This window comes from Furipterus horrens, unplaced genomic scaffold (genome assembly GCF_987537825.1).
Source record: "Furipterus horrens unplaced genomic scaffold, mFurHor1.1.pri manual_scaffold_2, whole genome shotgun sequence".
Taxonomy (NCBI): domain Eukaryota; kingdom Metazoa; phylum Chordata; class Mammalia; order Chiroptera; family Furipteridae; genus Furipterus; species Furipterus horrens.
This window is the reverse complement of record NW_028327172.1, coordinates 116,597,934-116,723,405: the sequence shown is the minus strand read 5'-3', so window position 1 is coordinate 116,723,405 and position 125,472 is coordinate 116,597,934. Positions and strand designations below refer to the sequence as shown.

General features: G+C 38.3%; 2 protein-coding genes and 1 non-coding gene across 3 annotated transcripts; 1 reads left to right on the top strand and 2 right to left on the bottom strand.

Moving 5' to 3' along the window:
* The first annotated feature begins 14,743 nt into the window (after positions 1 to 14,743).
* LAMTOR3 (late endosomal/lysosomal adaptor, MAPK and MTOR activator 3) lies at positions 14,744 to 25,738 on the top strand. The gene is made up of 5 exons (XM_090266338.1): positions 14,744 to 14,970; positions 20,549 to 20,607; positions 22,159 to 22,292; positions 23,319 to 23,382; positions 24,898 to 25,738. Exons 1-5 carry the CDS (start codon positions 14,909 to 14,911, stop codon positions 24,969 to 24,971), a joined length of 393 nt encoding a protein of 130 aa, XP_090122464.1. The 5' UTR covers positions 14,744 to 14,908; the 3' UTR covers positions 24,972 to 25,738.
* Positions 25,739 to 33,458: 7,720 nt separating this feature from the next.
* DAPP1 (dual adaptor of phosphotyrosine and 3-phosphoinositides 1) lies at positions 33,459 to 86,818 on the bottom strand. The gene is made up of 9 exons (XM_090266337.1): positions 86,581 to 86,818; positions 73,899 to 74,021; positions 69,465 to 69,598; positions 58,514 to 58,644; positions 40,874 to 40,921; positions 39,437 to 39,499; positions 38,730 to 38,815; positions 36,262 to 36,349; positions 33,459 to 34,873 (listed from the first exon to the last, which is right to left on the bottom strand). The coding sequence occupies exons 1-9, from the start codon at positions 86,679 to 86,681 to the stop codon at positions 34,805 to 34,807; spliced, it is 843 nt and encodes a 280-aa protein (XP_090122463.1). The 5' UTR covers positions 86,682 to 86,818; the 3' UTR covers positions 33,459 to 34,804.
* Positions 66,867 to 67,003, bottom strand: LOC150019345 (small nucleolar RNA SNORA42/SNORA80 family). The gene has a single exon (XR_016509512.1). It is a non-coding gene; the product is annotated as a small nucleolar RNA SNORA42/SNORA80 family (small nucleolar RNA).
* Positions 86,819 to 125,472: the final 38,654 nt, after the last annotated feature.

Below are 125,472 nucleotides of genomic sequence, written 5' to 3'. Positions count from 1 at the left end.
TTCACTTAATCCCGTAAGAATAAGCTCCTTGTAGTTAAATCCATAATATAAATTTGAAAAATCAGCTGGAAATTGAAGTTTTTAGTCCTATATTGGGTATGAAACTATTTGATTTCTAATCTTCTGTGTTTAACATAATATTTTAATAATTTTGCTTCATACTCAGTTTATAGAATATGAGCACATCTGGTAGGATTTTGTTGTTGTTTTGTGTATATATGAGAGAATGCTGGTTAAAGTGGCAGTATTGCTTTGCTTAAAGATTTTTTTTCTGACTGTAGTTAATTTATAGCATCTTTTGAAACTGTTAAAATGACCATTCTTTTAAAAATGTTCTCTTGTATCCCCTTTCTGGATGAATCAATAGAAATACCTAATTGAATTAGTAGGTTAAACTAAACAACATACTGTCCTAGGAAAACTGGACAGCTTAACCAACGTTGTTTTAGAAATGCCACCTTTTAAAAAAAATAGTAGTGCTTAAAAGAAAATAGAATTTAAATATTTTCTTGAGCCTGTAAAATGAATTTTTTAAAAAGAAAATCACAGCATTCTGACTGTGAAAGTTCATATACATCAGAAAACTTATAAATGAAAATTTTCATCCATTTATTTTTCCCATTTTATTGGGATATTTACATGACTGGTTGATGCTTATGTGAGTTGACTCTTGATGACTGATTCTTTTTCCCTTAATCCTGGCTTTAAGGTGATAGATGAAATTATCAAAGTAAGTGAAATTATATATTAAGAAGTCATACATGGCTTTTAGACAGTATTATATTGTATTTCAGTTGCATTGCTACATTCCATTACATGTCATAAAATGTTGGGGGAAATGTGTTTGATAAAATTTTCACACAACTTTGGGAAATGACTGAGTGCCTGACAATTTAAGCTACATATAAAATGTACAAGTAAAGATTAAATCCTTAATGTTACCTGGATCATGGTGTAAAAGCCCAACCAAGTGTGTTAGAATTTTGGGGTTAATTCTACAAAATAAGAAAACTTTTAAGCTACCTTAAGATGTGAGATTTTCATATTTTTTGCTACTTTTAAAAATCCCAACACATCGTCATCTTAGTTTTACCTATATGAGCTTTGCAATTTCACTTGAAAATTTGTACTTTTTATTTTAATCATTGTCTAAAAGCTCTCATTCTTTAAGTATTGCTTTACTAGCTTTTCTTACTGTATTTTAGAAGTTTTGCAGCAATTATATTTATTAATGCTTTACATTCTTATTCCTTTTTTATACATACACACAAATATCATTGTCCTTGTGAGGATTTGGGGGAAAATAAATAATACCTTCTACATTTTTTGATCCCTTAGTTCTCAAATAGATGCTAGTCATTTGTAAGTTTCAGAGATTATTTTAATGAAATCTGAGAATTTAATTCTCAACAATGAGAAATTTCAGATTATAATCCACCTAATAAGTGAAAGCAGTGTATTTTGGACACATTGTGTTTGAATGCTTAAATAAGTATTTGTTTCATAATCATTACATGCTTATTTATGATTTATAAAAATTTGGTAAGGAAAAGAAAGTCCTTAAGTCATATATATGCCAAGGCATTATACCACTCTGCTTTTGTGTCAGCTCAGGTGTTCACAGGAACAGGAATGGGAAATTCCAGCCCTTTACTTTAATTGCACTTAAATGCTTACGTTTCTTCCTGCTAAATCTTCAGCTATACTAGTACATAAAATAGTTACTAAGAAAAATGATTAACATCTTGATTTCCTTATGTTGATCTGCAATATTTTAAACTGCAGATGTTATTTAATACACATAACATGTTAATATTACTTAATAGTGTACTCCTACATATTAAAAATAAAAATCCCACCTTCGTGAAGAGAGTGAAATATTTCTTGATGTTGGCTTGAGGACCAAATGAGCCATTTTTCCAGTTCAGTGAGTAGTACATCAAAGGACTAAATGGTCCAAAAGGATAACTTGTGCATTTGTTTCGCTTCCACATATGAGGCTTGGGTCTAGCACTACCCATATTACTGTCTTCATATTAAGTGATGCAAGCTAAAAGGGCATTTGTAATCTTTTTTCTTATCCAAAGAGAAAAACTTCTGAAAATGAACAATAAATCAGAATTTTAAGCTTTACTAAATAGTTAAAGGCCTTATCTATTGGCCACATTGGACTATTGCCTAGTTAAAATCCATAAATTTTTCTATAAACCAGTGAGAAAGAAAAAAGTCATCTGATAGCAGCTTCCAAATTTTTTTTAATTCTAATTTTTAATTACAAACAAAAAGTGGGTAGGATGAGGATCTTCAAGGAATTCTTGCATATCCCTTTAATAATCTGGCAGGCGACACACACCTGGAATTCAGGCTTTCTTTTTGGTTTTATTACTATTTAAATAGATACTTTCATATAAATGGAAACATTTTTCCCTCAAACATTAGTTCAATACATACTCCTTATATTAAGGATTTTGTAACCACAGTTTTTTTTTGTTTTGTTTTGTTTTTTGTTTTTTTGTAAATTCCTTGTGTAACTTTCCTGTTGGTACGTGATTCCTTATTTAATTTTATTATCTGCTGGTTTTGGGGCCAATAGATTTGTGAATATTCTGTGGATGTGTCCATGTATAGCTGTATATAATATATTTTCCAGCTAATACCTCAAACGTGTGATTATTTTACACCACACTATGTTTGCACAGAGCAGGGCTTCCATTAGCAGTGGATATTCTTATTTCTAACTTTGGAAATCAGTCCACAGATTTTCATTGGTGTGAATTCTTTCTGTTGATATTTTTCATATTTTAAAGCATTCCTGTGGTAAGGCCCATACTTCAAATATAATTGTATTCCTATATCTAGCAATCTGGAAGTATGTAGGTGGTAAGAAGTGTTTCTTGAAATGTCTTAGTTTAATATGTTATTGAAAATTGGGATTACTGGTTGTCAAGCTGTCTAGTAACCAATCACATAGCAGGTAACACCCAGCATGAATGTGAGCAAGTCTCATGCCCTTCAGCACAGGAATTGGGAAGTTCCAATCTGATATTCTACTTTGCCATTTAAGAGCACTATTAAAATGAAAGGAGTTTTTCAGTGATATTGGAGTATTTTAAGCATCAATTTCAAAATGGATTGTTTTGAGTTAGATAACTATGCCAATGAGAAGAAACTCACACATAAATGATATTTTGTAATTTATTTGTATTAAGAAACGCTTTTTACATATTTTTTTATTGCTACATAAGACTTTCTTTTTATTTAAGTCATGTGTTTTTAAAAGCTGCAGGTAATTTTCAAGGTGTGATAGAATGTTAATGGAAGCCTTGTATTAATTAAATGAAGTGAAACTGGTAAAGGAAATCGTAACTTTGTCTATAGTGCATTCTAAATTATACAATTAGATTTAAAAATTAAATGTCTGATTTGTAAAATATTTAATGTTATATCAGACTTATATAAAATAAAATTTTCTTTGTGAGAACTCTTAAAATGAATTTGATTTTTAATGAATGTTCTGCTGAATGATTTATGATTTTTTTGTCTTTCAGCCTCTGCAGTTTATCTCAATATATGAATAAAAAGGTCTGTTCTCACTCTACAGGATTTGTTACCATGTTTTATATTCTTAATATATCCTTTCTTTCTTTCAACCATTCAATAGATGTATGAATGCCAGGTAGGGAGCTGAGTGCTGGGAATTAATCACTGAAGAAGACAAAAAACCTTATGAAATTGATATTTAGCAAGGAAGGTAAATGTTAAGTAAATAACTAATTATAATTATGATAAATGCCACAAAGAAAATTACAAGGTACAGTGACAGCATATATCTAGAAGACTTAACCTACTTTGGAAGGACCAGGGAAGACTTCTCTAACAAATTAAGAGGAAGCTGACACCCAAAAGATGGGAGTAGAAATGAGGTGAATTCTAGATAAATGCTTGAGGTAGAGCAGAGTATGTTAAATTGATAAAAGTCATAGAAACTTTACAGCAATGAAAACAAACGTATGATTATAGCATAAGGATAAGTTAGAGAATTAAGATAGGGGCCAGATTCCATAAGACCATGTATAAACCATGAAGATGATAATTGGACTTGATCCTTAATCAGTAGAAAATCTTTGTGGTTTTGAAGGAAGGAGTTATAGGATGAGATTTGAGTTTTTAGAGTATTTCAGTTGCTATGTGGAGAAGAGTGGAGGGCAAAAGTGAATGTAGGAGGGATAGGAAATTGTCAAATGAGAGATGATCAATGTTTGGACCAGAGTATAAGTAAATGATGTTGAGAGATATTCAGAAGGTCAAATCAAGAGAATTATTTGATTTATCCGATTTATCCCAATCAATCGGATTTGGGATAAATGGAGGCAGCAATTAAAAACTTCAAAAATTTGGCTATAAAAGGAATAGAGAAAAAGGGAGGTAGTTGGGAGAGAATGTGCTTTCTAAAGAAAGCTTTTATTTTTTTTAAATTATTTATTACATGAGAACTTACTATTTACTATATAAATATTATTTTTTATTCTGGTATAAAGGGGCAAATACAAAGTGGAAGAGTGCAGATAGAGAAAAAGGGGTAATAGCATTAAATACCTGATATGTCAAAGGATATAGGACCCACTGTAAAAATGGAAGAATTACTTTAGGTAAGAGACACAGCACCAGTATTCTTGCAGAAGGGAATGCACAGAGGATGGGTACAAATGCAGGTAGATATGTAGTGTTGGTGGAATAATGGTATGGCCTGCATTTTCTTGATGAAATAGGCAGTTTGTTAAAGCAGGGGGAGGGGACGCATGATAAAAAGAGGCTTAGAAAGAATGAAGACAATTTGAAGGAATCACTTTCATTGAATCGAATGACTAGCAAATAAATGGGATTTTTGTGAGTCCCAGATTGGTAACAGAATTTACACTCTGGTGTATAATTTCTCCAGCTCAAGGCAACGGAGTAGGGATAGGCGTGGAGAATACTAATTTACTCATTCAAATTTTGAGTTTTGTCAGATACTAAAGGTGGTAGGGGAGTTTAAGATGTTGACAGATGAGTGATTCCCCTGATTAAATATTGGATATAAGCTGAGTTTGGGGGAATTAGTGATTTCTGAGGTGACTGTGTAAGTCCTGGGTGTGATGACAGTGGATGGTAGCATGGAAGAGAAAATTATTGCCTCTGACCTTATCATTTTATTCTCAATGGGCAGGCCATATCCCAAACTTGGACAGTCTAAGTGATAAAATTTTTATTTTTGTATGTTGGAGAATCAGCAAGACTCTTCTCCGCATGTGAATTTGAAAACCAATCAGAATTGTCCACACAACAAAATAATCGATTTTTTTGATAGGAAAGAATTTAAGATTTGGAGAGCTCTACTATATACGTCAGCTAAGAGAAATTTAAGCTAAAGAGAGGCAGAAACAAAGACTATGATATAAACAATAAAGTTTGAACTTTAACGTGTGCTTTATTAACTATAACACACTTAGATGCTGTGTGTATAATAAAAAATTAGCATGATGAGATAAAAATCTTGTGAGTGTATGTGTACAATTTCCACTACTTCCTGAATCAGAAGTCATTTGGTCCACGCCACTTTTGAAAACTAGTCTGTAGTGATGATAATCTTTTAGGCCAGGAAATATTTCCCCTAATCCTAAACTAACAGTAGTGGTATTAATGAGTAAATGCAAACAGATCAATCTGAGTACATAGGAACCCTCCCACTGACATACTGTAATTCAGAAACCACCACACTTTGGAAATTAGAAATCTCATTAGTTCTTTATATTTGAGGACATGGTATTTGGAGATTTCTATGGTCTCCCTTTTTGTCACTCAAATGGAGGGGAAAAAAATCAGCAATATTTTCCAGGTCAACGTCCCTTTATTGTGGTCATTAACGTGGAGAATTTTGTTAAGATAAAAAGTAGCACCTCCAGAAATTAAAAGTTCTTTCTAGAGTTCGTATTTTTATTTGCACCTAAACTTTGGTGGGGGCAATGGTGGTGGAGGAATAAGTTTTTAGACAGGACCAGTATTAATGGTTCCTTGAATCACTTTTAGTCCACAAATGTTGAATGAGGGCCTGCTGAGTGCAAGAAACTTAGACAGGAAACAAAAAAATATAAAATGACCCAGCCCTCTAGACCTATGGCTTCATTAGGGAAACAAACTAGAACTATGACATAATTATGCACAAAAATTATATCAATTATTCTTCGTAACATGGAGTAGCATTCAAAAGAATGTGATAGGTGGACGTCCAGTCAAGAATGCAGAATAGGTAAATGCTGTGCTTGCCTCCTCCCATGACCACATCAGAATTAAAACTAAATCACAGAACCACCATCATTAAGAACCACCTGAAGATGATCTGAATAGAATTCCTAAAACTAAGGATATAAAGAAGATGCCAATTTGAATCTGGTAGAGGCGAAGATGCAGAATGGATGATTCTCAAACCCATAGTGTGATGGTTAAGAAACAGGAGAGATATCTTGGTTGCTGAGGTCTCTCCCCTGAGGAGCAAGGGGTCCCAGCCCCACACCAGGATCATCAAGATAGTGTTTCAAAGCCTGGAAGAGAAGTGTCCATAACAATTGGCTGTGAAACCAGTGGGGACTGTAGCTAATAGGGCTGCTGGAGACCGAGGCACTGCTGGACTAAAAGGGACTATACACAGCCTCTCAAACTCACTCGCTCTGCACTCCGGCACTGGGGAAGCAGCACGAAAATCACCAGAGACATGATGAGGAACTGAACTGACAAGCTTCAGGGCAAGAGCTGCAGGGGCAGGGGCCCAGGCAGCTGTCTAGAGATAAAAGTGCTGACAGACTATTGTTCCTTTGTTGAGCCCTCCTTCCTCAGAGTTCATAGGTGCAGGCAGGCGCCAAATCTGAGCTCTCCCATTAACTCAACACACCATTCAGTGCCTAATGTTTCTCTCAGACCTCAGCCCACCCAACCAATGGACGAGCTCAAACCTCTTCCAGTGGATCCTCCATGCAAGCAGCCTAAGTTGGCCCGTGCAGGGGGAAAAAAATATTTTAGAAGTCTACAAGCCCCAAGCAAGCAGTGGCTGGCCTCGGTGTGCCCTGTACCTCATGCTAAGCAGCCCAAAGTCAGGCAGTAGTGGCAGTCAGCCTTGGTTCATGGCCTAGTCTTTTCCTGCTGCCTCCAAGCCCAGCACAGGCGGCAGCCAACCACAGATCACTTTCTATCTAACTCCTACCAAGTAGCACCAGTTGGGCACAGACAGCAGATGACTTTGCCCTGGAACAGAGCCCCTCCCAAGAGGGCCCAGAATAAATACACCCAGTGGCCAGCTTCAGACCACACCAGAGTACCAGCTAACCAGCTCCACAAATGATACACCTCAAGGGCATATTCAGCAGGTACCAGAGCCTTGCTAAAGTGAATCCCACTACAAGGGGTCAGCACCCAGAAAACATTTTGTCCACTATAGTTATAACCATTCCTCACAGCAGTGAACCTACGAGTTCAATGCCAGCCACTGATGTACCAACAGCAACCAAGGCTCAGACCGGAGGGCACACACAACCCACATACAGGACACCCCTGGAATATCTAAGGTAACCAGGGTGACTGTGCCACTGGGTGCAAAGGACACCTAGTATTTAAAGCCACTCTGCCCAAACCAGGAGAGGTAGCAGATAACCTAATACAGAGAAACACAGAGAGTCAGAAAAAATAAGGAAACAAAGAAACATGTTCCGAATGAAAAAATATGACAAAATTCCAGAAAAAGAACTAAACAAAATGAAGACAAGCATTCTACCAGATGCAAAGTTCAAAACACTGGTTTTAAGGATCTCATTGAACTTAGGGGAAGAATAGATGCACTCACTGAGAATTTTAACAAAGAGATAGAAAACATAAAAAGAACCAGTCAGAAATAAAGAGCACAATGACTGAAATGAATAATACATTCGAAGTAATCAGCAGATCAGATGAAGCAGAGGATCAAATCAGCAATCTGGAGCAAGGTAGTAGTAAACACCCATTTGGAACAGGAAAAAAAAGTGGAGCCCTGGCTAGTGTGGCTCAGTGGTTTGAGTGCTGACCTGATTCCCAGTCGGGGCACATGCCTGGATTGCAGGCCAGGTCCCCAGCTGGGGGCATGTGAGAGATAGATGTATCTCTCACATACTGATGTTTCTCTCCCTTTCTTTCTCCCTCCCTTCCCCTCTCTCTAAAAGTAAATAAATAATAAAATCTTTTTTAAAAAGGTGGAAATAAGTTCACATCATACGTATATGAGAAGGAAAAGAGGGATGGAGAACAAGGAAATGAAAACTTTGAAAAAAGAATGACAAAAAACTTCTCTAACCTTGAAACGCAAATAAACATACAAGTCCACAGAGTACAGAGTCCCAGTCAAGATGAACCCAAAGAGACCCACACCAAGACACATCATAATTAAAATGTCAAAGGTTAAAGACAAAAAGAATCTTAAAAGCAGAGAAAAGCTCTAGCTACAAGGGAGCTCCCGTAAGACTGTGAGCTGATTTCTCAACAGAAACTGTGCAGGCCAGAAGGGATTGGCACAAAATATTCAAAGTGCTGAAAGCAAATACCTACAACCAAGATTACTCTTCCCAGCAAAGCTCTCATTTAAAATCAAAGGACAGATACAAGAGTTTCTTATATATTTACATGTCTCCTTGGGCAAGGGAGACAAAAGAAAAAAATAAATGAAACAAATCAAATTAAAGAGTTTTTGGACACTGAAGAGTACCATCAACAAAACAAAAAAGACAGCTACTGAAAAGGAGAAGATATTCATGCCATTATACATCTAATAAGGGGTTAATATCCAAAATATATAAGAAACACATACAACTTAATACCAAAGAAACAAAGAATCCCATTAAAAAATGGGAAGAGGACCTGAATAGACATTTCTCCAAAAAGAACATAAAAATGGCCAATAGACATATGGAAAAATGCTCAATATCAGTAATCAACAGGAAAATTCAAATTAAAACCATCATAAGATATCACCTCACAGCTGTCAGAATGGCTAGCATCAATGAATCAACAAACAACAGTGTTGACCAGGATGTGAAGAAAAGGAAACCCTCTTGCACTGTTGATGGAATTGTAAATTGGTGCAGTCACTATAGAAAACAGTATGGAGGTTCCTGAAAAAATCAAAAGCATAACTACCATATGAGTCAGCAATTTATCTGAAGAAATCCAAAATATTAATTTGAAAAAGCATAGGCACTCCTACTATGTTCACTGCAGCATAATTTACAACAACCAAGTTATGAAAGCAATCTAAATGTCCATCAATAGATGAACAGATAAATCTTGTAATTTGTGACATGAATGTACCTAGAGAATATTATGCTCAGTGAAATAAGTAAGAGAAAGACAAATGCCATATGATTTCACTTACATGTTGAATAAAAAATAAACAAACAAACACGAACAAATTGGTGGTTGCCAGATGGGAGAGGGTTGGGGTGATCAGTTAAAAAGGGGAAGGGATTAGTGGTGTAAATTAGCAATTATAAAACCAGTCATGGGAAAGTAAAGTATGGCATAGGGATTATAGTCAACAATATTGTAATAATTATGTATGGTGTTAGATGGGTACTGGTCTTATTGGGATGATCACTTCGTAAGTAGTATGTCAACACTGTACGCTTAATGTATGTCAACTAATATTTAAAAACATTTAAAAGAGAGAATGCTATTGATGAGAAGGTGTTACAAAGAAACAAGATCTAAATATCTAAGGTGGAGAGTGAAGCGGTTCGAACATGCCATCCAAAAGTATGCCATTTTGGCATATTAACTATTTTGAGCCAAAGGCACGAAGAAAGGAGATGTAGTAAGGGCTCTCTCTGACCTCTTTTCCACCTACAATCATGTTCTAACATTTTCCCTGAGAAAGGTTCTTTCCTACTAGGAAAAGAACATTCCTAACACCGGGATTGAAGCTGAAATGGACCCGTACAAACCAACCTATTAAAATAACTCTTATCTCCCATTCTACTAAAATAACCCTTATCTGCCATTAATTTGCCCCATATATTTAAGTCACTGTCCCACAACTACTGCCCCTAGCCTAAGCCCTTTTGTCTTACCGCATCCCCAAAACTTGTCATATTTTGTGTGTAAAAAGGTATATAACTTTTGCACTTAATGACTTCTTCTGAGAATTCCCATGTACACGTAAAAATATATAAATTTGTACAATTTTCCCCCCCTACAAGAGAAATCATTCCAGATGAAAGGAACCTCAAAAGCAGTGTGAGAAAAGTAAGTCGTGTTGATGGAACAGTGAGGTATTAAATTTTGCTGGAGTATAGGATTCACATTAGAATGAGTTAATAAGTAAAATAGAAGGATATGTCAATGCCAGACTGTCAACTTTGCCACTGTCTGCAAAGGTACACCACTAAAAATATTTTGAGCAGCAGTAATGTGTACTGTTTTAAGAAGGTTTATCTGGTCATTATTAAGTGGCTACTGATATAGTCTTACTGAATAGAATAATTGTTTGAATGAAGAATTGAAAAAAAAAATACAAATGCAAACATTGTTAGGGAAGAAGACAATGCAAACATGATACCCAGTTAGAATCACAAACCAATTCAGACATAGGATAAGGAGAACCAGATTTATTGGAAACCTTTTAAAGTTTTTGAGCTAGAGCCGATAGTAAGACACGTATGTAGAAATATCTAACATCCAACAAACAGCTGAAAATATGAACCTAAAACTCAGATGTAAGGTACAGATTGAAGACTCACACTATCAGGATACCGCGGAAAGCGAAAAACAGCAGAGAAACCAAAGACAAGCTTAAATGCCACCATTTAAGAGTTAAGAGACTAGAGTAAGCAACGGCCTAAAATAAAAGTAGCTGTGTCCCAGATGCTAAGAAGTCAAAAGGGTTTAAATAAAGAAAAGGAAATGATTTTCAATGATAGTTGCTATGGAACTGTTAAATTCACTTGTAATAATTAAGAATAATTTTTAACATTTGGGAGCTTTGTCATTTACCATTTCATCTTCTCAGGAATAACCAGGAAATAAGTATCCAATTCTTTTCACTGCGTCCTGGGCTAGAGTTAATTCTTTTTGTAATCTTGCTAGAGATTGAAGATCAATCGTAAACACGTCCCCGTAGACCTCATTTTCCTGTTACCTACTGTAGGTTTTTGTTAAATGTATAAACAAGCAAGGCACCAGACAAAAAAAGTAATCTGCGAACTTCTTACAGGCATGGTCTCCTAATTCAAGAGCCCGACAAAGAAGGTTGTCCAAGTCTGCATATGCTGAGTTGCATACATAACTGTGAGACCTCCAGAAAGCTATGGCTTCTCTATTCAATTTAGACAAGACCATCAGTAAAAAGCAGTGGATGGCAAATAGGAGGAAGCCGAGAGACTAAGGAAAATGGGGATTGATTCGGGGAATTCTAATAACGAACGGGCTATCTGCTGCTTGCTGCCATTTCTAAACCAATCCCTTCACACATTTTTAACTAAACGAAGAAAAAAAAAAAAGGTTTTAGGATACCGGACCCTGAACAACTAATGAAAATCATACATTCTCTGAAAATCATACATTCTCCTCACAAAAACGTCCTCTGGAATGCTTTTTTCAGGGTGGGGCTAGGCACAGCGATCTCAAACGAATCCTTCCTCCAACTGCCGGTATCCCAACGGCCCTACCTCCGGCGTCTGCGCAGGCGTAGGAGGCAGCAGCCCACCGAGAGCCCAAGAAGGGCGGGGCGGGGCGGGGCGGGGCGGGGCGGGGCGGGGCGTGACGCCCGCGGCGGGCTCCCAGTTTCGGCTGTACCTCCCCGGAAATCCTGTGTCACTGAGTGTCCGAGAGATACGGAGTGCTTCCTGGAGCGCAGGGGAGGTCACAAGTCATGTGACGGCGGTTTTCCGAGGAACCGGTGTTTGAAGCTGTCCCTGAAAGTGATAGCAGACAGCTACGTACCCTGCTGTACGGAGAACCAGGCCGCCCAGAAAGCCGGGTAACTGGAGCCACTTCGCTGTGTGTTCAGGCTTGGTCCTGCGGGTGGCGCGGGCGTTGAGCTGGGAGAAGAGTGGACGCCGCTGCCCTTTTCGTTTGGGCTTAGAGCCTGGGGGCTGGGATGTGCAGTGGGCTAAGGCAACCGGCTACCCTCGGTAGCTGGGAACTCGGACGCCCTTTGGTGTCCGCGAGTCCTAGAGGCCCAGATTCTTGCCTGACCCTCACGAGGGCTCACCTCGCTTATTAGGGTGGGGGTGGGAAGGGCGAGCAAGCCTTGACGGGAGCATCACCGAGTTTCTTTTCCAGGCGTGGCTCTTGAACCTGCGGGAGAAGGGTTCATCATGGCCGATGTGAGTTAACACCCCCGCACAAGAATAAGGAGAGGGTGGAGAGTTTGGAGACTACTGGGCGGGGAGAGATTGCGCTTCCGGAGTAGAAATTTGTTTTGGTTTGCCCCTCCCTCATTAATTATTTTCTCTAGGTTGTAGAGTGAGAGACTAGAGTGAATGGATTTGCTAGGGTCCCGTGAGGTGCCTTGGAATGGGAATGGAGGGCACCAAGGTGCTGTTCCCACCCCCTAGATCCTGAGGGCATAAGGGAGGCTCTGAATATTTACTATTTTGAATTTCTAAAAAGTGGTTTGCTGCGTGGAATCCTTTTCTTCAGCAAGTGGTCATGGTTGTCTTTCTAGGTTTCTTGTAGCAATTTTAGTTAATTTCCAACTGGTATCTCTAGTGCATCAATAAAAGTCAAATGCTGTATTTAGGCAACTTAATTGTGCTAGTTACTAGAAACAGCAGGAAATTAATACTCATACTAATGTTTGTATTTTGTATCCTGTTACTTGGCTTATGTAATTGCTGGGTGTTCTAAATGTTTAACACTTATTCATTTATTACAACTTTTAGAAGGTAGGTACTATCATCCCTATGTAATAAATGAGGATGATGAGGCACAAAAAGATCAAGTAACCTGCCGGAGGTTACACAGCTAGTACTTGTGGGGTCAGGATACCAACCCAGGCACTTTGGTCCCAGAGCCCGTGCTCTTGATCATTACACTAAATAGTCATTCAGCATTAATATGAACATGCTTTGTTTTCAGTTGTAAGATTATTTATTTCAACATTAAGCAATGTTTATCACTCCATTTTTGGGTGTCTTCAATTATATTTTTGAAACCTTATTAGTCAGGCATAATCAAATCACTAAATACAGGATCTGTTGAGCATCTGCCTTGCAAAGGTTTCTGTAATAGGGCTGTAGGTGAAATAACAATGATTAAGGTATAATTCATCTTCAGGGCTTTACAGTTTTAAAAAAATAGTATACAAAAGATCATAGATTTGTGTGAAAACTCAGGAGAGAAGGATTATCTCTGGTTTGTGTCTATCAGGAAAGCTTGATTAGAGGATTTGGTGGTTGATATTAGCTCTAAATGATGAGGAGCAATTTTTTAAGAAGTACTAGAGGGAGAATATTATTAATAGAATGAAGAGCCTAAGCCGAGTTACAGAGATAGGAAAGGGAGAGGTGTGTATGGAAGAGTTGTGAATAGTCCGGTTTAGTGGGGGCTAAGAATATGTACGAGGGGGTGATAGGAAGCAGGGCTGTAAACCTAGTGTTAGGCCATATTGTGGAGTCTCAAATGTCTAAAGAATTTATACATAATTCAATAAATAGTTGAGAGCCATTCAAACATCGGTTCTCAACCTTGGCTGCACAGGGAATCATCTAGGGAGCACCTCCAACCAAGGCATCAGGGGTGTGTGTGTGTGTTAATGATCCTCAGATGTTATCCATAGCCAAAATTGAGAATCACTGCAGTTACGGCTTTACAGGGGAAGATATGACACTTCGCACTGTGTAGGGCTGAGTGGGATAGAAACATGAGATCAGCATACCAAGTGGGACATTGGTACAAGTCATAAATAATAAAATGAAAATAAACCAATGTCAGTTGAGAAGGAGAAGAGATCAGTTTAAAAACATTTGATTCACAAGTGATTTAAGAGTCACAAATTTGAGGTTAGGGTTAAATATTACTCTTAGTTTCAAACCTGAATAATGGGGGTAGTGGTGCCATTAGTAGGAACAAATTTATTGAAGATATTTGGATTTTATAGGAACCATGATGAGTTGAGGGTTTTTTGTGTATGTTTAAAATGAGAGCAAATGTAAACTGGTGATTGGTAGTAATGTGAAATAAAATAAACATTCAGGTTTGGAGAATTGTGGGGTTTAGATAAAGGTTCAAAACAACAGATACCTGATTTATCTATGCAGAGCTCATACTTACTATCTGAATGTCAATGAAATTCCCCAAATGAGAGTTTAATTAGACAAAATAAAATAGTCTTCTATTTCTTTTGTCCTAATTATGTTCATGCTAAACACTTGACATACATTATTATATATTTAGTCATGTGAAGAAATTGAACTTTAGAGAAGTAAATCAATTTACATCAACTTAACATGATGTAACAAAGTTTATGTAGAGACGTGGAAAGATGTTTATAATATATTCTCAGTTGAACACACCAGTAGCAACAGGATATGAAATAATATGAAAAGTATGATTTAATTTTACAGCTAATATATATTTGTGTTTCCCATTTCCAGATATGCTAATCACTTTACATACATTTTCTCAATAAACTTTTAAAACTGTCTTATGACATAGGTTCTGCTGTTGTCCCTATTCAACAAGTAATGAAACTGAGGTTTAGAGAAAAGGGTTAACTTGCTTCAAGTCACACAACTAATGTGTCCAAATCAGAAAGAGAAAGAAAACAAGCCAGAAAGGTTATGAATGATGACTTAAGGAACCTGGAACGTGAATAGGACAGGATCTAGAGAATCAGTACAAGGCATGTTATTATATGATTTTTTTTACTCTCCTCTTTCAGGACCTAAAGCGGTTCCTGTATAAAAAGTTACCAAGGTAAAAAAATTACTAATTTGTCATTAAATCAATGTTCTGTCTGCATCTGTTATTTTTATGTAGTATTTTGTTTCTTATTATTTTAGACTAATATTGTGTGTATATTAGGCTATTGTTTTGCACTTTAAGTACCTAACATAGACCTAGGTAGCATAAAGGATGCCTTTTGAATTTGCGGATAAATAGCATGGGGCCTAGAAAAGTTAAAAGACTTACCTAAAGTTAAATAGCTTGTGAATACTGAGGGCTAAAACTCATTACTTGCCACGTTAGAGTTCTTCCAAGTATACTATCATATCAGTTTACTGGGTTATACTTTGAAGTAGTTAGTAATTTGAAGGGGAAAAAAACTAAAAACTTGTCTTTACTTTTAATATTGTTTTTAAGACCTAATTGTCAAGTCTACACAAGGCTTTCTGTTGCTTGCACACAGTCCATTTGATGTACCATTTTATAAATTAGGCTCTTGTGTTGAGGACAGCAAATTTCATTTTAGAAATTTTATTGATTGAAATGACTTAGTAACTTTAATTGAATTAAAAATCATATTTAGTTTAATGTAAAATAATACCTTAGAGCTAAAGGCTTGAGAGAGAAGAATGTAACTTGAGACATTGTAAGGGGCAAGGAAACTAATGACTCCCAAACCAGTAGAGAATAATTAGTAGCAAAGGGCAAATGTAATTAAAGCGTCTCTGAGCCAGAGTTAACAGTATTAGCATATTTACAAATCAGAAAAGGAGTACTCTGCAGCTCAGCACAGATGATTCTGAGGACAAAGGATATCTGAAATCAAAGGGGAGGAGATAGTCATCAACAAACTGGAAAATGGGAAAATGTGCTAGACAGCCCAGCAAACACGATAGGGAAATTTCAAAGAAGAGCTGGAGACAGACCTGTAACCAGATCACCCTCATTTAATTTAGTTAATCGTATTAGATTGTCAGTCCAGAGTATCCAACATGGAAAAACGGAGAAGGAGCACTGATTTGGCTTTTAGGCTGAGCCCAGAGCTGTAGATCTGTGAATAAACAACTGCTTCAGTTACTGCTCAAGTCCTGTGTCCTGGTGTTTTATTGTGAGCATTTCTCACAACATCCATTCTCATTGTCCAGAATAACTGAATAACCCTTGAGATAATATAGCAGAATGTTATTTTTTTAATTAAAAGAAATTTTTTTTTAATTTTCTATCCAACTCTGTTTGAAGTTAAGAAGGCTTTAGATGTCAGTTTATTTCTCTAGGTGGGGGACGAAAACCTCTTGATTGGATTTTTTTTCTTGAATTGTTTGGTGTGACTTGCCTGTTTTCTGGTACATTTACTCTGATTACAGACCACTAAAAACTAATGATATCTTTTGGTTTTGATTTATCTATATTTTCATTACATATTCAGGAAGAAAACACTATTGAGGTGTTAAATAATTGTTTAATTGTTACCATTGATGTTATGTTATTGCAATACTTAAAAATTAAGTTTTACTCTTTTCCTCTTAGTACTGGCTGCTGATTGTGTTCTCAGCCTCATTAGCAGTTCAGGCAGTTCTGGTTTTGCACAGTATAAACATCAAGAATTAGAGTATATTTATTTATTTGTAAAAAACTTATGAAAGCAATATCCTTAAAATAAGGAATAGGCAGCTTTTCAGTGCCATGGCAGATTGGCATACTCCTGGGTTTGGATCAACTTCCAAAATTTTGTCATTTGTGCTTTCAGTGATGTGAAATACCTCTTTTGAGAGTACTTCAATGTGAAGTGTTCTTGCCAGTGTCACTTCCTCTAGGACTTCTTTATCCTTTTTGTCACAACCACTTTCTCATTTTTGTCAGTAAGTCCACCTTTGCTAAGTTTCTCTGACTGCACATTTCATGCAGAACAATGATAATGTCAGCATTCTCTCAGCCAGCTATTTCTTTTTTTTAACTCTACTTACTCTTCATTCACATTTCACTTCCAGCATCATCACTTTTCATTTTTTTGCTTTATTTCATCTTTATTGGCTTTATTTCAGTTACTTATAATATCATTGGACGAGCTGAAAGTACATGCCTTGCTCCTGCATAAACTGTAACAGATGCTCAGTGGCCAATCGCCAATGCACTTTGAAAAAAGCAATGTGACTGGTTATTGATTAGAAGTGTATCTGTAATTTACAGTTATTTATATAGTGATTTGTGAACTAAAGAGTTAGCAAAGTTTGTACTTTATGCAGTTGTTCAGTTACCATACTTTCTGACATTTGACCCATGCTGTTGAGGGAGAATGATGTTATTTAACTAACCTGATAATTAAAATGTTTCCAAATTGGAACTTTACAAAACTGAGGGCTTTCTGTATTTATTTGCATTGTCTTCTTAGACTTAGCATATCAAAAGAATGCTAAAATTGGTGATCATGGTTGGGGCAGGGACAGTATGACACTTGATGACAAAATACAGAAACGGAAGCATAGTAGATATTTCTAAAAACATGATAATTGTTATTTAATGGAAAGAAAAGGGAGTACCATGTAATGTTTGTTTTTTTTTTTTTCATGATGACTGAGGCCAGTTTGATTCATATTCATGATCATTTCTTCTTGAAAGGAGGCATATTGCATCCAAGAGCCAAAAGAATGAAAAACTAATAATATTGAACACTTACATATAAAGTATTAGAATACACACTTTGATTTGTTGCTAGATGTATGTAAAAGTTAAGGGGTTGGACACAGGCAGCCTGGCTTCAGAGCTGTGGGTCCCTTCTTTTAAATGTACTGCTCTACCCTTCAACCAAGTCAGATGGCTACAGATATTAATGGAATGTGGTTTTGTTCTTTTTTTTTTTATTCTCTGTTAAATACAGTTCTTGGATTTATATTTTAAAATCTAGTTGTGACCCAAGCAATCTCAGGCTTAAATAATCACAACATTGTATTTTAAAATAACCAGATGTGTTGTCATTATATGAGTGAAATGAAGTATTATGCCTTTTATTACTCATGTAATATTTGCTTTTTTTGGAATAAAAATGTTTTAGTAAGTGTAAGGTTTAGATTTCTGCAGAATATTTCATAAAATTTAATTTATTCTAAAAGTATAGTGTACCTATCAGTGCATCATAGTGATTTTCAATTATTAGTAAAAATCTATTCATGATATTCCTTGGTGACTGTGTGTGTAATTGGAAATGCCTTTTATATTTGTGGCCTGGTTTCTTTAAGTGGTTACTCTTAAGTATGTAATTTTTCTACTTTGTTGGACATTTTTCTATGTGAATTTGAAATCTGTTAAAAAAACGTCTTTTTATTTCTACCTCCTCTTTTGATGCAGTAGTTGGCATTTAATTTATGTGAAAAGAAAAAGGAAGCTACCTATGGTGACACAGATTTTTTTAAAACATTTTTCTAGCACTCTTTTACCTGTTTTTTAATTTGCTTATTTTTTAAGTTGGCAGTACATTCATAAAGTTCAATATTCAAAAATTAATTGAAGGAAATAGAGTGAGAAGTTTCTCATCCTGCCCTTCAGTCACAGAGTTCCCCTGTCACAGGCACCCACTGTTACCTACAGGCAAATACGTATGTTAACACATATTTACACGTATACACAGAGGTCTCAGTTTAGACTGCTATAATAAAGTACCATAGATGGGATATTTCTTACAAATGACTGAAATTTATTTCTCCTACTTCTGGAGGCTAGAGGTCTGAGATCAGGGTACCAGCATGGGTGAGTTCAGGTGAAGGCCCTCTTCTGGGCTGCAGATTTCAGACCTCTCATATTCTCACAAAGGGAAGGAGGCAGTTAGCTTTCTAGCCTCTTATTAAGGACACTAAGTACATTCATGAGGGCTCCACCCTTGTGGCCTAATCACCTCTCAAATCCCCCCTCACACCCCCACAGTACCATCACATTGGGATTAGGGTTTTAATATATGAATTTTGGAGGTGACACATTTAGCCTATTGCAAAACACACACGTATGCCTAGGTGTTATTATGTAAGTTGCTTCTTGTTCACAGTATTTAAAAACGTGTCTTTTCACATAACATCTATAACTTTGAGATCAGTTCTGCTAGTACATAAAGAACTGCTTCTTTGTGTTCTATGTTTGCAGAGTATTCCATTGCATATGTGTCATAACTTATTTAACTTGTTCTTCTTGATGGATAGTTAGGTGTCCAATCTTTTTCTACTGAAATATTTTAAGAGATAATGCTGTTGATAACTACACAAAGCAATGTGTGGTTGTCCTAGTATCTGCAGGATATATTTTTATAGAACCTATTTTTTAACTTAGAAGAGTATATTTGCTTTATGTATTAACTGTCTAGGGCATGTTTTAATCCATTACTAACTTTAGAATTGAATGATAATAGAAAATTCTAGTAAATATTTATACACATTCTTTCATCATTCTTATTTTTAATGTAAGGCAGATTTATGGCTCTGAAACATTTTTGGCAATGAGATTTTTTAAAATATAATTTCAGTATCCTAATATAAATATTCATTCCTAAATTAAAATATTGAGGTTAACACAATAAGGAATGGATAAATCTGGGTTATATAGTAGGAACACTGAGCATATTTCTGAATTGCAAACTCCATGTGTTACCAAGATAGTTATTATAATTTTTAACACTATACTTTTGTGCTCCTAGAAATCTCACTAATAATTCAATACTTAAACTGCAGTGATAAATTATGCCATTATCAGGGAGCACAGGTGATAGCCTGGTAATAATAATTAATATTTTTTAATGTAAGCTATGTAGCAACCTGTACGTGTATTATTTTATTAAATTTCACAATAGCCGAAAAGTACACTTATCTTCATTTTCAGATTATTAACTGATGTTTAGAGAGATTTTATAACTGGCCCATGGTAGCATAAATAGTAAGCAAGAGAGCCTGGGTGGAACCCAGGTCTTTAACTTCAGAAGTATAGTCTTGACTGTTCTGCTTAGTGCTCCTTATATAGGCATGGCTGAAAGGATTGCTGCATGACCTTCATTCTTCCCATCAGTTCCTTCAGCTTAGAGATCTTTTTGCCTTTCTCTTAATCAGTGCCATAACATCTAAGCTGAGCTATCACTTCCTCAGGGAAACCTTCCCTGACCCACTTGTCTAAATCAACACCCCTGCCTTTGTTATAGATTGTAAGTTTTGTGAAGGCAGTGTGTTTGTTTTTGCTTAATGTGGTATTATAAATATTCAGTGCCATAAATAGTGGGCACTTGTTATTAGAATGAATGAAAAGAAAAAGTCTTTGTCATTGTTACCATTGCTGATAACCTGTTATAGTTTTGTAAACCATAGAATAATTAGCAATTTTAATGGATAATCAGCTACATTTTAGATCTTTTTCAATAAACTACATAAAATCGTGAAGATTATAAACATATCATTGGTACACATTCATTCAATTTCTGGAAAAGTTTTACCAAACATTAGAGCTTATGCTATTCGTAATTTTGTTTCCATGTTTTTTTTTTTTTTCAGAAATATATATGAAAATTACTAATATGACTTTGATGTACATATTTTCAGGAAGTGAAATGTTTTACAATATTTTAACATTTTTTCCTCTCTAGTGTTGAAGGGCTTCATGCTATCGTTGTGTCAGACAGAGATGGAGTGCCTGTTATTAAAGGTAAAACTGAGCACTTAACATGCCAGCATCATGTTTGCTTTACAGTAAAAATGTACCTATATCTGAGTAGTGCAGAAACAAACATTTGAAACCCATTTTAATAAATTTAGGAGGTGGTCTTAATTTGGAGAAATGTTTGCTTTTGTTTGTTGAAGGCCATGTTGAAACTTTCAACTTATTACATGTTAAATGTATTCTATTATCATTCAGAGCATAGATTTATCACGGGCCCAGTTTCCCATTAAAGACATTTTATGGTATAATATAAACCATTAATAAATTTAAGTGATAAGGCTGGACATATATGCAGCTAGATATATTATGCATAGACTACCCCCCATGTATATATTTTTCAGTAGTTCAATAGGTTTAGGATTAATGTTCATACATTTAAAACAACATATTTTGGTTGTTTTTGTTTAATCTTTCTTGATTTTACTTTACTGGAAATAAGATTTTTAAAAACTTTTAACAATTACCTTAGTTAACCAGAATCGAACAAGAATTTTTCACCTAAAGAAGAGCTTGTTAACTGAAAAGTGTTTTTACCTGATTTTTTTTTTTTTTTTTAGTGTGTTTGATGTCACAGTCAATACATATTAAGACCATTTTTACTCCTTCTGTCTGATGTCATCAAAATGGATGTGTATAGTTATACTGGGACACTGTAATAGCTTTACTAAAGAAAGAGTATATAGTGTTCTATACGTTTTGTTGCCAATTTATCTTCCACCTGGGCTTATCATATATGTCAGGTAATTTTAAACTTCAGAGTTGAAAGGACATTTAGAAATCAATTTTGGGTTTTTGTGTGTGTGTGTGTGTTTTCTGTTTTATAAGTGAAGATGGTAAGGTGCAAAGAGTACATTGTCATTCTAAAATTGCAATGTGAGTCAGTGGCAGAAATAATATTAGAACCCGTCATCTGCTGATGAGTGGTCCAGTGTGCTTTTTCATCCACCATAAAACAGGTGGTTGTGGCAAGTCAATTTGACTTTTCTGAGTTCTGTAATGAAGGCTTTCAACAAATAATCTCAGAGATTTTCCAGCTCTAATGATCTGAGAATTTTTTTGTGAAAGCCTTAAATTTGCACAGCTAACTCCATGACTTTAGTGAGTGAAGAAAAATGGATGGTCAGCTGCAGAATTATTAACATCTATAAGCAATACATAGCTGTGGGTTTTATGAGAGCAAAGTTTTATGAAGCTCTTTTTACTCTAGGTTGGCCATCAGTTAATTTATTAAATGTACTGATTATTCTGTGTTTTAAGGTAGGTCGATATTAAGGAAATCAAACATTTAGTATCATTTTTTAAAAATTAAAAAAAATATTGTGAGAATCATCATTTCTTCCCTTAGTTATCATTACTCAACTGCTGAGCAGTTTTTCACACCTAAATTGATGAGACACAGTCAGCGATATGATTTTAAATATTGGAGGCAGAACCCTATGCTTGATATTTTTACAGATACATGTTTTAAAAAGTGCTGTAAATCTTATTTCTACTTGTCCACTGCACAATTTTTACTTAACTCATTTCTATTCCCAGTGGCCAATGATAATGCTCCAGAGCATGCTTTGAGACCTGGTTTCTTATCTACTTTTGCCCTTGCAACAGACCAAGGGAGCAAACTTGGACTTTCAAAAAATAAAAGTATCATCTGTTATTATAATACCTACCAGGTACGTTCATAACTTTCAAATGGTTTGCTGATTTCAGCTATTACTGTTATGTTTTCTATATAAAATAGCTTGTGTTGTCATTCTAAATTTCAGTTTTGAAGGGGTGGAATTTTAAAATCTTAACTTTCATATTGGTTATGTTAAACTATAGTGATTTTCTTCACATTTTACACCAGGAATTGATTACTATGGGAGGGTAGTAGAAAGGATTTTAATAATAAAGTACATGTTACCCTGAAAAGGGTAAGTCAGGCCACTATTACCTCCAGTAGATGGTGCCCTTAGCATAACAATTGCGGTATCTCAAGTGATGTTTTTCTTGTTGTGACAGAAAAACATTTGTCTTGAAAGTCAAATGATAAGTTATTTAAATTTGTTATTTCAGCTAATTCTTTCATTTGGTTTAGAATATATAAATATATATACATACATTTGTATATATATAAATAAAATAGGTATCCAGCTGCATTTTCTTTAGAATAAATTAATCACTTGTGTTTTAGAGCAATGCTTACCGAAGTATGACTTAGGTACTACTGATGATACACAAGTAATATCTTTAATTTTAAAGGTTGTATATTTTAATGTGTATTGGGAAAAATGTAACCAGCCATCTGACCTTTAACTTTACTGATAAGTGGTACATAGGAGGCAGAAAAATCAGGAAAATACAACTACTTGAATGGCTGAGAAATACTTCCTTTAGCCATTTAATTATTAAATTTTTATTGCAGTCTTACTATGTAATTGACACTGCTGATCTTTAGAGATTAAAAGATGAAGACACAGTCCCACCTTAAAAACTTTCTAGGCTAAATAGTATTGTGTCTAAGAAATAATCAGTAACTGTTTTATGAAAATAATATATGTTCAGCTCTTTCATATTTCATGATGTGATGCCACGTTGTTGGGCTGGTATCTTACACATTGACCATTTAAAGGTTTTTTGAAAAATTAAAATAGTTTATTGAATTATACTGCCTTTTCACAATACAACATATCATTTAGATTTTATTTTCTTTTTAGGTGGTTCAATTTAATCGTTTACCTTTGGTGGTGAGTTTCATAGCCAGCAGCAATGCCAATACAGGTGTGTTTTTATTATGTTAAATAGAGCTTTTAATTCTTTATAGTACCACATCTGAGCAGTCTAATATAATAGGAGTAGTAGTTTTAGGATAAAAATTAAAAAGATGAATTTGTGGGCCAGGTCCACAGTCTAGTTCTTGTTCTGCAGAAAAGTAACTTCTCTGTTTTCCGTACCTGTATAATGGAGCTAATATCTGCTTTCACCATCTTACGGGGTTATTTTGTAGATCAGATGAGACAGTGTGTGAAGTAAGTTATCCTTTCAGATAGAAAATTAAATATTATTTTTACCTTTTGAATGCTGCATTTTGTGCACATTAAAACAGCTTAAGAAAAACAAAAGGAGAGTAGAGAACCAAACGAAACACATAAAATGGTCAAGGATGAGTTAAATTCCATATAGCCCAATCTATGAGAATTTTTTTAATCTTGAACAATATTGAGCAAGATGAATGTGAATAAGATAAATATAATCACATTCTTCTCGAGGGTCGAAGAATTGAGAACAAGCACTAGGAAGCTGTAGTTCCTATAGAGGATAGTAATATCTCGTTATATCCAGTAGCTTTCAGTGGGTATTTATGTGTAAAGTACGAATATTCAATTGAATTGTATTTTTTTTTACTCCCATTGGATAAACTAGGAATTTTTTTTGAGGCCTCTTTCAGATTTGACTGCTATTTAGAACTGTTACACATTCATTTTCTGTTGTTTTTCTTTCCAAGCTATTTGAGAAAGTTCTTTTTCTATCTGTGTTGCTGAAGCCAGTCCTTAGATTTCTGATCTTTAAAATAAAGGGTTTTGATTTGATGATCTAATAGATCTTTTCCATTGCTAAATCTTTTGAAGCTGTAAAATATATATGTAAAAACACTTGGTAAATTATACAGAGGTGGCGAGAAGTAGGTTTACAGTTATAATATGAATGAATAATACAATAATAAATAAATAATACAAGAATAAAGTGTGTTTTGCATACATACAACTGTAAACCTACTTTTGCCTACCTCTATATAGGCTAGTAGTGGTATCTGTATTTTAAGAGTACTAAACCTCAGTTGTGATAAATCACCATCATATACTATCATTGGTGGTTATAAATTATGATAATTACAGAATTATATTTTCCTGCTTAGAACATTTCCTTGAGAATCCCAATACTTTTAATATTCTTTGAGACAGAGGAAGATCCTTACTTATTTGAACATAAAACAAGCAGAGTCTAAAATATATAGACTTTCATTCTGGTAAACTAACAAGAAGCTAGATCTACTAATTTCTAGACTAGGTTGTCTTCCAGATTCATCATTAAACTTCCTTTTAAACATGGAATTACATGTAACTTCGTAATATAAGTTTTTTTGGTCATTTAGAATACTTTGTTTTAGTTACAGAGAATAAATGATGTGTTATTTACTTTTTAGTAACTAAATTACAACAGAAGGGAATTTACATCAAAAACTTTTCAGGAACATTTTTTTCTAATATTCTAATTTTCTTAATCTCTATGTTTTAGGACTAATTGTCAGCCTGGAAAAGGAACTGGCTCCATTATTTGAAGAATTGAGACAAGTTGTAGAAGTTTCTTAATCTGACAATGGTTTTGATGTCTACCTTATCTTCAGTATAACAAACACAATATCAATCTAGGAATCTTGAGACCACAACAATATTTGTATCCATGTACTCAAGAAAGGGCCCCTTTTCTACCTTACACTAAAGAAAGACTCTACAGATAAAATTTATGGACAGATTAATTGCTATCTTTTCTTGTATAGGTCTTATTTACTGAGATCTGGAGATATCACAGAAAGGGTTCAGTCTATCACAGCTCCCATGGAGTTAGTCCAGTCACCAAATCTGCATGAGATTCTGTTCAGTGTGTCAGAATCAAAATGTTACTTTGATCCACTTGAACCATGCAGTGCTCCCTCTTGTACATTCTGTCAGGGCTGCAGAATGAAATAGATCCTTTTTATTGTGAATAATAATGAGGCCATATTGTTTTCCTGTTGTTTTATTTCTTTGCATTGAGTGTGGGGAAGATAAAGTGGCTTAGTAAAAGTAATAAAATCAGTACAATCACTAACTTCTATATGTATTATTTTGCAGTATAGATGTATATTACTAATTGATTTGATTCTCAGAGGGTGCTGCTGTTTAATGTAAAGGATAGCTGATGTTTTTTCCCCTACTCTGCTTTCTATAACCAATCAGTGTTTTAATGTTTGTGCATTCTTTATAAAATTTAGATGTGATTCATTATTGAACTGTTTCCAATGTTGATAAGTATGTAAACATGATACTACAGCCATTTTTTTCAATATATGAGTATAAATAAAATAGTATTTTTAAAAGTATAGTTTGAGCATTATATATATATATTTTCCCCCCCCAGACTTCTTTCAAAAGTTTAAAGAATATAATTACTAAATTCACTCTTTTCAGCTATATAAATAAGTAGTGAGTGTTTCTTGTGGATATTGCTTTGGAGGTGATGTTACCTAGCATAAAATGTCAGTTGGAAATAAATATCCGTGAGCCTAATTTAATCTCTATGAAACTGGTGTCATACTTCTAGAATGTGCCCTTTATATTCAGGAATGCAGTGCCTCATTCAAGGTTGTTAATTTTCTCCTAGGTTCTTTAACAATCAGAGTTTGTCCTGTTACATACAGTTCAGTAGTATGCATTGAGCACCTGTGTGCTATTCACCAGAACTACCACATTGTGGAATTCCAAGGAGCACAATTCACATCATATCCCATGTTCCAGGGGTGCATTTTCCATGGAATGTGTGTGAATGTGGTCCCTGGAACCCTATAGAGCGAGGTAGCGGGCCAGGCACTGCGCCTGCTTCTTGTCCTCACTCCCTCTCTCCCTTTCATCCTATACAAATGGGAGACTAAATTGTGGTGCCTGCCTTTAAAGAATTTAAAGCTCAATAAATGAAACAGGTATATGAAATACTGTGATAAAGGATGCTATAGAGACAGAACAGGGGCATTTATTTATTTATTTATTTAAAATTAGGTTTTGCTTTATTTTGAGAGAGAATAAGAGGCACTTAAATTGGGCAAAAACAACAGCCTTTACAAGGAAGTAGGCGGAAGAGATAAATTTTACTTGCAGGGAATTGTTACAACTCAATGAAACATTAGGTCAGGGTTCTCATTATCTGGATTATTATTTAGTGTCCTGAAAATTTTTGCCAGTGCATTGCTTCATAGAACAATGCCTTTTATAAGTGAATTGACCAAAATTTTGCAGGTAAAAATTACGTATCTAAAAATCCCAAGAAAGAAAACTGTAATAAATGGAGATACTTAACCTTTGCGTGGCAGACACTGCCACTATTAAAATTATTCTTCGAAGGGATATAATAAATTCTATAGTTCATCTGGAAAGATAAGGTGAAAATCTCTTGGTTTTGAAAAGGCGTCCTCTAACACTAAACCTAACCTTAGACACAGATCTAGCCCTAAACCTGTCTCTAAACCTAAGCCTTGCCCCTAACCTTAAAACTAACTTTATCCCTAGCCTTAACCCTGTGCCAAAAAAGACAAGAAATGAAGTTTTGAATAGGTAGTTTAAAACTAAATTAAGTACACAGCTAGACAGATGAATAGAACAGACTAACCCAAGAACAGACTTCAATACATATATATGAGGACTTAAAAATTACATGAATTAATGGGGAAAGGATTACATATTCAGTAAGTAGTAGAGTAGGCTTTTTCTTTTTTTTACTCTACTGATGTAAGTGAAAATCGTTATTCCCCTTTATGAAGAACAATTGGGCATTTTCTATCAAACTTTCTAATACTAGGCTTCTCCAGGGAAACAGCACCCACAGACACAAAATATTTTATTTGGGTACCTCAGGGCCAGTCAACTTGACACAAAATTAACCATTACACCCAGCAATTCCACTTGTAGATATTTATTCTACTGATGCATATGGACATGTGCAAAATTATGTATTTTCAGATCTATTCATTTCAGTTTGGTAACACCAAAAAATTGGAAACTTACATACCTATCATAGATAGGGTGACCATATGTTCTGGTTTCTTTCAACAGTACTAGTTTATACTTGCAGCTTTCAACTCTCAAGTGTCCCATTTCACATAAGAAACTATATGGCCACCCTAATCATAGAGGATTGGTTAAATAAATTGCTACATTTGTCCAATAGAAAAAAGTGAATGATGAAGACTATCGGTACAGTTACTGAACAGCAAGAGGGGTCCTGCTTCCTCCTTTATTCTCCCCACCCTACTTCCAAGAACACTGTGGCCTGTTTTATATTCCTTGCTTCCTGGGCATTGTAAACTAAGTGCTATATATCCACCAGGGCAGAGGGATTCATTCCCAATGCTCTGTCTGAATGCTGGAGTTTCTGATATCTGGCACTTTGCCCAAGAAAAAGTCATGTTTATCATCAGCACATTCTCTGGTGCCTGTGGATCAGAATCACTGTGCATCCTATAGGCCTAATAGATCCTTTCTAAAAATTCAGAAGGATCCTAATTTGGCTTTTCCTGAAGGGCTTGTTTAATATTCAAACTCTCCTTGGGCACCCCCCTTCTTAACCCTTTGAGTGCCAACGTTGCTGTGAGCCACAGACAGATTTTCCCGTAAGTGCCAGCATCACTTCCAGCGACTCTTTTCAATGGCTATAAATGTAAATAACTGGAATAATTCGTATTTTATATTTTGGTTTTTTTTTTTTTTGTACCTCAGGGTCTATATTGATATAATTTTTTCTCATGTTAATCCAAATTTCAAATTACACATGGCACTCAAAGGGTTAAGCCCTTCCAGCATATACTTCCTATATTACAGTATTCCAGGAAGATTAGGCCACTATCATTTGGGTTCCGGTTAGGCTTTGTCAAGAGAACTGCCCCAGCTGGGTTGGGGGCTCCCAGCAAGATTCTCTGGTGGAGAGGTTGAGCATCTTCATTAGCCCTGTCTATAACCAGCCATCTCTCATCTGCAGTTAACAAGGTATTTTGGAGAGCCGGTACATCTGCCCAGTTTGGACAAAAATGGGAGGCAATAAGATCTATCATTCTCTGAGCTCGATCATCCCTATATGAAGGGCTGGAATTCTTCCAAATTAGTAGGTCTGAAGTGGAGAACAGAGTAAGGGCTCAATAGTAGCCAGTAGGCTGGCCTTGTTAATTTACTCCACCTGTAGGATATTGCCTCAGAGGAATCTGGCTTGCTCCAGATAAGTATGCTTCCTGGCCCAGTTGGGTACCCTGATGGGTCTTTGAGGGGGAGACTCATCCCTCATACAGTGGTGGAGCCCTTGGGTCTGTGTTCTCCACTTAAGGGGCAGCTAGTGAACGGGGTGGTGGCAAGGAAGCTCTTCGTGCCACCAACCCTTGGTCCCCTGGAATCAGAACATTGAGGTTTATGTCCTTTTCTTCCTGTGTCTTACTATTGGGAAGAAGTTTGGAGGCCTCACTTCTCTGTATTATCAAGTGATTCTCTGTCCCTGGCAAAACCCTATTATGCAATGACATAAATGCACTGACGTAACGTTATTTCATTCCATCTGTCTTAACTGTTGGAAATACTATTTCAGCTGCATGATGGTACAATAATTTAGGGAGTCATGCACAGGCTACCTTTCCCTACAATCTGAAACATACGTGGGCCACGGTATTACAGTAATAAATCAATACCTCCTTGACAGTAAATGCTCCAGTCTGCCAAAATTCTACCCCGTGGGCTCCCTGTAGGAACCAGCAGAGAATTGCCCTTATTGGCCCAGATGTACAGGGCAAAAGCTATTAGAAAAATCCAAGAAACCTGAGAACATATAAACAAAATGGGTATCCACAACTCCAGTATTCTAAAGAGTACTCACAAGCAAATCTTCTGTTAACCAGTTTCACAAACCATAGTCCCCATGTGATGGCTTCCCTAAAGCAGTCCTCACCTGGACCTCGTTTCATGGCCTTTTCCCAGACTCATTTCCCTTTCACCAGCCAGGCACGTTTAGACAGCCAATGCCTTGAGCAGACGTGCAGAAAACTTCCCGGAGACTGAGAAGCCCCACAGTCCCACTTCTGGGGTCAACCAGCCACAGGCTGCTAGGGTCCCACCAGAGTTGCCATTGCTGTTACCGTACAGCAAGTGGGGTCCTGCTGCTTGCCATCACCCTCTAGGCAAATTCTGGAGGCAAAGGAAAAAAGTCTTTATTCAAAAGCTTCACAATTATGGAATAACAGCTTTCCATGTGCATTAGTCACTTAAGCCTATCAATTAAGCCTAAACTCTTTAACTCCAGAGTTCCCCTATTGTTCCTCCTCAATAGTTTTTAATTAACTTATTTCTGCAGCGTTAGTTTACAAACTAAAATAACATAAGATACAAAAGCTACACAAATTTGGAAGAGTGGCCTCGGAGTTCGTCCTCTCTAGAACACGAAAAGAAGAATAACCCTGCCACTCTTCCAGGCCAGCCCAACCCTAGGCTGCACCCTGAGTTCCTTCCCATCCAAAATACTGTCTTCAGGATGATGGGAAACATGATAAGACCAATGAATTCCATGAGCAATATGTGAAATATATTTATTGTCTCCAAAACCCAGAGGTCGTCGGCAGCCGTCCGTCTCGAGAGACGATGGTGTAGCTTCTTAAGAGTCTATCTGCACCGCCGAGAATGGCTGTGCAGTCCGACTCGGGAGTGACATCGTATCTGTCTCCTCCCGTGTTGAATCGACATCTTGTGATGACGCTGGAGTGTCCTCTCCAGTGAAGCTGAAGCTACAGAGCCTGGGCAGGGTGATATGGAGGGTCTGCTGTTGCCCATGCAGCAGACCCCCCCTCTCTTCGCAGCTGAAGGGTCCAAGGGAAAGACGGAGTCGATACAGCTTGGCTTCAGGTGCGCCGCAGGAGTTGCCGGTGTTGACTACAACGTCGAACTGCCTTAGGGACTCCGGCTCCGGATTTTCTGTCGGGGTTTACTCCCTTAGCCTTTCCCCTGAAGAGGTATGCCGCAAGGCAGCGGAGGTTTTTTGGAGTCAGAGTTTTCCTTCTCTGATGTGCCCAGTAGGTATTATGCCTCTTTCTGGGTTGTGGGAGAAGCCAGATGCATCAAGTTAACCTTTACCTTACAAAAGATATCTAAACCTGTCCCACACCACTGGACCCCTAGAATTTCAGTGAGGTAGAAGGCCCTTAATTTTTTGCTGGAGTTATTTGCCACCCTCAGGCACACAGATGACTTGCAAATAAGTCTAGAGTAGTTGCTCCTTCTTGCTCCCTATGTCTAATCAGTATATCATCAATGCAGTGGGCCAGTGTGAGAATGTACTGTGTAAGGGACAGGGGGTCAAGGTCTGTGTGGACTAAATTACAATGTAGGACTGGATAACTGATCTACCTCTGAGGTAGGTGAGGGAAAGGTATATTGCTGGCCTTGCCAGATAACTTGCTTTTGTCTCCTTACTAGTAAGTATAAAGATAAAAATAAGACCATTTGCCAGATCAATAGCTATATACCAGGTATCAGGGGACATGTTAATTTGTTCAAGCAATGGAATCACATCTGGAACAGTAGCTGCATTGGAGTCACCCCCTAGTTAAGTCTGGGATGATCTACTGTCAATCTCCAGGAGTCATTTTTCTCTGCACAGGCCATGAGGTGGGTCGAACAAGGATGTGGTAGGAATCACCACCCTTGCAGCCTTCCCATCTGATGGGGGCACTAATCTCTGAAGTCCAACCATTGCTTTTGGTTTACTCTCTTCCTAGGTAGAGGCAGTTCCAGTGGTTTACATTTGTCCTTTCTTACCATAATAGTCCTCGTGCCACAGGTCTGAAAACCAATGTGGCTACTTTGCCAGTTACTGCGTATGTCTATACCAATATCACTTTCTGAAACTGGGGTAATGACCACAGGTTCTGGAGTTCACTGGACCACTTCTCTGGTTCCATCCCTTCTGCTTCTTTGGAAAACCCAGTCCTTCTCAAATGCCTTCCAGATATTTCTGGGAACCCCCAGAAAGCTCTTTACATGTACTACTGAAACCAGTTTTTGCAGACGCCACGTGGCACCTGCCAATTCCATCTGCTCTTTTTACTATTCTCTGGATGAGCTCTGTACACCAATCTTGGCCACTGGTGCTGCTCTGACAGATAACAGGAGTGCCTAGTGTCTGCTGAAGGCTAAGGGTACCATATCACAGCTATAAATGTGACACAATATCAGTGTCTGTCCCTTCAGAGTCTAGCCCTTAGGTTTTGCTGAGCATCTGAGTAATAGACAAGAATATGCTCAGAATCACCCTATTACAGATGTCCATAATTCATCAATAACACTCGCACATCAACCCTCTCCACCTTCAGGTGAATTCTTGCTCAGAAAGGCTCTTGGTTCCTTTTACCTGCCAGCGCATTAAATCAGTACTCCTCAAAATGCGGTCCGCAAACTGGGCTCTTCTGTCCATTAGCAGTATGTGACAAGTACAGAAATTGTGAGCTGTAAAATCTTACAGCAACTTAACATAGTGACTTTGTGACTGTAGAATCTGATAATAAAAATAGGATTGGGATAGTTGTGTTATTTTATTTTTTTAATAATTTATTTTTACTGGACTTTATAAAATTTCAGTCTGAAATTAAAAAGAAAAATAAAACCTGATCCTTCACCACAGATAATTTAAGAATCTGATCGACATGTTCTGACAGCCTGAATCCACTTTGAGCTATGTAGCCTCAAGCCTGGAATTCCACTATATACTGTACTTGCCCAGGTGAGGATCTAAGAACCCCTCGCTCATACACCACGTGGGTGGGAACAGAAGAGCTCTAGCCTACTGAGTGTTCTGATGTCCAGTGGATCTGGAATAGGGGAGCGGAGTTTCCTAAGAGGCAGTAATAGCCATCCCCACCACAGGGGTGACTCTCCTAATCCAGAGGGAACAGTGCTTCTGTGGGGGAAGAAATTCCTAAGGGGGATTCTGAGAATACAGTAGTATTCAACCATGGTCTGAAAATATTAAATGGAAAATTCCAGATGTTTTCTGAGAGAGAGAGAGAGAGAGAGAGAGAGAGACCACATTGACATGACTTTTGTTACGGTGTATCATTATAATCCTTCTATTTTATTATGTTATTGTTAATGTTACTGTGCCTAATTTATAAATTAAAGTTTATCATAGGTATGTGTGTATAGAAAAAAAAAGTATTTATAGGATTTGGTACTACCTGCAGTTTCAGGCTTCCAGTGGGGGAGCTTTGGATCGTATTCCCTGAAGATAAGGGGGAACATTGCAACTGCTAATACTTTGGCTGTGTCTCAAGAAGCACCTGTGAGCAGACATGGCCTGACACAGACACATCATTGGCTATTCTCCCACACAACCCCACTCAGATCTGCCCTTGGCACAAAACATTATCTCTCATCTTGCACTTCCAGAAATAGCTGTGGGCCTCCTCTCAGGGAGTGAAATCGTGACCACTTCTCAGGGCTGCTGATAGCAGGTCAAGCACCTAGCGTAGTACTAATGACATAGTAGATGTAAGTTAGCTTGCCTTTTTTATGTCAAACCTTCAAGAAAACGACTTTATCACCACTGCAGCACACTCTCCAGCATATAACTTTGCCTCACCTGCAGTGTTTACCTTCTATACATTATCATGTATTTATTATCTTTCCTATCTATATTCAACTAAAATCCTTGGGGACCCAGACTACTTCAACTCTGAATCCTTCATAGCTCAGTCTGATGTGGCTTCTTCATTGTTATTTATGATATTAGTAAGTTGAATTTCTTTTAAATTATAGATATTAAAAACATTTTAATAGCAAGAATTTCAAGCACAGAAAATCATGCCCTTTTTAATAAACATAACCAAAGACTATAAATAAACATGACATATTTTACAAAAGGTAAGAACAATATTGCCTACACAAAGAAACACCTTGGTTCTAAGAAAACAAAACATAAAACCGTACATCTCAGTAAGGATTCATTTGTAACTCCTTACTTTGAGAACTTAATACATTTTAACTTGACATTTGCTTTATTTCATATGATACAAACATATACAGTAAACAGCTTTGGAAATATACAAAAATTAACTGCTGAAACCTAGCTGTCTAAATTAACAGAAAAACTTATTTAACAAGGTGTTTCTTTGGACTGCAAGAGCAGTGTTGTAGCATAGCTTTGCACCATGATCTTTGTATTCTGGGGTTCCTCCTCCACTTTCTCTCCCTTCAAACTTCTATCTAAATAAGAAGTATTAATAAAGATAATAAATCGATTTATGAGCTCTGGATGACAGTATCTCATTCCCCTATTCTACTAGAAAATGCATGTAACACACACGTGATCTAGTATTGCTCGATCAACTGGCAACAGAAGTTGCTCTTGAATAAGGTGCAGGGTGCTCAGCCAACTCAGTGCCAGGTGAGTCTTTTCTTGGGCCAACACCTACTGTTTATTCTGGGAAAGAGATTGTTGTAACACTTTTCTCAAGAAGGCTCTTTCAGCCTGTTCAGAGAAATGCTGGATGAAGATAATTTAGTGCTTACATGTCCTCTATTATTGTTATACTAATAAGTATAACATTATTAAACTACATTATCTACTACTTTATTACCCTTCCTCAATTTATGTTTTCTCCTTCTTTATAACATTTTCTCCAAAATGACTAAAAGAGGTGTTTTTTTTTCCTTTAGATTATACCTTCCTTTATCATCCTACCTAATCATCCATAAGACATTTAGTTCTCACAGGTTTACCATTAGAAGGGAAGGAAGAACCCATCGGATTTCTGAACCTTTTACAAAGAAAGATAAATACTGCAAACGTTTTCCATGATAGTTTTGGAAATTGTTTTGTTTTGTTTTTGTATAAAGACAGGGGGAAAAAAAGGCAGAATAACCCTGTTCCCTCCCCAACACAATCTTGGATGTTTGCTGTCACAATATACCTTCTAAAGAGGCAGCCTAAGCCTCCAAGTATATAGCTCTTCCCTTCCTAGTTAATAGCTCAACGTGGATGTCAGAGAAGCTGACCATGACACAGAGTGGGAATCTGGGCAAATAATGTCCACAAGGTTGGGGACCACGATGAAGGAAAATACAAACCCTTTATCTTCTACTATGTGTCCTACTAGTGAGCACACTGGCTGTGGCCGGCGTGTTGGTTTCCTTCACAAGGATGACTGACTACTCAGTATTCTGAAGGAGATGGCAATATCTTGAAGGGCAGCAGTTCCCCATGAGTCAGTAAATGTGGTGTGTTCGGAAAGATCCAAATCAGCATCTGCTTTTGATTTGTTTTTAAAGAAAAATCCGCAGTCAGCTTTCAGCTGCAGCCTGCTATGGATCGCAGCATCAGAGAGCATGCCACCCTGCTCCCGGCCAGGGCATCGATTGTCAGGAAAGGTCTATTTAAAGATGAACGACCGAGATCGGATTGTGCCTTCCCTTTGGTCCAGCTGTTTTCTTATTTGAGACTGTAATAAATGTGCAAACATGTGTATGTATTATTAAGCAATTGTAAGATAACTAACTCTGGCTTCAACCAATATTAAATAAGACATGCTGATTAGTAAGGACACTATGCAACAATAAGTTAATTATCACGTGCTGATTAGTAAGGACACTATGCAACAATAAGTTAATTATCATGTACCCCTTTCCTAAGTTTTAATCTGTTTTCTTTTTTTCCATATTTTTCTCAGGAGAAAAGTATAGTAGGGTTATTGCTAAAACTTGTGCAAATTGGAAACTTTTAATTCATAGAATGCAATACTATTAAATGAGTCAAAAGAAGACATAGATCTAAATTTATCGATATGGAACACTGTTCATAATATATTATTAGCTGGAGTGAGTGAGCAGGTAAAGAACACTTAAGAATGATGAAATTTTCTTTTAAATTATTTATTGGCATAGGGAAAAGTCTGAAAGTATGTGAATTTGATGTATTTTTAACCTTAATTTTAAAATAATGATTACACGTTGCTTGCATAATTACAAAATAGGAATAATAAAAAATAGACTCATTTATCAGTAAAGATTTCATATAGCAAAAAATTTTTCCCTGAATATCAAATATATTGGAGCCATCTTAAAATGAGTGGTATATTTATTTAGATTTCAAACTGAAAAGATAACCACAGCAAAAGTCCCAGTACCTAGAAAGGAAGATTCACTGAGATTCTGTATATCAGCTAATTTCATAAAAAATTAATTAGAAAAAATTGTTTAAGTTTAAAAACATAAAGGGTTTCAAGATAATATGTCTATAGGAAATTTTAGAAAGCTTTAAGGACAAGTTCTGGGCTAACAGTTCACTGACTTACAAACATGTACGAAAAAATGTATGAAACTGATGCATTTTTATAAGCACTTCATATTCCCTCTGGGAGGTACATAGGAAGCAGACAAAGTAAATTAACTTTTGTCCTTGACCTGTAAAAAATAATGTTTACAATGGAAATTAAGCTAAGTTCCTGTGGCAAGCTTTCTTCTCTGACAATTTAAAAGGAATTTCTACCATAGAAATAGGTCAGCTTTCCTCTGTCTGACCTTCTGGTCCCATTTGTCCTCCTTCAGGCAAAACTGGGCAAGCTTGCACACTTAAAGGAAGACTGATAGATGCTCAGGTGCAGGGCAAAGGCTCTGGGGCTGAGACCCCAGTGCAGGTCCATCCTTTCTCTTTTACCCCTCTCTGCAGCCCTTCCATGTCCCAGAAGAATGAACTATTCCACAAACCCGCAAGTAGACATCCCACTGATTCTCAGCAACAGTCTGACTTTTTCAAGAAAAATATGTCTCAAGTCCTCACCATGTTATTTCTGAGTACTAGGCATCCATCCAGAAAACTTGTATAACTCACCAATTTCCAGCGTAATATCTTGATCCACTCATCAGCTTCTACTCCTGTCTTTGCACAGAGATAAAATGTCCTGAATGGAAATACTAAGCTGATAAGACAAAAGAAAGAAGGTAAGATACTCCAGGTGGTTAGCTGAATATATATTAGTAGAACACTAATTAGAGTATTCCAAGAAAACAAGAATAGACAAAGGGCCTGGGGAAGCAATCTAAGAACTGGTGTATACAGAGCTATTCCTACCAGCACTCTGCAGAAATGTTGAGGATGTTCTACATTCATATCATCATTGTGGGCCAGGTTTATATTTTCTAATTAGAATTCAAAGAAGAGAAAAACATGTCCAGGACACCCCCATATCCTTTTGTCTTAGACTGAATACAACACTTCCGTATTTAGTCAGCTGATTTGTAAAATGACTTAGCACCTGTGCTATGTTTCAAAGAACAAGCAAGACAAAAAAGAAAGAATCTGATGAAGGAGCTCATTTGGGTGAGCTTGCTTCAATGAGGAAAACGTTGCCCCCTGTGGACGTTGGCAGGGTTAGCTATGAAGGACAAGAAAAACAGGCAATGAAACTCTTTTAGCTAGTTAAGTCACTCTGCCCACGTCTGGCCATGAGTTAGTCAGTCTCTGCTGGAGGGAAGATGAACTTTCCTACTAGTACAGAAGACTTGTTCTAGGAATATGGTAGCTCATTTGATCGTCTCTTTGGCTATAGAGTCAGAATCATTTCACTAATAAAGTCAACTGTAGCTTACATCTTGCCTGTATTTCCTGTCCGTATAGTTGAGATGCAATATGCCAAAAATCTTTTTCCCTTTACTTTTTTTATTTTTTAGTAGATTTTATTTATTTACTTTTAGAGAGAAGGGAAGGGAGGGAGAAAGAGAGGGAGAGAAACAACAATGTGTAGTTGCCTCTTGGGCACCCCCAACTGGGGGCCTGGCCCACAACCCAGGCATGTGCCCTGACTGGGAATCGAACCAAGGACTGCTTGGTTCACAGGCCAGTGCTCCATCCACTGAGCCACACCAGCCAGGGCTCTTTTTCCCTTTTATAACTAAAAAAATAGAAAAGCCATGAACTGAAATTCAGATGGGTTTCTAGATCCTAAAGCCTAAGCATCATATTTTGTTTATACCAGTAATTCATATCGAATAGATAAGAGGTCATTCCATGTGCACCTTCTGTGCACACCTGGATGCAAGGTCTGGTTGAGCACTGAGGGGACAGTGGGGGAGGGAGGGAGTGATGTTGTGCATGCATTATACAAAACCTTTTTCTGAAACTGTCGTTGTTTGGTAATCCCCGTGGGAGACATTATTATTAATTGGCTATTAATACAGAAACCATTTTCCTTTTTTTTTTTTTTTTTACTAACAGAACTCCAGGTGATAAATTATAATCAGTTGAAGCCAGTTATAACCATGCTAGTTCCCTTTTACAGCTTCCTCTGCTGCTGGTGATGGCCCTGGGCCCAGCCTAGCGCAATGAGATGTGAGGGGAAATCTGATAGTGAATTTTCTGGGAAAATGTCTGCTTTCCTGATAAAAATGGATGGACGTGGCTGATGCCATCCCTGCTCTTTCATCATGACTCACATGAACTCTGGAGTAGCAAGTATGAGGCAAAGCCAACAAAATTGTGGAGAAAACTGAAACTCACATTGCCAAGACAGCTGTCTGCCTACCTATGCTTTGTTATATGAGAACTATAAACCCCTGCTAGCGTATATGGTTTCTTTATGCAAATTGTAAAAGGTATCCACTCTTGGTTAATGCTTTAGAATTAATGTTAATTTCCTTAGGTGTAATAATAGAACTGTAGTTCTATAAGTGACATTTTTATTCTTAGGAGACGCATATTGAAATATTTAGGGGTAGAGTGTCATGATGTCTGCATCTTTCAATTGGTTCAGGTTAAAAAAATGTAAATAGAGATAAAGCAAACAGGACAAAATATTAACAATTGATGCATCTAGGTAAAGGGTTTATCAATATATGTCTTTCAACTTTTGTATGATTGAAAACTTTAAAATAAAAGTTGGTGGGAAGTAAGACACCTCTTTCTCAAGATACTTTACTTCTCCCAGTTAGAAAACTGTCATGCTATACTGATTATGTTAGAAGAAAACACTTTTGTGCCATTTCCCAGGAATTTTTATAACAATAAAAATCACCCATTACTGGAGTGAACAAAGTTATAATTTAGGGGAAAACTCCAAAGTAATAAAACCACTTAAGATGTGAATGGGATCCTCTTATGTGTATCACACTTGCTCAGTGTACAACCTGATCAATTGTACCCAGCAGTTGTGCAATCCTAACATAAATGCCCTGTGTGATGGTTAAATTCACGTCACTCAGATCAAAATAACTGTACATGTTAAGACATACAGTTTTTTGTTCCTCAGCTAAAATAAGTGGCAAGAAGACTTTTAAAGACATGTCCTTTAGAGAACAACTTACCAAAAACAGTTTACCCTTTCCTGTGAATAATCAAATTGTACCGCTGAACATTCTGTTAAGTCTAGGATCCGAATTGGTTCTGGTGACTTAAAAAAAAAACAACAACTCTATGTCATTATAAAAAACACACAAATCTGTTCATCACTTATTCCCCTAACAAATCTTCCACTATGTGGACCTGTCAATTTTTTTTCTCCATGGGGGCAGATAATAGAAAATCTACTAAGGGAAGTAACACATCCCTGGTTTGGAAGTTGGTTTTTCATGAAACTGGGTACTAAGAAGACATTGATTTATCAATTTTCATTTGATGAAGACGGATTTTAGTACGTGGAAGGGAGTCATTTTTCTCTTATGTTTTTAAACTTCTACTTTCTCAGAAATTTTGTATAAGGGAAGTGAGAGGAAACAAAGTAAATTTAAATTGGCTTAATGAAATGGACATGGGAAATGGACATGCTTTTAACAAAGGGGGAAATCACTGCCAAAATTAATAAAGTTTAGCTGGTCCAGAGAACAGTTTCTGGGATCCACATCTCACCTTTGCAAAAGAACTTGGCTCATATCAAGAATTAAGAACTACATCCCCCTTCATTTAGTAGGTGTTCAGATGCTCATAAGGAAAATTTTAGGGATTTTAAAGGCAGGTGTTCCTTTCATCTAGAGAGCTAATTTTTAAAGGAAAAATGTATTATCATGTTTCTCACCATTTGGTCTTTGAAGTATTTCAGTTCATTCCTGTGCAAAGTAAACCATCTTGTTTTCCAAGTCTGAGAAAAAATAATCAGAACATGTAGGTTTTGAATACAGAAATACAATATTTGAATGAGATCATTTCCTTTAGTTTTAAAAATATCTGAAAGATTAGAAACAAAAAAAATACTCTTGTGGTAAGCGTCATATCTGGAAAAAAGTTTCAAAATAGCTATAAAAATTAAAACGATTTTGTGCATTAAGCTCATAGTAAAGGCAGGGATATCATCAGCATATTTAAACAAATAAAAAGAAACAGCCAACCATAAATATTCCAGGTGTTTTATGACAAACACTAATATTGCCATCTTATGAACTCTACAATAAGAATAGGTATCATTTTTTGAGCATCTTCTGTGGGCTACATACTATTCTTGGATGTTCAGGTATATTATAGCCAATCATCATACAATGCCAAATATGTATATTTTTATTGTTGATACTATTACAGATGTCTCCATTCCCCCCACCCCATGCCCACCTCCACCCCTTTTCCTGCTACAATGTCAAATATTATTCTTCTTTTACAAATATGCACATTGAGGTTTAGGAACCTCAAGCCACATGATACTCTAAACCTTGCCTAGGAATTCCATGGCATTGATGACAAAAACTGTTGTTCCCCACCATCCTTTACTTACTAACTGAGCCTCAATCTTCTCCTGAATGCCAGTGTAACAATGGATAAAAGTAGTAACAATGGATTTAACAATAAATCTGCTATGGATATGAATACTTCCTGTCCTTAGGAAGGATCCAGTCTGGCAGGGACACATCACGAAATATATAGGCTCAATTCAAGCAGGGAAGTCCCTTTGAGAGATATTAAGTGACCTGACTCTTAAAATAAGAAGGGTAGAAATATTTCATGAAGGTCTTCTTGGCACAGTAAAATAAAAGAATAACTTTTAAAATATGATCACATAAAGTGAGGGCAGTTGGATTTCCAAACAAGTAAAGTCCTACACTGTGTTTTCTTTGGGATTTTTTTTAACATAGTCACATTAATGCCAGTGATGTTTTTTGTTTACTTTTAGGTAACATTTTATACAATTTAACTTCTTTATTTAAAACTTTTTTAAACAAATATGCTACAGTTAACTTGCTACTTTCATTCTCCATTATTCCATTAAAAAAGGATTGTATTTTTTCTTGGGTATTAACTGTAGGCTACTCTGATACATTTGACTTTGCCCAAGAACAGTCAAGGAATTTTTCAGAATTTTAACAAACATTAGTCATAAAGTTGAACTCTTAAAACAGGTAAATATTATAACTGGGTAAAAATGTATAGGCAATTATGTTTTACCTAAGTGTCAAAGTGGAAACTGAATTTACATGACATATTTTCTGTCTTTGTGGCTAGCACTAGCAAACACATGCCTCCTTACCTTAACCAGGCCCCCCTGTTTGGTGAGGTAACCTTCTTTGGTGCCCAGCTGAAAAAGAAAGAGCACCTGGTGAAGCCCAGAACTATCACAAAATGATCTTCGTCTTTCTGTTTCTGTCCTAATTTTAAATAAAACACAAGCTTGCCTTTGATCTTTAAATAATCATCTTTTATTCTTCACCTAGGCGCTTGAAAATCCTTCCTGTGTTATTAGACTGTCAGGCTGGATTGTGTAGCAACAAGTAACAACTGAAATACTCTCCTTTTTGCAAAATTTGCAATTTGCTATTTGCAAACAATAAACCACATCTTACCACTTATAAAAGTTAGTGTTGGGCAGTGTGCCATGTAAAACCCACCTGCTTGGCTTGTTACAGAGGTACTAAGTACATAAACATGCTCACACACGATACTGGGTCAACACATTAGTCCAGACTAAGCAAAGGGATTCATTTACTTCAGTGCTTCCCAGAGTCTATCTGTATTATGCTAATGTGCTTTGTGAATTTTTAAAAGGGAACATTAGAAATACCATTCCAATATTCATTTTATTGCATAATCCTCCACCAACCCCCTATTTAGTTTTTCACAGAGTGTCAGTTGTGATCTATATTCCATGGGACAGAGTTTCAAAAATGCAGATTTACTTATACTTGATTTATCCAAAAGGAATATGAAGTGAGAATGAATTATTTCTTTTAATTCACACATCATTAATTCAAAGGTAACGACACACTTCCCTAGCTACTAGAAAATGTAACAAATGGTAAGGGGCTGTGTTAATAGAAATTTGCATAAAATAAGGACCAGAAGATGAAAAAATTTATAATTTTATGCATTTCTGCAGAAACTGAACTCCTGGTAGATATTTTTTCTAATATGGTGCTTTAGTAAAATATATATTAATAAGGAAAAAATGAATAAAAATTGGGAAATAACTTAGTTGACGTCAAGGTTCTTTTTATGGGAGTTTCCAGAGCATTTCTTTTCCTGAGGTAAATTCACCCCACCAAATAAAAAGAGGAACAATAACCACCACAGTAAAAAGAATTAAAAACAAGAAATAATATATAGCCACTTCTTTTAAAATTCTTATAACATTAAAGTGAGGATGAACTTCCCAAGTGTTCATCTAAATAATCTTAAACAATATTGGTGAATTTGATTTAGCTTAACCAATTTGACTTATTTTGACATTAAAAGAAACTGAAGTGACTGAACTTAAGTTTGATGATTATGGAAATGGCAAAAATTAAGATTTTGGGTTGTTGCAGGTTAAAGTTTGCTGAGGCAAAATAATTAAGGGTAAAATGTTATACAGAAGACCCTGATAGAATTGTTCTTTGAAATCCAGCCAAGGAAATACGTTGCTCACTTCATCTTACCTCCATCCAAGCAATATATTATATGTCTAATATTTTTCTAAGGTTTTGGTAGGTAAGTGGAAGACTGGGAGGGAAGAGCTGAGAGCATTAATTTTATTCATGGTCTTAATAAATAAAAAAGGAAATAATTATATAGCAGATTTATCTTTTTAAAAAATTTTATGATCTATAACCGGAAAGCTATTTATAAGTCTCAAATTGGAAACCACTTAAATGTTTAAAAAGAAAGTTTTAGCCGTCCTAAAATCCTTTCTATCTGCTTGTGTGCCTGCCTGCTTTAAATTTAGTCAGAAGTCATTGGGTGAGGTGAAGCAGGATAGGCATCAATGTGAGTGTGTGCAAGGTGGACACACGCAGGGTACAGAGAGCATCTGTGTTGACCATGGTGGTGGCAGCAGCTTAGAATTCGGTACTGAAGCCTGGCAGGTGGGGAGGGCTTTCTGCCTGAAGGAATGGAAGTGGCAGACAAGGCAGAGTGTTAGAGCCAAGTCAGGCTAGGCAGGCATCTGTGGTGGGGATAGGAGTAGTAATGTCCAGGCAGTGGTTCCTGAGCAATGGGATATTGCTTACATTTGATTGATCACAAATAAGTAAGTGTATTGAAGATAATGGAATTCATATTCCTCACTGTGGGAGAAGAGAGTTAAATATGAAAAGTGAAAATACTAGAATGAGCCTCATGCTATTGGATTAGGATTGGAGATATTGGCATGAATTAATGGACAGATGGATGGATAGGTATTGATATATAGATATAGATATAGGTAGATAGATAGATAAGACAGAAATAGAAGTAGAAATAAATATAGATATCAATAGAGGTATGTGCACATATGTATATACATACATGCTTTTGCTAGCTCTGCTCTCAGAGTGGGCTGAGAGAGTGATAGCCTTATAACGATAAACACGTAGCACGAGACCCTGGCTTCTAAAGTACCATATTCTCCAGAAAAAAAGAACAGAATTCCTTAGAAAAGTGATTGATCTAGAAATGCATGCAAGGGATGTACAAGATAAGCCTGGAACATTTTACTATACCAGAAAATAAGAAAATTCTCAAAGAATTATGAGGCTATAGTGACAGGGAAGTCACCTTGAATGAGCTCTTAACAGCCAACCTGGGAAAATTCAAAGGGTCAAAATAAATAATGATAGTCATGACTATAACCCATTGATATGAAAATGAATGATTGCAGAAATTCAGAAAATAAAAACTGTTTCTTATAGTAAAATGACAGCCAATAAATGTAAAAGAAAAAACAGAATCACAGAATCTCCATTTGGTAACACTATAGCAATAATTAAATAGCCAAGAAATATCAATGGATGCTAAAACTGGTGGATAAAAGTTTAATGAGAAACAGGATATTTACTTAGTCTCAACTGCCCCCAAAGTATTAACAATAAAGTGATTTTAGAGTGAAGACACCTGGCAAACACCACCAAATCAAGCAGTCAAACACACCTTACTGAGACAAATTGAAATTACATTCCACCTGAGAGGATGCACTGAAAAGAGCAAATATCACCTTTGTGGTGCTCTACCAAAACTGCAAAGCCTGAATCTAATCTTAAAGTAACATCAGACAAATCAAAGTTGAAGAACAGTTCACAAAATAACAGGCCTTTCATTTTCGAAAGTGTCAAAGCCATGAAAGCAAAGAAAAACCGAGGAAGTGTTCCAAAGTGAGGAATACTCAAGAGGTGACAAAAAAAAAAAAAAAAAACCACTGTGGTTGTGGACTGAACCCTTTTGTTCTATAGAACCTTACTGGGAAAACTGGTGCTCCTGAATGAGATCTGTGGACAGGATGGTGGCGCTGTATCATTGCTAATTTTCTAATTTGAATGGCTCTATGTGGTCATGTAGGGAAATGTGCTTGTATGAAGGAAATACATATTGAAGTACTGGGGCAATAAGGTATTATGTCAGTAATTTACTCTCAAATGACTCAGAAATGAACACGTTCCTTGTTCTATTTCTTTAAAAATTTTTATTGAATTTATTTGGGTGACATTGGTTAATAGAATTATATAGGTTTCAGGTGTACATCATCTGTATATTGTATTGTGTGTTCACCGCGCCAAGTCAAATCTCCTTCAATCATCATTTATCCTCCTTTTATCCTCTCCTACACTCTCTTTTCCCCTGGTAATCATCATACTGTTCTCTGTGTCAATGCGTTCTCTTTTTCTTCTTTGCTTAATCCCTTCACTTTTTCCATCTGCCCCCAAACCTCCTTCCCTCTGACAGCTGTCAGTCTGTTCTTTGTATCTATGAGTCTCTTTCTGTTTTGTTAGTTTATTTTTTCATTAAATTCCACAGATAAGTGAAATCATATGGTATCTGTCTTTCTGTGACTGGCTTATTTCACTTAGCATGATGTTATCCAGGTTCAATCATGCTGTCAGAAAAGGTAACATTTCCTTCTTTTTTATGGCTGAGCAGTATTCCATTGTGTAAATGTCCCACTGCTTTTTTATCCACTCATCTACTGATGGGCACTTGGGCTGCTTCCAAATCTTGGCTATTGTAAATAATGAATGTAGGGGTGCACATACTCTTTCAGATTAGTGTTTCAGGCTTCTTTGAATATATTCCCAGAAGTGGAATCACTGGGTCATAAGACAATTTTATTTTTAAATTTTTGAGGTGTCTCCATACCGCTTTCTAGAGTGGCGGCACCAGTCTGCATTCCCACCAACAGTGCAGTTCCATTCATTTATTTTTTCTTTTGTTTCCCTTGCCTGAGACGATATATCAGAAAAAATATTGCTGCAAGAAATGTCTGAAATTTTACTTCCTATGTTTTCTTCTAAGATTTTTATGGTTTCAAGTCTAATATTTAAGTCTTTAATCCATGTGAGTTTATTCTTGTGTATGGTGTAATTTTTGTACAGTTCTTGCAATTTTTCCCTGTCAGTCTGAAATTATTTAAAATAAAAAATACCTTGTATATTTTCAACAAACCTTGAACAGACACCAAAAATAGAATGTGAAAACATAATAGAGGATTAACTTAATAAATTATGGTACACGCAAATATAGTAATATTTAGGACTTTGTCTTAATGATGTTTTAGAAAACTGTTCACAAGATAATTAAGTAAGCATATTATAACTATTTACAATGAACAGCTCATTATACATAACATGTATATAATGTTTTATATATAATATATAATCTTTATTCAAGGGAAAGGATAGACACTAAAGTGTTAACTGTGAGAAGGGGTTCAATGATAGAATGCTAAAGAATGGCAAACATACAAGGGGAATGTTCAAGAAAAGGAACTATAAAATGTGTTTAAAGAGATAACAGAATAAAGAGAGAAAGATGTTGCAGAAGCAAAAGGAACCAAAATTTTAGAAGGAAGTTGTTAAAAATGTCAAATACCACAAAAAGAATGCTAAGGAAGCTAACATTTCAGATAGGACTTAGTCTATGTCAAATACTTAAAATATATTATCTCACTTAATCTCTACCAACACAACTACTTTGTATTTCACATTTCCCAGGTTCAGAACAGAACTCCTCATTCCCATCCCCAAACCCATTCTTCTAGAAGCCTTAGCCATCTCAGTAAATGAAGTGTTTACCCTGTTGCTCCTTCTTTCACGTAGCACATTCAATCCATCAGTAAGTCTTGTCTCTGCTACTTTCAAAACACATTCTGAAACTGACCAGCATCCCTTTCCTCCTGTTCTAAGTACCCATTCTTATCCCCTCTCCCCAGTTTCAACTATGAAGACCTTTCACCTGGTCTGCTGTTAACAGTCTCCCAACTGGTCTCCTTGACTCCTACTTTGCCCCCACTCCATTTTGCACTTAGTAATAATAATGATCCTTTTTCTCAAACTTAAAAACAAATTATGCTACTCAAAAACATTAAAATTTCTCATGATCACTTAGTACAAAAATAAATTCTATACCGTCCCGTAAGGCCCTTTGTGTTGTGTAAAGGAGGAACAATGACATTTGGGGCAGGATACTTCTTCACTATATATTGAAGTATATGTAGCCTCCATGACTGCCACTCATTGTTGGGAAACAATTTTCCATGGGTCTTTTCTGTTCCTGTACATCTTATGAGCAAGGCACTAACAACTGTGTTTCCCAGACCAAGCTTTAAAGCATATTTTTATAGCAAACAGCCTTGAAAGATAAAAAGTGTCTTTCTCCAAAGGAAAAGGCAGATAACCAGATGTCTTGTGCCATTTATCAGCAGCCGTGAAACTGTAGCAGGCTAACTTGTTAGCTTGCAAATAGGGTACTCTTAGATTCCTCACAGTTCTTTTTTTTTTTTAAGACAAGTTTTTGTTTGTTTGTTTTTAGAATTTTATTTATTTATTTTTAGAGCGTGAGGAAGTGGGAGAGAGAGGGAGAGAAACATCAATGTGTGGTTGCCTCTCTCATGCCCCCATCTGGGGACCTGGCCCGCAACCCAGGCATTTGTCCTGACTGGGAATCGAACTGGCAACCTTTTGGTACGCAGACCAGCATTCGATCCACTGAGCCACACCAGCCAGGGTAGATTCCTCACTGTTCTTGACATTCAGTAATGCTAGTAGTGCCCCAAAGCAATGTGACAACTAAGACTCTCAAAAATCTCTGAACACTTAGCTGGACAGTACTTCCTCTTGAGAATGCCAATGCCTTTCATGATCTGATCCCCTTATTACCTCAACAATTTCATCTCCTGCCACCCTCCCTCCAGCTCATTCCATGGCAGTCATTATGACCTTCCTGCTAGTCTTTAAAACATCTCAATGTAGCTTCCACCTTAGAGTTTTTGTGCTGTTCTCTGTGCCTGCAACACTCTCTCACATGATGACATGAGTCTTTCCTTTCCTTCAGAAAAGCCTCTGCTCAAATGTCACCTTCTCAAAGATCCTATCCTGTGTCTCTCTTGTCCCCTTATTCTGCTTTCTTTTATATGCTGTATTACTGTTGGTTTTATATCATTACACTGATTAGTGCGGGTGATCCCTCTCTTGAAATGTGAGCTCAATGAGGGCAGAGACTTTGCCTAATATACTGCCAAACTGCCAGTGCTTAAAACTGGGTGTATCATAGGCACTTCAGAAAAAGTTCAGAGGACGTCAGAGGAATAACAGCCTAAGAGGTCCCCTTAGTCTCTCCCCTTGAAGTTAAAACAATTTGAACAGCTATAATTTAAAAAAAAAAAAAAAAAAAAGATTCCCTGCTCAACACACAAACATGTCTGAGAGATCCATGTATTGAAACGTCTGAAGGTGAGCAAGTGGGAGTGAGCCAGGGAGGTGGGAAGGGAGAAGAGCTGAGATGATGCTAGAGATGTGCAGCCCGGAGCTCACAGCTTAGAGCTCACTGCTGGGCTCAGCCAGGAGAGGGGAGGAATCAGTCTGCCACCAGCACTCCCTTAAACCAGGATAAGCAGAGCAGTACAATGGGCATTCCTGCAGGAGTGGTCAGCATGCTGCTGCTGAGTCCAGCAACCTGGGCCTGAATAAAGCACAGAGATGTGGCCATGGTTGTTTGACAATCAGGCATTCCAGACAGAGAAACAAAGCCACAGAGCCTGGCTGCCTCCCCTTACTTTCCCAGAGCTAGCAACGTGCCCCGGAAGAAGCTGTAGCAGTGAGTGCTGGGCTGCAGAGCCCATTATCTGCAAACCTGAAAACTGGTACTACAGAAACATTGTTTTCCCTGAGTCACAGGCACACTCTGTGACTAATCCCCAGGCTGGGTGGAGATACAGAGGTAAGGTCACTGAGGTCTGCCAGTCACCATTACTGGCGGAACAAGGGAATGAAGGCACGGATTAGCCTACCCCAACTCACCCCACCCCCACCCACTGAGACAGCACTGCTGGCAGTGTCTGGCTGCAGGGGACGGCACTATGATTTTATGATTCCCCTGTGAGGTTGATGCCCTGAGACCAAGGTGACCTTAACTCAGAGGAGATGCTCACTTTCCCAGGGAACACAGGACACTTTCCATGGCCTACAGTGCCACCTATTAGAAAATCAAAGAAAGACTTCTTATCAATCTACTAGAGGAGTACCACTCATACACAGATGCCTAGACAGAGAAAGAATCCATCAAGTACCATGAATAACCAAAATAACAATGCAGTTCAGAAAGAAAAAGAAAAAAAATCTCCAGAAAATAAAATTAAAGAAGTGGAAATATGTCGTTTAAATGACAGAGAATTCAAGACTGCATATCTGAAAAAACTCATTGATTTAATAGAAAACACAGATAGTCAGTTTAATAAACTAAGAAATAAAGTCAATGAACAAATCAAGTACTTTACCAAAGAGATTGACCTTTAAAAGAGAACCAAATAGAAAGTACGGAGATGAAGAACTCAATAAAAGAGATTAAGAATGAACTAGCAAGCATAGGAAATAGAGCTGACCAGATGGAAGAAAGAATTAGTGATATCAAAGATAGAAATCTAGAAATGACACAGAGGGAAGAAGTGAGAGACTTAAACATGAAACATAAAAACAAAAACAAAAACTCTTCCTGACTCTAAAAGAGTAATATAAAAATAATAGGCATGCCAGAAGAAGAAGAAAGGAAGAAGAAGAAGAAGAAGAAGAAGAAGAAGAAGAAGAAGAAGAAGAAGAAGGAGAAGGAGAAGGAGAAGGAGAAGGAGAAGGAGAAGGAGAAGGAGAAGGAGAAGAAAGAGAAAGGAACAGAGATCTTATTCAAACAAATAGTTGACAAGAATATTCCAAACCCACAGAAAGAGCTAGATCCTCAAATCCAAAAAGCAAAGAGAACACCTAATTATCTCTATCCAAAAAAGGTGTTTTCCAAGGCACATTGTATTAAAACTGTCAAAAATTAAAAAAAAAAAAAAAAAAAGAACAAAGAATTCTCAAGGCAGACAGGGAAAAGAAGATGGTAACCTATAAAATAAATCCCACTGTATAACCATTGGATTTCTCAGCAGAAACCCTACAAGCTAGGAGAAAGTGGAATCAAATAGTCAAACTACTGAAAGAGAAAAAATTACCTAATAAGAATAATATATCCAGCAAAGTTAACGTATAGATATAAAGGAAAAATAAAAACTTTTCCAGACATACAGAAGCTGAGGGAATTTACCACCAGAAGACCCACCAGTAAAGGAAAAAGTCAAGGGGGTTATTCTACCAGAAACAAAGAGCAAAAAGTCACAAAACTATGAGTAAAATCACTAACACAGAGACAAAAGCGGTATATTACATCATTTTTAAGAATAGGGTACTATACACTTCAATATTTCATTACAGATAAAGGAGGTAATAGCATTAAAAACGTGGAAGAAGACAATGGTTACTACAATTCAGAAGTGAACTCACAGGATAAATAGTAGGACACAAAATAAATACCCAGAAATCAGTTACATTTTTATACATCAATAATGAACTATCAGAAAAATTTTAAAAACACTCAAAATTGCTTCAAAAAAAAATAAAATACCTAGCATTAAATTTAACCAAATATATAAAGGACCTGTACTCAGACACTGAAAAAAAATTGAAGAAGATACAAATAAGTGGAAGCATATAATGTGTTCATGGATAGGAAGATTTATCATCATTAAAATGTCCATAGTACGCAAAGCAACCTATAGATTTGACACAATCCCTGCCAAAATACCACTGACATATTTCACAGAACTAGAGCAAAAATTCCAATAATTTATAGGGAACCACAAAAAAATAAAATAAAATAAAAATAAAATACCCAAATATCCACAGCAATCTTAGGAAAGAAGAAAAAAGTTGTAGGAATCATGCTACCTGATATCGAACTATGCTACAAGGCTGTAGCAATCCAAAGAGCATGGTAGTGGCATAAAAACAGACATATAGATCAATGGAATAGAATCAGAGTTTAAATATAAATTTATGCCTTTATGGTCAGTTAGGATTTGACAAAGGAGGCAAGAACATACAATGGGATAAAGATAGCCTATTCAATAAATGGTGTTGGAAAAACTACACAGATATGTGCAAAAAAGTGAAACTAGACCATCTTCTTATACCACACAAAAGAATAAACTCAAAATGAATTAAAGATTTAAATGTTAGACTTGAAATCATAAAAATCTTAGAATATATAGGCAGTAAAATCTCAGGAATTTTTTTGTAGCAATATTATTTTCCTGATATATTTCCTTGGGCAAAGGAAACAAAAGAAAAAATAAATCAATGTGACTATAGCAAACTAAAGAGTTTTTGCACAGCAAAGGAAACCATCAACAAAAGGAGAAGAAAACCCACTAAATGGAAGAACATATTTGACAATGATAGATCTGATAAGCTGTTAATATTCAAAATTTGTAAAGAAGGACTTCTGGACAAGATGGAGGCCTAGACAGACACTGTGTCTCCCTCCACAACTAAGAAGTAATACAACTACCTCAAAACTAGAAACAACCAGAAGTTCTAGAATATCGAACTGCATGGAAGTTCAACAAAGATATAAAGAAGAAATACTCATCCAGACAGATAGGAGGGGTGGAGCCAGGGCAGAGAGGAGGCGGTGTGGCCGTGGCAGCAGCAGGCCTGCAGAATGCATAGTCACACGTTTTAAAAAGTCAAGAGGGACACCTGAGGGGTGCTCTCAGCACCAGACCAGACTGTGCAGCTCACGGTCCCAGCGCCAGGGAAAATAAAGTCTCATTCCTCCTGACTGTACAAACCAGTGGGGGTTGAAGCACAGGAAGAAACTGCCAGTATCTCAGCAGAGTCCGCTTGTTTAAAGGGCCCCCAGAGTCCTAGAATGTCTGCAGACCCACCCAGCCTGGGAACAATGGCCAGGGCAACAGCGAGAGAGGTGCCAGTCCCATACAGACGTGGGAGAAGTGCTTGGAAAAAGGGTGAGTGCTGAGCAAGTGGCATTGTTCTGTCTCAGACCCCTCCCACAACATGGTGAAATGGGTCGTCCTGTACTGACGAATACCTAAGCCTCTGCCCCTTACAACATAACAGGAATGACAGCTCTACCTAAGACACAGAGGGAAACAAACACAGGAGCCTGTCAAGATGAGGAGATAGAGAAGTATGGCCCAAAAGAGAGAATAGATCAAGGTTCCAGTTGGAGCACTAAGAGTCGAGGAGATAGCCAACTTCACAGATAAGGAGATAGCAAACCTAATAGATGTAGAGTTCAAAACACTAGTGATAAAAATGTTCACGGGCTTGACAGATATGTTTGAGTATGCAAACCCATACAGGAAGAAGTGAAGGCTACGCTAAGTGAAACAAAGAAAAATCCACACAAGACCAATGGTGAGGGAAGGAAACCAGGGTTCAAGTCAATGATTTGGAACATAAAGTAGAAGAAAAAACAGTCAACCAGCGCAGAATGAGGAAAAACGAATTGAAAGAAATGAGGAGAGGCTTAGGAACCTCTGGGACAACTTTAAATATGCCAACATCCAAACTGTAGAGGTGCCAGAAGGAGAAGAAGAAGAGCAAGAAATTGAAAGCTTATGTGAGAAAATAAGGAAGGAAAACTCGCCAAATTTGGTGAAGGAAATAGACATATAAGTCCAGGAAGCACAGAGTCCCAAACAAGCTAGACCCAAAAAGGACCACAACAAGACACAGCATTATTAAAATGCCAAAGGTGAAAGATAAAGAGATAATCTTAAAAGCAGCAAGAGAAAAGCAGAGAGTTACGTACAAAGGGGTGCCTGTAAGACCATCAGCTGACTTCTAAAAAGAAACTTTGCAGGGAAGAAGGGACTGGAAATAAGTATTCAATGTGATGAAAAGCAAGGACTTACAACCAAGATTACTCTATCCAACAAAGCTATCATTTAGAATGGAAGGGCACATAAAGTACTTTCAAGACAAGGTAAAGCTAAAGGAGTTTGTCATCATCAAGCCATTATTATATGAAATGTCAAAGGGACTTACTTAAGAAAAAGAAGATCAAAATAATGAACATTTAAATGACAACAAACTCACATCTATTAACAACTGAATCTAAAGAATAAAAACAAAATCCAACTAAGCAAATCAGAATAGGAACAGACTCATAGATATGGGGATCATCTGAAGGGTTATCAGCTGGGAGAGGGAAGGGGGAGAAATGGGGAAATGGTGCAGGGATAAGAAGCATAATCGGTTGGTACAAAATAGACAGGGGGAAGTTAAGAATAACAGAGGAAAAGGTGAAGCCAAAGAACTTATATGAATGACCCACGGACATGAACTAAGGGGGTTGGAATTGCTGGAGAGAAATGGGGTACTGGGCAGAGGGGAGAAAAGGGAAATAAAGTTGGGACTACTGTAAAAATATAACCAATAAATTATACTTTTAAAAAAATTGTAAAGAACCTGTACAATTCAACACCAGAAAACAAACAAGCCAATTAAAAAATGGACAAAGGACTTGATTAGACATTTCTCCAAATGGAGATACAGATGGAAAATAAACATATGAAAAGATGTTCAACATCACTAATCATCAGAGCAATGCAAATTAAAACCTCAGTGAGATATCACTTCACACCTGTCAGAATGGCTGTCATCAATAAATCAACAAACAATAGCAGGGTACAAAATAAATATACAGAAATCTAAGGCATTTCTGTACACCAACAATAAAATATCAGAGACAGAGGCAAAAAAGAAAATACCATTTACTATAGCAACAAGAAAAATAAAGTACCTAGGAGTAAACTTAACCAAAGAGATAAAAGACCTGTTCTCTGAAAATTACATAACATTGAAGAAAGAAATTAAGGAAGATACAAATAAATGGAAGCAAATACCATGTTCTTGGATGGGAAGAATCAACATCATAAAAATGGCCATACTACCCAAAGCAATTTACAGATTCAATGCAATCCCTATTAAAATACCAATGACATATTTTACTGACTTAGAACAAATACTCCATAAATTCATATGGAACCAAAAAAGACCCCGAATAGCAAAAGCAATCTTGAAACAGAAGAACACAGCAGGAGGAATCACGATACCAGACATCAAACAATACTACAAAGTCACTGTGATCAAAACAGTCTGGTACTGGCATAAGAACAGACATATAGATCAGTGGAACAGAATTGAAAGCCCAGAAATAAACCCAGGCCTTGATGGTCAACTAATCTTTGATAAAGGTGGAAGGAACATAAAATGGAGTGAGAAGAGCCTCTTTAACAAATGGTGCTGGGAGAACTGGACAGGGACGTGCAAAAAAATGAAACTAGACCACCAACTTACACCACACATGAGAATAAACTCAAGATGGATCAAAGACTTAAATGTAAGCCGTGACACCATAAAAGTCCTAGAGGAAAACATAGGCAGGAAAATTTCAGATATCTCATGTAACAATATCTTCACGGATACATGTCCTAAGGCAAGAGAAATAAAGGAAAAAATAAACAAATGGGACTACACCAAACTAAAAAGTTTCTGCTCAGCAAAAGAAAACATCAGCAAGATGAAAAGGAAACCAACCATATGAGAATACATATTTGCCAATGATATCACAGACAGGGGACTGATCTCCAAAATATATAAAGAGCTTATATGACTGAACATCAAGAAAACAAACAACCCAATGAAAAAATGGGCAAAGGACCTGAACAAACACTTCTCCGAAGAGGACATACAGAAGGTCCATAGGCACATGAAAAAATGCTCAACATCGTTGGCCATCAGGGAGATGCAAGTAAAAACCACAATGAGATACCACTTTACACCCGTCATAATGGCCATCATCAACAAATCAACAAACAACAAGTGCTGGCGAGGATGTGGAGAAACAGGAACCCTAGTGCACTGTTGGTGGGAGTGCAGACTGGTGCAGCCACTATGGAAAACAATATGGAATTACCTCAAAAAACTAAAAATGGAACTGCCTTTTGAACTAGCGATTCCACTGTTAGGATTATACCCGAAAAATCCTAAAACCCTAATTCAAAAAAACTTATGCACCCCTATGTTCATAGCAGCCCTGTTTACAATAGCTAAGTGCTGGAAACAACCTAAGTGCCCATCTGTAGATGAGTGGATCAAAAAACTGTGGTACATCTACACAATGGAATACTATGTAGCAGAAAGAAAGAAGGAACTCCTGCCATTTGCGACAACATGGATGGAACTAGAGAGAATTATGCTTAGTGAAATAAGCCAGGCAAAGAAAGCAAAATACCATGTGATATCACCTAATACAGGAAACTAAAGAGCAACACAAACAAATGAACTAAATAGGCAAAGACTAGAATAGTAGTCAGTAGGGGGGAAGGGGGAGGGAGAGAAAGGGGATAAGTAAGGGAAGGATCTAGTCAAGGAACGTGTATGAATGACTCATGGACATGGACAACGGGGAGGGATATGATTGTGGGAGAAGGAATTGGCTGGGAGGGGGGAGCAATGGGGGGAAAATGGGACAACTGTAATTGAAAAACCAAAATAAGTAAATAAATAAATAAATCAACAAACAAGTGTTGGCAAGGATATGGAGAAAAGGAAACCCTCGTGCACTGTTGGTGGGAATGCAGATTGGTGGAGCCACTGTGGAACGAAGTATCAAGATACCTCAAAAAATTACAAATGGAACTACCTTATGATGCAGCAGTTCCACTTCTGAGAATATATTCAAAGTAGCCGAAAACACTAATTTGAAAGAATATATGCACCCTTATGTTCATAGTGTTATTTACAATAGCCAAGGTTTGGAAGCAGCCCAAGTGTCCCTCAGTGCATGAGTGGATATAAAAGCAGTGGGACATTTACACAATGGAATACTGCTTGGCCATAAAAAGAAGGAAATCTTACCTTTTTCAACAGCATACATGAACCCAGATAGCATTATGCTAAGTGAAATAAGCCAGTCATATGTGGAATCTAATGAACCAAATAAACTAACAAACAAAACAGAAACAGACTCATAGATAGAAAACAGACTGACAGCTGTCAAAGAGGAAGGGATGTGAGGGTTGGGTGAAAAAGGTGAAGGGATTAAGCAAAGAAACAACAGCATGGTGATTATCAGAGGGAAAGGGGTGTATCAGGGAAGGTAGAAAAGTGTATAGTAAAGGAAGAATAAGTGGTGACAGAAGGAGACTTGACTTTGAGTGGTGAACACACAATGCAGTATACAGTTGATGTGTTATAGAATTGTACACTTGTAACCTATATAATTTTATTAACCAATATTTCCCCCAATAAATTCAATTTTAAAAGTTTAAATAAATAAATTAGTTAAATTTCATCCTATCTCAGGAACCAAATCCTATGTTGTTTATAAAATATATAAATAGTAGTTTCCCTAAATGCAGTTGCCAAAGGATGTTAAACAGTGTTACACAAGCATGTACATTTCTGGGCAATAGGACATCTGTTTTCATTTTCACTTTAAGCCAGAAGTTCTTTTTTCTCTAAATAGGACTTAATGGTAATTTTCTTCCTCCACCGCCAGAGCTTGTACAAGACTGGCAGCCCCCCAAAAAGGAAGAGAGAAGTCTGGAAGGTCTCAGAGCTCTCTGGTTGGAGATGGAGGTACAGCATTTGGGGTAACGAAGAAGGCTGAGAACTCTTATGTTCAGTAAAGGATAAGAGCACCTGACCTGACCAGGAGCTGTTGCCCCAGCTCGCTGGTCTAGTTATCAATGATTCTTTAGTGAGGAATAATAAGAGACATTTCAGTATCCACTAGGAACCCTTTATAGTTTTCTGTTTATATTAATGCACAGTAAACTTCATAGACTTCTCATTATATAATGTGAGTGCAGTAATTCTCAACCATTCACTCACCACTATTTTAAAAGCTCCATTGTACAGAACCTTCTATGTAGGATTATATTTAGATACTTGCGAAAGTAAATCATCTGATACCGAGAGTGAGCAGAGAGATGTTAAATGATAAGGCTTCTGGGATTTGGTCTAACGTGGTCTACTTCTACCTAAGTATACTGCATCTCACGCTCACACCAACTCTCCAAATTATGTAGAACCTGCATTTTACTGTTCATAGAGGACACACACAGCAGAGTATGGCATGACTGACCTTAAAGGGAGATCTTCGGGCAAAGGATAAAAGAGGAGAATGTGAAGTTAAACCGAGGATACAAATGAGACATGTTGAAGTGATTGGTGGTGGGGTAAGAATGGGTAAAGGAAAGAGGAAAGTTAGGAATGAGTGGGTTGACTGGAAAACAAAGAATTGGGAGGTAGGTCTTGATTTGTTGTTTGGTCTGATGACAATTTGTCTTGTTTTCCTAAATGTCTTTAGTTCTGATGCTTCTTCCTCCTACTCTAACAAAGCTAAAATATCTTTCTCCACCAATGTTTAAGATTTTAATTTTTGAGTAGATGTAGCATAGTGACAAGAAGGTAATGTGTGTTGTGAACCTGGCTAGGCTATAAACCTATAAAGACAAGCTATGATTCCTTTCCTCAGAATTGTCAGGCTGCTGAGATGGGCAGACCCCTGTGCAGGGAGTTAACCTCCAGAATGGCAAGTCTGGAATAAAGGCAAACAGAGGGTGTTTTGGAACATAGAAGAGGGGCATTTAACAGGAAACTAGCAGGAGCTAGGAAGTCCCTTCCTGGAAGATACTGATCCCTGATGCAAGTCTTGAAAAATGAGGGGACAACATGGTGTTGGTAGCATAATAGGTGGAGGGAAGGGAGGAAGAGCACGATCAGAAATGAATGCTGTTAAGGGAGGCAGGCTCCACAGTGTGAGTGTGGGTATAGCAGGCGGTGAGGCCAGAGGAGTGAGCAGGGTCCAGGCCAGCTGAGAAGCCCATGGGCACCACGGAAGGATGTTAAACAGGAAGGTCATGCGGTGAATCTATCTTTTAGGAGAGATGTCTCCAGTGGCAAAGTAGAAAAAGTAGTGCAGAGAGAGAAAGGTCACACATATTTTAATATAATTTTAGCTCACTAACTCCAAGTGATTATTTTTCAAGTGTAATGGTTGCTGTTAGAATTAGTTCTGTAGAGGACTGTTCTGTCTGGTTTTGAGAACTGTAGCCCAAGCTGTGAGCCAGGCCCCTAGGCCTGTAAGACTTGACTGGAAAACAGGGAAGGTCAGAGGCAGACATGACTTGAAGGCCACTCAGAGGGTTCCCATGGGAATTAGATTTAAAGAATACATATTATGCTTTGAAGCTTGTTCTGCTTTTCTTATCTCTTAGTTAACTATAAACAGTGTATAGCAAAAATGTGTGAAGCCTTGCACCTGATGTCAGTATGGTGCCAGGATGTTTAACAGACCCTGACACAGAGTAGTCATTGGGTTCTTTACATAGATATCTGTAATCAGTTACTCTCAACTGTAATCCAAGATTCATGAATCTTGACCTTGTATCTCCCGAATCCCCTCCTCAATAAAAGGGACTAGGAGGGAACATTCAGGGCTCTTCTCCACTAGAGTGATTTGCCACCTCTCCTCCTCCCAGACAAAAGATAGTGTCCAGGTAATTATGTTCTCTCATTTGCGATCCTGAAACCTCTGCTGGGCAAGGAGTTCCCACCAAGTGGGGCATTGGAGGCAGCGTGCCTCATAGTTCTTGATATTTCATATGTGTGTTGTCTTCTTTATCATCTGCACAAATTCAGATGCCTTATACCAGGCATATTCAGCAAAGAGAAAAGAATAGAAGAGCCCTGAGCATAACTCAGGGAAGAGGGCGCTGGAGAAGAATGTCTGTGGGTCACAGCTCACAGAACAAACAGAACTGGACTCTTGGAAGAACAACGAGTGACCTGGGTGCCCTGAAACTGAACAATGGCACATGTTGCTAAGAAGTGCAAGTGTTTTCTGTCTGTGCCCTCCATTCAGTGAAGGAAAAAAAGGCTAGGAAAGTAATATCCCAAGGGTTTACAGTAAAATATTTTTTTAAAAATATTTTTTTCCATATACAGCTCAAATGTAAAAGAACAATTTTTCCTAATTTTAGAAACCTGTTGAACAATAATAGTTCCATCAACAGTGTGAACTTAAACACCTCTCACCCATTCTAGCATGAACTGGCTAAGTAAGGATGGGATTTAAGTGCCATTTTCTAAGTATGTAAGATTCTCTCACTAATTGCATTGAATCTTTTTTTAAAAAATGATTTATGTTGAATCAGACAAACTGAGTCATAAGCATCAAACCTTATGTTTCTTTCCAGGTTTTATATCCCAAGTTAGAATTTTAAGTGAACAAACATACTTCGAAAAGTACATCGCTCTTACGGCACTTCATTGCTCTTAGACAGTGAGAGAGCTATGTTAGATTAATGGCGACTTACAGAAGGAGCAGTGGGTACCAGGTCATTTTCTGTTCTTCCTGTCTGCATTGCTGTGTGAACCCGGACGGATTCATAAATGGAAGGTTCTTCCACTTCTCTTGGGTAGGGATGTTTCAGTACAATCAGAGTGCCTGAATGAAGGGGAAAAAACATATTCAAATAGTTTCCCCAGAAAGAAGGTCCAAATGCTAACCACCAGATGATTTTGGCTGGGTTGTAGTCCCTTGATTTTTCATATGTATTCACTTCTCTCTTTTGTCAACATTTCTTGAGTACCAACTATGTGCCAGGCACCCATGCTGGACACCGGAGCTATGAAGCATGATGAGACGATTTCTGGCCTCCTAGTGCTCAGAGAGAACTATCAATGGATATCACTTAACAGATAGTCATTTAAATGAACAGGATATGCGACCAATGTCAGCCATATGGACAAAGCATGCTGCTGGCTCTGGGAGGCCCTGAAGAACCAGCCCCTCTAGAAGAGATGACATTGATCTAGACCTTAAGCAATGGCTGAAAGTTTTCCAAGTAGACTTTATAAAAATGATAAAAGAAACTCAACAAATGCACTGGGTTATAGGAAGATTTATTCCCTTGCCCTTACTTCTTACTAGTTTCAGAACAAACTTGTAACAAATCGCTGGATCTCAGAAAAGTAGACTCACAACTTCTCTCTACTATCTCCTACCATCCAATTAATGAAAGAAGACTAACCGGAGCCTTTGCATGTCTTAAGTAAGCACTCTATGAATACTCACTTCTGTCTGGAGAAGGGGGCTTGTTCACATCATTCAGGGCCTGAGAGCAGTTCTGACTCTGCACTTCTGACCCAAAGTCTGAAGTGTCCCCCTTCTGACCCTACCCTTCCCCCAATCAACCAATCAGAAACTAGAAACTTGGACTACAGAAAAGTAAGTTAAGTGTTTTTCCCCTTTGATAGGGCTTCTTCCTTTTTATTTTATCAAGGTCTCTTATACGTCAGGTTTGGGATTATACTAGACACTAGGGGAGGTTAAAGAATTCAATAATTCATTCAGCAATTATCTACTGAGCTTTATTTACTATGAGTCAGGCACTTGTCTACATACAACAGCAAACAAAGGAGATAAAGCATCTGCTCTGTGGCAGGGGAGACAGAAAAAATCTGAAAAAAGGATGTGTCAGGCGAGAGAAGTGTTCTGAACACATTAACAGAGCAAGGTAAAGGAATAGAGAACAAAAAGCATAGGATTGGGCGAGGGCAAGATTTATATGGTGGTCAGAAAGTCTCCTTTGAAAAGGTAATTTGAAGGATTATGGAAAGTATGGACCTCAAAATGGAGTAAGAGAAAAGCAATGGGGAAAGAAAAATACCTCCTCTGTAGTTATAAAACCCTTACTAACAAAGATAAGCCTACAAGCAAAACTAAACCTTTCTGTGGTGCTTGAGTACAGACGCTGTACTCACTACACAAACACAACTGTGGTTTCTGATATATGGATCCAGATAACCCACTGCTGAAATGAAAAAGGAGCATTGACAAAAGCCAGAGAGGGTTTCTGATCTTGGCCTCAGTAAAGAATGGGAGACTCTGGTCTCCTCCTCTTTCTGCATCTAGCTCAAGGCAGTAGCATTGGGATCACAATGAAAATGGCTTTTTGCAGTTATCAGGAGCCCCAGTCCCGCTCTCGCACATTGTCTGTGCTCTCTTTTGTCAATGTGATCCTTTCATGAGAACAGATCTAGTCATATCAGGACTAGGGTCTGGTTACAGTTTCACAGTCATAATGAAAGCAGCAACACCTAAATCAAGAGCAGCCGTTGTGCAGGCTGGGGACTGTGTGAACACAGTTGTAACATGGCAGATGCTCAGTTTGTAACATGGGTTTGGGGCTGGCACCTAAGTGACCTACCTCAGAGAAACACCTCCAGTAATGTGCCTGCCATCACCCTGGTATGATGGAAAGAGCCAACACTGCCTCTCAGTACCTGTTGACTTTGGAGAAACATTCTAGCTTTCTTTTCTTCCTCTGGCAAGTGAGAATAATTAACCTTTTCTTCACAAGACTGTTTTAAGCACCAATAAAGAAGTAGCATTTGTGAAAAGATTATAAAAATGTTAGCTGTTATTATACTTCGATATAGAGTATTTTTAAACCCTTAAATGAAAGTCCAATGTTCTCATCTTTGGGAACATGAATTTTTAAATGTTAAGTTAAAAAAGACAAATGTGTAACATTCTGCTAAGAATAACAATGGCAGTTGTCTAGTAGTCACTGACTACAGTGCTAACATATATCAGTGCCTCTTGAACACCTCTGTCTGACAGTGGAGGACAGGGGGACTGGAGCACAGGGATCAAAGCAGCTTACAAGTAGCAAGAATGTGAAATCTTGTGCTTCATCTTCAAAACTGATGCTAAATTTTTATCCTATTCCATATGAAAGTAGTTTTTTAAATGTTGCTCTAGAAAGAGGCACTTACTCCATCTTCTTTTTGCATATAACCAGGCATACATACCCCAGGCATACTCATTCCTATTGGTTCTATTTTTGTATTGCTGCTTTAACAAATCACAAGTGTAGTGACTTAAAATAACTCGTTTATTATCTTACAGTTCTGGAGGTCGAAAATCTGAAATGGGTCTCACTAATCTAAAAGTATTGACAGAGCTGGCTTCCTTCAGGAGCCTCTAGATGAGAATACATTCCTTTGCCTTTTCCAGCTTCTACAGGTTGCCCGCATTCCTTGACTGGTGGCCTCCTTTCTCTGCCTTCTAAGCCAGCAAGAGCAGGTCAAGTCTTCTCATGTGACCATGTCTCTGTTTCTCCCTCTTCTGCCTTTGTCTTTCACTTATAAGGATGCTGGACAATCCAGGATCATCTCCCTACCTCAATGTTAGCTGATTAGTAAGTTTAATTAATCTGCAAGCTTAATTTCCTCTCACCATGTAACATAACTTATTCACAGATCCAGGAGAGATGTGGGCCTCTTTGGGGTCAGGGTGGGGGGCATTACACTGCCTACCACGAATCAGTCCCTGGGAAAACATTGCCATAGGGGCCAGTTGTGCTGCCATGTAAGGATCTCTGGGCTGGAGTTGCTCCCTGAACCTGCAGTGCTGTAACCACTTGGTATTATAAAGCCATTGCCTTTACAACAGACACATTTCCAAACCCTATGAGCCCCTCAGAGCAGGTTGTTTCCAAATTTATCTTTGTATACCCACCTCTTGATAGAGTTTCTGACATAATGAAGTCTTGATGAGTGAATGAATGAATGAATGAATGTCACAGTAATTCAGGTTTAAGGCAGCAAAGAGCCTGGGATGGACCAACCTCCAAGGTCCACAACCATCTTGGCCTGGGGCAAGGACGGGACAGAAAATTCAAGTACAGTTCTCCAAATCTCCATTAGGAGAGACCCATATTCTATTTTGAAAGCCTCTTCTAAAGTTTAATCAATAAAATCTAAGTTGTGGGAAACTATATTGAGTCAACCAGGAAAGTAGAATTGACTATAAATTGATTTTAACTAGTAAGACCATGAATGAGGCCAGGTTGAACAGTGGGATGAAGAAAATAATACACTACTTAAAAAATGGTAACTTCTCCTGATAAATATTTGGTCTCCTAAAAAACAGGTCTCCTTAGATGACTACTCTGCCCAAGGAAGGGCCAACATACAGACTTCTTGGCATGGCTGTTGGGCTTACAGTGATTTCCTCTTCTGAAGAAACTGTCCCATCCCAATACAGAAGTAGATCCCCATAGACCCTCCCCTTAAACACCTCACTTGGGCTGCACTCACTGCACTCACTTCCTGGTGGTGTGTTTAGTTACTTCTCTGGAGAGAAGGTCCAGTAACTTCAGTTTCTGAAGTATATACATGAAAGAAACTTGTTTCCTGCCTTTGACATAAAACCTGTTTTCAGAAACACCTGGATGAGGTACATTTCTGAAGTGATCAGAGAAGGACCAAGGCAGGCATTTCAATTTTCCAAAAGCTTCCCGGTCGTTGTGATCACTGGGGCTGATTCCTTATTGCTGTTCAGCTTGTCCTTAAATTCTTGGAGGGAATACTAATAACCTTCCAAAAAATGTCACTTCTCTCCCTGTACCCTTCTTTTTCTTTTTTAATCAGCTTGTCAGGGTTGGTTTCTGTGATTTTCAATCAAAAGAATTTAAGTAATTAAGCCACTACAGCTGTTACAATTTCCACCCAAGGTTCAAGATAGAGCCTTGGCTCCATAGGAGAGGAACTGTGGGTTAATAATATTCCAAATGAATTAACTCCAGCTGAAAGATTCAGATAAAAGGCAGCTGGAAGCAGGGCTGGTAGAAGAGAGAGGAAGATCAGCAACCACAGGTCTTGGAAACCTGGCTGCTAGTTTCACTTCAGTTTCTGTGCTACATGAAGGAGATTGTTGTTTCCTGCCTTTGACTGAAACTTGGTTTCAGAAATGCTTGGTGGAGGTACATTTTTTAGGTGATCATAGTAGGGCTGAGGCAGGCATTTCAATTTGCTTGGACTAAACTGTAACTTACAGGACACCTACTTTGTATGTAATACTGTGAGACTGCATTGGAAGAACTCATCTTGTACTCCAGCAGGAAGGGTAAGAACAGTCTCAGGCCCAGTATCGGTCTGCTATCTGACATAGAGTATAGTGCAAGAGCACACATCACTCCTGAAAGGGAAAATTTGAATATTTCTTGTATGCACTAAATCTAGTGTTTTACTCCCAGGTTCTCCAGCTGGACTGTGAGGTGTTTGAGGATACAGATGATATCTGATTCATCACCAGATTGTCAGTGGCTAACAAGTGCCCAGTTCCTAGTTGTCACTCAGTGTCTATCTGATGAATTTTATTAACATAAGATCACATCCATTCATGTTTCATTATTGACCTCCGGCTCAGAAAATAAGCTTTGCAACTGGCTTATGCGGGATGGGGTCCTCTGTCTCTTCCTGCCAGTGGGAAGTGGCTTTCTGGAAGGGGCGTGCGGGATGGTTATAGGAATATTCAAGATTTTTCTCCTTTGTTCTTTGCAACCTGCTCTGTAAATGGACTTTAACCCATCATAAAATGGTGCTAGGTAAACCATGTTCATTTATATACAAAGGGACTTAAAATGTGAAAAATATCATAAACATGTAATAAGTATACTCAATTGTCCCTAAACTAACTCTTCATGATATACCAAAGAATGTACTGCTCTTGTGTATAATATGGAATGAACTGCCACAAAAGGACTTCATTAAATAACATTAATAATGACTATTTATGCCGTGTAACAAATTATTCTAAATGTCTTACATGCCTAATTTCATTCAATCTTCACAGCAAGTTATGGACTTTTAAGATATCAATCATTATATCATCAGCTCAACTTTATAACATGATGAAACTGAAGTTCATTGAGCTTACATCACTTGCATGAGAACACACAGTTGGTGACGAGCATAGACTGGAGTTGAAATGGGAATTCATGTGTACTCATTTACTACATAATGTTCTCAGCCTTGGTGTGGTCACCACCATGGAAACTCTCTATGGCATGTGAAATGTTGTACTTTACCTAGTGTGGACAAGAGAGCATATGTATAAATCAAAATTCAAAGAAATAAATTCTTTAGGAGGAAACTTCAGTAAGGGAGATGTGAGTTTTTGCTTCAACATTTCTCACCAGAGCTCAGTTTCTTGATTTGTAAAGAAGAAATTAAATGGTCTCTGAGATTCCTGCCCATTCTAACATCTGTAAATCTAGTTAGGCACACAGGCCCAATTGAGGGGAAGAAATATTAAAATGCTTTGTAACGAAATGCATGTCCTGTTTCCCATAGGTGTACAATATTCATTTTAAATACTTTTTTACTGATATCATTTAATCTTTGTGTTTCATTTTTCTTTTCATCTATCAAACTTTAAATTTCATTTTACCTTCTTACAGTCACATAGGTCGTTTTATATCTTTTCTGGAGAGACATGAATGAGATGGGCCAAAAAATTTGGGGGATGTTTTCTAGTCAGTCTTTTTATGTTTTAAGATTTCCTCTAGTATATGCGTAATTTCTCAAATGGCAATAGATACAAAGATAGATGCTCAAATTGATTTGTATTCTTTAGAACAGTGGTTTTATATTACAAATCAAAAATATCATTATAGATTTTAGAGACAGAGGGATAGGACTGAAATATGAATTGCAGCCCAGCCATATCCTATAAATATCCTATTATACACTGTGGTAGAGATTCTTCCCATCCAAACCCATTTAAGGCCATGCTGCACTGTGGCAATACTCTATATAGTACAGTGTCACCATGAGAGCAGCTTCAGGAGGGAGCAAGGTGAATGGAGTGTGTGTACCCTTTAGATGGACTAGTCCAGATTCCAGCCTCAGCTCTGATGCTTACTAGCTGTGCAACCTTGGGCAAATACAATAACTTAAAATCTCTGAATTTTGATTTCCTCATTTGAAAATGGGACTACTTCACACATTATTGTGGGTGGTTCAGAAGACTGAATAATTTGATATTTGTCACAACATCCAATAGAATGCCTAGAACTTAGTAAACACTCCACAAAGGTTGGTTTCATTCTCTTCCTTGCTTGCTTTTTCCTTTTTCAAACACAATTCATTACAAACTAAGAAAATATATTTTCTTGGCAAACATAAACTAAAAGTAGTGTGAGTCCTGGTTGTGAGTTGGCAAAATTCCAAGTTGTCACCAATTATTTTTAGAAATGTCACACAATTCTCCAATTAAAGATAATTTTAACTTAATTATTTTAAAATGGTACCTGAGTAAAATGACTGGTGTCACAAAATAAAATAATAACAACGGTAGTAGTTATTAAGAGATTGGGAATCCCCACATCAAAACAAAAAGAGAAGTGGAAATTTGACATTTAAGAAAGGACCTGATAGAATCTTCAAAACCAAGAACCAATTACTATTAAGGGTAAGCACAAACAAAACACTTGACTAATATGATAGTTTTTCATGCTGTTAGATGATTAAAGTCAAAGCATAGTAATTCCTATAATGAATCATATATAACAGTTTTTATATACCTAAGTATCGCAATAGAAACAAAAGGTAATGGGAAAGGTAATTTTTGTTATAATAACATTTAGAATTTAACATAAAGAGAGAAGTATTGTCTATATTTTCAAGAATATATGGGAAATAGCCAATTATAAGAGCATATAGTAAGTTAGTAAGAGACCAAACATGTATAAAAAAGTATCAAATTTTCAAGCCTAATTGAGTTGAATTTTGAAGCCATGTACAATATGAAGAGTTGTTTTATATAACATCTTAATATAACAAATTAAAGGCAATGCAATGCAGGCATTGGTAATTGGTAATACCAAACATGAAGTGTGTAGATAACTATTAGCATTCATTCTTTTATGTGTTGGGACATACTAAGGAACAAAACTGACAAAAATCCCTCTTCTCACAGAGTTTACATACTAAAGATTTTTTAAGTGAATTATAAATATGTTAAAAGATAGGATCATGGAAGAAAATAAAGCAAGAGGGTACATGACTGGGTTTTGAGAATTGGAAATAATTTGAGTGTTTATGAGTATTAAAAGGAGAAGTTAGAGTGAACAGAAATGTTAATGGAAATTAGAGAAATTTAAATGCAGATTATAGCAAGGGAAAGGGAAAATTATGATAAGAGAATATTAAAGTTGTCAGGAGGGTTGGATTTTGCTTAGGAAATCTTCATTCTTCAGAGTAGGAAACAGAAATTCTTAGAGTTTAAAGAATGGGGAATAGAAATAGAATGAAAAGAAAGATATCTTAAAATAGTATTCATTTAGATTAATATTTTCATCTACCTTGAGCACAAATATTTTCTTATGACCCAGAACCAAGTGTTCTGGGTTTCACTCCACTGCAGACATTAAATGTAAGTGCAAGGCGAAAGTGTAAGGTTGTTGGCTATTTGAAGATCTTCTCCATTGCCCTCAGATATGAGTCCATCCCTTCCAGTGGACAAGTGGGAGAAAGTCTCTCTTAAATAAACTCACTCTCCAGGCCCTGCAGAGTGAGGCTGGCCTGTATGGGGTCTGGGCTGAGAAGAGAGGCCTGAAATACCCAAGTGTAATCCTTCCCTTTCTGAGGATCTGGAAGTGAGAAGCCTGGCAGGGCCTCCTCCACTGTGCAGGCAAATGCTTCCTTCCCCTGGTGATCTTTTGTAGAACAAAAACTTGAAGAGGAATTTGCACTTTTTCTAATGGTGCACAAGAAATCATCAGCCTGAAGGTCTCCTGATCACAAGGAGCCAAAATCAGAAGCCAATTTTTTATTCTTTAAAAACAAAAAACAAACAAACAAAAAAAAAAACCACACTGTACAACCACCTTCAGTGCTCACAGCCCACAGGTAAGGAGGCTGGGCAATGGTTCGAGGCTGCAGTTTACTCTGGCACGGGTACACTATGAGAGGCCCACAGAGAAGGGCCTGCCATAAATCCACTACCATGCTCCACAAGCCAATTCTTCTTTTTTAAATCCTCACCTGAGTGTGTGTGTGTGTGTGTGTGTGTGTGTGTGTGTGTGTGTGTGTGTGTTTGATTTTAGAGGGAGAGAGGGGTGGGGGAGAGAGAGAGAGAAAGCTAGAGAAACATTAATGTGAGAGAGAAATATCAATTAGTGCCTCCCATATATGCCCCAACTGGGAATCTTATCTGCAACCTAGGTATGTGCCCTGACTGGAGATAGAACCTGCAACCTTTTGGTGTATGGGATGATGCTCTGACTAACTGAGCCACTCGACCAGGGCAGAAGCCAACTCTTAAATGAATAAGAAGGCACCTATTTTTAGGAGGTGACATCCCAGTTTCCATTCACCATTCTTCATAGGTCACAGTGCTGACTCTGTGGCTTCTGAGGACTTTCTAGGCCTGAGTCATAATGACTTCAGTACCTTATCTAGTTTCCTGAAGCCTATTACTCCTAGAGGGGCAAAATTTGAACACATTTGTCATGGGTTTTGCCCCTTGTTCCCAGCTTCAGTGGCTTTGCCTTCATCTGGATGAGACAGATAAGAGAGATATTTCATAGAGTTAGTAGAATTTAACTCAAGGACTAGAAGCCAGTAAGTCAAGTGCATATCCATCAGCACCAGGGTCCTGTAGCAGGGGTTCAAATAGCAGCAAATTCCCTATTGGGATAATGACTTGAACAGAGGAGATGGTAATGATAATGATAAAGCAAGTTTTAGCTTTGGAGAATACTGTAGGAATCAGAATTACAAATCCTTACAATCCCTGGTGCATTAACCATAAATCTTCTTTAGCTAGATTAATGTATTTACTGGGAAGTTTAACATTGTCCCAAATTCAATGTCAGGGAGCCTTTACTTTGGATCATTTTTAGGTGATCCTCGCAACTGGTGATTGGATCAGTACCAAAAAGTTTCAACTAAAAATTTCTGCATTCACAAGAATAGCAGGCCGGAAGATAACAATTATAATGACTTTGAATGCTTCAAAGAGTTCCTGTTCATAGTCATTCATCCATTCATTCATTCACCCAAAGTGCCATGTGCTGTATCAGGACCTGGGAAACACAGAGGACAAAAATAGAGGTAGACAGAACAAGCCTTTGGCTTCAAAACTCTCCTCTCCATTGCCAGAGACCAAGATTTGAACAAAATAGAGTGTAGGTTTGGACACAAGTAGGAAATAAGTCTGAAGTGAAGGGATTTGAGGAATTGAAATGCTTGCCAAAGCCACAGTAGCAATGGAAATAAATACATCCCTACCTGCCATTTGCTTATGAGATGCAATAATTTTGAGGGCTGATGGGGAGAATTTCCATCAGAAAAAAAATTACAGCTTCAATTTTGTAGTTTGGAATGTTCTGTGATAGGCCTTGTGTGGTCAGTCTAAAGTGAGGCAAATATTTTGTGGTTTTCATCTATACTCCACACTATATGATTTATATTAGGGTCTATCCAGACCACAGAATAGCAGAAAAGAAAAAGCCATAGTGGCATTTCTGCCCACTACTCTGCAGTTAACGGAAACCCCCATGGCCATGTTTACCAAGAAAACAGTATGTATGAATTCATGGTAACCATCTGGGTTATTAAGTCTTGGGTTCCTCTGTGCCACAGGTTCTTGGAATTGCCCAACTTTTGATTAATTGAGAATTATCATTTAGGACATATAAAATTGTGACTTTATATCACAAATATAGGGATGATCTTTTACTTTATTTAAATAGTATGGACAAAAAAACTTGATGATTCAAATACCAAGACAGTGTGTTTGTTTTTTTTTAACTTGAATATTTTGGTTTGACTCTAACAACTTATAGGTAAATTTTAAAAATTTTAGCCATATGTAAGTCCAATTTAAAAACTTATGAGAACCTAAGACAAAAGAAACAGAATTTTATGATGAAATGAAAGAATCGCTCAGGAGAGCAATTGCTAGTCAATATGTTCAATATTCAATGATCTTTGTGGAAATTTAAATATAAATTATTTTTAAGAACAGAATTATCTGTTGGGTCTCCCCAACATGCAAATTAGCATACCTACAAATTATGAAGAATCAAAAAGTTGTTCTTATCCTTGTTCTTTCTTTGTTTATTATATGTGCTATTATAAAGTGAATAGGTCATTTTAAAGAAATTGTTTGTGTGCTTTAATCAAATCTTTTAAATAACATTCTGACAAAAAGTTTCTACTTTGTGCAAAGCACATTGTTTTCTCCTAAAAATAATACTGAAATACATATGAAAATAAATATATATATATAATTTATTAATATAGCATATGCCACATTATTGGAAAAAACTTTCTAAATATATCCAATTGCATGTCATACACACCAAATTCAACAGAAATGACAAGTATTTAAATGAAATTCACCTGTTCCTCCTCCATCCTGAAACAACATCTTCTACGTCAAGTGTCTATATGTTCAGAGCTTACCTGTCTCGCTTCCAATCAAAGGCTGATTTGCAAAATGCTTGACAAAATCCTTCAAAGATGAGAATTCATTAAAGCCAAATTTAAATGAATATCCGGTATACTCAACATGAAAGTGTTTGACAGAGTCTTTGGCTCTGAAAGGGAAAAAGAAATGTTTAATGTTATTAACAAATAAATATCATTTTTGAAGGAAAATAGTAACCTTAGGTATTTGTATCACCATTAACCCCCCCTAAAAACTGAGAATTATGACACAACCATTGAAACCACTGGCATTTTTAAAGTACAGGTTTTTGTGGGGTTTTTTTTTTTTTGGCAGAGTGTGCTCTTATTTATTTTTCACTCTAATGGAAGATGAGACAATTGTCCCTGTGCATTCTGTGACTTGTTGAAAGAGTCTTGAACATTAACCTTCCCAAAGACCCTAAGTTTAATAAGGGCAGGGAAGAAAGATGATGGAAATAGCAGCGCACATCTTCCCCACCTTCTCCTCTGTTCTCAGCCCTCCTTCCTTACTTGTTTGGCAGTCGGTCTGAATTCTGCTTCTGTCACTTAATTAGTTATGTGAATCCAGCCCTTTTCCTCCCATGCCAGTTCCATTGCCTACTAAATAAAATATAAAATTCCCTACATTGTCATTTTCCACTTCAGTTTTGGAATGAGGCAGAGCATTAAATAAATTATAAATTATATATAGTATATACAAGTTCTGTCCGGAAAAAGTCCAGCCATTGTTAATATAAAAAGAACGGGTTATACAAAATTGATGTAACCTGGCAGCCAAGGAGAGTGGGCTGGAATGCTCATGCATGAACAATGATGACTTCATTGCACTAGTCAGTGCGGATGGAAGATGGCATTGAGTGAGCATGTGTACGGTTACATTCAAAATGACTGAACAAGTATAGCAATGAATCTGCATCAGATTTTGGTTGAAACGTGAATATTCCTCCGCAGAAACTATTCAGATGATTCAGAAAGCTGCAGCTATGGGCAACTGGTGATTGGGTACCTTCATCATGACAATAGCACACATTCATGCATCATGTCTCATGCAGAGTTTTTTGGAGAAACATCATATCATCCAGGTGACTCAGCCGCAGTATAGCCCAGATCTGGCGCCCTATGACTTCTGGCTTTTCCCAAAACTAAAATCACATTTGAAAGGGAAGAGATTTCAGACCATCAATGAGATGCAGGAAAATATGACTGGACAGCTGAGGGCAACTGGGAGAACTGTGTGAGGTCCCAAGGTGCCTACTTTGAATGGGACTGAGGCATCATTGTCGTATGTACAGTCTTTCTTGTATCTTGTATCTTCTTCAATAAATGTCTCTATTTTTCATAGTACAGGGTTGGATACATTCTGGATACACCTGGTATATTTTATTTGAATCTCACTATTCCTCTCCTCTCTGTACAGGGCGGGACCTAGCTTTCACATGCATCAGAAATCAGAATCAACACTGACAGGGTAACTCAGTTGGTTAGAGCATTGTCCTGATATGCTAAAGTTTCAGGTTTGATTCCTGATCAGGGCACATACAAGAATCATCTAATGAATGCATAAGTAAGTGGAACAACAAATCAATCTCTTTCTCAAAAAAAAAAAAAAAAAATCAGAATTACTCGGAGGCCTTGTTAAAACCCCAATTTCTAGGCCCTATCTCCTGAATTCCTGATTCAGTATGTCCAGGATGGGGCCTGAGAATCTACATTCCTACCACATTCTCAGGTGATCCTACAGGTCTGGGGACCACATCTTGAGAATTGCTGCTCTAGTCCAGCCAGACCTACAAGTGTCCTAGGAGTTTTCACTCTGTCCCTTAGCTCATACAGTTCACTTTACCTGCAACTTCTTCCCCTTTGTTTCTGGCCAAGTGTCTATTCAAATACCACCTACTCTGACAAATATTGCAAGATTTGTCCAGCTTGAGTTACTTGCTTTTTCTCTTCTCAACAATCTAAGCACTTTTCTTTCTTTCATGTCATCTACTGCACTCTACTTTGTAGTGAGGTATTTAGAAATGTCTTATTATTATACTTATGTGAGGCTACACTTCCTAAGGGCAAGCTCTTTGAATCTTCTATAACACTTGTCAAAATGGTTGGCACACAGTGGATGCTCAAATATTTATGTATTATCTTGAGCTTGTCTATGGTTCTTGTCACATCTGCAGGTGTGTGTGTGTGTATGTGTGTGCATGTGTGTGCTTAAAGCATTTATAAGTGCTTATAATGGAAATTAATTGTTTATAATTAAAATTTTATATAGATGTAATATATATGCCATCTATTTATAAAGAGCAAATGATCCATTTGCTCAGATGAGACATATATATGGAAAAAGTTAACATTCTTTGATCCTATAATTCCAAAGGCTTGTTTGAGATTTTGGGGGAGATACATACACTAAAGGATCTGTAGTATAACCACCTGATGAATTTTTAACATTTGTTGTTGATCAGAAAATGCACAGTTCTTGCTTCCACCTAAATGGAATTCAATTTTTGATTAATAATTTCCCAAAAAATGTTATTAAGAAAAAGTATAAAGAAAATACAACAGAGTAACATAAAAATGTGAAAGCCTTTTTGGGGGACCCCCTTATTTACCCCACCATTTTCTCACTTATTTTTCCCACTTCCCATTAAAGTAGCCTGTAGACTTCCAGTGATCCAGGGATAGGAAGGTGTAGCAGGAAGCATTCCAACATGGCCCCAAGGTTCCCAGCTCCTGGATACATACACTTTTCTCCAATTAGTTAATACAACACCAATGTAAATGCTTCAGGGAAGGCATTTTGCTGGTTACTAAGGCCTTAAATATGCTGACCTTAAAATAAAGATATTGTCTGGGTGGGTCTGAACTAATCACGTGAGAGTTTTGGTAAACACAGTTTCCTCTGGCTGGTCACAGAAGAAGAAATTAGAAGGACATGCTCTAACGGCCTAGGAAATCACAAATATCCACTGCCTATGAGTGGCCTCTAGGAGCTGAGAGTGGTCCCTGGTTCATAGCTGTATGGAAAATGGGGAGCTCAGTCCTACAGCAGCAAAGAAATGAATGAAGAGGAAAGGAGAGAGTGAAAGAAGAGGATACAGAGTCCCAGATAAGCCATAGCCTTCGCCAACACCTTTATTTCACCCTGGTAGTAGGCTGAGCAGAGAATCCAACCACATCATGCCTAGACTTCTGATTCACAGAAACTATGAGAGAATAAATTTATGTTATATTAAAGCAGTAATTTTTAATGTTACTTTTTATGTAGTATAGAGAAAATATGGAAGACCTAAAGTCTAAAAAGAAGATAAGAAGATATGTTAACTCTTGGCTTTTGAGCTCATTGAAACTTGCCATCAATTATTTAGGGAAATGTCTTTATAGCCAATTTTTTTTCCCTATCAGAGGGAGAGGGAGAAGCAATATATATATTGCCATGCTGGATAGAAAGAAGGATTCAGAGAGAAAGGAGTGTGGATGTTGCTACTGAGGTAGTGACAAGGCAGCCTGGACCACATGGAGCAGGAAAGAAAAGAAAACCTTCCCATGATGGATCAGTGACCAACATGAGGGACTCAACAGGAAGCAAGCCTGTTACTTTCTGTCAAGGGTATATAGAGGCGCCATCAAAACAGTAATAAAATAGTAACAGTTTGAGGTTAATGGATAGGTGGTGGAAGGCAGTTTGATGAAGTCCTCACAAGCCCAGTCTAAGCAAGGGGCAACTGCCCACAGACCCACAAAGACTTGTTACATGCCAACAGAAGGCACTGTGACAGATGTTAACTGAGAACCATCAACTCCCCCTGCTTGTCTCATGGCCAGGTCAACTCTTCTGATGGGGAGGCCATCCAGAAGGAAGGGGTGAGGAGGGAGACCCTGGTAGGACTGGGCAGTCACCGCTTTTGATACCTGGTAGGGAGTAGATTAACTTTGTTAACCTTCAGAGAAAATGAAACTTTGAGAAAGAAGGTCAGTCCATTCACAGGGAAGAAAAAGTAAAAGTTGCATTTATGCCTCCTTGAGTTTGTGATAATGAATTTCAAATCATTCTGAGTTTCCAGAACATGCAAGTTCAATGGGCCTGCATTCGGGGATCTGGGTTCTGATGCTGTTTGCATCGCTGGTTTATTGGATACAAGACAGTGTACTACTTCAGGTTTCAGTTTCTTCATCAGTCAAGCCAGAGGTTTGGTTTAAACAATTCACAAAGTCTCCTTCAGCTCTAACATTTTCTTTACCAGACAATGGAAGGAGCATGAATGTGTTTTACAGTCTCACTTCACGGAGTTTGCAATTCTTAGACCAGGGGTCTACCAGGAATCAAGAGGGTTTTGTTACCTGGCTATATGAGTGTGATGATAAAGTCAATGGCCATATAAGTTAAGAAATGGGACCATGTTGAATTCATAGAGTTACTAAGCATCCTACCTCACGGAGAGAGAGTACAGCCCGGTCTTTTCATTGCTGTCTCTCAGCAGGTAGCTACCGTCACATCCGTTTGAGAGGAGGAGAGCCTCCGCAGCATGGCGCGTAAGGTTGCTGTGATACCACCTAGGAAGGAGAAAAAAGTGCTTTCACTCAGGGCAAACCGCAGGGTGGCTCTTATTTCCCTGGCTTTTCATCTCAAAGATCACCTCAGCAATATTCCTCACATAAGTAGCCCAGAGACCAAGCTCACAGCCCAAACGACAGGGCAAGGAAATTGCTGGGCGTGGCTAAAGGGAAGAGCCAAGAGAGTTGGCTACGAATGAAGTGTTATGGGTTGAATTGTGTTCTGAAAATTCATATGTTGAAGACCTAACCCCCAGAACCTCAAAAATGTGACCTTATTTGGAGAAAGGGTCTTTAGGAAGTTATGAGGTCATTAGCATGGGCCCTAATTAATATAACTGGTACCCTCTTGTAAAAAGGGGACATTTGGAAACAGACTTGCAAATAGAGAGAGTGCCATGTAAATGTAAAGACAACCATCTGCATAAAGGAGGGAGAGCTGGAACAGACCAGCCCTCACAACCTGCAGAAGGAACGAAACCCATTGACACCTTAATTTCGGCTCTGTCCTCCAGAACTGCGAGACAGGAAATTTCTTCTGTTTAAGCCACCTATTTTGTGGCATTTTGTCATGGTAACCCTAGCAGACAACCATACAAAATTACTTGGTAAACAGCACATTTTTTAAAAGTCCAAGTCAAAAATAACTGTAAGAATAGGCTTTAGCCAATGTTCTCTCATTTGTCTTCTCTCTCATAGTCTCCCTTCCAAGTGTGCTACCACGTTTTGCAGTGTGGAACCCACTGAGCTGTTACATTATAGGGTCCACTGTCATGAGTGAAATAAAGTTGAGTACAAGGAATTCAGATGTTTTATATGAGATGCCAGTCACATTAAATATTATTTTAAACTGACAAACATCTGAAGAGCTGAGGAAGTTCCAAGGAGAGTCAAACTGATCTATGGGTTTTTTAAAAAGAAAAAACATTCCAAATATTCTTCAAAAGCAGACGGAGTGAAAATAAAGAAAACCTTTTTCTCATCCGAACCCTCAGTTCCCCTGTTCCTTTCCCCCAAGGACACCTGTGCTAACCATTTCCCTGTGTTTCCCCCTAAGAGACATCCTATACACCCAGAGCAGTGATTTTCAAACAGTGTGCTGCAAGAGGTACACTGGGGCACCGCAAAAAATTTTAGAACATGCAATCCCTGACTATTTAGTCAGGGGCACTGACCTTTTCTTTGTTTAGATTATCAAATAAAAAAAATGACAACAGCTAACACAACAAACAACAATAGCCATCTGGTATACATGTCCTGACTTAAACCATAAATATACAGGAGTTATATCTCATTGGTCACGTTGCATAATAAGGTTGCTTCTGATTGGTTAATTCTTGGTACCAGAAATCTTTGTACCAAGCATTTCTTTTCCAGGAACTTAGGATGAGCATGTATTCCAGGGAAGCGACTATACATCCAAATAACATTACATATCTTTTGTAGAAATACATTCACCTGTGTCCATGAAGAACTACAGATTAAAAATATAATAGAGTGAAGTTGGTAGTTTCCCTACAATCCATCTTCTGTATCTTGTATTTTTCAACTTTATGTCTTTCTTTATTAAGCTTCAAATCTGTGCAAAGTATTGTGCAGGGCACTGTATTGGGCAGGTCAAAAGGACAAAAATGGAAAAGACTTAGGCTGGGCTTCAAGAAACCATTAATTTAGTCAGAAGGATGAGACAAATACTTTGCAAACTGTATACTAGTGAGTGAAGCACCTAACAGAGGTTTCAGGAATAAAAATCAAGACCATTCCCTAAATGAGCCAACATCAAAGTAGGCCTTCAAGGACATGTAAGTTATTTTCTAAAGTATGTATAACTTGTTTCTTATTATAAAGTATATGTAGGAAAAATTAAAATATGTACACACACAGAAGAGAAAGTGAAAATTTTTCATACCAGAGGAATTTTGTGTTTTAAATAAATAAAGTCTCAGTACTAATCAGAGAAATGCACATTAAAGCAATGTGCCACTTTCTTTACGCATTAGGCTGGCTAAACTTGAAGAGTTAGACAGTATTAAGTATTAGAGAATTTGGGGACGATGGATATTATTATCTATGGTCAGGAAGGGTATAAGTTGGAGGGGAATTCAGCACATCTAGTGTAACGGGACATACACAGTGACCGGCAACTCCACTTCTTGCGTTTACCTAGCAGAACACTCACACGTGAGCAGAGGAAAGATGAACACAGGTATTTGTTGCAGACGAACAAAAACTGGGTAAGTGAAATTTGAAAATAAAAGTTAATTTTTTTCCTTAAACCAGCCTCCAAAGACAACCCTGTTAACAATTTGTTTTATTTTTAAATTATTCAGCTACTGTTTATTAAACGTTGGAATTGGCCCAGCACTTGGATGGAGGGGGTGTGGGAGTAGAAGGGAAGAACCAGAGCCAAAGCCTAGAAGCAAGAGAATGCCAGGTGTCCATAAGATCAGAGCACTGCATGGTGATGTGAGTGATTCAGGGATCGTGTCAAAGGGCAGCCGTCACGAGTGGCAAGATAAAGCTGGGAGGAGACTGAGGCTGCGTTGTACTTGGCACTGGATACTTAAAGGTCCTTAGCTGCTGTTACACAGGCTTGATTGATACAGCTTTTATGACTTAAAATGCACATCCAACAGCTCATTACATAGAGTCCTAATTGCATGGAATTAAATTTCCGGTAATTAGAGCTGCGTTTAAAAGTTTCATTTATTATTTCGTTATTCTGATTTTTAGAGGGAAGAATCAGATTTGAAGGAACTTAGGCTTATAAAATTTGGATGTCTCATTAAGATAGTTAATATAAAATTACAAAAATAAGAAAATAATTATTTAGACTGGGAAATCACAAAACTTCAAATTTAAAAAGCTAATGAATATCACAAACATTACAAATCTGAGAAAAATAACTAACTTTTATTTATTGTTCAACTTACCCCTAAACGTTTCCCCTCTGTATTTTTGGCTGTATTATCTTTGATTATTTCTTTGTATAACAACAATTTTATAATTTTCTAGAGAAAGGCTAGAACAGTAATTCAGTTTCCTACCTATAATAATTTTTAAAATTGTTGATAGTGTAGAAAAGTTATTTTCAGCTTTATTGGTAATAAATCTTTTAAGATTGTTGGCAAATTTGGGGACCTCCATTAAATTTCTCTCAAATATAAGCTATAAGATTCCAGGACATTTGCCAATATTAAATACTCTTTGAGGTGACAACATTTATTAACTACAATGCAAAGGTCTGTACCAAGGAGGGGCCCTGATGCCGAAACTTCATTGTCTTCACAGTAAACTCATCTCTGGTGATTGTAAAAGTCATATAAGATTTTAATATTTTTAAAAATTAAACAATTAAAATGCTCAACCTAATAAATAAAAATCATGTATAATCTCCCATTGCAACCATCATCTTGGTTTAAATTCTTTTAAATTTTGTGTAGTGTGTGAATAAAATCTAAACCCTAATATGACCCTCATTCAACCTTTGCCTACATATTACTAACGAAGGGGAACTCACTATTTCACAAGTAAGCTCATTCTATACTTCACTACTTACATGATTATATCCAGCAATTGCTATTTCCTGCTTTCAATAGATGGTCCAAGAGCTACTTTTTGGTATTAAACAAAAAAACAAAAAAACAAAAAAAAAAAAAAAAGAAAGAAAACGAAAGACAACTTAAACAAATAGTTTAAAGCATTTAGAATGTATTCTCTTCCCTTTCCATTATCTTCAACTTCTCCTTCTATGACTGTCTTTCTGCCTCTTTAGCACCCAGGGGCCTTATCATCCAGAAACCTTACCTCTTTTGACTATTTTCCAAATTCTTATAATCAACCTAACACTAAGGTCTGACATGAAAAACAAAGCCTCACAAAATCTGCCTTATTCTAGTTGCATTACTACGGAAACCCAAGGTTACATTAGTTTCTTGACAATTGCATCATGCTGCTGATTCACACTAAACCAATTGCTGATTATATCTCCCAAGTAGGCTATTTTCCTCTTCTTCTAAGTCAGTCCTCACCCAGCTGTTTTTGAAGGGTGATGTCCTTAGAATTAAGTGCAAGAAGAAACCTTTTTACTACTGGGAAATGTTAAGTGAAAAGGAATGCTAATAAGCAACCAGCTTAGATCCTGAACATCCATGCAGTGGCAGTGAGAATATTGGGGAGAAGAGACAATGCCTTTGTCTCCAGTCATTTCCTCAGCTAGTCTTTCCATGCCAATGACCTCTACTTATTAGCGATGTGATCCCTCTCAAACAGCAACCTCGGTTTTCTCTCATCTATCAAGGTGACCAACAATAGTGCCTACTAAGAAAACCCTCTGATTTTCATATGTTGGAACAGTCTTCTTTTATAGACTTTTTATATGATTCTTTACCTTTGCAGAAGATAATAGTATACAAGATTTGCTAATTACAGCACATATTGTGAATATGCCAGACATTGTGCTAGGTGCTGAGAATAGTTTGGAATAAGGTTCGTTTTCCTAAAACTTAAAAAAAAAATTTGTTCCATTTTTCTTAAAGAAATTTTTTAAAAAGCAAGGAACTATTTGTAACAAGACACAAAAAGCAATGTTATATCCTACTTTTCCCCCATGGCCCACACACCGCCATTATTGGGTCTCAAGGCTAATAGAGGCAACACGGCAGAGACTCGTCAAGCTTTAAAAGAATATCTATACCGGGTTTTTCAGATTATCAAAACCAGCAGTTGACCTCAAAGGAAAGAGTGGTATTATCCCTTCCATGATACAGTAACAAATTAGGAAACACCCACCCACTAAAGAATTTTCATAGTTGCCTCTCTGCAAGGTCCAGGAAATAAGCTCAACCACAGAGAAAAAAGATAAGCTAGATCCAGAAAACTGGTTCCCATATTCAGCCTCTTTTCTCTTTCCAGTGCTCCTTCATGCTAGAACCTTCTGGGAAATGGCCCCAGCATTTTGGAACCTTCATAAGTCCTTATCCCATTGGGTTTTGCTGTCTTAATTTGCTGATAGAAGTTTATATCTCATTTTTCACTAACTTTGAAAGCAGAGACTTTTAAACTTCTCAAATTGGCCTATGGTATAAAACACATTTTGTATTCCTCTCCTTCGCCATATATAGATAAACACACACAGACATACATTACAAATATACACAAAAAGCAAAAAAAAAAAAAAAAAAGTTATAGGAGGCAACACTATTCTATATGTTGTTTACTATTTTTTCTCTTCTATTTCTTTTTAACAAATATTGTGACTCACTAAACTGACTTTAAGAACACTAATGGGTTGTACCTGGTGTTTGAAAACAATGCAGAACCCTGTTACTACTTAGTGCCTTGAGATTGTTATAAACTCACATTATCAGTCCCCCTATACCTGCTAGGTTATAATTTCTATTTAGCAACAGCTCATGTGATTGATATGCAGTTTATACTTTGAAAACCACAGAGGTGAAGAACTCTGGGTCCTAAAAAACTTTAACTCATCCTATAACTTTGCTGGAACCAGCTTCTCTGTGGCTTTCCATGTTGTCATTCTAAATTTGCATGTGCTAATAGCAGAGCTAAATCATGAGGCCAGTTGCCCCAGGCTTTAAAAAGCATACATGAATCATGACAGAGGTAGAGTGTGAATATCTGGTCAAACAATGAATGAAAGGCGGGGTCCCAAGTTGTTTTGGTGAGAGTGGAGGCTCAGCTAAAGGGAAATAGGACTGAAAGGAAGAAGAGAATACTGTGAGAGTTGGAGACCAGGATAAACCTGTTCTTGAAGGAGTCTGAGGAATGAGGCAAGAAGTTCTGAATGGTGGAAACACAGAGACGGAGAGAAAAGACAGGGACTCAGAGCTTCAGAGACAAAGAGTGACACCAAGAGTCAGAGACACACAAGTTAAGAGCTATAGACAGAGACAGAACGACAAAGACCAAAACTCGGAGACAGAGAAAGCCACACCAGCTCACATAAATAGTCAGTAGTCTTAGGGATAAGACCTGGGTTCCGGGAATTCTGGTATAATTTTAGCAAGCCTCAGTAAATCTGCTGCCCCCTCAGTAACTGTTAATGCCAGTGACTGCCTGTGTCCTTCAACGATATCTTAGTCTGCTGGCAAGAATTTAGTAACTTTTCTGTTTTAGTAACTTCTCTGTTCTGAGCCAAAGCCATCTGCAGAAAGTCCCTTCAATTCCCTCCCCCTTATCTCCTTAAAAAACCCCTGCCTTACTTTTGTTTGGGGCTGATGCCATTTTTTATCTCAGCCCACCTGTTGCAGCTGGCCAAATAAACCTTTTAAACTCATGCCTGTTCTCCTGTCATTTCTCCTTTTACTCTCACTGGACCTAACAAGAAGCATACAGGAGAGTGATTTAGGAACACAAATACAACCCTTGACAGAGTGATCCAAAGACAGGGCAGGAGCCAAAAAGAAAGAAGAATATAGACACCTAAAGAGAGACCCAAAGAGCCTGTCTCGGAGGTGGATCAACGCACCCAGGATTGTCAGAGACTTGGAGAGACTGGAGGGAAGGTGCCAAATTGCATGTCCTTGCAGCAGAGGTCCTCTGTCCAGTCCCCAGATCAGCCAGCATGTTGCAGGAATGGCTGCGAGAATGTCACTGCTCACGCAGTGGCTGGGGCCAGGGAATGTTTGATTTGGACTGGGACCCAAAGCTCGAAGACTGACTAGAAAAAATATTTTGTGGATGAAAACTTCAGAAGGACTAGAATGGCTGCCCAGAAACCCAAAGCCACAGGTTCTCTCAGGGGGACCCATCTCTGAGTAGAATCAAGCCTGGCTCTGCGCTTACTCTGGGTAGTCTTGCAGCCTGTACCTTGAAGACAATTGCTTCAGCGTAATTATCTTCAGACTGCATTGTCATGGAACAGCAAATTGATGTCACTCTCTTCCTTTTTCTTTCTCTCAAATCAATAAATAAAACAATTTTTTTTAAGTGAAGGGTATGGTAAAGACACTAGAAACCAGAAGAAAGCCAGTTGGAAGGTTTCATATGGAATGTGGCTGAAAGAAGGAACTCAGAAAGGTAAAGACCAGAACCAGAGTGACTGAATGCTGATTAATTTCTGGGGCCCAGAGACTGGGAAAGTCTGAGTCCATGTGGACTCTTTCTATTTTCTGAATAGTCATGTGTTTTGCCACTTTTACCACTTTACTCATGTCATTTTCTCTTTAGCAAATAAATGTCTTCTTTTTTTTAATTCAACTGACAAACACCCTATCAGCTCCAAGGCCGTCTTCTCCACATCCAGTGCCCTCCTGCTCTCCTGCCACGTGAGGTGTGTTTTATGCAGACACTGCATCCTCTAACTGAACGTGCGTGTGCCTTCGCTGTCCTCTGTACTGTAAACTCCTCGAGGTGACAGCCATCTTTTCCTTAATTTCCACAACAGATGGATCTATGAATGAATGTAAAAGTGAATGGATAAAGCATGGTGACCCCACTCAGTGTGGAGAACCTGTGGGGACAGATTTCCACATGTAAGTAGAAGGAAGTCACCAACGCCCATAGAGGAACAGAAAACACAACTGAAGAGGAAATTCACTTGAGTCAAAGAGGGAGCAAACTGTACACTAGTTAACATATTCTCCTACTGCCACAGCAGGCTCACCTTCCGTTTTTAGACTCCAAGATTACAGAATTGTGCACAGAAGAGGAACAAATCTTGTTACTCTATTTGGTATCACAGGTTTGTATACAGGTTCCTTTAAAGCTTTTACTTTTCTATTCTTCTTAGCCTTGTCAACTTGTCTAGCCCCCTGAAATGAATTAATAACATTTTTATTAACTAGGATATTAACCTGGTTTTGTCATGTTCATGTATGTGTATTATGTGAATAATGTGAAACAATAATTAATGTTTTAGTAATAAAATGTATTGTTGTAGTTATCACAGAACTTTTATTATTTCTCTCAATTCACACTAGCACTTATATATAATGCTAATATAAGAAGAAAGAATTTTGATGGAAATTAGGAAGATGTATTGGTGGACAAGCATATGTGCTCTGGGGCAAAACTGGATTTGAAGGTTTCTGAGCATGTAAACTTGGACATGTGATCAAAGCTTCATCCTTCACTTCTGTCATTTGTAAATGGGAATGACATCAGTGATAGTATCTATGAACAGTGATGAGTGAATTTAAAAATCAATACAAAGGGCTTAAAATAGTGCCTGGCACATAGTGAGCATCCAGTAATTACTAACTGCCATGCTTAGAACATACACCTTCTTGGATCAGCAGAAAGTGTCAGCTTTGAGGAAATCTCCTGGGCATGTCACTCAGCTGCACCACTTATAAGGTCACTGACCTGGACAGTTCACTCAACTTATTTGAAGTCACCCTCTGAAATGAGTATTTTAAGTCACTCATCTATAAAATGAGTATTATTGAAATTGTTACTGTGCAAGCTAAATGACATAATGGATGTGACTGGCATGGTGCAGGCACAGAATAGGGGCTCAGAGAAGAGTAACGACCACAACAAGAGAGCATCCTGGTTTGCTGGAATACACATGGGCTGGGGACCAGATTCGCTGAACTTGGGCAGCCTAATTTTTCTGCTAATGAGTTTTTTTGCATGTGAAGTTGGAATACCAGCACATACTAAAGACCAGAGCTAGTGTGTGCAACATGTCTGCCTCGTAATAAGAACTCATTTGGGTTATTTTTTCCTTGGGTTAGAAATGATTACCTGAGGGCCAGTTCCTGCCAGAGCACAGTTCTTTTGTACAGACTGAAAGCCAAGAATGGTTTTATGTTTTCAAATGGTTGGGAGGGGAAAAAAAGAAGATTTTGTGACTCATTAAAATTATATAAAATTCACATTTCAGTATCTAAAAGTAACTTTTTGTGTGAACACCATCATGGCCATTGTTTCTGTTATCTCTGGCTGTTCTCCCACTACAATGTCAGAGGTGAGACATTTTAGCAGAGATTGTAAGGCCTACAAAGCCCAAAATATTTATTACCTGGCTCTTTATTTAAAAAGTTTGTTGATTCCTAATCTATTCTAACTTTCTTGTACATATGAAGGTTAAGGAGCAGATAAATAAGAGGTGTTTTGATATATTTTCATGAATTTCCAGAGCTTAAAGTCTAGTTTCTTAACACTGGTCAACAGCCAAACACTGACATTTTTTATAAAATTTAAGATTTGGGAAAGTATATGAAAACGGGGGTTGTTATTATATTTATCACATGAGGAAATATGTCTGACTAGCTAATCTGAATAACTCATTTAAATATATTCTAAAATATTCACATTTCTCAATATCTCTTTTGTGTCTATACTTACGTAGTTTGTAAAGGCTTACCCCTTTATAAACTATTTAACTACACTGTTCCTACGTTATCTCATAGGAAACTTGTTATAGTCAAAGAATTTCTGGAATTTTAAATTATTAACTAACTAGCACTTCTACACACCAGTTTGTTACTTAGGTGATGACTCTAATATTCACTACATGTTTCATTTCCCGATGACTTCATTTTGAAAGCAGCAGACTTCCTGACCATTCCCAGCTCACCTCTTGCTCCTCATGGGCCATTCTCTACCCTCCTGCCCCTTCTTCTGCCACTACCCACTTGTCCCCCAAACCCCTACTGCCAAGGTGCCAGTGAGGCTGAGTGACAAGTGCAGATTGTTTTATTTCCTCTTGCTTTTAGACACATTAGCACCTTTAAGATGAAAGAAAGTGAATGTTTTTCGACTGACACACTGTAAATGAGACAGAAATCCATCTGAATTAGTTGATTTAAATACTGTAGAAGGAATAAGCCTGGGCAGATGATGGATTTGCTGCAGTGCAGGGTTTAATTTACAGAGCTTCCATATTCCAGAGTCTGAAGAAACACCGGGACCAAAAAACAAAGACGTAATCTGTCTAATTTAATCATCACATTATGTATATGGATTAGAAATACAAATGTAAAAGTCTACTTACTTAAATAACCTATTAAAATAATTTTAAAACTAACTTTTTAATTTATCAAGTACTTTAAGTCATTTTTTGTTTTTATGGAGCTTTTAAAAGTCTAAATTAACCAAAAGTTTTGGTATAGGTCATACCTAACCAGTGACTTAATGGTTAGGAAAAAAACCCTTCATTTATACTCAGAATTCTGCCAGAGACAACAGGTTATTTTCAAGTTCTCTCAAATATTATTACCTATAAAAGGTACATCAGTGATATCCTGCATAGGCAAATACTGGCTCAAGTCAGTTAGTACATTTTCAGGAATTCTGCAAGTTGGTTGTTAAATCCTTCGTGGCTTGATATTTTCCGAGGTAGAAGCATTTATACTAGGGAAATAGTCAGACTCTGGAAATCAGGGCTACCCCTTGTCTATGTGGTTCATCAGTACACCATTAAGTATATTTAAGTAAGCATACCTCCGAGTTCTTAACAGGGGGGATGAAAATGTTCTAAAATTGAATTACGGTGATGGTTGTATCCCTCTTTAAAGTCACTAAAAATTATTGAGTTGTATACTCTTGAAATGAGTGAGTTTTAGGATCTTTAAAATGTATCTCAGTAAAATTATTCAACAAAATGCCCCCAAGTTAACAAACAAAATTTCAATAGGTATTAATGGCTCTAAGATTCAGGTACATACCCAATAAACGAAAGATAAGGCCACTGTTACTCAGCACTTCTGATGGATTTATATTGTATGCAGTGATCTTCAACCTTGGTCTCACTCTGGAATCATTTGGAAAGTTTAATAAGAAAACACTCCTCAGTCACTGATGTCATTTGTCTGGTTGGTGGCCTGGGGGGATTCCAGCCCACAGCCAAGGTTTAGAGCCACAACTATGGACCAATCTCTCCAGATTACTGTAGCTTGCCTTTTGTTACAGAAAGCATTCTCAAGTATTTAATAAATTGCCAAGCTTTTTGAAATAGAAAAGTCTGAACATAAATGCACATTTTTGGAGTGTTTCTGGGTTGTATTGAATGTGTATTCTTTGCACATGGAGGGGAGACACAGATTTGTTTCCTTGTGGGTTTCACCTGTAGTTGCTTCCTGCCATGGGTATTATGGTGGGGAGAAGGGACATTGGGTAGCTCACCTTGTAGTCTAAGCTGGTGCCAACAAACTCAAACAGAGTCTAAACTCCAGGATTATAGGATTAAAGGACCAGCATTGAATATCACCTTTGCATCTCCTCTCTTTGGGGGCTTCCTACTGATCATGGGCTGGGAATATAGATAAGGAAGCATGTACTAAAGAATTATAGTTTAATAATTTAATAAGGTTCTAGGTGAGAGCCCAAATGTCCAGCTTTAGTGTCTGGACTTGTGACACCCGTTTTGGATGCTCAGGGCCATTTTACCTTTTCTCTTTGGGGAAATCTAGAAGAATAGTGATATCCTGGAACTCTGAATAAAAGGAGTTTACTTGATAGAAAATTCTAGCTGTTGCATGTGACTTACCTGCTGAAAGTAGAGTTCGATTTTGAGACCTCAAATTTAAAACTTAAAGACAGGACCTGTTGAGAACTTTTACACTAATACAACACAGAAGTCACAATCTCTGCCACATTAGTGCAGAGAGGTTTCATCCCTGCTTAGTGTTTCTCTAGTTAAGAACAGGCTGTGGCACGTTAGAATCCCAGCTTTGCCATTTGATTGATGTGTCGCATAGGCAAGTTATTCAACCCTTTGGTGCTTATTTTCTCCCTTTGTAAGATGGAGATGATAACAGTTCCTACGTTATTGTGTTATGAGGATTTGAGCTGTTTATTGAGAGAGAAGGTGCAGGTCTCTCCTCTCATAAAGCACAGTTATCAAAATTAGTTTCCTTGGGCTGTTCCCGGTACTTTAGAATAAAGTTCAGTGTCTCCAGGAAACCCCCTATTCCTCTCATGTAGTATTTGTTTCTCTGATTAAATATCCCAGTGAATGGTCTCATCCGCCTTCTTAAAGATGGGGCTATGATGACTCCACCTACTCAATCTCATTACCTGCTTGAGGCAGAAATTGTATTTAAGAGGCTGGATGTTGCAGGAATGCAGACATGCCTATATGCAAGAGCTCACAAACACAGTGTTAGGAAAAAGAAAAATACAAGGACATTGCTGTAGACACTTCCTTCTCCTTTCTCTTTTGAAAAAGTCCTCCTGTACAGAAGGGCAGGCTTTCTGTTTATCTTACAGGCAACCGCTTAGAGCTCAAAAATTTTAACAGCACATCTATTCATAAACCAGATCAGTAAGAAGGAAAGCAAGCAACATCAACTCACACATTCCAGTTCTGTTCCTGCTCTCAAAGATTGTCTAACATTTGAATTTTATCCCATAATCTACCTGCTTTCACATCTGGGAAAATAGTATGTGCTTTTATAATGCAGTTGGCTCCAAGCAGGAAGACGCCGTAACAGACACAAATGAGTAAAGTGGAAAGGAGAGAAAATTGGGGCGGGGGGTGGGGTGGGGGCTGAATGCTAAAGATAATCATTAATCAAAGTGAGCATTAGGGAATGGGGAGTTAATGCTCACCCCAGAAGCGCTTTCAAAAGCGGATCTGCTCTCTTACCCCAAGTCCTGCAGCAGCTCAGCTTCTCCATCGGATCTGCTCCACAGGTCTGAAGGATCCTGGGTGCTCATCTTCCCTTCTAGAGACTCCGCTCTGCCCATTCGCGCCCCTCACGTCCGCGAAGCCCCTGCGGGTGCCGAGGGAAGAAGCAATGAGCTCTGCAGCTCCTGCCACTCTCCGCCTCTCCGCCTCTTCGAGAGAAGCCAGCCCTGAGTCTCCAACCAGCCGGGAAGTGAAACTTGGTTACTCCTCCCACCGACACTCGCCGCCCTGGCCGGAGGCACTGGCAGGAGTGTTCTGTCAGGAAGTATGCAAACTTAGCTCGCTACCTCTGAGGACACCCACACTGCATCTTGCAACCTGCAGTTTCTTTCAGAGGAAATAAAGATGACAGCGCTCCAGTTGGGTCTGAGCAATTAATTCAAACTCCTCGTGTGAGACCAGACCACAATTTCCCCTTGGTCTCCTCTGGTTTGCAGGAGAGGTGCGTGCACTCATTCACCACACCTTTCATCTCATATAGGAACACACAGGACACCAAGGAAGCTTCTATTTCAGGAACATCATCACAGTGGGAAAACAAATCAGAGTCAAATCACTAACTTCAATCCTGAAGTCTGGTTTTCAGCACTTTCTCAATATTTGTGCTTCAGTTATCCCAGTTTCCAACATACACTTGCCATTCAGGTTGGCATGATTCAGAGACAATTATTATTTCTTTGGTGGACAGAAGATAGGTGAGAACGTGGTAGGAAAAGTTGGAGGGGGCCAGCCTGGTGCCAACTGCTGGGGGTGTTACAACGCCCCACCACTTCCTTCCCTGGGCTTACAGCCTGTATAGCTTTGTGTCCACATTCATGAGTAGAAAATTCCATTTGTTTGAAAGTCCTGAAGAGAAACTGTGCTAACACTGAATCTTTGGGAACTGGAAAGAAAACAGCAGGAAATAGATTAAGTAAACATATATTGCTTCCTGCCTTCTCTCTGAATGTGCCTGTGGTCTCCCTTTCTTTTCTTGTCTTGTCTTTCCTTTCCTTTTCTTTTCATCCTCACCCAAGGATATGTTTATTGATTTGAGAGAGAGAGGGGAAATGAGAAAGAAAGAGAAATATTGATGTGAGAGAGAAACATCGATTGGTTGCCTCCTGTACGTGCCCCGACCCGGGATGTAACCCACAACCTTAGGTACGTGTCCTGACTGGGGATTGAACCCACAACCTTTTGGTGTACAGGCCGATGCTCCAACCAACTAAACCACCTGGCCAGGGCTGGCCCCATTCATATTCTCACTCTCTTTCTCCCTGAATCAGGGTTCCCCAGAGCGCTTTATAACTTGCTTCTCCCAGTGCCACCCGAGGACCAGCACCATTGGCATCATTTGGAGATTATCAGAACACAGAATTTCAGGTTCGTCCCAGCCCTTCTAAACCAGCACTTGCCTTTGAAACAGATCCCCAAAGCGACTCCCTGCACATTAAGGTTTGAGAGGATACCAAGACAGAAGTGTTCCTAAAAGAGAGGCTCATCTGCACTTAGAACTGTTCTACCCTTCCTCAAGGCCCTTTGCTTTACCTCTGTGTGTGTCTGCGATTTGTGAGACCCTGGTTTCTCCTGATGGCCAGAGAGAATTTCCTGAGTTTCTAGAGACAGCCCGGAGGAAACTAGGCTCTCATAACACACACCAATTGTATACAAGCATTCAAAATTCTTTCAGTTACAGTTTGTTCAGAGAGAAGTGCAGGACCCACTTGCAACAGTGGCCAGTCCTGGCCAGTCCTGGCCAGGAAAGTGCTGAACGTGCTTGTGGCAGTGATAGGGGACCAACAGGTGGCAGATTTCCTGTCCCCTTTCTCTAACCCTTTGTTTAGTGTTTTAGTATCTATTTTGTTCCTGTTCTAGCAAATTCTGGTTTTTGTTTTTAGCCTTTCTTTTCAGAAAAGCAGCAGAATTTACTAAGATGAGCCTCTTCCTTTTTTCAATCTTCCTGCCTCTCCCCCTTTCTCATTTTGCTGTTCCATCTGTTGTCCTCTCCTGTGATGTCATTATTTTGTTCACTAGATTCCTCTTATTTCATTTTGCCACTTATTCCATTGTCCCCAGGACCCCTCCCTTCCACTAAGTACAGGTCAGCATTGTAGTGGAACCAGTGCTGCAGCATTACCAGGTGATTTCAACAAAATCTATAAAACTATCTGGTAGTACAGCAATTTTCAACCTTTCTTATCTCATGGCACACATAAACTAATTACTAAAATTCTGCACACACCAAAAATATATTATATTTTTGGCCAGTCTGACAAAAATAAGTATAATTTTGATTAATTCACACCAGATGTCTACTGTTATATTGACTGCTGTCATTTTTTTATTTGACAATATAAGGAAAAAGATGTCAATGCCCCCAACTAAATAGCCAAGTACCGTATGTTTTTAAAATTCTTGTGGTACATCAGTAGAAAATCGCTATGGTAATATATTTTACATTAGATTGCTTGGATTTCATAATTCTTTTATTAAAAAAAATCACATCTTTGCTTCCAAACAAGTGAAAGGTATATTTTTTAAAACCACATAATTCATTTCTTATTTATTTTTATAATCTCTTCAATGGTGCTGGCTCAAGTGCCTAATTTCTGGACACAAAAATAGACGAAAACAATCCACCTTGTTTTAAGAATTTTGGAACATCTTATTCTTTGTTGGAAAATACTCATCAAAATGTAAGGCCTTTTTTTGGAATGGCAATCACACTCAAATCATCACTTTTCTCATACAGAGAATTTGGAAAGAGCTATTTTGTCCAGATTTGAGTTTCTTTGTTAGAAGAATGAACTTCTAATATGTGGGACTCCTCTAAGGAGAACTTTTTTAAATCATTTTTTTTTATTATTCTATAACAGTCGTCCCAATTTTCCCCCCTTTTCCCTTCTCTGCTCATCCACTCCCCACTCCCATAGTCAATTCCCACACTGGTGTCCATGTCCGTGGGACATTCATACATGTTCTTTGACTAGTCCCTTCCCCTTCTTCCCACCATTCCCCTCTGCCTCTCTCCTCTGATCACTGTCAGTCTGTTCCATGTTTCCATGCCTGTAGTTCTATTTTGTTTGTTAGTTTATTTTGTTCATTAGATTCATCTTATAGATGAAATCATATGGTATTTGTCTTTCACCAGCTGGCTTATTTCACTTTGCATAACATTCTCCAGTTCAATCCCTGTTGTTGCAAAAGGCAGGAGTTCCTTCTTTCTTTCTGCTGCATAGTACTCCACTGTGCACATGCATCACAGTTTTTTGATCCACTCATCTACAGATGGGTACTTAGGCTGTTTCCAGAACTTGGCAATTGGAAATAGTACAGCTATAAACATAGGATTGTATAAGTTCTTTTGAATTAGTGACTCAGGATTCTTAGGGTATATTCCCAGCAGTAGAATCACTGGGTCAGAAGACAATTCCATTTTCAGTTTTGTGAGGAAATTCCATGCTGTTTTCCATAGCGGCTGCACCAGTCTGCATTCCCACCAACAGTGCACTAGGGTTCCCTTTTCTCCACATTTGTTTGTTGATTGTTAATGATGGCCATTCTGACCTGTGTGAGGTGGTATTTAATTGTGTTTTTAATTTGCATCTCTCTGGGAATTGTAAGCAATTTTTCATATGTCTGTGGGCCCTCTGTATGTTTTCCTTGGAGAAGCGTCTATTCAGGAACTTTGTCCACTTTTTAATTGGATTGTTTGTTTTCCTGGTGTTGAGTCATATGAGTTCTTTATCTATTTTGGAGATCAAACCCTTGTCCAATGTATGATTGGCAAATATGTTCTCCCATATGGTTGGTTCCCTTTTCATTTTGATGATGGTTTCTTTAGCTGTGCTGATGCTTTTTAGTATGATGTAGTCTTATTTGTTTTATTTTTTCATTTATTTCCCTTGTCTTAGGAGATACATCAGCAAAAACATTGCTACATGGGATATCTGAAATTTTCCTGCCTATGTTTTCCTCTATGACTTTCATAGTGTCACAACTTATATTTAAGTCTTTTATCCATTTGAGTTTTTTTGGTGTATGGTGTAAGTTGGTGGTCTAGTTTCATTTTTTTGCAGTACCTGTCCAGATCTCCCAACACCATTTACTGAAAAAGCTATTTTTACTCTATTGTATGCTCATGCCCCCTTTGTCCAAAATTAATTGACCATAGAGATGTGGATTAATTTCTGGGTTCTCTATTCTGCTCTATTGATCTATGTGTCTGTTCTTATGCCAGTACCAGACTATTTTGATTACAGTGGTTTTGTAATATAGTTTGATTTGGGTATTGTGATCCTTCCTACTTTGTTCTTCTTTCTCAAGATTGCTGAGTTTATTTGGGGCCTTTTTGGTTCCATGTAAATTTTGAAATATTTGTTCTAGATCTATGAAATATACCATTTGTATTTTGATAGGAATTGCATTGACTTTATAGATTGCTTTGGTAGTATAGACATTTTAATAATGGTAATTCTTCCAATTCATGAAACACGGTACCTCCATTTATTTGTATCTCCTTCATTTTCTTTCTTCAGTGTTCTATAGTTTTTCAAGTACAGGTCTTTTACCTCCTTGGTTAAATTTATTCCTAGGTACTTTATTTTTCTTGTTGCTATAGTAAATGGAATTTTTCCTAGTTTCTCTTCCTGATATTTCGTTGTTGGTGTACAAAAATGCCATTGATTACTGAATATTGACTTTGTATCCCACTATTTTGCCAAATTTAGTTATTAGGTTGAGTATTTTTTTGGTGGAGACTATAGAGTTTTCTATGCACACTGCCATGTAGTCTGCAAACAATGACAGTTTTATTTCCTCTTTTCCAATTTGGATGCCTTTTGTTTCCCTTTTTTGGCTGATCTCTGTGTTAGAACTTCCAGTACTATGTTGAATAAGAGTGGTGAAAGTGGACCCCCTTGTCTTGCTCCTGATCTTAAGGGGAAAGCTTTTAGTTTTAGCTTGTTGAGTATAATGTTGGCTGTAAGTTTCTCATATAAGGCTTTTATTATGCTGAAGTATGCTCCCTTTATTCCCACTTTGATGACTGTTTTTATCATAAATGAGTGCTGGATTTTATCAAATGCTTTTTCAACATCTATTGATATGGTCATGTGATTTGTCCTTCATTTTTTAATGGGGTGTATTACGTTTATTGATTTGCAAATATTGTACCATTCCTTGCATCCCTGGGATGAATCCCGTTTGCTCATGGTGTAGGATCTTTTTAATATATTGCTGAATCTGGATTGTCAATATTTTGTTGAGAATTTTGGTGTTTATTTTCATCAGAGATATTGGCCTGTAGTTTTCTCTCTTTGTTATGTCTTTATCCGGTTTCAGAATTAGGATGGTAATGGCCTCATAAGAACAGTTTGGGAGACTTCCCTCCTCTTGACTCTTTTTGGAATAGTTTGAGAAGAATAGGAGTTAGCTCTTCCTTACATGTTTGGTAAAATTTACCTGTGAAACCATCCGGTCCAGGGCTTTTGTGTGTTGGGAGTTTTTTGATTACTGCTTCGATTTCACTAGTTGTTTTTGGTCTATTCAGGCTTTCTGCTTCTTCTTGACTCAGTTTTGGAAGATTATGTTTCTAGAAATTTGACCATTTTGCCCAGGTTGTTCAATTTCTTCCCATATAGTTGTTCATAGTAATTTCTTACATCCTTTGTATTTCTGTGGTATCATTGCAACTTCTCTTTCATTTCTGATTTTATTTATTGGGGTCCGCTCTCTCTTTCTCTCTCTCTTTGATGAGTCTAGTTATAGGCTTGTTGATTTTATCTTTTCAAAGAACTAGCTTTTGAATTTATTGACCTTTTGAATTGTTCTTTTAGTCTCTATGTCATTTAATTCCACTCTGATTTTGATTATTTCCTTCCTTCTACTTTCTTTGGGCTTTGTTTGTTGTTGTTCCTCAAGTTCTTGTAGACATAGGGTTAGGTTGTTTATTTGAGATTTTTCTATCTTTTTTCAGGTAAGACTGTATTATTATGAATTTCCCTTTCAGGACTGCCTTTGCTGTGTCCCATAGGTTTTGGGTTGTTGTGTGTTCATTTTCATTTGTTTCCAGGTACTCTTTAATTTCTTCCTTGATCTCATTGTTGACCCATTCATTATTTAATAACATGTTATTCTGTCTCCATGTATTTGAATGTTTTTGAGTTTTTTCCTTCATGTTTGTTTCTACTCTCAATCCATTGTGATCTGAGCACATGTTTGATCATGTTTGATATGATTTCAATTTTCTTGAATTTGTTGAGGTTTGCTTTGTGTCCTGCCATGTGGTCTATATTTGAAAATATTCCATGGGCTTTTGAAAATAATATATATTTTGCATCTTTGGTATGAAAAGTTCTATACATATCAGTTAAGTCGATCTGATCTCATTTAGTGTCACAATACCCTTTGTTTGGAGTGGGGCATTAAAATCCCCAACGATGACTGTGTTATTGTCAAAATCTTTCCTGAAGACCTCCAAGATTGTCTTCATGTATTTAACTGCTCCTATGTTGGGTACAAGGGTTATATTGTCCAGTTGAATTACTCTCTTAAGTATTATGTAGTGACTTTCTTAGTCCCTTTTTATGGCTTTTTTAAAAAAAATCTATTTTGGCTGATGTAAGTATTGCTACCACATTTTTTTTTTCATATCCATTTGCTTGGAATATTTTTTTTCCATCCCTTCACTTTCAGCTTGTGTAGATCTTTTGTTCTGGGGTGGGTCTCTTGTAGACAATACATAGATGGGCCATATTTTCTTAACTGTTCAGGAACCCTATGTCTTTTGATTAGAGCACTTAATCCATTTATATTTAAGCTTACTATTGAGAGGTACTTATTCATTGCCATTTTTCCATACCTGTATTTCTCTCTCTCCCTCTCACTCTACCTCTTTCGCTTATTTATTTTTAAAGAGAAGGGAAGGGAGGGAGAGAGGGAGAGAAACACCAATGTATGATTGCCTCTTGCAAGCCCTCAACTCCGGCCTGCAACCCAGGCATGTGCCTTGACTGGCTATCGAATTGGCGATCCTCTGGTTCGCAGGCCAGCGCTCAATCCACTGAGCCACACCAGCCAGGGCTCTTTTCCTTTTTAAAGCAGTCCCTTTAGCATATCTTGCAGTGAGTGCTAGCTTGGTGGAGATGTACTCTTTTAGCTTTCTTTTGTCTAGGAAGCTCTTTATTTCACCTTCTATTTTAAATAAGAGCCTTGCTGGATAGAGTAGTCTTGGTTGCAGGTCCTAGATTTTCATTACCTGGAATATTTTGTGCTAATCTCTTTTTGCTTGTAGTGTTTCTGTTAAGAAATCAGTGGGTAGCCTTATCGGAGCTCTTTTGTATGTTACTGGCTGTTTCTCCCTTGCAGTCTTTAAGATTCTTTCTTTTTCTTTAAAATTTGCCATTTTAATTATGATGTGTCTTGGAGTGGCCCTTTTTTGGGTTCATCTTGATTGGTACCCTCTGTGCTTCCTGAACTTGTGTGACTTTTTCACTCACCAAGTTGGAAAAGTTTTCTGCCATTACTTTTCAAATGGGTTTTCTATCCCTTGCTCCTTTTCTTCTCCTTCTGGTATTCTTATGATATGAATGTTGTTATGTTTCATGTTGTCCTGAAGCTCCCTTAAATTACCCTTATTCTTTTTGAGTCTTTTTTCATTTTGTTATTCTGTCTAAGTATTTGTTCTTACCTTGATTTCCAGCTTGCTGATTTGGTCTTCTGCTTCACATAGCCTGCTTTTAATTACTTTCTTTCTGTTCTTCATTTCAGATATTGTATTCTTCATTTCTTATACATAGATTATATGTCTTTTTTCATGCTGCTATAGTTTCCACTAAATTCCCCGTAGCTCCCATAAAGTTCCTTGTAGTTCTCAGTGAGTTCCTTTAGCATCCTATAACCATCATTTTGAATTCTATGTCTGATAGATTGCTTACCTCAGTTTCATTTAACTCTTTTTCTAGGGATTCTTTCTTTCCTTTTGATTGGGGATTATTTCTTTGTCTCCCCATTTTAAGCGACTCTTTTTGTCTATTTTTGCATCTCAGATTGCACTGCTTTGATGCTTGTCTTCATAGGTGGTCTTCTGTGATAGGAGTTCTATGGGGCTCAGTGGTACAGTTTCTTTGATCTCCTGATCTGGATTTTCTAGGGATGCCCTTTATTCAGTTTATGTTGGCTCTCCTGTTGTACTTGGGCTTTGATTCTTGATGGCTCATTCATTGGTGCAGTCTCCCCACCAGATGGCTGACTGTGGGTCACAATGCCTGCCACGTCTTGTATGCTGGTATACAGGTGCCAAATAACAAAGCAATACTACCCAGAAAACTAAACCCATGCCAGCAAAAATACTCCCTACCACATCAGCAATATCAACAGCAATTGAGCAATGATTAATACAGGTGGAGAGAGATTAAGAATTTTGTAAGGTAAGAAAAGGAAATATGAGATGACCAAAGGAGAGGAAAATTATTTTGAGCAGGAGGAAAGAGAAAACTAATAAGATTCAGGAATACAAACAAGGTGAAGAAAGGAAGAAAATAAAATTTTAAATGTAAGTAAAATAAGGAAAGGCAATGGCAAAATGGAATAAGAAAGGGGAAGAGTAAAAGATGAGATTCGAAATAAAATTTAAAAGGAAGTTAACCAAAGGGAACAATATTGCAGACAAGTCACAGCAGAGTCTATAACAATGACAGCTGAGCAACGATTAATAATAGTGGAAAGAAAAAGGAATATTATACAAAAGAGAAAAGACAATATGAGAGGTGTGCAGTTAGGGAAAATGATTTTGAGAGGATAGAAGGAGGAGAGATAATAAGAGTAAGGAATAAAACCCAGGCTAAGAAAGGGAAAAAATAAAGTTCCAAACTCAAATAAGCATGAGCAGGAGGAAGGCAAAATGGAATGAGACAGGGGGAGAGTAACCATGAGATTTGAAACAAAAAAGTAGTGAACAGATAGGAATGTAGTTGAAGAATAACAACAATAACCATAATATCCACACTAAACAAGCCACAATTTATAAAGGTGGAAAGAAATAAGAATATTATAAGAAGGGGAAGAAGAATGGAATCTGACTAAAGGGAGGAAGAATACATTTGAGAGGATAGAGGGAGGAAAAATAGTAAAAGTAAGGACTAGGAACAAAGGCATAGTGTGGGGGAAAACAAAATTTACAGTGAAAATAAGAAGGGGCAAGAAGAAGGCAGAATGGAGTAAGTCAAGAGAATTGTAAAATGTGAGATTTGAAATAAAAATAAAGTTAAAAATAATATAAAAATCCAAATAAAAATAAATAAAAGAAAGAATAGGGACTTCCAACCAAGATGGAGGCCTAGATAGACATGCTGCATCTTTCTTCACAGCTAAGAAGGAATATAACTATCTCAAAACTAGAGACAACCAGAAGTTCTAGAAAACTGAGCTTCATGGAAGTCCAACTAACAAAGATATAAAGAAGAAATACTTATCTGGACAGGTAAGAGAGGCAGATCTGGGGTGAAGAAGCAGTGTGGTGAAGGTGGCAGCAGCAGCAGGCCAGTGGAAAGTGCAGTCACACATTTTAAAAAGTAGGGAGAGACACCTGGTGAGCGCTCCCAGCACCAGTTCAGACTGCACAGTTCACAGTTCCAGTGCCAGGGAAAATAAAGCCTCATTGCTTCTGACTGTGAAAACCAGTAGGGGCTGGGGCAGAGGAAGAAACTGCCAGTCTCTCAGCAGAGTCAGGGCAACAGGTAGAGGGTCATCAGTCCCACACAGGAAGCAAGAGAAGAGCCTGGAAAAGGAGTGAGTGCTGAGCAAGAGGCATTGTTCCCTCTCAGACCCCTCTCCCACATACAGTACCACAACGTCGTGAAACGGGTCACTCCCCACTGACAAATACCTAAGGCTCTACCCCTTACAATGTAACAGATGTGATGACTCTATCTAAGACACAAAGGCAAACAAATGTGGGAATCTGTCAAGATGAGGAGACAGAGAAGTATGGCCCAAAAGAGGAAACAGATGAAGGTTCCAGTGTTAGAACTAAGTGACAAGGATATAGCCATTCTAACAGATGAGGAGATAGCCAACCGGACACATGAAGAGTTCAAAACACTGGTGATAAAGATGCTCACAGGCTTGAAAGATACGCTTAAGTTTGGCAAACACTGAAAGAAAGAATTGAAGCCTATGCTAAATGAAATGAAGGAAAATCCACACAAAACCAATGGTGAAGGGAAGGGAACCGGGGTTCAAATCAATGATTTGGAACATAAGGAAAAAAAAAAGCAGTCAATCAGTACAGAATGAAGAAAGAATTGAGAAAAATGAGGAGAAGCTTAGGAACCTCCGCGACAACTTTAAATGTGCCAACATCCAAACCATAGGGGTGCCAGAAGGAGAAGAGGAAGAGCAAGAAATGGAACGACTACGTTAAAAAATAATGAAGAGAAACTTCTCAAATTTGGCAAAGGAAATAGACATACAAATCCAGGAAGCACAGAGAGTCCCAAACAAGCTGGACCCAAAGAAGATGACACCAAGACACATCATAATTAAAATGCCAAAGGTTCAAGATAAAGAGAGAATCTTAAAAGCAGCAAGAGAAAAGCAGAGAGTTACCTACAAAGGGGTGCCTATAAGACTCTCAGCTAATTTCTCAAAAGAAACTTTGCAGGCAAGAAGGGACTGGCAAGAAGTACTCAATGTGATGAAAAGCAAAGACCTACAACCAAGACTACTCTATCCATCAAAGCTATCACTTAGAATGAAAGGACAGATAAAGTGCTTCCCAGACAAGGTAAAGCTAAGGGAGTTTATCATCACCAAGCCATTATTATATGAAATGTCATAGGGACTTATTGATTGCTACAAAACAGACAGGAGGAAGTTAAGAATAATATAGGAAAGGGTGAAGCCAAAGAACTTATATGCATGACTCAGGGACATGAACTAAGGGAGGTAGGATTGCTGGAGGAAAAGGAGATATTGGGCAGAGGGGAGCAAAGGGAAAATAAATTGCGACAACTGTAACAACATAATCAAAGAAGTATACCTAAAAAAGAAAGAAAGAATAGTGAATTAGTTGGAATAGAATTAGTTGGGATAGAATTGATGCAAAAGAAGTATTAAAAGGCTATGTGAAAGAAAAATGCAAATTCTGAAGAAGAAGAAGGTGAAATTCATCTCAGTAGTTTGGTGTTCACCTTCTGACTTTTTCTGGATCTGCCTCTGGTTTTTTATCAGTTCAAGGTCCAGGGTTGGGTCAGCCATCTTCTGGAAGCACCACATGTACCACCTTCACCTGCCCGTATAGGAAGCTTCTATTGTGATTGGGAGGGAGGGGCCCCTGGGTCTCCCCTGGAAGGCACTGTTCAGTCTTCTGGGAAAGTTGTGGGTGTGTTCCCCCTGCCCCTGCACCACCCGTCTTCGTCTGTTCCAGCTTATTTCCAATAATGTATAGTTTCTACTGAATTAGCTGTCCATTTCAAGGGAGGGACCAATCTGTAAGAAGGTCAGCTCTTTCCTGCATGATGTGTGAATGCGAGGCTGGGCGGCGTCAGGATTCCCACTTTCTGCACTGATTTCTGATCTCCGTGCGTTGCTAGCTTCAGTGAAATAGGGCCCTAAGAACCAGTATATTTTGTCTCTCTGAGAATTTCAGAATGGGCCTTTTAGACATCCTCTTTCTGTCTTTCTCTTGTGGATATGCACCGTGCAGGGGGTTCTTGAGCCTGACCTGCTTGTTTTGCAGAGCTTCCCTGTTGGTGGTGCTTACAAACCTGCCGGAGGTGGGGGCTGGGTGCTTTCTTTGGGGAAGGGGGCTCTGCCCAGCTGTAAATAATCTCAGGTGCTCAATGCCTGCCTATCCGGTTTCCAAACCACTGTCCCCACAGCAGGCATAGTCCCAAACTTTCCACTCTGCACAGCCTCCAGGCTGCCAGCTGCTCTGGACTGAGGCCGAGAAATCCCCTCGGTGGGCACCTTGCTGATTTCTCTGCACAGCTGCACTCTGTGGGAGCAAACCACACCCTCAATCCTTCCCCCTTGCTGGCAGGGCAGCTGCACGTGGAGAACCTGCCCAGCAAGCCTCAGCTCCCCTTTTAAAAAGTCTCTCTGGGCACTTCCACTGCAACACTAAGTCACTGTCTGGCTTTCTGTATACACCACCTCTCCAGAAAACCAAGAATCTCTCACAATCACAGCAGGCCATTGCTGGCCTCCTCTACCAAACTTGGGTGCAGATAGAATTCCTCTGGTTAACCAGAATTCTTCTGGTTAACTTTCTTAAAATTGAGCCTCTTTGTACCCAATTTCCCTTCTCTTTCCTCTTTCTCTCCTTCCACACATGTCAGCGTGTACTGAGTTGAATAGTGTCCCTTCAAAATTCATGTCCATCCAGAACCTTGAAATGTGATTTTACTTGCAAATAAATTATTTACAGACTTAAGTAGTTAAGATGAGGTCCTACTGGATTAAGGGTGGTTCTGAATTCCAATGACTAGTGTCCTGGCAAGAAGACCATTAGAAGAAGTGGAGAGATACCTGCCAGAAGCATACACCCATCAAAAATCTTTCCAATGTTTCTCCTTCCCTCTTTCTCATTTCCTCCCCTATTGTTTCCCATTTTTTATTTTCAATATTCAGTCTTAAACTCCATTCTCAGCCTTCTTTATTTAATTTGAAATATTTGTTTCATTCCCTAAACCAATGACTTTGTTTAATTCCTTCATATTTCATCTTCAATTATTTGAAGGTTCTATAGAAGAAGTGCAGCTGTGTCATTTACAAAGCCCCTCCAAGAAAGGTGGAAAATCAAAAGTTCTGTTCAGCAGTGCAGAACTCCTTGTCTTGCATTGAAGTCCCCTAGGAATCTAACTGTGGTATGTCACCCAGGAAAAGCTCTATTCTCTCAATCCTTCCTGAGGGCCATATGTGTCCCTCCTTCACTGTGATTTCACAGTAGAGCAAAGCTCACATTCTCCATCAGGGCCATGAGAATGGAATGTCAAGAATCAATTTCATGGCTTCTATGTGCTTTATTTCATTTCTTACCAGGTTGTCCAGTTGCTTTGTCATTGTGCTAAGGACAGGGCATCTCCCTAGATTATAAAAAACAAATACATGTTTAGCACTTCACACTAGCTCTTCCTTCCTCCCTGCTCTTCCTTGAACTTGGCTCATTTTTTCCCTCAGGGTTTTGTAATTGCTTTTCCCTTTTCTTGACTCTCTTCACCTCCATATTTTGCCTGGTTGCCTTGTTCACTTCACTGGGTGCTTTTTATTTCTTCCAAAATTTTGTATTTTATTGTATTTTTTTCCATTACCATTTAACTTTCTTTTACCCTGCTCCCCCGTGCAGTCACCACACTTTGTCCTTGTCCATGAATCCTTTATATTTTTGCTTGATCCCTCCACCCCGAAACTCCCCTCCTCCACCAGTAGCTGAGTCTGTCTCTATTTTGCTTGTTAGTTCAGTTTTTTCATTAGTTTCTAAATATGAGTGAAATCATGTGGTATTTGTCTTTCTCTGACTGGTTTATTTCACTTAGCATAATGTTCTCCAGCTCCACCCATGCTGTCACAAAGGGTAACCTTTTCTTATTTTTTATGGCTAACTAGTATTCCATTGTGTAAATGTCACATAGTTGTTTTATCCACTCATCTACTGTTGGACACTTGGGTTTCTTCCATATCTTGGTGATTGTAAATAATGTTGCAATGAACATAGGGGTACATATGTGCTTTTGAATTAGTGTTTTGGGTTTCTTCAGATACATTTCCAGAAGTGGAATCAATGGGTCAAAAGGTAGATCCATTTTCATTTTTTTGAAGAAACTCCAAACTGCTTCCACACTGACTGCACCAAACTGTATTCCTACCAACAGTGGGAGTTATCCCAGGAATGCAAGGCTGGTACAGCATTTGAAAATCAGTGAATGTGATACACTCGGAAGTCGGCAGCCGTCCGTCTCGAGAGACGATGGTGTAGCTTCTTAAGAGTCTATCTGCACCGCCGAGAATGGCTGAGCAGTCCGACTCGGGAGTGACACGGTATCTGTCTCCTCCCGTGTTAAATCGACATCTTGCGATGACGCTGGAGTGTCCTCTCCAGTGAAGCTGAAGCTACAGAGCCTGGGCAGGGTGATATGGAGGGTCTGCTGTTGCCCATGCAGCAGACCCCCCCTCTCTTCGCAGCTGAAGGGTCCAAGGGAAAGATGGAGTCAATACAGCTTGGCTTCAGGTGCGCCACAGGAGTTGCGGGTGTTGACTACAACGTCAAACCGCCTTAGGGACTCCGGCTCCGGATTTTCTGTCGGGGTTTACTCCCTTAGCCTTTCCCCTGAAGAGGTATGCCGCAAGGCAGCGGAGGTTTTTGGGAGTCAGAGTTTGCCTTCTCTGATGTGCCCTGACTTGATGTGATACACTACATAAATAAAATTAAGGATAAAAACCACATGATCATAACAACAGATGCAAAAAAAGCATTTGATAAAATCCAGCACCCATTTATGATAAAAACTCTCAGCAAAATGGGAATAGAGGGAACATAGCTAACCATAATAAAGGTCATGCATGACAAACACACTGTCAGCATCATACACAGCAAGCAAAAACTAAAAGTGATCTCCTTCAGACTGGGACAAGATAGGGATATCCACTTTCACCTCTCTTATTCAACATACAAGTAGTACTGGAAGTCCTGGCCATAGCAATCAGATAAGAAGAAGTAAAAGGCATCCAAACTGGAAAGGAAAAAGTGAAACTGCCATTATTTGCAGATGACATGATACTGCATAGAGAGAGCCTTAATGATTCTACCAAAAACAAACAAACAAACAAAAACCTAGAAGTGATAAGTGAATTCAGTAATGTAGCATTTACAAAAAGAAAAAAATTCCAGAACCAGTTGCATTTCTATACAACAACAATGAACTATCAAAAAGGGAAACAAAGGAAACAATGCCATTTACAATTGCATCAAATGAATAAATAAAATACCTAGGAATAAATGTAACCAAGGAGGTAAAACCTGTACTCAGAAAATTATAAGATGCTGAAGAAAGATGGAAGAAGATACAAATAAGTGGAAACATATATCATGTTCATGCATAGGAAGAATTAACATCATTAAAATGTCCATACTACCCAAAGCAATCTATAGCTTTAATGCAATTCCTATCAAGATACTAAAGGTGTATTTCACAGAACTAGAACAAACATTCCAAAAATTTAAATGAAACCACAAGACACTGAATAGCGGCAGCAATTTTGAGAAAGAAGAACAAAGTTGGAGGAACCGTGAATATTCAACTATACTATAAAGTCATTGTACAGTAATCAAAACAGCATGGTGCTGGCATAAAAACAGACACACAGAGCAATGAAATGGAACAGAACGTGCAGAAATAAACCCATACTTTTATAATCGATTAATATTTGAGAAAGGAGGCAAGAACATACAATGGGGTAAAGATAGTTTATTCAATAAATGGTGTTGGGAATATTGGACAGATATGTGCAAAAATGTGAAACTAGATCACCTTCTTATCCGATGCACAAGAATAAACTCAAAATGGATTAAAGACTTGAATATTAGACTTGAAACCATAAAAATTCTAGAAGAAAACATAGGAAGTAAAAGCTCAGAGATTTCTTGTAGCAGTATTTCTTTCTGATATATCTCCCCAGGCAAGGGAAAAAAACCAAAAACAACAACAAAAAAAAAACCCAATGTGACTACATCAAACTAAAAAGTTTTTGCACAGCAAAGGAAACAATCAACAAAAGGAAAAGACAACCTACTGAATGGGAGAATATATTTGCCAATGATACATCTGATAAAGGGTTAATATTCAAAATTTATAAAGAACTTATACACTCAACAAACAAGCAAACCAATTTAAAAAATGGAAAGAGGACCTGAATAGACACTTCTCTAAAGAGGACATACAGATGGCCCATAGGCATATGAAAAGGTGCTCAAATGTCACTAATCATCAGAGAAATGCAAATTAAAACCTCAGTGAGATATCACCTCACACCTGTCAGAATGGCTATCATCAATAAATCAACAAAGAACAAGAGCTGGCAAGGATGTGGAGAAAAGGAAACCCTAGTGCACTGTTGGTGGGAACATAGATTGGTGTAGCCACTGTGGAAAGCACTATGGAGATACCTCAAAAATTTAAAAATGAAACTGTTTTATGACTCAATAACTTCACCTCTGGGAATATATCCGAAGAAACCTAAAACAATAATTTGAAATGATAGATGCACCCCTATGTTCATTGAAGCATTATTTACAATGGCCAAGATATGGAAGCAGCCCAAGTGCCCATCAGTAGATGAGTGAATATAAAAGCTGTGGCACATTTACACAATGGAATGAATACTGCTTGGCTGATTTTACCTTTTGGGACAGCACGGGTGAACCGAGAGTATATTATACGCTAAGTTCAATAAGCAAGACAGAGTAAGAACAGTACCATATGATTTCACTTATAGGTGAATCTAATGAACAAAATAAACAAACAGAATAGAAACAGACTCAGATACAGAGAACAGACTGACAGCTGTCAGAGGGTGGGTTGGATGAAAGAGACGAGGGGATCAAGCAAAAAGAAAATATCTCATAAACATAGACAACAGTATGGTGATTACCAGAGGGAAATGAGGGTGGGGGGAGATAAAAGAGGGTTAAGGGGGGATAAATGGTGATGGAAGCAGACTTGACTTGGGGTGGTGAACACAGTACAACATACAAATGATTGTACAGTTGAAACCTATATAATTTTATTAACCAATGTCACCCCTTAAATAAAAAAGAAAAAAAAACAAAAAAGATAAAATCACAAAGTGTTTTCTGAACTAGATGGAATTAATAGGAAACTTGAAACTTGGGTATAGATCATTTGTCCATTTGGAGCCTACATGAAATAAAGATCAACTGCTTAAGAGTGAAACTGTGGTTTACGTCCTTCTATAACTCTCTGAAACTACATCAACAAGTATATTTCGTAAAATAGCCCTAGAAGCTGTGAGCTGACCTGATGGAAAATACTGTTGTCCACGGAGGTCTTAGTTTGCAGATTAGCCCAGCAGTCCGGTGGCTGCTGCAGGAGTCTCCTCCACGTCCACTCGGCGGGACTTCTGTGATGAGGATACGCTGCCAGTAGGTGGCAGTCATACCGCATTGGTTTAGAGGCCTCGACTGTTTTATCCGAGCTAAAATTAGATTCATTACTTTCTTTCTCCTATCTATAAAACTATTCTTTCTATTAATGGAGCCAAATTTAAACAATGTCACCTAACACCACGTTTATGGTAGATAAGTTAAAACCCAAACTATTAAGATGATTTACGCATCATTCATGATCTGTCTCACCAAGTTTTAAAACTGTTAATTCTTAATTCCTCTTTCCTTTCCCTTCAAAGCTTTAGGACCTTTACCAAAAAATTTTGAAAGAGCAACAAGTGAGTTGAGTGTAAAACTTCAACTTTACACTTAAAAAATGATTTTTTTTCCCTGCAATTACAATATATTTTAAGCACTCACTTTCCTTCCTCATTTGCTAAATATAAACCTTCAAAAACATTTCATTTTTTATTTGAAGTAAGGAATATAGGTGACTATTAACTGCAAAGGTAGAATTCTTCGTTGTCATGGTGACTGGGAACAGTGAACACTTCTTCAGCGTTGTCCATCTCACAATGAACGCAGTTTGAGAAAAGCCCGGTTACGGGAAACATGGTTCAGCCTCAGCAACAATTTTGAGGTTGATGAAGTCTGTCACTGCTCTCTCTTGGCCCTTGGGTCTGAGATTTCTCTGTTAGTCTTATAAACAGGAGGTCTTTGGAATTTTAAATACTTTAATGATAGTAAAGAGAAGTTCCCTTTAAAATGTAAATGTGTTTTGTTTTACTTTGTTTTTGTTTTTTTTTTTGTCCGCATAAAAAGCGTTATTACAAAGCTGATTTTTTTCTTCCAGAATGATATGTGAAGAGAGGAAGCAGGAAGAAGGGCAGAATTATGAAAAACTAGAAGAGGGTTTTAGGGAACAAAATATGAAGGGATCAGGGAAACTAAAAAAGAGGGTCCTGGCCAAGCTGGTGAAATGGGTGACTATCCAAACAATAATAAACTGAAGAAAAGAGGATGAACCTACCCTGAAAGGAATATAAGGATCCGTAGGCCAGAGAGGAGCAAAAAGACACAGGAGAGGGGGAGCTTGGAGTGAGCACACTGGGAAACTGAAGACCAAGCCCTGGCACAGGGTTTCTCCCTGTAATGTGCTCTGTACACCACCAGCCTCAAAATCTCAGGCTGGCTGGAAGTCACCCCAGGTGATTCTCATGCTTCCGAAGGTTGAGGGCCATGGAGACTATGAAAGAACCTGCAGACCAAGACTAGATGGTGATGGATTTTCGGACTCTGGGGTAAATGATGAGTGCTATAAGCCTGAGTCAGGAAAACCAAGCATCTGTTGACAAGCTATGTAGGTTTACACCAGTCAACACTCCTGCGCAAAATAAGGTTCAGTCATTCCCTTCAACTAACTGTGTGTGTCTGGCAGGTGGTGGGCTGGGTGGGGAGAGAAAGAAAAACTTCCAGGAGTAAGAAAGGCCAGGACCTTCTCATGGTCGTGTGGCTGCCGCTAAGTGAACTCAAGTTCTCTTGTCCCTGTGTCTCTTGGCGGCAGCTAAGTTGAGACGCAGCTATGCTGGTGTCATGACTTGGTGGCTTCCCATGGAGATCCTCCAAGTGCACTCAGCAGACAAAGCTTTCTTAGGTTGTTAAACATCATTGATGATTCTGAGGCCCTGGGGTTGCTTGGAGGGAACTTGAACTTTCTGCAGACTTAGGATTCAGACACACACATTTGACAGGGGCAGAGAGGAGAAAGTGATAGAAGTTGGACTTGAGGGAATGATAATGGGGTCCTCAGGGCAAGGACAGTCTGATGGCAGTGGCTGTTCTTGACCTCAGCTCAGCCAATATCTCTTACCCTTCAGTGCCTTTGTGTCCTGGAGGAAAGGGCACGAGTATACTCAGCAGGATAATTGTTTCCTAGGTAATCCAAGTTCCTTCAACCTTCTGGTGCACCCATTCCTTTACTTAAAAAAGAAATCACTTCAGGCTCCCTCACCCCATATTCTGTGGCAATACTAGTGATTTTTGCAAGATTTCTATGAATTCTTGAGGCTTACACTCTCACAGATACTGTTCTCCCCAACTTCTTGCTTCCACTGAAATCTAGGTCACTTAGCCAGCTGATGTGCCTTCTAAGGTGAGGTGATATCTCCTCTCACCACACCGCCTGACTGCAGGCTAGACATAGTCCCTCTGACCTCGGCTGTCTTGCCAAAGAGTTGGAGACAGCAGGCTTCACTAAAGATTTACTTGGAGAAATGGAGAAAGGCTTGTACTAGAGCACAGCGCAGAAAAAACAATAACAAAAAAATCACATTGAATAGTAGACTCTTTATGCTGAATTTCTTCAACATCTCCATGTTTGTCCACTGGCCATTAATTCCAGCCACCTTGTGTTGGCCCCTTTCTTCTCCCAACCTTCTCACTCCCTGGCCCTCTCTCCAGAAAAGTGGTGGCCACTTTAGGGGAAATGGTCTCACCTGAAAGAACAATGAATATTAGAGACCACTGAGCAGCTGGCAAAAACCTCCTGGTGACAACAGCCTAGTGCAGCTGGTCTGGGCCTTAGAGGTCTGGAATGTGCCCCTTTCTCTGTGGGTAGTTGAAGACCGTGTCTACAGCAGCATTAAAGCTTCAGAGATCAAGGCAGAGGCTGCTCCCAAACAGAGCAACAGCTGGAACAGAGGGAGGGCAGAGCTGCAGGCAGAGGCCTGAGTGTATGTGAAGTACTTCCCTTCACTCTGGGAACCTCTAGACAGACATAAGAGTAGGAAATGACTGAGATCTGAACTCTGGCTGGTGGAAGGTATTGATCCTGCAAGCATAGGAACTGACAAGCTGGTAGGCCTTGGGGACATTCAAGTAAATCCACCAAGAAATAAAATGGGGAGCAGTCTCTAGTGTCCACATATCCTCTTTCTCCATCCTGAAACAATGCATTGTCTTTCAAAGATACAAACCCAAAATAAATTAACCTACATGAAGTTGTGATTCTGTGCTCCTCAAACTTTAATGTTCACACACTTCATCTGGGAGCTTTGTTAAAATATACCGGGTTCCCATTCAATGGGTTTGGGGCAGGGCCCAGGTCATGATTCTGCTGGTCCTGGCTGAGCTTTAAGAAGCAAGGGTGTAAGCAACCTGGTGTTCTCCTTGCCTTCCCCCATCCTCTCCATTTGCAGTCAAAGCTAAACAATAGTCACTCAGGGAAAAAGACAATTCTTAGAGCCAAAGGCTGCATAGTCATGGTAGATTGTGGGCTTTATGGTAGAACAAGGTGGTAGGAGGAGAAGGGGATGTCAATTCTGAGGTTCCTCAGTGGATATCCTTAAACAAGAAAATCTTTTTTATAAACAAGGTGTGTAAATAGATTTCCTACACCAAAGCTTTTCTTTCTGCCTTCCTTCCTTTTTCCTCTTCTTTCTTTCTTTCTTCTTTTTCTTTCTTTCTCTTTCTTTCTTTCTTTCTTTCTTCTTCTTTTCTTTCTTTCTTTCTTTCTTTCTTCTTTCTTTCTTTCTTCCTCCCTCCCCTCCCCTCCCTCCCTTTCTTTCTTTCTTTCTTTCTTTCTTTTCTTTCTTTCTTTCTTCTTCTTTCTTCCTCCCTCCCTCCCTCCCCTCCTCCCTCCTCCCTCTCTTTCTTTCTTTCTTTTCTTCTTCTTTCTTTTCTTTCTTTCTTTCTTTCTTTCTTTCTCTTTCTTTCTTTCTTTCTTTCTTTCTTTCTTTCTTTCTTTCTTTCTTTCTCCCTCCCTCCCTCCCTCCCTCCCTCCCTTTCTTTCTTTCTTTCTTTCTTTCTTTCTTTCTTTCTTTCTTTCTTTCTTCTTCTTTCTCCCTTTCTTTTTTTCTTAAAGATTTTATTTATTTACATTTAGAGAGAGGGGAAAGGAGGGAGAAAGAGAGGGAGAGAAACATCCATGTGTGTGAAAGATACATGATCAGTTGCCTCTCACACATCCCCAACTGGAGACCTGACCAGCATGTGCCCTGAGCAGGAATTGAACCAGTGACCTTTTGGTTTGCAGGCTACCACTCAACCCACTGATCTACACCAGCCAGGGTGTCCTTCTCAGGAGCTCGACTTCACATTGTCTCCTTACTGCAGACCCTCACCAGTCTCTTATAAAGTGTCTTATAAAGTGTCTCACCACAACTTTAACAGCGATTGTTAGACTACACACTTGACTTTTTAACTAGACAGATTTGGACTGTTTGCAGAGAATGAGGTAGGGGGATTATTTTGTGGAATGCCTCAGTTCCCTTAAATCGGCTTGATGAGACAGCACTGCATTCTCCTTCCACTAACCAGGTCTCCTTCTAAGCACCCAGGAAAATATCACCGAGTATCACAGCAAACCTCTCTCTCAGGGTGTTTGTAGTGGCATTATTAGCTGTGGCAGCTGCACCCAGCTCCAAAGTGACATGTATATTTAATCTCTGCCAGCGTGTCAGTCCACCCATACAGCTCTTCTTTTGCTCAGCCTTTGCAGAACAGCTCCCCAAAGAGTTATAATTAGAATTTAAAAGCACATGAACAAAATTCAAGCTGCACAAGCCTACCTGCCAGCCTGAGGAAAGCCAAAAGTCTCAGAAAAAAAAAAAAAAAAACCAACCTTAAAAAAGAAAAAAAAAAGGATAGCAGACATTATAGGGACAAATAGCAAAATTTGAATATGATCTGTACATTAAACAATAGTTTCACATCAGTATTAATTTCCTGATTTTAATCATTGTATTATGGTTATATAAAACAATGTCTCTTTTTTTGTTTTTTGTTTTGGAAATACATGTTGAAATTTAAGGATAATGGAGCATCCTCCCGTTTGAAAGTCTCAAAAGAAAGTGATAATAAAATGTTAATGTTTGAAAAAAACTGGGTGAAGGACATGTGGAAATTTTTTGTACAGTTATTCCAACAAATTATGTCAAAAAAAATTTAGCTTTAAACAAAAACAAAGGAGTTTGTAGGAAGAAAATGCAAAGGAGTAGGATTGGATTAAAACAAAAGCTGTCAAACAAAACAGAGCAAACTAATGGCAAAAAGAAAACTGTTCGTTGAGGACTATATTTACATGCAGGAATTTGGGTGAAGAGAGTGGCCGTGAGGATCTGGGAAACTCAGCTCGTAGGTTGTCTCTGCAGGAATCTTTAGCAGTAGATGTTCCCACATGCGTCCAACAGTTAATTGACTCTGAGTTCACTGAATATTAGATAGTTACTAGACTAGGGAAGCAGGAAATGAGAGGTGCTGGTATACTTTTGAGGAAGAGGAACATGCACATGAAAGTATGGAAGACCAATAATGAAAAACGTATAAACCAGGAGCCCATTTGTCATAGCTGGGCTCTGGCATGGGAATGCCACCTTAATACACTCACTTTCTAGTGACTTTATGTTAGGAATCAAATTGAGAAGTCAAGGGACATCTGAAATGCCAATGAAGAACAGAGTCTTCCCTCCACATTTCTGATAGTCATAAAGTTATTCTCTGTGAATTATCCCATGGAGGTACTGTCTTTTGTAAAAACTAACCACTGTCCCTTGAACTCTATACCCAATACCAAGTCATGCTTTACAGAGTGATTTAGATACAGTCAAAGCAACTGCAGTTACCTAACTCGTTCAAGATAATTATTGAGTTGCCAAGTCAGACCCCCTAAGGTGTTTGGATGGTATTATGTGTTAGTCCCTTTCATAACCCCTCTGCACTATCCCTTCATTTGATCTCACAGATAAGAGAGGGTTTGGTATTGTTACTTCTGAGGTAGAAACAAATGACCTGAGGCTTGCATATGGAAATGTCAGTAGAGACTGAGATCCTGATTCAAACTTCAATCTCTCTAGCCTCAAAGCCCTTGATCATAACCACTGTGTTTTATCACCCCTCCCCCACAGTACCCAAGGAGGTTGGACCACTGGGGAGTGGAGAAGGGGCCTCGCTGGCCTTTGCACTGCGCTCACTTCACCCTGTGTGTGTCTGGCACCTCCAGGCTGAAGACCGGGGCAGGGAGGAGTTACACATTGCCAACTACATTTCTCAGACCTGCAAAACAAAGAGAATACTGTAAAGAACAAGGTGTCTGTTGGAAATTTTAAGCAAAGAAAGAAAATCAACTTTCAAAAATCACTTCCTCAGCAACTCATGGAGTGTACGTCTGATTTCCTGAGAATAACCACCTCCTTTCATCCTGAATTTTAAAATGACAAGACAATCAACGTCTGGAGTTAGACTCATTAAAGGTTTATTTTTAGGAGAGATTTAGAAGACTATGCAACCCACCTGTGGCTATTAAGGATACTCGAGTGCTCTTGTGCCGGTCTCTGGAGCTGGCCCCTGAGCTGGGGCTGTCTTCCAGTTTGGGTCACTATATTTAGCTAACTAAAAAAAAAAATCTCCACTGCAGTTGAGACAGAGGCCATGTTTTCATTTTCTGAGTTCACATGTGGGGCGCCCCATTTCTTCAGGGGCCCCACTTTCTGAAGTTGGCTCTGCCAAGGATTTTCAGGGGGCAAATCAGTCATCAGCATGACCATCTATAGGACAGAGTGATTTGTGGACACCTGCCATGAAAAGGAGTTAATCACTGGAAAGGACTCTGGAAGCCTGGAGCCCTACGTGTCATCGGTGTCTTACAGCCGTGGAGGATGGTAGATAACATGTGTAGATGGTATTTTTCCATTGAGTGCAGGACGTGGTGGAGTTGTCAGATTTAGGCAAAGTTCAGCATGAGAGGTCACAGGTTGGGGATGAGCCAGAAGAAGGCTAGACACAGAGAACTTAATTCAAGACAATGTCCAAGGTCCATAGAAAAGGTCTATACTGTACCTAATGCCACACTGACCCCGGATCATGAGAATTTGTATCACAGTGAGCTATAATGACCTTAAATCATTCTTATTAGTGGCAAGAAGGGATTTTTACAAAGAATTTTCTTGGTTATTTCCCTTTGGTTGGGAAGTTTTGATCTTGAAAATATTTGGCTTTAAGACCAAACACAGGGTTAGAACAGTCTTGTTAAAACATCTTCTTTGTCATATATTTGTTCATTTATTTTGTAAGAAAAATACACACATACACACACACACACACAGAGACACACACCCATGTCAGCTTTGTGGAAACCACCTAAAATTCAAAGAGAGGCATAGTGAATTTCCTAAGCATATTTTTTCTTTTATTTTTCCTTTATTTCTTTCATATTTTTTCTTTTATTTGATGTTTTCATCTTCCTTAAACTGTAAGGCAAGGATATAGTATAGGAATCAAGAAATCTTTTTGGATAAAGGCTGTCCCCTACATGGCAAATTTATGCAAGTTTTCTTACGTAAGTAGAGGCAAACCTCAAACACACATACGTGTATACACACACTTCTGTATACACACATGCTAATTATTGTTCAGGAATCCTAGACTGTGAATATTTGTTTTCAGGTAACACATAACATAAAATGGCAGTTGGTTCAAATACTGCTCAAGCATAACTGTGAATGAACTTATCAAAATCACCACATCTGGGGTACCAAATTTGCTTTATAGTTTTGTTTTGCCATTCAGAAATTTATCTCTAAAATTCATGTTTTACAAAAGTGTTTTAGAAGCAGTAAAAGCAAATGTTATTATTGAAGTTGCTCCAGATGATTATCTAGATGCTAAGCAAGATCACTTCAAGGTATTAATCCTAATGATCTGAATATTTTTTAAGTTTTCAACAAATACAAACTTTAAAAATTACTGTGGAAGCACACAAGGACATTAGCTTTACTTTCAAAGGAATATGAAACTCGTCCCATTTTCCATGTAACTCTTTTATTTCCAGTTACTCTTGAATAGGCTGCCCCTCCTGTTTCTGAGGCAAAGCACACAGGCTTCCCAGCAGAGCTCTGATCTTGAAAGCCTGCAAAATTACAAGCGAAATTCCTGACCTCAGGATCTTTGGGAAAGAGGAAGTTCTAGTCTGGGTTCAAGGAAGGCATAACCCATTGCAGTAGGGCCGAAAGCAACTACTTATGAAAATACCAGCCTTAGTAGATGAAAATAAAATACATGAACTTCACCCTGCACCATCAGGTTGATTGAAGGCCTGGTCTCCCCCTAAAAAGACAAACAGTTGTGGCCTTCGTATCTCTGTAACAAGACTTCCTGTAATGTTTGCCTCGACACTCTGCTGGTTTGGTTTCTGAGAATATTTTCCATCTTCTTGTCTTCAATTTGGAAGATTCACAAGGACTCAAGCTTATGTTTTCCCAATAGGTGACTTTTCAAACAAACAAATAAATGAACACAAATAAATGATGACAAACATCTGAAACAGTGGTCATCACATCTGTCAAATGCCATGAGAGAACCTTAAGTGAGCATTTCTAGCTACCATTGATGGCCACCAGGCTGCTTAAGGTCAAATGTGTTCCCAGTGTCCTTCTTTCACGAACTGTTTCTCCTTGTTTCCTCTTCCTCATTCAAAAGTATCTCTGTCCTCCAACTTACTGGATTTGAATTCAGATCCTTTGCCACTTTTAGTCTGTTAGTAGCTCATTGTGGGGTGTGAAGATGTAGAATGTCTAGAAATAGAATGAGATCCTATTCCCCAAGATGGATGCTCATGAAAAGTATGGTGAAAGATGGCAGACAAACATGAACTCAAAAGAGAAATTTTGGAGTCATTTGTTCTTCACTGTATCTTGACCCAATTTTAAATTTACCTCTTTTAGACCCTTTTCTCTCTTTCTGGACCAGATCAGGCCTTCATCATCTCCCCCTAGGAATATAGTGATTGCTGGTCCTAACTGGCCTTTTGAAAAAAATCTCCCGCCCATCACTCACATTTCTGGTAGCATATATAGAGGAGAGGAAAATTATATGTCTTTTTCCTATCTTAGATTTATTGGCTGGGACCCGGTATATTAGGCTGACAGAAGACATATTAACAAGAAAAAAACAAAAAACAAACAAACAAAAAAACAACAGAAGTTTATTGACCAGTGTATGGGAGTGAGTATTCAGCAATGTACAGCTCAGAAGGGTGCTTAGAACTTGGGCTTATAGACCATCTTAATAAAAGAACAATAAGCTTTTAGGGAAGTAACAAAACAAAGGAAAGGACTTTGCACTTCCAGGGAGCAAATGGTGGGAAGGTAAATAAATGGAGCAACTAATGTTACATAAGGGTTAGTTTTAGCAAAATCTGTTATGTAGACTCCTTTGGTACCATCTCTGACCCAAGAAGGTGATCAAACTTCAGTGATTAACTTCTGTCCTTCCTGATAGAAAGGGGAGGGGAGATACCTTTACAAATTTATGTCTTGCTTTTAGGCAAACAAGGAAAAGTCAAAGAGCTTTTCATCTATCTACTGCTTCTCAATTGCTTTCTGCTCAAAATAATCGATATGCCAAAGTGTTATAACTTGAGGTGGCTTATTCTGCTACCCATAACATACTAATACTTATATATGATCATGCTATATTCTCTTGCTCAAAATATTGATTAACTATTATCTGTATATAGAAAAAAAATTATACCTCCTTAGCCTGGCATTCAACTTCCCCATCATCTAGCTTCACCCTACCTTTTAAAACATATTTTTCATCATATCCACTCCAGTCACACAAGGACCCTGATCATTTTCCACATGCATCATGCATTTTCATACTATGTGCCTTTGTCTATGCTCTTCTGTTATCATGGAGTGTTTTCCTCCCTTAACAGTGTCTATTCTTCAGAACACAACAGAAGATACCTCTCAGAGTCATCACAGAAACCCTTCTCAAAATTAATCATCCTCCCCCCAGCTTCCTCTTGGCATATTCTATACCTTTTATAGCCTCAGTTTTACTCAGCTGTACTTAGCAGAGAAAACTCTGCACTATTTGAAGGCATAAAATCCCTCATTCATCTTTGTGTGTTTCCTCTTCCCTCAAACATTTGACAGAGAGCTTTGCACTGAGTATGTTGCAACTTTGCCTCACTTAGAGTTAAATGGGAGCTCAGAGAGACTCAGCAACATTGCAGAAGTCACCAAAGCTGGGACAGATAGCAGAGAGTCACTTTCTCTAGGTTCTAAGCTCAACAATTATTATAACTTCGTGATCCTTTGGAGACAAAATGTCAGGCTCAGATGTAGCCATTGACTATGACAGTTAATTAAGTACAGGTGTCCTCAAAAGCCATCTGCAAAGAAGGTGATCTTGGGCCCGTTGCATGCTCACTAATCCCTGGGGCTGTGGAAGAGCGCAGTGTCATTTGAAATTGGTTTGGCTAGCAGCAGCTTTGTTTAGACACCTGCTCCTCCTCAGTAACTGAAGGTAACTGATATCTGTGTACTTGTACGTGCCCAGACAGGCTTTCAGTCCCAAACAGTCAACTAAAATTATCCTTCTTGAGGGATCTATTTGAATCTGACATTTGCTTATTTATTTTCTTCAAACTATCGTGGAGAAACTAAGAGACTGCTCACTATTATACCACTACAATTCCAGGGATAGACTTCCACGTGCTTTCTCACCTGATACACATGGGCTTCAGTCTGGACATGCCTTCAGAACCCTGTGGGGCTGGGCCACCATGCATTTTTTGCAGAAGGGAGGAAAGGATGGAGGATGAAGATTTTTATTCTTCATTTAGAATTCCTCAGAAGAGATGTTCATTCTTTTGCCTATGTTCTTTCTTCTGACTACTGTGTCCTCCTTTTTACCCTATTAACCCCAGTCTTCCTCACCTTTGAGTTTCAGGTAGGACACTGTCCTCTTCCCTTGAGGACTTACCTGTGTATGCAGACCACTTTTCTCTCCTTTCTCTGAACTGTTCCAGCCCTTCCAATCAGTACCACCCAATTTGCATTTTTGACCTCTCACTGTTTTAAAGGTGTTACTTTAATCTTTCCTGCCAGAATGGAAGCAGTTTTAGGGCTGAAATGACACATCTCTTTTGCTTCCAGCCAGGGCCTTACTTGACAAATACTCCTTGGAAGCCATTGAAATCAAGTTGAAGACTTGTATTGAGGCTTCAACTGCTGGAGCACTCCTTAGATAACCCACTAAAAAGAAGATGGAATGGCTGCTTAAAAACACATTACCCTAAAGACCAAAAATATTCCAACAAATAATCTTACGCTGATGACAGCTTAAACAATTTGTGAGTAATGCCTTGCACAGCATGAATAACATTCATAGAATCTCCATGGAAGGGAATTTAGGGAAGGCATGGTTTTTAGTCTTGTGAGTCACATGGTGAAGAGGAAGGCAGCAGTCAGAGAAGTCCTTCAAAAAAGAACAGGATTAACTCCAGGGCTTACAGATTGAAACAGAGAAGACTAGAAGCTGCAATTTGCCTCATTGGGTAGTTAAAATTATCCTGAGACTTTCCTTGGCCATATTTAAAAAAAAAACACATGACTTCTAATTCTCATTCTTTCTTGTCAAGTTTAAAAAAATTTTCAACCTTTGGAAATTAATAATTTATTACTATTTATCTTTGCATCTTATTAAAGCTACAGTGGTTTTAGTATTGTTTGGAATTACTTCTTCATGTAGAAAGCATGAATCTATAGCTTTATTAGGAAAGCAGACATTGAATATTTGTTACAGCAAGGCTCCAAGACCTTCAATTATTAATTCCATAGTGATAAAACCAAGGAATATGGTTATAGCAATTCAAATACTATAAAACTAAATATATGAAGTGACGGAGAAGAAATCTTGTGAATGGGTGTGAGGGGAACTCTGGAACTGCACAGAAATTAGATTTATTTAAGATTTATTAGATGTATTTTACCAGGGAAAAAGGCGATTAAAAGAGTCATTGGCAGTTAAGAAGAAAAAATACTTCTTACTCTCTTTCAAAATTAATTAGGGGCTTTAAATAACATTATGTCATAATTAAATACGGCATGATAAGTTAACAACACCAGAAAAACTATCAAACAGGGTTTTATTTTACAGTGTGTTATAAGCTTGTGGAAAGGGAAGGACGAAATTAATAATATTGCCAAGGTTTTTCATTTAGGAAAAAGAGTTCTAATTGGTGTAGAGAAGTTCTTCTTCATTCATCAATTTATTTCTTCATTCAAGAACTATTTATTGAGCATCAGTTGTATGCCAGGCACTGTCGCTAAAAGAGTAAATAAAACAGTCAAAAATGGAATTTATATTCTATCAGGGTATTAGAAAATATTAAACAATAAATAAAATATACCCCACATTAGATAGTAATATAGGCTAAGGAGAATAAGAATGCAGGCAAAGGGGATGAAAGTGGGGTGTGGGCATTATCATTTTAGATAAAATGACCAGGAAAGGCCTCACTGAAGCAGTTGTGCCTGAGCAAAGGACTGAGGAAGGGAAGAGAGAGAGAGCCAGGTGACTACCCTGGGAAGGAGCTCCCTGGCAGAAGGCCCAGCAGGTCAAGCACCCTGAGTCAGGACCCAGTGCCTGGTGGTGATGGGACAGCTACAGGCTGTGCAGCTGGAGCCGGAGTGAGGGCAGAGCTGCAGGACAGCAGGGGAGGACAGGCAACTGAGAGTCCATGAAAGGACTTCGGCTTTGGGGGTTTTAACAGAGAATGTGTATGATTTGATTCAGGTTTTATCAGAGTCTCTCGGGCTGGGGCTGCCATGACAATGTACCACAGAATGGATGCCCCGAAGAACAGTCCGAAGGTTAGAAGTCGGAAATTAAGGTGCTGGCATGGTTGGTTCCTTCTGAGGGCTGTGAAGAAAGGGTCTGTTCAAAGCTTCTCTCCTTGGCTTATAGATGATTGTCTTCTCCCTCTGCGATAAAGGTAGTATTAAAAGTTAGAAACAAAATATTTGTTAAAAAAGTCATCATAGACAAGGAAAAGAAATTCCATGAAATTACAAGGAAAGACAGGAAGTAAAGGCAAAGTGAATGAGATGGAACGTGAGGGCACTGAGAGCAGAGGTCCCCAACTGTAGGCCCCCGAGGAAAGAGCTGAGTTAATGGCCATTGTTGAAACTTGAGAACCTGTAATTTAAAAATATAACTTTCTGGAAAAATCTGCAAACCTAGAACACAAGTTGGTGTTCCCTCGTAGAGATGATGCACTGGGGCTTCACAGTCCTCTGGCCCTCAGACAGCCAATCTCAGTCACTCTTGAATGCTGGGTTTCCTAACCTTTATCTGTGCATGGACACAGCCTCACAATGAGGTCCGTCCTTGGGATATTAAAGTCTAGGGTCGGTGGCCACTTCCATTTAGCTCACACCATTGTGCTTCTGACACATGGCTTTTTTCTCTTCATTTTGTTACTTGTTTGGGTCTTGGGTAAGCATTTGAATTTACTCCAGTTTAGAGAAATTCATGAAGAGAATGATTAAAGAACGTAAGAATAACAGATTGTCCAACAGAAGTCGGAGCCAAGATCCCAGTATGGTATAGAGAAAAGAAAACAGGTATATCCTTCTTTTTCTACCCCCAAAGAAACAGAACAAAACAAACAAAAAAATAACTATCAATAGAATTCATGGCATTTATGGAGCTAGAAGAATAGAGATTGAGAGATGCTGTACTTTCTTTTCTGATCCTGTTATGCTAATAGAAGAAGTTAGTTTCCAAAAAAAAAAAAAAAAAGGTAATTTAAGCAGACAGAATGAGAGAGAAAAAAACTGTAAATAAAAAAAAATGTTTGAACAAGAAGATATAAAACTATAGAAGTAGCAATATAATAAAATACGTAAGAGTATGGATTCTGGTGTTCGAATTCCAGTTCCATCTTTTATTAGCTGTGTGGTCTTAGGTGAGTTACTTAACCTGTTTGTGCCTCAGTTTTCTCTTTCCTCTTTTCCATCTTTAAAGTGGTTATAATGAAAGTAGCTATCTCATTAGATGGCCATGTATAGTAAATTAGTTAGCTAAGTCTATGCAAAGTATTTACAACAGTGCCTCGAACACGATAAGTGCCATGTAAGTGTAAGCTATTCTATTTGTAAGAGGCAAGACCAATGGAGAGAATCCATTGATGATGTAAGAGTGGAAGATGGTTTAGAGAACCTTGGTGATGAAGGCAAGAGAAAAAAATCAGAAATAAAAAATGAAATGTGGAAAAAATATTTTGGGATGGGAAGAGACTGGATTAGAAAAGTCCTCAAGATAAAATTGGTTACATGACCCCTGATGCCAAATCTCTCTCCCAATGGCCAAGTTTGGCTGGGTGTTGGGGACAGCCATGTATTGAGGAGATCTTATTTTGACCCTGTAATAAAGCTCAGCTAATGGTTCATGTCCCCATGTACAGATACCAGGAGCTAAAGTTCTTTTATCTCTAAGGCTAGAGATGACTACAAAGAGAGCAAGTTGTTCCAGTTCTGAATAAAGGTTCAGGGAGGGGTGTGTTAATCTGAGTGTTAGGCTAACAGAGAAAATCACCTCCATTAAAGGATGTTTGGAGGTGACTGAAGGATAAGGGTAAAAATCCCCAGAGAGGAAAATCAGGGAAATGTATCATAAAAAATATTTAGGATCACAGCAGTAATCACATTTCACTAAAGCAGCCTTTCTTAACAACTCTAAGCAGTTCTGCTCTTTTATGCTCCTCAGAGACCTTGGTTGTTTCATTTCTGGCACTTCACACAATTGAAACAATGTTTGTCTACTTCCTTATTGCTCCATGGGAACTGAGATGTTGTCTGTTTAGTCCATCACTGGTGATGTAGAACTAACAGACCTGTGCCTGGCACAAACTAGAAGCTCAACAAACACAGTATTTGTCAGGGGGATGGGTGGGTGGAGATGCACACACCTCTTTTATATAATATAAAGACGAGCTTCAGAAAGGAGAGCACCTGAGGATGAGGCATGAGCTCAGGAACAGGTGGGCTCAGACAGCAATAATACATGGAGAACTCGGGCCACTGCTGGCTATGAGCAGTGAAGCATTCATGGCCAATGGTGCACTTACCAAAAGGCAGAGGCAGCTGGAGAAGGACAACAATAGTGGATCTCTGAGTTTTTAAAAAATAAAAATTGGTTAGGTTGGGGGAAAATTGAAGAAAGAAAGGAAACACACAGAATCACATTTGTGTGGATGAAGTTACTGATCCAGCAGAAATGCATGTCAGCGACGTAAAAGATCCAGATGAAGATCCAATGGAAGGGTAGGACATGTTCTTGAAAAGAAAAGATTCTAATACATGAAAGGAAAAAGAATGAAAACTTGAGGATATTACAGTTATAGGAAATGGTTATCATACAGCTATGGGAAGTTTTTGGTAATTGGGAAATGTACAAATATTGTAATGAAATAAAATTTTGAGTATTAAAATTTACATATTTAAACACCAATTTTAATAGAAATTTATGAAATGATGTGCACAGAATAACTTTAAAGCGTTTTATAAATGTTAGCTATTTTTTTCTTTTAAATCCCAGCAGCGAGTAAAATCCATCGTTAATGCGTGCACCCTCTGGAGAAGATGAGGTGCCGTTGCCAGCAGAGCCTTGAGGCACGGGACTCTTTTTACACAGATAAAAGGAAAGCAATGAAGTGTTCAGGAGAGCAGTAATTCTGTAGGAGCAAGATAGAGTAGAAGAAAGTACCAGCTGTCAAACATATTGCTTGCATTCCCCACCCCCTCAATCTTGCTTCTAGTAATATTTTGCTTTTTTTCTCCTGTACCAGCTTTCATACTCTAGTGTTGTGTTCTTTCTAAAATGTACTACATAACCACTCAAAAAGAGTTAATATTTATGAGGTTCTTCAAACAGTTCCTGGCATATAGTAAACAACTATATAAATGTTTGATACATCAATGCATGATACTAAAATATCCACCCTCAAGACCTGAGTTTAACCATACACATGCTTGTCTTTATTATATTTAACATCAACATGACTAATGATATGAAATGGAACTAATGATTTAAAAAAACAGTGGAGATGGGTATGCTAAGTGGGTTAGTACATTAATTTAAAAAAAGATTAAATATCCTATTTTCTTATAAAGATCTTTATTCTATGATCCTCCCTCCCTGTTCTCTTCCCTGCTTTATGTGGTCTGAAAAGCCATAAGTAAACACTATGGAAACCTTTTTCTGACTCTTTTAAACACCTTTGCTCTTATCTACCTATAAAAATAACCTTTTCCTTTTCATTTGTGCCTGATTACAAACCCCCTTACCATCCTTAAAAGAAACATGACAAATTAAGTGCTTATCATTCATGTTTCTTTACACACTTTATTGCTCTAGGAAAATAAAAGGATATGGGTTGAAAAAAATGGAATGTGTTTTTTATTAATTGCTTTGTAGGCAGATGGACCAGGACCAAATTCATGTCTCTGCACTCCGTCTCTAATTTGCTACATTATAGAGGTGAACTGTGGGAAATTTCTCCCTTCCCAGTTGGTGCTGCCTGAACCACATTTAGAACTCTACAGTGTGTGCCTCTGGCCTTGTGTTTCTTTTCTCTGCCCAAATGTGGAAAAGTTGTATTGAACGGAGGCGGAGACACAGAAGCAGGACTGTGACGCCTGCACCTGTTGGAATGACAGGTCCCTGTGCGCCCTTCCCTGCCCCTCACTTCTCACGTCCAGCTCTCCAGCTATGCAGGCTCTGTACTTGTCTTCCCCAGCTGGTTTCTGACCCCAGTCCTTACACGTGTCTACTGATAGGAGCAATGAGGGAAAGGAGCCAGATGAGGGAAAGTGTGAGAGCTGCAGGCTGGGCGGTATAATGAGAGTGTGTGCCGTGTGATTGTGACTACCTTGGAGAACTGATTTTCCGACCCACATTATTTACTATGGGAAAGAGGATACATAGTACCTCACAAGCTAACATAAAACTGGTTGTTGAATTAAAGGAGAATAATTAGTAATAGAATAATTAATAATATAGGATAAAGGGGGTTTATTTCAGAGATAATAGCAACAACAAAATACTAAAATCTTTATTTTATACAACAGTGAAAGGAAATTCATTCAGAGCTATTAGCTTGATGTTCTTATGAGGGTTATTGTGGGTGAGCAATGCATCCAGCTCATTCTTTGGCAAACCGATGGTCAATTTTCCTTTGTAAAAGTTCAATGGGAGCTGTATCCCAAGACTTGGACTCTGTCTAGCCTGAGTGATTTCCCTGATGTTATTTAAATTCTCTGGACCTTAGCTTTCTCCTTTGTGAAATAAAAGGGTTAGCCTAGATCAGGGGTCAGCCAACTTTTTCTGTAAAGTTCCGGAGAGTAGACACTTTAGGTTCTGCGGTCTCCACAGTCCCTGTCACAGTCTGGCTCTGCTGCTGCAGCATGAAGGTAGACAGACAACAGGAAAAAGAGTGGGTGTAGCTGTGTTCTGATAAAACTTCATTTACAAAAACAGGTGGTGGGCCAGGTTTGGCCCACAGGCCGTAGTTTTCTGACCACTGGCACAGAACTACTCATTTTCCAACTGTTCTTCAGAGATGCCTGGGGTTGCCTTCAGGGAAGAAAAAGGAGTGGGGGGTGGGGGTGGGGGGCCTGAGCAAGTCAACTTCTGCAGCTCCTTACCTTCATTTCAACCAGAGTAACACATTTTTTATATTTGGGACTTCCAAATAAGATTATTTTTAAAGGTTCTTCAGTGAAAAAGCATGTAAAGAAAACACTGGATATCTGAGGACCCCTTGAAAAGTATATGCTTCTACATAATATCAACCACTCTTAGGCTTTGGACCACCTGCCCCTCCCTCATTCTCCCCTCCAATTCCTCATTCCCCCCCATCTCCACCCCTCCCTCTCTGATGATCTGATCTTTTCTAGATCTTCATTTCCAGTTCAGAATCTTCCCTAGATGAGACTCCGATATTGTTTCCTTCTGGATAACTATCTCTACTGAAATGTTCGTTCTACTGGTACCTCATAATCAATATATCTAAAATGCAACTCATTATTTTTATCTTCAAATCTGCTTCGCTTCTCTTTTTTTTCATTTGAGTTCATACAATAATTCTAAAATTCCTCTAGTGACACAAACTAGAAATCTGAGAATTTCTCTTTTCTTCATCTCCACAGAAAATCACTCACAGGGTCAGACAGATTTTATCTTTTATTTTAAATTGTATCTTTTTCCATTACCATTTATCCACCTTATACACTCTTCCACCCTGCCACCCCTCCAGTCACCACACCGCTGATCCAGTTGCTCCTCCTCTGCATTAGCACTCTGTCCTGGGTTAGGCCTCCACTAGCTCTCATCTGGGCTGTTACCAGATGAGAGAAAATGTGAAAGAGAAACTGGAGATGAGGGATAAACTGGGATTGGCCACTCTTCACCTGTGAGAATGTTCTGTCTACTGTACACAGATTTGAGCTAGAATCTTACCTAATTAAAATCCGTAATTAGTTTCTCATCCCATGCAAGATAAAGCACAAGTCCTTCAACCTGGAATTACTACAAAGTTGTCTGTAACTGACCCCCACTAATCAGGTAAAACCATTTGTTTCTGTGTAAAAGTGGTTAAATACAGTAATGTTGTCTGGCTGGCCTCAAATGTCACTGGCCTCCCCTACGACCATTCTGTCACTAACACCTCACACAGGGCAAATCCTTTGCAACAGCACAGATGCCCATATTTTCATTGGCATCATTAATTTCTACACATGCTGGTGGACATTTCCTCCAGGTGTCTCCAAACTGCCAACTGGTGAAATGGTTCCTCTCTGTGTTTCCATAGCAGCCACCACCAAGGCCAGCCAGAGCACATAGGTGTCAGGCTGAAATTATCCAGTTACCTGTTTGTGCTGCTGTCCCTAAGACCCCTTCAAAGGTCTGAGGCCTCTTGTCTCCCCTATGCCTGGCCTGGTGCATTTTGTTTATTGAACTGAACTGAATTGAGTGGAACAAAACTAGAAGGTTCTTAGCCAATAATGATCACTAATTAATTAAACTGACTTAGGATTTCATAGTTGTGTCTGAGGTTCAGAAGTCTTTGGGGATTTGAGCCCAGATAGTGTTTTCATTTGTTAATAAACATAATTTGAGACATAAAGCATTAATTAAATGAACAATTAGCTTTAAGAATTAAAGAACAGAATAAGCCAAAGCTAGTATTTTTAGGCACAATATTTATATCACAGGTAATGGTTCATGTAAAGGATTTCTGGAGTTATACTGTGAGAGAAGCATTTTATAGCATAAATAATGCAAACTTCTATTTCCAAGTTCTCTAAATATGCAAAATTGATTTTTCTGCATCTCTTCTTTCCATACAGATCTGCAGAGATGAAGATGATGTATGTCAGTGCCCCACTCCTAAAAATCACATGCTGAGAAGATTGTAGACAAACATAGCTTAGATAAAAAATAATTCTCCATCATAATTATAGCAACCCAGCTGCGGAGCTATATGTGGTGTGGGAACATGCATAGCTATTGGGCTGTTGGCATGGTGGGGAGGTAAGCAAGCTTTGATTTATGCCAGCATAGAATGTTTCCAAATAAAGCTCTCCTGTCTGGATGAGCTATAGACAACAAACTAGCCAGCAGACAGCATCTGTTGATTGGTCACACAGCTTCGTGGTGCTCCTGGAGAAGAGAGAGATCCATGAGAAGAAGGCAGCGATTCATTAGCATGTTCATTCTGGGGGCCGGAGCCTGCCACACTGAGGGCTGGACTCAGGTGACAACTCCACAAACTCAAAGAACTTTAGTAGAACAACAAAAATAGAAGGCATGAACAGGGGGCACATACTGAACACCTCTCCTAGCTGCTGTGCCTGATGGCTCTCACTGAGAAGACCTCTTGTTTAAGAATTGTGTGATTCATCAGAGGGAGCAGGATGACCCTCTTAAACTCAGTTGTGTGGAGTCTGAGTTTACTACCACACCTGGTTCCATATCTATAAGGAGCCCTTCTACATCCCCATTTCCTTTGGCCTTCACTCAGTGTCCGCTGTATTCCCCCCTCACCCCACCCTGTGTCTTCCCCCTACCCCCTTGGCTCTCACTTAACATTCCTGTGAAGATTTCTAATAGCTTCCTCTAGGCCTGGGCTGTGAATGCTTATTTAATTGTTTTTCAAACTCTCTCTGTCTTTTGTAATGATGATGAAGATGAAGATGAAGAAGATGAAGTGCTTTGTTTAGCCACTGTTGACTGAACATCTAGTATATGCCACACACTACTGTGAGGAATTTAAAAATGTTACTTTCATATTCTCAGTTATATATTATCTGATATTTCATCTATGTGTAATTCATTAAGTATTATCACCTCTGTCTTTTGGGTGGAGAAACTGATGGTGAGAGAGAGGTTCAGTCACTTGCAGTTGTCATATAGTCAGTAACTAGCAATGCTGCATTTAATTTGTGTTCTGTTTGACCCCAAAGCTCATGCTCCTTCTTCTTGACAACTTTGTTGTAAGTGGTTGCATGTGGTACGCCACCGTCACATCTTTTAGTTCCTCTTCTGAGATGGCTTCACTGACTTTTCTTTCAAAGTACCCAGGCTGTTCCATTAGTACTTTTGTGGGACCATTTTAAAATTTGCTGTTCTGTTCCAACGTATATCTAGAGGACACCACTACCTAGCATTCTCAGAGAATATTCTCAGAATATTTTCCCCAGAGCTTTACAGAAAAACAAAATATCTTATTATTTTTCTCAAGTTCTCACTAATTTAGATATTTTCCATAACCCTAAGAGCCCTTATAATTTGTCCTGTTCCCTAATTACACAGTCTTTGTGCCAAATTTTAACCTTTTCTATAGCAATGTACTAGGGAAATATAAATGTTATGTTTTTTAACTTTTCTTGAACTGACTTTCCCTATGCCTTCCAAAGGAATGTTTTTGATTCTTCTGACTGATTCACTAGGGAAGGTTTCGAATTGTTGCAGCAAGAATATAAGAAATAAAGGATTAATATTCCTCTTCTGAAAGATATGATTTTGCAATGATAGCTTTGAAAGAGAGACATTTTGGAGAGAGAAAATTATAAAATTCCTTTATCCTCACTTTTAGCTTATTAAGGACAAGGTCTAGTGTACTTATTCATAAAGATTAATTTAAGGAAAGTCCTGATCTAACAGAAAGAATAAGGGACGAAGGTCTTTCTCCTTCTAGTAAGGATGGACTATGGCGAAGAAGGGAGACTTCAGGTGGTGATGGGGAAGAACCACCCAGAGGAATTCTACTTGCTGGAGAAAGACTGAGAAGCTCTAGAAGAAACCAGACTTGTGAGCATTTCCAATAAGATTTACAGAGATGGTAGCGAGGTAACAGCAAGTATGAGCTTAAGAGATCACACCTCTTACCTAAAAGTCAAACTTATAGAAGTAGAAAGCAGAATGGTGGACTTCCAGCCAAGATGGAGGCCTAGACAGACACACTGCTTCTCCCTCCACAACTAAGAAGGAATACAACCTACCTGAAAACTAGAGATAACCAGCAGTTCCAGAAAATTGAGCTGCATGGAAGTCCAACAAAGCTATAAAGAAGAAATACATATCCAGACAGGTAGGAGGGGTAAACCCGGGGTGGAGAGGACGCGACATGATGGCAGCAATGGTGTCAGCGACAGCCTGCTGGAAAGCACAATCACACATTTTAAAAAGTCAGGAGGGACACCTGGGGAGCACTCCCAGCACCAGACCAGACCATGCAGCGTATGGTCCCAGTGCCAGGGAAAGTAAAGCCTCATTTCTTCTGACTGTGCAAACCAGTGGGGGTTGGGACAGGGGAAGAAACAGCCAGTCTTTCAGCAGAATCTGCTTGTTTAAAGGGTCCCCACAGTCCTAGAACATCAGCAGACCCACCC

Excerpts from the sequence above, each read along its gene's own strand:
- LAMTOR3 (XM_090266338.1), top strand. The coding sequence starts at position 14,909 with ATGATTTTTTTTACTCTCCTCTTTCAGGACCTAAAGCGGTTCCTGTAT. Across the intron at positions 20,608-22,158 it reads TGGAGTGCCTGTTATTAAAG|TGGCCAATGATAATGCTCCA; the intron begins GTAAAACTGAGC and ends TTCTATTCCCAG. Across the intron at positions 22,293-23,318 it reads GTTATTATAATACCTACCAG|GTGGTTCAATTTAATCGTTT; the intron begins GTACGTTCATAA and ends TTTTCTTTTTAG.
- DAPP1 (XM_090266337.1), bottom strand. The coding sequence starts at position 86,681 with ATGGGCAGAGCGGAGTCTCTAGAAGGGAAGATGAGCACCCAGGATCCT. Across the intron at positions 74,022-86,580 it reads GAGCTGCTGCAGGACTTGGG|GTGGTATCACAGCAACCTTA; the intron begins GTAAGAGAGCAG and ends TCTCCTTCCTAG. Across the intron at positions 40,922-58,513 it reads TGGTACCCACTGCTCCTTCT|CTGGGCACCAAAGAAGGTTA; the intron begins GTAAGTCGCCAT and ends TTTCTTTTTCAG.